The sequence below is a fragment of the Homo sapiens genome, chromosome 11 (assembly GCF_000001405.40).
Source record: "Homo sapiens chromosome 11, GRCh38.p14 Primary Assembly".
In the NCBI taxonomy this organism is placed as follows: Eukaryota; Metazoa; Chordata; class Mammalia; order Primates; family Hominidae; genus Homo; species Homo sapiens.
This window is the reverse complement of record NC_000011.10, coordinates 7,812,444-7,956,622: the sequence shown is the minus strand read 5'-3', so window position 1 is coordinate 7,956,622 and position 144,179 is coordinate 7,812,444. Positions and strand designations below refer to the sequence as shown.

The 144,179-nt window shown below is 38.6% G+C and overlaps 3 protein-coding genes, 2 long non-coding RNA genes and 2 pseudogenes across 7 annotated transcripts, besides 5 other annotated features; 5 read left to right on the top strand and 2 right to left on the bottom strand.

Moving 5' to 3' along the window:
• Nucleotides 1–14,914: 14,914 nt before the first annotated feature.
• OR10A3 (olfactory receptor family 10 subfamily A member 3) lies at nt 14,915–19,452 on the top strand. Its single transcript, NM_001003745.2, has 2 exons — nt 14,915–15,036; nt 16,925–19,452. The coding sequence occupies exon 2, from the start codon at nt 17,103–17,105 to the stop codon at nt 18,045–18,047; it is 945 nt and encodes a 314-aa protein (NP_001003745.1). The 5' UTR covers nt 14,915–15,036; nt 16,925–17,102; the 3' UTR covers nt 18,048–19,452.
• A 5,902-nt stretch (nt 19,453–25,354) lies between these two features.
• OR10A6 (olfactory receptor family 10 subfamily A member 6 (gene/pseudogene)) lies at nt 25,355–32,031 on the top strand. 2 transcript variants are annotated; one of them, NM_001004461.2, is made up of 4 exons: nt 25,355–25,426; nt 25,610–25,636; nt 25,734–25,762; nt 26,108–32,031. In NM_001004461.2, exon 4 carries the CDS (start codon nt 27,961–27,963, stop codon nt 28,903–28,905), a length of 945 nt encoding a protein of 314 aa, NP_001004461.1. In that variant the 5' UTR covers nt 25,355–25,426; nt 25,610–25,636; nt 25,734–25,762; nt 26,108–27,960; the 3' UTR covers nt 28,906–32,031. The 2 variants fall into 2 exon arrangements, with proteins under 2 accessions (NP_001004461.1, NP_001376503.1); NM_001389574.1 differs by having other exon boundaries at nt 25,734–25,814.
• Nucleotides 43,825–44,325: an enhancer, noted in NCBI's record as "NANOG-H3K27ac hESC enhancer chr11:7933845-7934345 (GRCh37/hg19 assembly coordinates)". NCBI's record gives its function as "activates a minimal SCP1, AML or CMV promoter by ChIP-STARR-seq in primed H9 embryonic stem cells {active_cell/tissue: H9 hESC(primed)}" and the evidence as "EXISTENCE:reporter gene assay evidence [ECO:0000049][PMID:30033119]".
• On the bottom strand, nt 44,464–50,301 carry LOC107984307 (uncharacterized). The gene is made up of 3 exons (XR_001748116.2): nt 49,957–50,301; nt 49,288–49,461; nt 44,464–44,566 (listed from the first exon to the last, which is right to left on the bottom strand). It is a non-coding gene; the product is annotated as an uncharacterized LOC107984307 (long non-coding RNA).
• Nucleotides 48,404–48,947: an enhancer, noted in NCBI's record as "H3K27ac hESC enhancer chr11:7929223-7929766 (GRCh37/hg19 assembly coordinates)". NCBI's record gives its function as "activates a minimal SCP1, AML or CMV promoter by ChIP-STARR-seq in naive H9 embryonic stem cells {active_cell/tissue: H9 hESC(naive)}" and the evidence as "EXISTENCE:reporter gene assay evidence [ECO:0000049][PMID:30033119]".
• Nucleotides 49,925–51,124: an enhancer, noted in NCBI's record as "P300/CBP strongly-dependent group 1 enhancer chr11:7927046-7928245 (GRCh37/hg19 assembly coordinates)". NCBI's record gives its function as "activates an origin of replication core promoter dependent on BRD2, BRD4, P300/CBP, MED14 and CDK7 cofactors, with strong dependence on P300/CBP, by STARR-seq in HCT116 cells {active_cell/tissue: HCT116}" and the evidence as "EXISTENCE:reporter gene assay evidence [ECO:0000049][PMID:35650434]".
• Nucleotides 50,036–50,579: an enhancer, noted in NCBI's record as "NANOG-H3K27ac-H3K4me1 hESC enhancer chr11:7927591-7928134 (GRCh37/hg19 assembly coordinates)". NCBI's record gives its function as "activates a minimal SCP1, AML or CMV promoter by ChIP-STARR-seq in naive H9 embryonic stem cells {active_cell/tissue: H9 hESC(naive)}" and the evidence as "EXISTENCE:reporter gene assay evidence [ECO:0000049][PMID:30033119]".
• Nucleotides 50,580–51,123: an enhancer, noted in NCBI's record as "NANOG-H3K27ac hESC enhancer chr11:7927047-7927590 (GRCh37/hg19 assembly coordinates)". NCBI's record gives its function as "activates a minimal SCP1, AML or CMV promoter by ChIP-STARR-seq in naive H9 embryonic stem cells {active_cell/tissue: H9 hESC(naive)}" and the evidence as "EXISTENCE:reporter gene assay evidence [ECO:0000049][PMID:30033119]".
• Nucleotides 50,668–105,872, top strand: LOC283299 (uncharacterized). Its single transcript, NR_036678.1, has 8 exons — nt 50,668–51,020; nt 73,690–73,763; nt 74,550–74,667; nt 75,474–75,534; nt 76,864–77,028; nt 77,540–77,616; nt 101,660–101,740; nt 104,299–105,872. It is a non-coding gene; the product is annotated as an uncharacterized LOC283299 (long non-coding RNA).
• RNU6-943P (RNA, U6 small nuclear 943, pseudogene) lies at nt 67,344–67,441 on the top strand (annotated as a pseudogene).
• A 1,179-nt stretch (nt 105,873–107,051) lies between the features above and the next one.
• Nucleotides 107,052–107,572, bottom strand: OR5E1P (olfactory receptor family 5 subfamily E member 1 pseudogene; annotated as a pseudogene). Its single transcript, NR_027711.1, has one exon. The product of NR_027711.1 is annotated as an olfactory receptor family 5 subfamily E member 1 pseudogene (transcript).
• Nucleotides 107,573–125,782: 18,210 nt separating this feature from the next.
• On the top strand, nt 125,783–131,805 carry OR5P3 (olfactory receptor family 5 subfamily P member 3). Its single transcript, NM_153445.2, has 2 exons — nt 125,783–125,799; nt 130,630–131,805. Exon 2 carries the CDS (start codon nt 130,651–130,653, stop codon nt 131,584–131,586), a length of 936 nt encoding a protein of 311 aa, NP_703146.1. The 5' UTR covers nt 125,783–125,799; nt 130,630–130,650; the 3' UTR covers nt 131,587–131,805.
• Nucleotides 131,806–144,179: the final 12,374 nt, after the last annotated feature.

Genomic DNA, 144,179 nt, shown 5'->3' with positions numbered 1-144,179 from the left:
GCAGTTTGTCAATTTATAAGAAAAACATTAGGATTTTTGGGTTTTGATTGAAATTGCATGCAATCTATAGATCAAATTTGGGAGGACTGACAATTTTATAATATTGATCCTTCTAATCCATGTACATTGGTTGTATATAGCTCTACTTTTTATATACATTTGATGTCTCACAGCAATATTTTGTAGTTCATATCTTTCGATGGTATTTAATACAATTCTAAGTGCGATACTTAAATTTTTATTTTCTAATTGTTTTTACAATTAGCTTTTTATCAAATTTTTTTAGTACATTGATCTTCTATATTGTCATTTCCCCAAATTTACTTATTTTTTAATAGCTTAAGAGCAGACTTTTTGGACCTTATATTGACACATTATGTTGTCTGCAAATAATGACAGTTTAATTTCTTCATTTCTAATCACTGTACCTTTAACTTATTTTTGGTGCAAATTGTGTTTATCTGTAGATTCTTGTCTTATTTCATTAGACTTTTCTTGAAAAAAATTTTTTTTTGAGACAGAGTTTCACTCTTGTCACCCAGGCTGGAGTGCAGTGGCATGATCTCGGCTCACTGCAACCTCTGCCTCACAGGTTTAAACAACTCTCCTGCCTCAGCCTCCCGAGTAGCTGGGATTACAGGCACCTGCCACCACGCCTGGCTAATTTTTGTATTTTTTAGGAGAGACGGGGTTTCACCATGTTGGTCAGGCTGGTCTTGAACTCCTGAATTCAGGTGATCCACCAGCCTTGGCCTCCCAAAGTGTTGGGATTACAGGTGTGAGCCACCACGCCCGGCCTTCTTGAATTTTAAAAAATAATTTTGCTGGGTGTGGTGGCACATACCTGTAATCCCAGCACTCTGGAGGCTAAAGTGGGAGGATTACCTGAGTTTAGGAGTTGGAGGACAGCCTGGGCAGCACAGCAAGAGCCTGTCTTTAAAAAATAAATGTGTATATACATATATAATTTTGTATTTCTTCTTCAAAGAGATCAGTTATATACATTGGATTTTCTTGGTTTGCTTTCCAAGTCTAAAACTTTTCTGTGGTCATTTAACCTTTTATTTTCTGTTTTATTTTTCTTTATTCTATTTTCTATTTGTCTCTATGTTTTGGCAAAGAGGAGTCATTACTAAAATGGTGTCCCTATTAGAACCATTAAAGAGGAGTATGCAGGAAACGTAGGTAGGACATCTGTGTCAACCTGTGCATTGGTCACCAGTCTCTGAGCTGTGTGTTTGTATTGCCCCTGTATTTGTGTACTTTAACAACTGTGTAAATAATAACTTCATAATGACTTCTAAAAAGAAGTATGTTCTCCTCTTTAATGGTTCTGATAGGGACACCATTGTAGTAAAAATTTCATTTATTATTCAATATCCTTTATGAACTCTGGTAGCTAGTATTTTATAACTTTCATTTTTTAACTATATATTTCCTTAATGCTTATATTTGTGCTTTGTACTCTTGTTTTAGAGGAGCAGTTTCTTCATAGGTATTTAAAATTATTGGCTTTTCTTTTTTGGCCACAATTTTTACTGGCTTCATAGTAACATTTTTATAGTCACTGTTCTTAATATGCTATTTCCTCCCTGAAACTTTTTTTTCTTACAGTCTCTGCTTCAATATCATGCTGTTTCTCTTTTGATTATTTCTCACATTTGAACAAGTTAGGTTCTTTCTGTACCTTTTTTTGCGAAAAGGTTTTTTGGAGGAAGGGCTAGGGTCATTCAAGCCAACAGGGATTCTCTTGGTTAACACTGAAGTTCTTTAGACGTTTGCTACTCAATATGTGGTTTGTGGCCCAGCCACACTGGCATCATCTGGAGGCTTGCTAAAAATGCAGAATCTCAAGGCCCACTCCAGATCTACTGAATTTGAATCTTCATTTTCAAAAGATCCTCTAGTGATTCATAGGCTCATTGAAGTGTGAGAAGAAAGAGGGGCTTTCTTTTTTGTCCTTAACAATTCTTTTTTTTTTTTTTTTTTTTTGAGACGGAATCTTGCTCTGTTGCCCAGGCTGGAGTGCAGTGGCGCGATCTCGGCTCACTGCAAGCTCCACCTCCCGGGTTCACGCCATTCTCCTGCCCCAGCCTCCCGAGTAGCTGGGACTACAGGCGCCCACCACAGTGCCCAGCTAATTTTTTGTATTTTTAGTAGAGACGGGGTTTCACCGTGTTAGCCAGGATGGTCTTGATCTCCCGACCTCATGATCTGCCTGCCTCAGCCTCCCAAAGTGCTGGGATTACAGGCGTGAGCCACCGCGCCCAGCCAACAATTCTTAATCTTAAGTGAGTGCTATGACTTTCAGTGTCAGGAGTAAGGCCTTTTCAGTGATTTTACTTCTCTCCTAGCAACAGATTTCTTTTGCTTATTATTTGGTGTTTCTTAGACTGATTGGGGGTGGGAAAAAGAGCTTTTTTGGTCGTTCTTATGCATATTAGTCTTAGGCAGGTGCTGTGACCCTGAGTCTCAGGAGTAGTGGTTGCCTTGACCCTGCCCTAAGAATAGGAGACATCTAATAGTATTGGTATGTGATCCTGGGCCCAGAACTTTTTCCTGCCCCATTCTAAGGGATAGAAGATATTTTTTCTTTTACCCTTCCTCAGACTGCAATGTATCTTTACTTGTGCCCTGGGGTGACAGTTAGATATATTAATACATATAAATTATGTTATATATATATTATTATATATAATAAAGTGCATATATTTTAATAATGTAAAAAAATTAAATTATGGTATAAACACAAAATTTACAATCTTAATCACTTAAGTGTACAGTTCAGTAGTGTTAAGTATATTTGTATTTTAATTATTTTTAATTTGAAATTATTGTAGAATTATAGAAAAGTTTCAAAAATACTACAGAGAGATCCTGGTACAATATCACATGCCTGTAGTCCCAGTTACCCAGGAGGCTGAAGTGGGAGTATGTCTTGAGCCCAGGTATTTGAGTCCAACCTGGACAACATAGTGAGATCCCATCTTTAAAAAACAAAAAACAAAAACAAAAAGCTATAAAGAAGTTCCTGTTCCTGTATATTCTTCACCCAGATTCTACTTATGTTAACATCATACATAAACATAGTACAGTTATTAAAACTAAGCAATTAGCACTGGTTTAATGCTATTAGCTTAACTACAGACATTATTTGGATTTCACCAGTTTTTACACTAATGTTCCTTTTATGTTCTAGAATCTAATCCAGGATCCCACTTTGCATTTAGCTGTCATGTCTTCTTAGTCTCCAATCTCTGACAGACATTCCTTTTATCTTTCCTTTTCTCCCTACATGACCTTCACTCCTTTGAAAAGTACTGGTCAGGTAAACTGCAGAATGCTCCTCAATTTGGATTTGTCTGATGTTTTGAAGTTACACATTTTTGAGAAAAATGCTACAGAGATGATGTGTCCTTCTTAGTGCATCATATTAGGAGGTACACGATGTTAATATGTGTTATCATTGGAAATGTTAACTTTGGTCACTTTGTTAAAGTGGGGTCTGCCAGGCTTCTCCACTGTGAAGCTACTATTTTCCCTTTGTAAGTAATACATATTTTGGGGGAGACACTTTGAGACTATGTAAATGTCCTGATTTTCCTTAAAATTTCTCCCATGAATTTTGGCACCTATTTGTGGGTCTTGATTACAGCTATTATTATTTGGCTAGAATGGTGGCTTTCCTATCTTCCTCATTCCTTCTACATTTAGAAGAAATTAATTATAACTTTCTTTTAAGGAATTCCCCCCATGTAAACTTTTTTCAAGTATGATATTCATTGGGAAAGTGTAGAAATCATGAGGGAGCAGTGCGATGACTTTCACAAAGTGTGTATTGCTGGTGTCACCATCGCTGAGATCAAGAAACAGAACACACTGGAATTCTGGAACCCTCCTCATGCCCTCTACCAGTCACTACCTTGTCTCATTCCAAAGGTCACCACTATCTGGATTCTAATCTCATAGATGACTTTTGTCTGTTTTTAAAACTTATATAAGTGGAAATATATGATACGTATTCTTTCGAGTTAGCTTTCTCTACTCTCCATTATGTTTTTGAGATTTACTTTTATTATTGCAGTGGTTCATTAATATTTCTTTGTATAATATTCTATCGTTTTGCTAAACTACAATTTGCCCATTTACTGTTGATGAACATTTGAATTATTTCCAGTTTTTGGCTATTAAGTATAATGCTCTGAACTTTCTTGTGCATGTCTGTTGGTAAATATATGTATGAATTTCTGTTGGATATATGCAGGAGTGAAACTGCTGAATCGTAGGCCATGTGTACTTTCATCTTTAGATGACGTTGCCAAATAGATATCCAAAGTGAATGTAATAATTTGCACTGCCATCAGAAATGTATGAGACAAGTGGCCAACAAACATGAAAAAATGCTCAATATCACTAATCATCAGAGAAATGGTAAATCAAAACCACAATGAGATATCATTTCATACCAGCCAGAATGGCTATTACTAAAGAGTTAAAACACAACAGATGCTGGCAAGGCTGTAGCGAAAACGGAACACTTATATACTGTTGGTGAGAATGTAAATTGGTTCAGCCCCAGTGGAAAGCAGTTTATAGATTTCTCAAAGAAATAAAAATGAACTACCATTCCACCCAGAAATCTCATTTCTGGGTATGTACCCGAAGGACAATAAATCGTTCTACCAAAAAGACACCTGCACTCATATGTTTATTGCAGCACTATTCCAATAGCAAAGACTTGGAAACAACCTAGGTACCCATCAGTGGTGCATTGATAAAGAAAATGTGGTACATATACACCATGGAATACTACACAGCCATAAAAAGAATAAAATCATGTCTTTGGCAGCAAAATGAATGCAGCTGGAGGCCATTATCCTAAGCAAATTAATGCAGAAACAGAAAACCAAATATTGCATGTTCTCACTTATAAGTGGGAGTTAAACCCTGGATGCACACGGACACAAAGATGGGAATAACACACACTGGGACTCCAAAAAGATGAAAGGAGAGATGGGGGCAATGGCTGAAAAACTTCCTGTAGGGTACTATGCTCACTATCTGGGTGACAGAATCAATAGAAGCTGAAACTTCAGCATCACGCAATATACTCTTATAACAAATTTGCATGCATTTCCCTTGAATCTACAATAAAAATTAAAATGAAAAAAGAAATGTATGAGAGTTCTATTTGTTCCACATCTTTGCTAAAAGATGGTAAGATAAGTGTCTAGGGAACACACTCTGCTTCCACTACCCCAGTTTGCATCACTCTAGTATATATTTGAGGTGGGAAGAAGAAGAATTTGAATAAGTTATAAGGTTGTATTTTTTCTTTTTTTTTTTTGTATTTGAGATGGAGTCTTGCACTGTCACCCAGGCTGCAGTGCAGTGGCGCAATCTCATCTCTCTGCAAGCTCCACCTCCCAGGTTCACACCATTCTCCTGCCTCAGCCTCCCGAGTAGCTGGGATTACAGGCACCCACCACCATGCCCAGCTAATTTTTTTTCTATTTTGAGTAGAGACAAGGTTTCACCGTGTTAGCCAGGATGGTCTTGATCTCCTGACCTCGTGATCCGCCCGCCTCCACCTCCCAAAGTGCTGGGATTACAGGTGTGAGCCACCTCGCCCAGCCAAGTTTGGATTTTTAAAGAGATTAAACTCTTAATAGTAGAATGAAACTAGTTTAACAACTAACTAGCTGAAAACATACATAAGTCTGCCCAAAATGTCATCAAGAGAAATGCTATGCAATGGAAAAAGGATTTTTTTCGTGATCTAATTGGTAATAGTTATTGGAAGAAACAAAAACACCTCATGCTCCAATGAGTTAGAATTTCTTGGTAAAAATTGCATGTAGTTGTTGAGTCTTCTAGCCTTTAAGTCTTGCATTTTTTTCTAATAATTTCTTTGTCTTTCTGTGTTGCATTTTGGGGATACAAACTTAATTTTTGCTATTGTGGCTGTAATGAAATTAATGGTCCCTATTGTGAAATCTCACCAATGCTAGAGCTTATATACATGAAATCTGCATTTATGAACATCATCCTAAATCTTATGATTTTTTTCTTGCTAAAATTCTTGTCATATATTTGTCTTTTATGGGTACAACCAATATCATTTATTACAAGTGAAATCTGGCTGCTCCTTAGGAAATAAGAAACTTAAATCTCTGGCCTGCTTTCTGCTCATCTCTCTGCTAATCTGTTGAACTACAGCTTGAGATCTAAAGGGTACTTAGGAAACTGGAGAAGAAAGTGGTTTTACACACACTGTGGTGTTATTTGGTTGTAGGCCATTGCACACAATTTGAATTTGTAAAGATAGAAGGACTGTGTATTTTGGCAATACCATAGATCAAAGATATTTCTCCAGGTTAGTTCATTTGGTCTAATTCATCCTTTTAAGTCACTGCATAATATTGGGTATCGCACTATTTATACAATAACACAGTATTTGTTGGCTATCAGTTTCAATTTTTTTGCCAAAACAAACTATGATGCAATAAACAGCTGTATGCATATATATCCCAAGGGGGAGAGCTGGATCAAGGAGTAAATGTACTTTTAATTTTAACAGATATAGTATTGCTACATTGCTTTCTGAAAAGTTTCTACTTTAGATAAGCCTGAAGATATACTCAATGCCACCATCTTGGGAAAGCACCCAGATACCACTAAATAGAGACAGGATTTTCATTTCTGTAGCTAAAAACTTATCTGTGAATGACTTGGGAAAGTTGGTTCAAACTTGGGAGGGTCCAACTGGGAACCATCAGATTCTAAACTCCAAATGGGAATACACTTAGCCATTTAAGGGAATAATTCAATTTGCTTCGTGTAACCTGAGAATATGTTAAAAAAAATTTTATGGGACATCTTTTTGTTGTCTATACACTGGATGCTCACTGGAGATCCGTTTTCACATGAAGCTAAGTCACATAGACTCAAATTAATTCAAATCAATTAATTATGCTTTTCGTTGTTCATTTATATCTCTGTTCAATTAATAAATCTACTATCTAATTACCTTCCAGCAACACTGATAGTCACAGGAGCTTCAAAACTGAAAAACCCCTGCCCTTGAGGGACTCACAGTCTGTTGTAATCACAGGGTCTAAATGGCCACTGAATCCAAACTTTTACATGTATCTACTTTTACATGTATCTAAGACCAGGCTGATAAAAATAAGTTTGAGCTGTCAACATATGTTTGACTATGGAATGATTTAACAGGTGTATTGATCCATTCAGTCTTTTAGCCAGTCCCAATGGAATGAATTTATGACTTTGCCAGATTGCATGGGCAGGTGGATAGTGTTCTTGACCAGATTGGCTCTAATCACACCTTTGCTCATTAGACCCACTTTTTGTTGAAACAGCTCGAAGTCAATCTTCCCTCATTTTGAAGATGACATTATCATTTCCATAGGAGTAGGGATAATTATGAGACATTTATTTCATTCCAAATCTATTCATTTTAACACCTAGCACAATAAAAAAGTAGTAATTTTGAAACAAAACTCTGACAGTTTTATCTGTGGAAAATATTTAAAAACCCATTATAATTGGGGAAAAAATCCTAATGAACCTACCAGGCTTGCATGCACACCTCTCCTAATCATCTCTGCCACTCTCTCCTTCACTCTTTGCTCTTTGGTTTTTGTAATGCATTAAGCCCTTTCTTCTTCATGTTATTTTATCTCCCTTGTTCTCTTTCTTTTGTTATTACCATAATGAACAGAAAAATGAAATAGAATAGCATCCTAGAAGTGGGTATGAGCCTAAAGAGTGTTAATGTAATTCCTCTGCTTTTGTAGACAAGGTAACTGAGGCACAGGAACTTCAGCTGTGCTTCAAGATACTATCTTTGGTGAGAGAGGTGCTTCTGGGGTTTCAGTGGTTATGTTTAAAGCAAAGGTGCAGAGTCCCACAACCCCCATGCAGGGTCTTCAGTGCCTGCTGGTGTTGTCAGGATCCAAACATTCATATTTTTAAACTATTGTTTAAATAGTTTAAATAGTAGATTAGGTTCTGCAGGAAATGCTGCGATAGAGATTAGTGTGCAATGGGATCAACATCTGTGGAAGGGAAGGAAAGAAGGGCAGGATTTAGCGAAGAAAGAAGTTGAGTTTTGAGGCAGACTTCCTGAAGGCTTCAATGGACTGAAGGCGGGGATGACCCTTCAGAGATGTCCTGACCGTCACAGTGGGGGCCAAGCCCTTATTCTCTGACATTGATCAGTTAGTAGGTACAGATGCCCCAGGTGAAGCAGTCCTTTTAGGGGCTGACAGCTCAGGCCTTTCTGGCACTCGCAAAATCTTCATTCCTGAAGATTCTTCATTCTTGAAGGTAGATCTGGACAGCTTATCCCATAGGTCACCAAACTGAGGCTTTCTTAGAAACTCTATGTCCCCAGGGATGTTAGAGAGATGACCTCTCCTTTACAAATTGATTTTCCTGCTGTTTGAAGGCAGTCCCCTCTCTTAAGACTCTGCCATTAAGCCTCCTTAAGATGAGGACACAGACTGTGCTCAGAATCTCAGTCTTACTGCCCTGGCCCTATTCCCATCTTCCCACATCTTCTGCCTCCTCACTATTCTCAATTTTCAAAGCTTTAGCCTTCTGTTTTCTTTTTCAGGACTACTTTCTCCCCCAAAGTCTCCTCTGTCCTTCAAATAAATTGTTTCTGAATTTATCAGCTCTAGCAGCTGTCAGTGATTCCCAGACTGGTCTGAATACAAAGGTGAACCAAGCTTAGAACCATCAAAATGTACCCCTTTACTCTGCCTTCTCTCCTGTCACCACAGATGAGATCTTTGCACTTCTGTTTAAGACAGAAGCCCAGATCTTATCCCTTTATACCTACTCAATCTATTCCCTTCCTTTCTTTTTGTTATCTTCCAGCTTTATTGTGGTATAATTGATGAATAAAAATTGTGAGAGTAGTATATCCTGCTGCCTACTGGACTTTTCTACTTGGTTGACCCCAAACTCACGTGTTTCAGATTGAACTCATCATCCAATCCTCTATTTTGTCTTTTAAGTTTTGCTCAGTTGCTTATGCCAAAACTTAGTTGTCACTCTTGCCTTGTTCTCATCTCCCAGATTTCCATCAATCACCAATCCAATTGCCTATACCACTTAATTTTTCCGAAGCTTACCCACTGTTCACCTGGTTAACTTTAGCAGCCTCCTCAAATCCATTCTCCCTGCTGCTTCCACAGTCAAGTTCCTGAAAGGCAAATCTGAGGAAAGAATGAAAGAAACTCTGCCCTAGGCATGAAGTTTTGCAAGACCAGGCTGATACTTAGAGATTACTGGGGATTGGTTCTCTGGGGAGAGGCCCCTTAGGGTCCCTATGGTTTTAGGGATGCTACCTTAGAGACTGTCAATTGTGATGTTCCTGGAGGATTTTATAACAGAAATTTACATTTTTCTTGGCAGTGATAGATATATTTATATTTCTATGCAAAAGAAAAGAGGTCCTCTTTCAGAGAATGTAAAGTATAAGCTTCTTTCTTTACCCTGGGGGACAGCAAATATTTAAAGGACATGTATAACTGTTGAGACTTTCATGTCTAAAATGTTAACTGTTTATGTATCATACCACTCCTGTCTGACCCTTACCATCCTGCTCTCCAAAGTATACATCATATTACAGTGTCCAAAGGGAATCCTGAGAGGCAAGAGCACTGGGTATGCCTCTTCCTGGTAGAGTGCTTCTTCATCAATTGCTATTTTTAAAAAAATTATATATATTTGGATTTTGATGACAGCAAGATAGCCCTCTAAAAGTCCATAGTGCTCGTCCTACCCATCCCCCACAAAGATAGCCAAAACAACAAATAAACCACTATAAACCACTACATTTTGATAAAAATAACTAAAGGAGAGCACCAAAGTTTATCAAGGGAGCCACAGAAACCCTGGGTGGGCAGAGAAACTCAGGACAGCCACACAGAGAATGGAAGGAAGCACCTGGGCCCCATCACCCCATTTGCCAGCTGGGATCAGCTTGGAACCAGTAAGGACTTCTCCTTGCAGGGAAAAGGCAAGCAAGGTCACCTCAGCAGGCCCCATCAACACCTCGGACACCTATAGTCCTCAGTGTTATGGACTCTTGTAGTCCTCACAGGCACTAAGCCCAGCTAAGAGAGCTGCCTGGAGTCCATAGCTATACCTGTGCTCCCCTCTGTCACCAGTGGAGTTGACACTGTGCCCTGTGTCCCAGCCCCTGTCTCAGCCCCTGACTGTGGCCCATGCAGCTATGCATTACAATGCTGTCTTGAACCTGGGAATACTGCTGGAGTGTGTTTTGCTTTGGGGGTGAGTGACCACAGCACCCATTCACCCCTGAGGCTCCAAACTACCCCTACCCAGTGGCCCAACATCTGTAACCAGTGAGCAGCTGTACCTACCCTTCCCATTTGCTGCTGTACCTCACCCCTTCAGGCTGGAGCTGAAGCTGCATACTCCCTCCCACAGAAACAGTGCTTTGGCAGACCTGCCCATCTACCCTTTCCAGTTGTTGCTGCACCTTCCCCCTAGGAGCCTGAGTTAAAGCTGCTCATCCACTCCTGAGGAAATGTTGCCTCTACAGAGCTGCTCCAAAAACCTCTCCAGCTGCTGTCACGCTCTGCTCCACAGGACTTGAGCTGAAGCTATGTACTACCTCCCAGGGAAACAGTGCTTTGGTGAAGTCGTTCCATATACCCTTCCCAGTTGCTGCTGTGTTCTGCCCCTCTGTGTGTGAGCTGAACCAGTATCCTGCTTCCTGGAAAAACAGTACCTTGGCTGCTCAGAGCAGTCATGCCTCCCTGGAGCCTAAGCAGAAGCATGCCCTGCATCCTGGGGAAATGGTGCCTGGGCCACCCAGAGTGGTCATGCCCCCAGTCCTTAGCTGAAGTGACACATTGCCCCTGGGGAATTGGTGCCTAGGCTGAGTAGCTGTACATATCAAGGCTTAGCTATATTAGTACCCTGCATCCCAGGGAAACAGAGCAGTGCCTGAGCTTAGACACCATGCTCTGGAGGCCAAACAACTCAAGTACCCTACTCTCCTGGAGCTGGACTAGCCCCCTAGGGCATGAGCTGCTGAGACACCCCTCATTCCCAGGAAGTAGAGTCATCACTGTGCTGCTCCCTGTCCCCCAGGGCCCAAACAACAGCTGTGATCCACCATTCTGGAGTCTGCACTGTCACTACACCTGCCTCACAGAGTCTGGGATACTCCCACCTTCCCAAGGTCTAGAGTTACCACAGCATGATTTCTCATCCCCTGGGACCTGAGTTGCCACTGAACTTTATTGGTTCTGGTTCCCAAATTGCAGCTGTACCATGCTGCCTGGGCCCAAACCTCTGAAGCACCCCTTCTTCCCCAGAGCTAAGCCAGTGTTATGTCCTAATCTCCAGGGTCAGAGTCATAGATACAACCTGACTTTCTAGGCCTCAGCTGCTAGGGGATGCCTCAGAGTCACAGATACTGTTGGCAGTCTATATCCAACCCCACTACAGAGGGTGAACCTGCACATTAAGACCCAAGCTGGTCACACAATAGGTTCCTGAGACCCTGAGCTTAGTACTCCAGCTCCACAGATGCTCTGAGCACATGCACCTGGAACCTAGCACTGCTGCAGCTGCGTGTAGGCCATGTCAGATCTGACACCAAGAGGAGACACCTCAGCTACCTCTCCCCATTATGGGAAAAATGAGAAAAGGAGGACCTCCAAAGCCCTTGTTACTGAGCACCTTAACAACCCATGCCACCATTGCCACTGCCACAAGCTTCTACAGGCCACAACACTGAGGCACCCACAGTTATTGCTGATGTTGATTGCAGTTGAAGAAATTGCACAGAGACTATACTACTACATCTACTCAGAACCAGAGTCACTACACCTTTCTCAATAGCCACACAAAGACACAACTGCAGGTGAAATTCCTTTTCTATGAAAGCCCCTCTATAAAGTTTGGAAGATGCAATTTTTCCACCAGATGCAGAGACATAAATGCAGAGACACAAAAGACATGAAAAATAAAGAAATACGACACCACCAAAGGAACACAATAACTCTTTAATAACAGATCTCACAGGAAAAAAGATCTATGAGTTGCCAGAAAAGGAATTCAAAATAACGATCCTAAGGAAACTCAGTAAAATACAAGAGAATACGTATAGAAGATTCAACAAAATCAAGAAAACAATTCATGATATGAATGAGAAATTTAACACAGTGACAGATATCATAAAAAGAAACCAAACAGAAATCCTGCAGCTGAAGAATTCAATGAATGAAATAAAAAATACAACAGAGAGCTTCAATAGCCAGACCAGATCAAGCAGAAGAATGAATATCTGAACTTGAAGATCAGTTGTTTGAAATTAGCCAGTGAGTGAAAATAAAAATAAAATAAGTAAAATAGAATGAAAAAGGCCTATAGGACTTATGGGACACCATTAAGCAAACAGATATTTGTATCATGAGAGTTCTGGAAGAGATGGGAAAAGGCATAGAAAACCTATCAAACAAAATAATAGTTAAAAACTTTCAGAGTCTTGGGAGAGATATGAAGACCCAGATCCAGTAAGCTCAAAGTCCCCAAACATATTTAACCCCAAAAGATCCTTCCTGAGGCACATTATAGTCAAACTGTTAAAAGTCAAAGATAAAAAGAGAATTCTAAAAACATCAAGAGAAAAGCATCAAGTCACATATAAGGGAGTCCTCTTTAGACTTACAGCAGGTTTCTCTGCAGAAATTCTATAAGCAAAGAGACAGTCATATTTTCAAAGTGCTGAAAGAAAATAATTGGTGGCCAAGAATACTATACCAAGAAAAGCTATCCTTCAGAATGGAAGGAGAAATAAAGTTTTTCCCGACAAGCAAAAACTGAGGGAATTCATCACCACTAGACTGACCTTTCAAGAAATTCTCAAGGGAGCCCTACATACAATGATAGGTCCAACAATACCACCATCGTAACACCCTCCCCCACCCCCCAAAAATTGTTGCTGTTCCCATTGCCTGCTGATGGCACTTACTCTGTTGCTTTGCATCTTAGGTAACAGACTCACAGGAAAGAAGATAATTTCTGTATATCACACTTCCCATTTCCCACTTCAAGGGTTTCAATGGATTTTTCTTTTTTTTTGCATGACTCAGGGGACTGGGACATCTGTATAGGCTCATAACAATGCCTTTACAGTCAGGTTTTCAGCTTGTTCAACGAAGGGATTGTCAATTCTGAGAAGACTTCTTCATTAATAGAGTGTGTGACTATTTGCTCCTTGACTTATTTTACGAGGGTAAGTATATCCCTTTTCCCCTCACTCTTGGACTCAGGAACCAGTTCCAAAGGTGTGCAAAGCCCTTGAAGTGATTTATTTATGGACTTCCCTGTCCATGTTTCTATTTATTCATCCTCTCTTCCACAAACATTTGAAATCCTGTCTTCTTTATGTAACACATTCATATCCAGGACTATATATTACTATTTATCCTCTACAGTATACATGATTTTTCTCCATTCATTACATCCTAGTTCTACTTCTGTCCAGTCCATCTTGCAAAAATAAATAATGCAACATTATTGTTTCTCAGCTTTCATCTCACTTCCTTGTATTCATATAATAATTTAAAGGATACCATGCTTTATGTATAGAGCATTTGTGTGTTGAATCACCATCATTCTTTGACCTCCTTCTCCTATAAACAGTACCTTGGGGATTTTTAAAAAATTAAACATTTTCAGGTATGCATAGTTAGAATTGATGCTGTACCTGGTTATAGGATAGAATGCCATGAAATTTGCATATTAGGTAGCATTTCTCATCTCATTCACAGTCACAGTGTCTGGTTTATAGGTGGATAGTCATGTAATCCCACCATAGTAAATGATACAGGAGGGGTTCTTGGATTAGTTTTTACAAATAAAAACCCTTTATCCTCAGGATAACTGGTACATTGCCCACTGGATACAGAGAGGATCTATCCCTAAGTGTTGTTAGCAGCCTTATTGACACTAAAGGGAAAATATTCATTGAGAATAGAACCTACTCTAGGAAAGCAGAGATGAGAAATAGAGAAAAAAAGAAATCCAGGTCCTGGAAACATTATCTGAGTTCTGGATAAAGCCAAGCCTACAGATTTATTCATCCCTATACTTTGCTGGAACTGAGCTAATAGTCTTATTGATTGCTCAAATCAGTGTGAACTTAACTCTGAGTCCTCTGATTGTTACATATACTTTGTGAAGTTAATAACATTATCTTGATTTTATCAAAAAAGTAATAGAGCCAGAGAAGAGACATGATGCTCAAAGTCATATTAGTTCAGATGTTTTGACTTCAAGTTAAAAAGTTTCGACTATAAAATTATCTAAAAGACTTTCCCCCAAAATTTAGTATTTCCATATTACTACTAGAAAATATAAGTTTTGGTATCTCCAGGCTTTCCACAAAGTAACTTCAATTTACTTGCCATAACACATTTCCTACCATTGCACAAACTGTCTATCTTGTCCAATCAGATCCTCTGTCCAAATCACTCTGCCTTTACTCACGCTCACATTCTTTTCTCCCTTCTGCATTTGTGCCTATTTATTAACATTCATTCAGTCTCTGCTTTCATTTCTTAATGGGAAAGGTCTTGGTGGAATTGGGTCTCTCATGTGAAGAGGTGTTAATTCCCTATGGAAACCTGGAAGAGTCGTATTCCAAGTTTGTGCAGCGGAGATTCCTTGCCCCCATACAGGAAAGTCTGTATAAATTGTGTGTCAGTTCTCCAGAGAAGATTTCTCTCAGGGCATAAAATTTAATGCAGTATAATTTAAAATCAATGCATTGAATCACTAAGTTGTATTTAGGAAGTGCTTTTTAATTGAAGAGGTAAAACATAAATGGGATGAAAATCAGGGACAGTGAATAGATAAGGATCTGAAGATTCTGCTTTGGTACTTGTTGGTGGGTTTGCCTTCTGTAGTTATCCTCACTGATAATTGGAGATACTTATCAAGTGATAACTCAATGCTCAGGTAAGAAAGTCAATTGCTGTGCCCTTCATATTCACATAAAAGTTCGACAGTAATTAGATCTATAGACGGTTTGCTTGCACAAACCATCAATTCTTAGAGGTATGTAGTTGAGGGAGCGGGGTGAAAGCGGTCAGAAATAAGTCCAATTGGTTAGAAAGATGAAACCCTGATGAGGGAGTTATTTGCCCAAGATTATACAGAAAGTTAATGCCAGAGCCAGTAGAACATATCAGTGAATTAGCTAAATCAGCATTATGTTGTTTTATGTTAAAGGGAAAAGATGGAGCATTTAAGTTCAGCTTAAAAAAATTACTCATGAAGGCAGTAATTTAGATTTGTTTTGTAACTTTGCTTTATCAGCTCCTTAAAAGTTGCCCATTTTTAGTAGGATACTCTAAATTTTCTCATTTTACAAACGTATTTGGTTTTATAGGCCTGGAGCTGAAAATGTAGTTTTGTCTATTAAAATGATACTTAGGCATTTTTTTTTCCTGCCAAGTCTATTTTAGGAGATTTTTTACATCCAAAAAATTTTGTTATAGTTAAAACATATATTTGGTTTTTAATATCACTATGGTCAGACTCAATAAATCAATTGCCTTTTCCTCTCTGCTAATGTCCTAATGATATGAAATCAAGATGTCTTCAGCTTGCTGTGTCCTCTCCTCCTGGCTTCCTCTTGTCCCACAGTAAAATTCTGCTGGTTTTTGAAGCATCACACAAAGTCCAGTTTGGAGGTCCATGCTAGTACTAAGGTGTCATTGAATACCTTCTATCTGAGCAAGGCAGCCTTCCTCCTTATGCTTTTTCTCCTCTGCTTAATGGACCTTCCACCCTTGTCATCTTGTGATTATGGTTTCCCACCCTCACTGTCCATTCAGAAGTAATGTTTCCCTCATTTACATTCCTAAAGCAATTGTTATCACTCTAGTTCCCCTTAAATGCCAGCCTGAGAAGTGGGCATTGTATTTTACTGATAAGGGGAGACTCTGAAGTTTCTCGGAGGGAGGGTGATATTATTTTGTCAGAAATTTGAGGTACAGATTGGAGGAACGGGTATAAAACATGGAATAGCCAGTTAGGTTTCCGTTTAAAGGTAGAGGAGGTGAAGGGAGAGGAAAAGAGGCAGTGAGGTGGAGCGTGTCAGCGGGGATGGACTCGTGAGGCCAGGAGGACTCCAGATTTTAAAGACTTGTGGGCCCTGACAGTGAAGGGAATACTGGGAGACAAGGATTGTTGCTCTGGTTGAGAGCAGAGAGAATGAAGTCGCTTTGCCCTGAGAGTGGCTCTGGAGGGGCAGTTGGATTGGGAAGAAAATGGTCATCTCCGCATGGGACTGGCAGGCCCAAAGTGACTCAGGCAGCATGTGTGCTGCCTATGTGCCCACCCACCACTACTCCATGTTCCCTTCAGCCCAGCTCCCATCTGATTGGAGTTGAGGCCTTGCAGCCTGCAGTTTTCTATCAACAAATTAGAGAAACACCTATGTCAGAGCCAGAAGGGATCATTCTGCTGCTTCTAACCCATACAGATGGGGAACCCAAGTGCAGCAGAGGCAGAGACCCATCTTGGAGACAGTGGCAGAGTTAGGACTGCAGCCAAGTTCCAGACTAGCTCGCAATCCAGGCGTAACCAAAACTCAGGTTCAGTTGCTCTTTGCTTGAAGAATCCAACTAAGGGAAGAGGTATAGGCTCCTGCCTTTAAGGACACTGCTTCACTTTTTGGAAAGAAAGCAGAGGCTTTTAAAGGGGAACTTGGCATTAAGAGAGGAGAGAGAGAGCAACCTACAAAACAAAGATGTTGCCAGATAACATTTACTGTTATTTTGTACTTTAAAAACAAGATTTCTGAACCAAAATACTTCACTTCTTTATTTGTATTTTAAAGATTCACTATTACAAGTCATTGGCCATTCTTCAAAAGTGCCAACCTGAAGTTCTGTCAAAATGAGCTTGTCATTACATCTGCTGTCAAGAATTCCAGACTTGAACTCACAGCTATGGGATTACGACTTCATACTCGATATACCAGGTCCATAAAAACAATATAAGTTTCAACTACTGAAATGAAAAGACAAAATCAAAGCTGTGTGGTTGAATTCATCCTCCTGGGCTTTTCTAACTTTCCTGAGCTCCAGGTGCAGCTCTTTGGGGTTTTCCTAGTTATTTATGTGGTGACCCTGATGGGAAATGCCATCATTACAGTCATCATCTCCTTAAACCAGAGCCTCCACGTTCCCATGTACCTGTTCCTCCTGAACCTATCTGTGGTGGAGGTGAGTTTCAGTGCAGTCATTACGCCTGAAATGCTGGTGGTGCTCTCTACTGAGAAAACTATGATTTCTTTTGTGGGCTGTTTTGCACAGATGTATTTCATCCTTCTTTTTGGTGGGACTGAATGTTTTCTCCTGGGAGCGATGGCTTATGACCGATTTGCTGCAATTTGCCATCCTCTGAACTACCCAGTGATTATGAACAGAGGGGTTTTTATGAAATTAGTAATATTCTCATGGATCTCAGGGATCATGGTGGCTACTGTGCAGACCACTTGGGTATTTAGTTTTCCATTTTGTGGCCCCAATGAAATTAATCATCTCTTCTGTGAGACTCCCCCGGTACTAGAGCTTGTGTGTGCAGACACCTTCTTATTTGAAATCTATGCCTTCACAGGCACCATTTTGATTGTTATGGTTCCTTTCTTGTTGATCCTCTTGTCTTACATTCGAGTTCTGTTTGCCATCCTGAAGATGCCATCAACTACTGGGAGACAAAAGGCCTTTTCCACCTGTGCCTCTCACCTCACATCTGTGACCCTGTTCTATGGCACAGCCAATATGACTTATTTACAACCCAAATCTGGCTACTCACCCGAAACCAAGAAACTGATCTCATTGGCTTACACGTTGCTTACCCCTCTGCTCAATCCGCTCATCTATAGCTTACGAAACAGTGAGATGAAGAGGACTTTGATAAAACTATGGCGAAGAAAAGTGATTTTACACACATTCTGATTGTGTTGAGAAGCTGAGTAAGATTTGGCCACTGCCTGAGTGAACTCTATTTAAATTTAATAAAGGGTGAAAACAGACTGCATTTTTTGTATGACTATGTAAGTTTGTTGAGTTTTTTTATTGGAAAACGTATCTCAATAAAGAACTGCTGTCACTTGTTTTTAGTAGATACATATGTTCTCATAACATGACACAACAGTTTATTCATCCATTTCTCTATTATGAACATCCAAGTAGCTACTGGATTACTGTCATTTTTTTTTTTTTTTTTTTTGAGATGGAGTTTCGCTCCAGCCCAGGCTGGAGTGCAATGGCACGATCTGGGCTCACTGCAACCTCCACCTCCTGGGTTCTAGCAATTCTCCTGCCTCAGCCTCCCGAGTAGTTGGGATTACAGGCATGCGCCACCACACCCAGCTAATTTTTGTATTTTTAGTAGAGACGGGGTTTCACCATGCTGGTCAGGCTGGTCTCAAACTCCCAACCTTAGATGATCCGCCCACCTCGGCCTCCCAAAGCGCTGTGATTACAGGTGTGAGCCACCACGCCTGGCCTGGATTACTGTCATTAAGACAGTGCTTCAATAAATGCCTTGTTCCATATGCTCATATGTACTGATGTCATTATACCTGTGTGATAGATTTGCTACAGTGCGGCTGATAGGATGAGGAGTATCTGTGTTTACAAATTTTATTAGCTATTGCAGAATTACTTTTCAAAATGATTATAGTTCTTCAGACTGGCCTGAAGGCTCACTGTGCTTTGGTAACAGGGTAGAGCTTCAAGAGACCAACAAATAAGGTGATGATGTTTCTATTTTTGGATTGAAAATTTGTTCCACGGATGAGTAAAAAAAAAGTGCATCTATTTTGGGGGGCCAAAAATGGTTCTACTTCATGACCTTACACAAATTATAATCCCAAACTGGATTTCTCTTGGTATCTTTCCAAATATTTATCCAATGTTGGTGACCAGAGAGCTACATGGGAAGTTTCTCAAATTCTCATTTGATAATATCAGTATCTTTTTCATTTACAGACCACTGATTTAGAAACTTTTATGAAGTTTCCTTTTGTAGTCTGTGACAGGAAAGTAAAATCTTGGAACCCCAAACTCACTATGCCAAAAGAAAAGTTAAGCTTGGAAACTGGCTCAGGCAAAAAAATTGCCTTTCCTTTTGTTCCTAAATAGATAGCTACAAGATATCCGGTCACCTATCTTCCCAGGTTACCTCCCTCAATTGTTCTTAAAAATAATTGGAATAAAACTGATACTGTGATGTTAAGATTAGATATACATATTCTGCTAAATGAAGGGGTGTCATTATAATTTGTGTATATTATTTGGGAATAGGCAATACATATATATATCTGTGTGTCTATTTAAACTGGTTTTAGGTTTATAATTGTTAAACAAATCCCTACTGATTGTTTACGTGGTCTCTATTACATATGAAATTTGACATAAATATCTGAATTGTTTACTGGTATTATTTCAATTCATATAGAGTTGACTGAATTTGTGTTTAAGGAATTACAATATGAAATCATATCACATTAATTCTAAATGTGTATGGGTATATTTGTATATGGTCTATGCACTGATTTGTAATTTTTTTGAGGAGTTACACATTATAACTAGTAAATCTGGTTGGTCTTGGTAAATGAGTTCCACGTTGCTTGGGCTTTTGCATAGCCTTTATCTCTGCTGCCAGGCCACTTTGTTCTTGTGGGCATCATGCCAGCACTGGGGTGGTTGCTGACAGAAGAAGTAGGCTAATTTGTCAACTGGGTGAGTCATTTTACCTACTGACCAGGTGTTAACACAAGATACAAAGACCTTCACACTTTATGCCCACTCCATATGCCTATCAATATGCCTCTACCCTAGACCTCCCTGCTGCCAAACTCCCTTTCTTTTCTTTCCAGATCAGGTCAATAAACTTTCACTTATCCAGCCTTGCCTACCAGCCTCCTGGTCCAGCACCCTCAGGACAAGTACCATGGTTCTCCCCTTGTTGGTGAAGGTCTGTTAGATCTTGCAGTTCTTTTGTGGTATTGTTCCATTCTTTCCTTATTTCCCTGGCTGAGCTGTGCTGTGACTTAACCATATTTATAGGCCTGGTGTTGAGGAAAAGAGGGGAAGGCAGTTTCTGATCGTGCGCCTCTTCGATAGTCTTCCTGCCCTGAATAGGGAGGGGTTGGTCACTTCTGCAGTGTTAGAAAGTTTAGTGATATCTTTGAAGTCCAGATCTTTGGAGGCATCCACCTAGAATTCTTATCCCATGTGTCAAAGCCTTAGATTTTTTCCAACTCTGGCTCCAGATTTGGCTTAACATAGCTACCTTGATTAAGCATGCAGGTATCATTGAAGTTCAGCCACTGTGACTACTGAACCCTGAAAATGATCTCCATTTTTTCTGCCTGCTTGTTGCAAGAGATGAGGACCTCTTTGTGAGTGACTGACACTCTGGTTCTCACATTTAATTTTCAATGGTTTGTCAATTGACTCATCTTTTGTTATCTATCTGAAGATCAATGCAATTGTAGTAATGTTTTAGTCTGTTAGCATTGCTGCAAAGAAATACCCGAGACTGGGTAATTTACAAAGAAGGGAGATTTATTTAGTTCATGGCTCTTCAGTCTGTACAAGAAGCATGGTGCCAGCATCTACATCTGATGAGGACCTCAAGCTGCTTCCACTTATGGCTGAAGGGGAAGGAGAGGCAGAGTATAGAGATCACACAGTGGGAGAGGAAGTGAAAAAAAGAGAAAGAGGGAAGGTGTCAAGCTATTTTTTGCAACCATCTCTAGCAGAACTAACAAACTAAGAACTCACTCACTCCCCTCATCACCCCAGGAAATCAGTCTATTAATAAGAGATCCACCACCATGACCCAAACATCTCCCACTAGGCCCCACCTTCAACATTGGGGATCAAATTTCTTTTTTTTAATTATTATACTTTAAGTTCTAGGGTACATGTGCACAATGTGCAGGTTTGTTACATATGTATACATGTGCCATGTTGGTGTGCTGCACCCATTAACTCGTCATTTACATTAGGTATATCTCCTAATGCTATCCCTCCCCCCACCTACCACCCCTCAACAGGCCCCAGTGTGTGATGTTCCCCTTCCTGTGTCCAAGTGTTCTCATTGTTCAATTCCCACCTATAAGTGAGAACATGTGGTGTTTGTATTTTTGTCCCTGAGATAGTTTGCTGAGAATGATGGTTTCCAGCTTCATCCATGTCCCTACAAAGGACATGAACTCATCCTTTTCCATGGCTGCATAGTATTCCGTGGTGTATATGTGCCACATTTGCTTAATCCAGTCTATCATTGATGGGCATTTGGGTTTCAAGACTTTGCTATTGTGAATAGTGCTGCAATAAACATATGTGTGCATATGTCTTTATAGTAGAATAATTTATAATCCTTTGGGTATATACACAGTAATGGGATTGCTGGGTCAAAAGGCATTTTTGATTCTAGATCCTCGCCACACTGTCTTCCACAATGGTAGAACTAATTTACACTCCCACCAACAGTGTAAAAGCGTTCCTATTTCTCCAGCACCTGTTGTTTCCTGACTTTTTAATGATCTGCATTCTAACTGGCATGAGATGGTATCTCATTGTGGTTTTGATTTGCATTTCTCTAATGACCAGTGATGATAAGCTTTTTTTCATATGTTTGTTGGCTGCATGTATGTCTTCTTTTGAGAAGTGTCTGTTCATATTCTTCACCTATTTTTTGATGGGGTTGTTTGCTTTTTTCTTGTAAATTTGTTTAAGTTCCTTGTAGATTCTGGATATTAGCCCGTTGTCAGATGGATAGATTGCAGGAATTTTCTCCCATTCTGTAGGTTGCCTGTTCACTCTGATGATAGTTTCTTTTGCTGTGCAGAAGCTCTTTAGTTTAATTAGATTCCATTTGTCAATTTTGGCTTTTGTTGCCATTGCTTTTGGTGTCATCCTGATACCAAAACCTGGCAGAGACACAACAAAAAAAGACAATTTCAGGCCAATATCCCTGATGAACATCGATGCAAAAATCCTCAATAAAATACTGGCAAACTGAATCCAGCAGCACATCAAAAAGCTTATCCAACACAATCAAGTCAGCTTCATCCCTGGGATGCAAAGTTGGTTTATCACATGCAAATCAATAAGCGCAATCCATCACATAAACAGAACCAATGACAAAAACCACATGATTATCTCAATAGATGCAGAAAAGTCCTTCAATAAAATTCAACACCACTTCATGCTAAAAACTCTCAATAAACTAGGTATTAATGGAATGTATCTAAAAATAATAAGAGCTATTTATGACAAACCCACAGCCAATATCATACTGAATGGGCAAAAGCTGGAAGCATTTCCTTTGAAAACTGGCAGAAGACAAGGATGCCCTCTCTCACCACTCCTATTCAACATAGTATTGGAAGTTCTGGCCAGGGAAATCAAGCAAGAGAAGGATATTCAAATAGGAAGACAGGAAGTCAAATTGTCTCTGCAGATGACATGATTATATATTTAGAAAACCCCATCGTCTCAGCCCCAAATTTCCTTAAGCTGATAAGCAACTTCAGCAAAGTCTCAGGATACAAAATCAATACACAAAAATTACAAGCATTCCTATACACCAATAATAGTCAAACAGAGAGCCAAATCATGAGTGAACTCCCATTCACAATTGCTTCAAAGAGAATAAAATACCTAGGAATCCAACTTACAAGGGATGTGAAGGACCTCTTCAAGGAGAACTACAAACCACTGCTCAAGGAAATAAGAGAGGACACAAACAAATGGAAAAACATTTACATGCTCATGGATAGGAAGAATCAATATCATGAAAATGGCCATGCTGCCCAAAGTAATTTATAGATTCCATGCTATCCCCATCAAGCTACCACTGACTTTCTTCACAGAATTAGAAAAAACTACTTTAAATTTCACATGGAACCAAAAAAGAGCTTGCATAGCCAAGACAATCCTAAGCAAAAAGATCAAAGCTGGAAGCATCATGCTACCTGACTTCAAACTATACTCTAAGCCTACAGTAACCAAAACAGCATGGTACTGGTACCAAAACAGATATATAGATCAATGGAACAGAACAGAGGCCTCAGAAATAATGCTACACATCTATAATCATCTGACCTTTGACAAATCTGACAAAAACAAGCAATGAGGAAAGGATTCCCTATTTAATAAATGGTGTTGGGAAAACTGGCTAGCCATATGCAGAAAACTGAAACTGGACCCCTTCCTTACACCTTATACAAAAATTAACTCAAGATGGATTAAAGACTTAAACGTAATATCTAAAACCATAAAAACTCTAGAAGAAAACCTAGTCAATACCATTCAAGACACAGGCATGGGCAAAGACCTCATGGCTGAACTTCACTTTCTATTTTTAAAAACCTTGCTTTTATTTATTACAAAATTATTTCTTTTAAATTCAAGCAGTAGATTTATAAAATAAAAATACAAAAGTGTCTCTCAAAAATACCTCTATTCTCATCCCCCAATTCCATCATTCCTAAAAGTAGCCAATGTAAATTATTTCATGTCTATTTTTTTGTGATTCTTCCTATGTACATAAAACACTTATATAAATAAATATAATTTTTATAAAATGAGCATAAGAGTTTTTACATCTAGTTTTTTAAGGTATGTTGTTAGTTTGTTTCTAAGACTAGTTTTTCTTTTCTATTTTGGGCTTTTTTTGCAGTTTTATTACACGGAATGCTGTATATATATGATTGCCAGGATTTTGGAATTTATTGAGATTTTCTTTTTGACAAAACACATATTCAATTTTTGTAAATATTATATAGATATTTTGGGATAAAAATATAGAGTTAATGAGATGAAAGTGTTCTATATCTTATTTATTCTCATTACCACCTGTTAAATCAACATTTTATTATTCAAATCTTTCCATTTTGTATTTTTTGTTGTCTGTTTGCTCTCTCAAACTTTGAGAAAGTGTGTTAAAAATCTCCACATTTTGATTATTGTTATATCCATGACATATTGGCTTTAAATTGGAGATTAACATTACTATTATTCCCCACTTACCCTTTTAAATATGTGCCTGAAATGTTTTTTATACACTTTGTTGAAATCCAATGTATGTAAAGTGTACAATTCATGACTCTACATCTTGATGACTTCTCACAATTTGTACATCACCTGTGATACAGTCACTGACATCAGGTTATAGAGCATATTAGTACAACAGAAGCCTGCATGGGATGTCATGGGGTAGGAATTATGAAAAGTACCTATTAGACAGCTTTTCCCATCTTTGGGGCACCGGACTAGTTCATGAATGGGCATGTAATCCCACCATGGGGACTAATATGGGAGGCGTCCCTGGACTGCTTCTTTCAGAACCCCCTTTCCTCAGCATCACTGGGACATTTCCCACTGGAGACGGATTAGGGAGAATATCCCTATGTGTTGTTGGCAGCCTTACTGCTGCAAGGACAAGAGGGCTTTCTTGAGAATAGAACCTACCCCACAAAACCATAGATGAGAAGAAGAGAAGTGGAGCCTCGGCGTGAGCACATCATCTGCCTTCTGGATAAAGCCAAGCCTGCAGATTCATTCATCTCTGTCTCCTGGGACAGAGCCTATGGCTTCCTTTATTGCTCAAGCCAGTTTAAACTAAACCCTGAGTCCTCATTCCTATATACATCCTATGAGATTAATATCATTATCTTTATTTTACAGAGAAAGTAATAGAACCAGAAAGTTGAGTGATGTGCTCAAAGTTATACAAGCCAGTCAGGATATTTTGACTCCATGTTAAAAAGTTCTTGAGTCAGAGGGAGCATCCAGGCTTTCTACAAAGCACCTTTAATCTACCTGCCATGTCTCCCTCCATTGCACAAACTGTGCATTGTGTCCATGTGAATCCTCTAGCCCTAGGTCACCTGCCTTTGCTCACACCTTCACTCCACCCCTCCCTTCTTTCCCTATTGACAATGTTCATTCAGCCTCTGCTCTCACCTCCTACTGGGAGGTGTCACGGTGGAATTGAGTCTCTTGTGGGAAGAGGTGCTCATTCCCCATAGACATAAGAAGGAGTGCTGCTCCATGTTTGTGCTCTTGAGCTTTCTCACCCGAGGGGCCAAGTTTAAGCCTCGTTAGTTATCACACAAAAATACAGGAAGGTCTCTATGAAGTGATTTCACGTTCTTCAGGGAGGAATTCTCCAGGGCATATAATTCTATGCCATATAACATTATGGAATCAATGCTCTGAATCAGTCAGTTGTGTTTGTGAATAGGTGGCTTTTGACTACAGGTGAATCTTCTGATAAAGTAGTATGAAAATTAAAGAGACAGAGTCAACAGGTAAAAAAGTGCATATTCTGCTCCTGTGCGTTTTGGTGGGACTTCTGTTTATAGTTGTCCTCTTTGATAGTTGGAGATGTTGTTGAAGTGATGGCTCAGTGCTCAGGAGTCACTAGGCTCAGCTGAAACATTGAGTCAGTAGACTTTTTGGTTTGATGCCAGTCAATTTCTTTTTCTTTTCAGAGAAAGGTTCGGGCAATAAGTAGAAGTGTAAGTGCTTTGCATGCATAAATCATCATATTCTGGAGTTTGCAACTAGAAGAGAACTTGGTTAGTAAGTTCAACACTTACCTCTTTCCATTGGCAGGCTGAAGCCTTGGGGAGGAAGTGATCTGCGTAAGTATTACTTGTCAGTGATCTATCCAAGACACCATGAAGATCTTCTAAGGTATAAAGATTTTCTATTTTGTATAACATTCTGTAAATATTCTAATTTTTAAAACCAATCTACTTTTACATAGTTGGAACTGAATACATGTTGTTCTTTTTTTTGCCATTAGAAATGCATTTTAAATATTTGGCCTCACAGAGTCTGGTTTTAATAATTGTAGGAGGTTTTTTGACATCCAAAATACAGTACAATTTTTGTGGTTAAATACAGTCATTTGATTTTAATACATGACTATGGACAAATTCAGAAATAAAGTAACTTGTCTTCTCCTGTCTGCTAATGTCCTACAGGTCTGCACTCAAGACAGCACTGTATGCCTTCAACTTGCTGTGTCCATCTGTCTTCCTGGCTTCCTCATCTCTCACAGTGAATTTCTTTTGGTTTTCAAAACATCACACAAAAGGCAGTAGGCTTCCATTCTAGTTTTATGGTGTCACCAAGTGCCTCCTGACTTGAGCAAGTCAGTTTTCCTCCTCCTGCCATCCTCCTCCGACCTAATGGCCTTCCATTCATGACATCCTGTGATTGTGTTTGTTCATCCTCCACCCCCTTCAAATGTCATCATTCCCTTACTTAAATTTCTACAGCACGTGTTATTAATTTCCAATTGTGTTGTGTGCTGACTTCTCTTAGGCACTCTATTCCTTAAAAATAGAGTCTAGGTTTTTCTTATTTTAAAATTCATTTATTCAAAAATGTTGGTTTAAAACCTATTATGAGCCAGGGAGGGTTGTAGTGTAGGCAGTGTGTGTAGAGCAAAGAAGCAAACAAAATCTTTGCCCTCTGGGAGCTAAGCTCTAGTGAGGGATTTTATATATATATATATATATATATATATACATACACATACACATACCTTACTAGAGCTTATATATATATAATATATATAAAATATTAATCTGTTTATATTTATATAAATATTTAAAATATATTTTACACATATTTCTTAAAAAAAGGATAGAGGATATATTATATTCTATGCCATATAATGTTATAAAATCAATGAACTGAATCACTCAGTTGTGTATATATATGTGTGCATGTGTGTGTATATATATATATATATATATATATATATATATGTACACATAGAAAGAGAGAGAGAAAGAAAGAGAAAGTCCTGGGGTATGCGGTACGGGGAGGTACTAGTTTATGCAGCATACTGGTTAAGGGGTTAGAAGCTATTTTATGTAGTGTGCTTAGCTCTCTGTTGAGCTCTGGATTCATGTGTATTCCTAAGGGTGCAGAGCCTAGAAAATGGTAGCTGGTTAATCAGTGCTTGTTGAATAATTAATGATTAAATGAATTTTTTGATGACGAGTATAGTGGGAAGAGAGAAGAGAGAAAAGGAGAGAGAGAGTGAAATCTTTTAAATTACACAATGATCCCCCAAATGGTTTTTTTCTTAAGTCATCATGGTCAGAAGGATAGACCTTGGAGATCTGGCCCCAAAAACTTCACATCCAGGTAAATCCCAATATAATTGGCCAGATCCAGGATGGGCAGAAATCTGCAAGCTTGAAGCCAATTCACATAGTCTATAGGTCACCTAATATGGTTGTGTTGAAAATTCAAATCCCCTCTATGTTTCTACAGAATGTTGTTTTCTTTCTCCAAGTCATATATAGGTACTTTGAATCTAATTAATATTTTAAATAAGTTTATATCAAATATGCTGTAACATTGGATTATTAGGCTATTATCACATTTGTTGAGATATCTTTTTCAATCTATCTGCTTTTTTATATTTTATTTTTTGTAGTCTTAAGTTTTGCATTTATGTAAAATTCAGTTAAATAAAGAACACTTGCACCAATGTTATGGGATTGGAACCTAAGGTATAAAGTATTTATATTTCCATTAAGGCTATGTTTAATTTTCAAATAATATCAAATAAATTTTGATATTATTTGACAAGATCTCTGAGCCAGAATTCTTCATTTCTATTTTTTATATTTGGAATATAATCCAAGTATTTGGTCATTGTCTAAAATTGCCAAAGAAAATTTCTGTCAGGATAGGCTCCTCATCTTCTGCCAGAATTTCTGGGGTGAATGCAGACTGGAACTCTTAGCTAATGGACTGTGGCTTTATTCTGTATATACTATGTCCATAAAATCAATGCACGACTTCATTACTGAAAATGGAAAGACAAAATCAAAGCTGTGTGGTTGAATTCATCCTCTTGGGCTTTTCTAACTATCCTGAGCTCCAGGGGCAGCTCTTTGTGGCTTTCCTGGTTATTTATCTGGTGACCCTGATAGGAAATGCCATTATTATAGTCATCGTCTCCCTAGACCAGAGCCTCCACGTTCCCATGTACCTGTTTCTCCTGAACTTATCTGTGGTGGACCTGAGTTTCAGTGCAGTTATTATGCCTGAAATGCTGGTGGTCCTCTCTACTGAAAAAACTACAATTTCTTTTGGGGGCTGTTTTGCACAGATGTATTTCATCCTTCTTTTTGGTGGGGCTGAATGTTTTCTTCTGGGAGCAATGGCTTATGACCGATTTGCTGCAATTTGCCATCCTCTCAACTACCAAATGATTATGAATAAAGGAGTTTTTATGAAATTAATTATATTTTCATGGGCCTTAGGTTTTATGTTAGGTACTGTTCAAACATCATGGGTATCTAGTTTTCCCTTTTGTGGCCTTAATGAAATTAACCATATATCTTGTGAAACCCCAGCAGTGTTAGAACTTGCATGTGCAGACACGTTTTTGTTTGAAATCTATGCATTCACAGGCACCTTTTTGATTATTTTGGTTCCTTTCTTGTTGATACTCTTGTCTTACATTCGAGTTCTGTTTGCCATCCTGAAGATGCCATCAACCACTGGGAGACAAAAGGCCTTTTCCACCTGTGCCGCTCACCTCACATCTGTGACCCTATTCTATGGCACAGCCAGTATGACTTATTTACAACCCAAATCTGGCTACTCACCGGAAACCAAGAAAGTGATGTCATTGTCTTACTCACTTCTGACACCACTGCTGAATCTGCTTATCTACAGTTTGCGAAATAGTGAGATGAAGAGGGCTTTGATGAAATTATGGCGAAGGCGAGTGGTTTTACACACAATCTGACTGTGTTGAGAAGCCATGTAAGATTTAGTCACTGCATGACTGTATTCAATCTAAATTTAATAAATTTAGATTCATTAAGTTTGCATTTTTTGGCATGAGTATGACTAATTTATTGTGTTCTCCAAGTTTGATTGTATATCAGGAGCATCTTTATATGTTAATGTTTTTAGTTTTTTCACCAGTGCATAATATTCCTTAATATTGAATATAACACAATTTCAACAATTTGTTTAGTAGTAGCCCTACTGATGGTTATTTTTTTGTCACAATAGATAATACTAAAACAACCAGTTTTTATATATTCATAAATTCTGGTGCTTTAATTTTTACAGAATAGCTTTCACAAAGTAGGTTTGAAGGGTCAAAACAAATGTGAGTTTGCAAGTTTTCATAGATATTACTGAGTTACTTTTTTAAATGATTTTAACAACTTCAGACTGACCTGAGCACCCATCCTATCCCTCTACTATGTTGTATGCCAAGAAGCCTACAATAACGAGATGAGATTTTCTGCTTCTGTAGTGAAAATCTGTTCCATACATAAGTAGGAAAGAACAGTTATTTATTGAGAGGAACACAATGTCTCTACTCAGGGACCCAGAGAGTCTATAATTCAAAACTAGATATCTTCTGGTTATTTTAGAATATATATTCCTCCAGTGTTTTGAGTAGAGAACATCATGTGATCATTTTTGAAGGTCATTTAAAGTACGGCTGTCCTTTCCACTTATAAACTATATTTTTTGAAACTTGGTCAAATTTCTTTCATAAGGCAAAAATGCACCTCATACAGGCCAAACAATGTATGATTGTGTTTTTTTGTTGTGGGACATAAATATGATTACCTCATTGTGCCTATTTTCTATTATCCTTGGGTCATATCAATATTTATGTGCATCTTTCCAACATAAAATAATCACATAATAGTCTTTCTAGTTATATATAAAGATGAATAATTAGACACATTGCAACATTGAAATATAACATTTCATTCTTGCTTCCTATTTTAATATTGCTATAATAAATAGAAAGGGTTCTTCTCATTAAATCTATATCAAAGGAGTTGACAACACCCTTCATTTCTGCTCTGGGGGTGGAGGTGGGGTAATAAAGCGGTTAGAACACTTCTACAAAACAATCATTCATTGGATGGAAAACCCTTCTTTTCTTCACTACTCCTTCTGCCAAAAATAAAGGTGAAGTTGCAAATCTATTTGAATTTCAAAAAAAGAGAGAAATTTCATGAGAAGAAGGCTGGAACCTTGTGGGTAATGATGCAGGACTTTTCTTCTCAGTCACTTTGGAAGCTGGGGACCCCTGACCGGCAACAGCCCACCTGGCATGCCCCAGCTCACCTCTGTTATAGCTTGTACCTGCATTCAGCAGTTCCCAAGCTTTTGTACCACACCCAAGAAGAATGAGGATATGCTGGGCATTGAAGGGTAAGGATGGTGGAGAAGAATTTTACTGAAGGACAGAACAACTGTCAGCAGAGAGGGGATATGGGGGGTGGTTCCCCTACTGGAAGGCAGGAAAGCCCCACCATGGTGGCTGGGTCCAGGACCTTTTAGGGACTCAAAATGGGAAGTACATGCTGGTTTGTGAGGTATGCAAAAAGGTTAAAGTGAAGACACCACTCAAAGGTGGGCATGACAGTGTAGAAAAACCAATTAGGAAAGGGTAGGTATATGTAAAATAGGTGAAGAGCGGGGAACAATCAGAGGAAAGTATGTGAAATGGGAAGATAAGTTCTCAATCCGGTCCCAGAGTTTAACTTGCAGTTTGGCTTTCAGGCTTTAAACTGTCTTTTGTTTAGAGGTGGGGTTTCACCAGGAACCCACCCCATCTGCCTAGGCATTTGGCTGCCTCCTGTCGCTATCAGTGATATCTGAATGTTGTATAATACTGTTTTCATTTGGGCACCAAACAGCCCTCAGCAAAAGCCTTTGATTGGATCCCATCTCTTGATATCCTGAAATTTCCTTCTGATAGCTTTTAAAAGAACCAATTAAGTAAGACTTATGTAAAACGAACAAATCAGCAAAGAAACAAACAAAGGAAGCTAAATACAGAAAGTCTTTTTAGCCATTCTTTAGTTCATTTTGTTCATTGATTCTGTAAACCAATTTTTTTCTTAAAAAAAATTCTTTATAAAAATGTCTTAAGAGAGCTAAATCTAATGAAATAGTCTCTGCTCTTGAAGGATTTACAGTGTACTGGTCATTAGATGCTGGAAGGTTACTATATTTGACGCTTTCCTCTTTCATTGCCTTTGTGATAAATAAAGCCTGGATTGGCAAGATGTTCATGAAATTACAATAAGAAATTAGGTCACTCTAATTCTAAATTTGTATGTGTGTGTGTATATGCGTGTGTGAATCCAAGTATGTGCTGGGAATTTATACATTTGTGATGTTATGTGAGGAGATAGAAATAATCGCTAGTAAATTTAGTCATAGTTTAAAATTTTTATGTTATTCTGATGAATAGAAATTGTTAGTATGCTTCACACATAATAGCCTAATCATATCATTTCTGCATACTATTCTTCATGGTGATTTTTAGTTATAGTCACCGTGGCTGCTACTGCTGCTAGTTTTCTAGTTTATGCCCATTCTCCTTTTTCTTTAATAGAGAAAACCCCATTTTTGTTCTTTAAGTAGAAAAAAAAAACAAGTTTCTTAAGGGCAGTAATGTATCCAGTTAATAACCAATTTCCCAGTTTCTCTTTTGAACAAGGGTGGTTTGTGACACAGTTCTGACTAGTGATATATAGGTGGACATCCTTGAGTAGGGTGTCTATGAAAACTCTTTAAAAATGTGACTTAGTTAATAAGGACTTTTTGCTCTTCAACCTCCTCCTTCCTTCTACCTGAAACAAGCCATGAGGCTAGAGATAGTGCAGCTATCTTGCAATGAGAGTTAAAGCATGACTAGAAAAGCCAGGCCCTACAGAGGCCAAGTGGAAAGCTAGAGGGCCCCTGGGTCTGTGACGGCATTGCGTAGTGACCTTATCATTCCTCTCCTGCCTATTTGTTTACTGACTGTTACTTCAGAGAAATAAACCTTGTCTTTGTTTAATCCAGTATTTGCTAGGTTTTCTGTTACAGCATAACCCAATCCAGACTGTTATTGTTACAAAAAAAAAAAAAAATAAATTTAAGAAAACTTACATGTAGTGGATAATTTGGCATCTTTCTCCACAATATATTTAAGCTTAAGGTTAGAAAATTTTAAATTATATTTTTTTCTGTTTAGATCTGAAAAAGAAATTATGGAGCTGTAATACTGGTAGTCATGAATAAAGTTTGACAAGAAAAATAATATCCTAGAAGTGAAATAGAGTTACAGTTTTCTTCCAGAAAATCCAGGCAAATAGCAACCCATAATATGGACAGATTTAAAGGTTTTATAACCCCCTTCACCAAAGATGCTTAGAGGTGGCTGATGTTCCAAGTAAACTTGAAACAGAAAGCAAATCACGCAAGCTTGTTTCAAATATAAAAGTTAATACTTTTTTCCAATACATGCTTCTCAAAGAAAATAAGCAGAAAAAAAAATTTCTACCATGAAAAGCTGCACATAATTTGAGTTCCAAGTGTTTTTTTTTCTTGAAGATAAATCTTGCTTTTTATATAACTTGGATCATAAGATTATTCAAGTGTGTATTTTATTTAAGTTAGTGACTTACACATTGTTTATGTTACCACAAAATTTTCATAAACATAGTTTTTCATCAGAACATGGAAAATTATTTATTTGCTCATTCCCTATTTTTGGATGTTTAAGGTGTTTTGAATTTTATCAAGTCATAAAAAGCACTGCTAATTATATGCACAGCATTTTCCCTGCAAAAAAAATTTTAAAAAATTTTTCTAGATCAACGAGACAGAAAGTCAACAAGGATACACAGGAATTGAACTCAGCTCTGCACCAAGCGGACCTAATAGATGTCTGCAGAACTCTCCACCCCAAATCAACAGAATATACATTTTTTTCAGCACCACACCACACCTATTCCAAAATTGACCACATACATGGAAGTAAAACTCTCCTCAGCAAATGTAAAAGAACAGAAATTATAACAAAATATCTCTCAGACCACAGTGCAATCAAACTAGAACTCAGAATTAAGAATCTCACTCAAAACCGCTCAACTACATGGAAACTGAACAACCTGCTCCTGAATGACTAGTTGGTACATAACGAAATGAAGGCAGAAATAAAGATGTTCTTTGAAACCAACGAGAACAAAGACACAACATACCAGGATCTCTGGGACACATTCAAAGCAGTGTGTAGAGGGAAATTTATAGCACTAAATGCCCACAAGAGAAAGCAGGAAAGATCCAAAATTGACACCCTAACATCACAATTAAAAGAACTAGAAAAGCAAGAGCAAACACATTCAAAAGCTAGCAGAAGGCAAGAAATAACTAAAATCAGAGCAGAACTGAAGGAAATAGAGACACAAAAAACCCTTCAAAAAATTAATGAATCCAAGAGCTGGTTTTTTGAAAGGATCAACAAAATTGATAGACCGCTAGCAAGACTAATAAAGAAAAAAAGAGAGAAGAATCAAATAGACACAATAAAAAATGATAAAGGGGATATGACCACTGATCCCACAGAAATACAAACTACCATCAGAGAATACTACAAACACCTCTATGCAAAAAAACTAGAAAATCTAGAAGAAATGGATAAATTCCTCAACACATACATTCTCCCAAGACTAAACCAGGAAGAAGTTGAATCTCTGAATAGACCAATAACAGGAGCTGAAATTGTGGCAATAATCAATAGCTTACCAATCAAAAAGAGTCCAGGACCAGATGGATTCACAGCCAAATTCTCCCAGAGGTACAAGGAGGAACTGGTACCATTCCTTCTGGAACTATTCCAATCAATAGAAAAAGGGGGAATTCTCCCTAACTCATTTTATGAGGCCAGCATCATTCTGATACCAAAGCCAGGCAGAGATACAACCAAAAAAGAGAATTTTAGACCAATATCCTTGATGAACATTGATGCAAAAATCCTCAATAAAATACTGGCAAAATGAATCCAGCAGCACATCAAAAAGCTTATCCACCATGATCAAGTGGGCTTCATCCCTGGGATGCAAGGCTGGTTCAATATACACAAATCAATAAATGTAATCCAGCATATAAACAGACCCAAAGACAAAAACCACATAATTATCTCAATAGATGCAGAAAAGGCCTTTGACAAAATTCAACCACCCTTCATGCTAAAAACTCTCAATAAATTAGGTATTGATGGGACATATCTCAAAATAATAAGAGCTATCTATGACAAACCCACAGCCAATATCATACTGAATGGGCAAAAACTGGAAGCATTCCCTTTGAAAACTGGCACAAGACAGGGATGCCCTCTCTCACCATTCCTATTCAACATAGTGTTGGAAGTTCTAGCCAGGGCAATTAGGCAGGAGAAGGAAATAAAGGGTATTCAATTAGGAAAGGAGGAAGTCAAACTGTCCCTCTTTGCAGACGACATGATTGTATATCTGAAAAACCCCATTGTCTCAGCCCAAAATCTCCTTAAGCTGATAAGCAACTTCAGCAAAGTTTCAGGATACAAAAATCAATGTACAAAAATCACAAGCATTCTTATACACCAACAACAGACAAACAGAGAAGCAAATCATGAGTGAACTCCCATTCACAATTGCTTCAAAGAGAATAAAATACCTAGGAATCCAACTTACAAGGGATGTGAAGGACCTCTTCAATGAGAACTACAAACCACTGCTCAAGGAAATAAAAGAGGATACAAACAAATGGAAGAACATTCCATGCTCATGGGTAGGAAGAATCAATATCGTGAAAATGGCCTTACTGCCCAAGGTAATTTATAGATTCAATGCCATCCCCATCAAGCTACCAATGACTTTCTTCACAGAATTGGAAAAAACTACCTTAAAGTTCATATGGAACCAAAAAAGAGCCCACTTTGCCAAGTCAATCCTAAGCCAAAAGAACAAAGCTGGAGGCATCACGCTACCTGACTTCAAACTATACTACAAGGCTACAGTAACCAAAACAGCATGGTACTGGTACCAAAACAGAGATATAGATCAGAACAGAGCCCTCGGAAATAACACCGCATATCTACAACTATCTGATCTTTGACAAACCTGAGAAAAACAAGCAATGGGGAAAGGATTCCCTATTTAATAAATGGTGCTGGGAAAACTGGCTAGCCATATGTAAAAAGCTGAAACTGGATCCCTTCCTTACACCTTATACAAAAATCAATTCAAGATGGATTAAAGACTTAAATGTTAGGCCTAAAACCATAAAAACCCTAGAAGAAAACCTAGGCAATACCATTCAGGACATAGGCATGGGCAAGGACTTCATGTCTAAAACACCAAAAGCAATGGCAACAAAAGACAAAATTGACAAATGGGGTCTAATTAAACTAAAGAGCTTCTGCACAGCAAAAGAAACTACCATCAGAGTGAATAGGCAACCTACAAAACGGGAGAAAATTTTTGCAACCTACTCATCTGACAAAGAGCTAATATCCAGAATCTACAATGAACTCAAACAAATTTACAAGAAAAAAACAAACAACCCCATCAAAAAGTGGGTGAAGGACATGAACAGACACTTCTCAAAAGAAGACATTTATGCAGCCAAAAAGCACATGAAAAAATGCTCATCATCACTGGCCATCAGAGAAATGGAAATCAAAACCACAATGAGATACCATCTCACACCAGTTAGAATGGCAATCATTAAAAAGTCAGGAAACAACAGGTGCTGGAGAGGATGTGGAGAAATAGGAACACTTTTACACTGTTGGTGGGACTGTAAACTAGTTCAACCATTGTGGAAGTCAGTGTGGTGATTCCTCAGGGATCTAGAACTAGAAATACCATTTGACCCAGCCATCCCATTACTGGGTATATACCGAAAGGACTATAAATCATGCTGCTATAAAGACACATGCACATGTATGTTTATTGCGGCATTATTCACAATAGCAAAGACTTGGAACCAACCCAAATGTCCAACAATGATAGACTGGATTAAGAAAATGTGGCACATATACACCATGGAATACTATGCAGCCATAAAAAATGATGAGTTCATGTCCTTTGTAGGGACATGGATGAAATTGGAAATCATCACTCTCAGTAAACTATCGCAAGAACAAAAAACCAAACACTGCATATTCTCACTCATAGGTGGGAATTGAACAATGAGATCACATGGACACAGGAAGGGGAACATCACACTCTGGGGACTGTTGTGGGGTGGGGGGAGGGGGGAAGGATAGCATTGGGAGATATACATAATGCTAGATGACGAGTTAGTGGGTGCAGTGCACCAACATGGCACATATATACATATGTAACTAACCTGCACAATGTGCACATGTACCCTAAAACTTAAAGTATAATAAAGAAAAAAAAGAAAAAAAAAAGAATCTTAAAAAAAAATTTTTTCTCCAGTGAAATTATTTAACTGTTTAAAATTAATTCCTTTAGACTAGATTTTGGAAAAAGGATTGTTGGGTTGAAGGTTTTGAACATTGTTTAGATGTTTGATGCATATTGTCAAATTGCCAATAAGGAAGGTTGTATTGTTTGACCTACTATACTATAGCATTCCAGAGTGTCTGTTTTGTGACCTGTGATCTAGTATTATTTACTTTTTCTTTTTTTAAATTTGCATTTTTTCATTTTTCACTAATCAAAAGAAAGCTAGAAATATTATTTATTTTTAAAGAAAATATTGCTAATTATATTATGCTATATTACTTTACTATTTATTTTAATTTACTTTAAATATTTATGATAAGTTTTAATCACAAAAGTAATACATGCTTATTTTAAAATTTTACATAAATACAGAAGTAAGTAAAAGAACTATTTTTCCAAACACCAGACTTCAGTGCAATCAAAAGGATAAACAATATTCAAAACTGTTCAATTTATGGCACACAGAGATAAGAAAACAAGAAGACATTTGGGGACATCTTTATGATGAAAAAAGTATTTTATTTTATATGCCATAATTATAAGATTAACAAAGTATTAGATAAGACATTAAATATTAAATTTGTATACTTCTAATAAAGTGTTTTCAGAAATTAGGAGAAGGAATTTGAGGTTGTTTCCGCAAGTAAAGTTTTCTAATATCAGTTTCTATGCTTGAAACTGCAACATGCAATTTCTGATCAAGACATCTTAGGGATGTTTCCTTTACAGTTTTGATAGTTGTCATGAATATAAAAATGGCCAGGCATGGTGGCTCATGCCTGTAATCCCAGCACTTTGGGAGGCTGGGCTGGAAGGGTCACTTAAGCCAAGGAGTATGAGACCAGCCTGGGCAACATAGGGAGACCCCGTTTCTACAAAAATAAAAATAAAAAACTAGCCAGGCATGGTGGCATGTGCCTGTGGTCCCAGCTACTTGTGAGGCTGAGGCAGGAGGATCACTTGAGCCTGGGAGGCCAAGGTAGTGGGTGAGCTGTGATCATGCCCCTGTACTCCAGCTTGGGTGACAGAGTGAGAGAGACCCTGTCTCTGAAACAAAACAAAACAAACCATTCTGACAAGGTAGTTGATAAAAATTGTTGACGAAAAGAGTCAAACTGTAAAATATTTGCAGAGATTTATTGTGAGCCAAATGTGATGACCATGACCTATAACACAGCCCCAGAAGGTCCTGAGAACATGTGCCCAAGGTAGTTGGTTTATGGCTTGATTTTATACATTAAAGTTACAGGCAAACATCAATCAATATGTATAAGGAGGTGTACAGTGTTTCTCTGCAGAAACATGGGATAACTTGAAGTGGGAGCTTTCAGGTCACAGGTAGATTCAAAGATTTTCTGATTAGCAATTGATTGGAAGAGTTATTATCTAAAGCCTGGAATCAATAGAAAGGAGTGTTTGGGTTAAGATAAGAAGTTGTGGACACCAAGATTTTTATTATGCAGATGGAGACCCCAGGTACCAGGCTTCAAAGCTCTTATCAGACCTAAAAAGGTTCCATACTTTTAATTAATTCTCTCCTGGATCAGGGAAAAGACATGGAAAGGGAAGACGATTCTCTACAGAATGTGGATTTTCCACACAAGAGACAGCTTTGCAGGGCCATGCCATTTAAGAACATGTCAAAGAAATATATTTTGGGGAAAATAATTTCAATTTCTTTCAGGACCTACTATCTGTCATGAATCACCATACTAGAATCAGGTTTGAATTTGGTATCTTACTGTTACAAAGGGTCTGTTTCTGTGTTAAGATCTCTGTTTTAATGGTAGTGCTGGTCAATTGCATCTGAATTCCAAAGGGAGGAAGTTATAATGACACATGTCTAACCTACCTCTTCCGGTCATGGTCTGAACTAGTTTTTCAGGTTTACTTTGGAATGCCAGTGGCCGAGAGGGGAGTCCATCAGTAGGTTGGGGGCCTTAGAATTTTATTTTTGGTTTATGAAACTTAAAAATCTAACAGTTTCTTTTTTTTTCATTGACAAGTGTAATGTTACAATTTATTGTGATAATGAGCATGGATTTCATAACTATTTCAATGTTTTTCATGTTGAATATTTCAAAATGATAATTGTTAAAAGAATCTAATTGGGAGGCCATTAGACCAAGGTGGCTTTGGCACTCTAAATTCCTATGTGAACCAACCAGAGTCCAGTGTAATCAGTAAATCGAAACTAGAAACAGCACCAATCAGAAACCACCAACTAATTTCTAACCCATCAAAATTATTTTCTTTGTCTTGCTTCTGCAAAAACTTTATAAAGTTTCTGTCAGGCCTCTGAGCCCAAGCCAAGCCATCGCATCCCCTGTGACTTGCACGTATATGCACAGATGGCCTGAAGTAACTGAAGAATCACAAAAGAAGTGAATATGCCCTGCCCCACCTTAACTGATGACATTCCACCACAAAAGAAGGGTAAATGGCCGGTCCTTGCCTTAAGTGATGACATTACCTTGTGAAAGTCCTTTTCCTGGCTCAAAAAGCACCCCCACTGAGCAACTTTCGACCCCCACTCCTGCCCACCAGAGAACAAACCCCCTTTGACTGTAATTTTCCTTTACCTACCCAAATCCTATAAAACAGCCCCACCCTTATCTCCCTTTGTTGACTCTCTTTTCGGACTCAGCCGCCTGCACCCAGGTGAAATAAACAGCCATGTTGCTCACACAAACCCTGTTTGGTGGTCTCTTCACACAGACGCACATGAAATTTGGTGCCGTGACTCGGATCGGGGGACCTCCCTTGGGAGATCAATCCCCAGTCCTCCTGTTCTTTGCTCCATGAGAAAGATCCACCTAGGACCTCAGGTCCTCAGACCGACCAGCCCAAGAAACATCTCACCAATTTCAAATCAGGTAAGCGGCCTCTTCTTACTCTCTTCTCCAACCTCTCTCACTGTCCCTCAACCACTTTCTCCTTTCCACTCTTCAATCTCTCCCTTCTCTTAATTTCAATTCCTTTCATTTTCTGGGAGAGACAAAGGAGACACATTTTATCCGGGGACCCAAAACTCCGGGGCCAGTCACGGACTGGGAAGGCAGCCTTCCCTTGGTGTTTAATGATTGCAGGGATGCCTCTCTGATTATACACTCACGTTTCAAGGGTGTCAGACCACGCAGGGATGCCTGCCTTGGTCCTTCACCCTTAGCGGCAAGTCCCGCTTTTCTGGGGCAGGGGCAAGTACCCCTCAACCCCTTCTCCTTCACCCTTAGTGGCAAGTCCCACTTTTCTATGGGGCAAGAACCCTCAATCCCTTATTTCCACACCCCAACCTCTTATCTCTGTGCCCCAATCCCTTATTTCCACACCCCAACCTCATATCTCTGTGCCCCAATCCCTTATTTCCGTGCCCCAACCTCATATCTCTGTGCCCCAATCCCTCATTTCTGCACCCCAATCCCTTATTTCCATGCTCCGACCTCTTATCTCTGTGCCCCAACCCCTTTTCCCACTTTTTTGGAAGGTAAGAACCCCCAAACCCCTTCCCTCCGTTTCTCTACTCTCTCTTTTCTCTAGGCTTGCTTCCTTCACTATGGGCAACCTTCCACCCTCCATTCCTCCTTCTACTCCCTTGGCCTGTGTTCTCAAAAACTTATAACCTCTTCAACTCACACCTGACCTAAAACCTAAATGCCTTATTTTCTTCTGCAATGCCGCCTGACCCCAATACAAACTCGACAGTAGTTCCAAATAGCCAGAAAATGGCACTTTGAATTTTTCCATCCTACAAGATCTAAATAATTCTTGTCATAAAATAGGCAAACGGTCTGAGGTGCCTGACATCCAGGCATTCTTTTACACAACAGGGCCTTCCTAGTCTCTGTGCCCAGTGCAACTCATCCCAAATCTTCCTTCTTTCCCTCCTGCCTGTCCCCTCAGTACCAACCCCAAGTGTCTCTGAGTCTTTCTAATCTTCCTTTTCTACAGACCCATCTGACCTCTCCCTTCCTCCCCAGGCTGCTCCTCGCCAGGCCGAGCTAGGTCCCTATTCTTCCTCAGCCTCTGCTCCTCCACCCTAGAATCTTTTTATCATTGCCCCTTCTCACACCTGGTCCGGCTTACAGTTTCGTTCCATGACTAGCCCTCCCCCTCCTGCCCAGCAATTTACTCTTAAAAAGGTGGCTAGAGCTAAAGGCACAGTCAAGGTTAATGCTCCTTTTTCTTTATCCCAAACCAGATAGCGTTTAGGCTCTTTTTCATCAAATATAAAAATCCAGCCCAGTTCATGACTTGTTTGGCAGCAACCCTGAGACACTTTACAGCCCTAGACCCTAAAAGGTCAAAAGGCCGTCTTATTCTCAAAACACATTTTATTACCCAATCTGCTCCCGACATTAAATAAAACTCCAAAAATTAAATTCCGGCCCTCAAACCCCACAACAGGATTTAATTAACCTCACCTTCAAGGTGTACAATAACAGAAAAAAGTTGCAACTCCTTGCCTCCACTGTGAGACAAACCCCAGCCACATCTCCAGCACACAAGAACTTCCAAACACCTGAACCGCAGTGGCCAGGCATTCCTCCAGAACCTCCTCCCACAGGAGCTTGCTACACGTGCCAGAAATCTGGCCACTGGGCCAGGGAATGCCCGCAGCCTGAGATTCCTCCTAAGCTGCGTCCCATCTGTGTGGGACCCCACTGAAAATGGACTGTTCAACTCACCTGGCAGCCACTCCCAGAGCCCTGGAACTCTCGCCCAAGGCTCTCTGACTGACTCCTTCCCAGATCTTCTCGGCTTAGCGGCTGAAGACTGACACTGCCTGATCACCTCAGAAGCCCCCAGACCATCACGGACGCTGAGCTTCAGGTAACTCTCACAGTGGAAGATAAGCCCATCCCCTTCTTAATCAGTACGGAGGCTACCCACTCCACATTACCTTCTTTTCAAGGGCCTGTTTCCCTTGCCTCCATAACTGTTGTGAGTGTTGACGGCCAGGCTTCTAAACCTCTTAAAACTCCCCAACTCTGGTGCCAGCTTAGACAATACTCTTTTAAGCACTCCTTTTTAGTTATCCCCACCTGCCCAGTTCCCTTATTAGGCTGAGACACTTTAACTAAATTATCTGCTTCCCTGACTATTCCTGGACTACAGCTATATCTCATTGCCACCCTTCTTCCCAATCCAAAGCCTCTTTGCGTCCTCCTCTTGTATCCCCCTACCTTAACCCACAAGTATAAGATACCTCTACTCCCTCCTTGGTGACCGATCATGCACCCCTTACCATCTCATTGAAACCTAATCACCCTTACCCCACTCAACACCAATATCCCATCCCACAGCATGCTTTAAAAAGATTGAAGCCTGTTATCACTCGCCTGCTACAGCATGGCCTTTTAAAGCCTATAAACTCTCCTTACAATTCCCCCATTTTACCTGTCCTAAAACCAGACACGCCTTAGAAGTTAGTTCAGGATCTGCGCCTTATCAACCAAATTGTTTTGCCTATCCACCCTGTGGTGCCAAACCCATATACTCTCCTATCCTCAATACCTGCCTCTACAACCCATTATTCTGTTCTGGATCTCAAACATGCTTTCTTTACTATTCCTTTTCACCCTTCATCCCAGCCTCTCTTCGCTTTCACTTGGACTGACCCCGACACTCATCAAGCTCAGCAAATTACCTAGGCTGTACTGCAGCAAAGCTTCACAGACAGCCCCCATTGCTTCAATCAAGCCCAAATTTCTTCCTCATCTGTTACCTATCTCGGCATAATTCTCATAAAAACACACGTGCTGTCCCTGCCAATCGTGTCCGACTGATCTCTCAAATCCAAGCTCCTTCTACAAAACAACAACTTCTTTCCTTCGTAGGCATGGTTAGTGCGGTCAGAATTCTTACACAAGAGCCAGGACCATACCCTGTAGCCTTTCTGTCCAACTTGACCTTACTGTTTTAGCCTAGCCCTCATGTCTGCGTGCAGCGGCTGCCGCTGCTTTAATACTTTTAGAGGCCCTCAAAATCACAAACTATGCTCAACTCACTCTCTACAGTTCTCATAACTTCAAAAATCTATTTTCTTCCTCATACCTGATGCATATACTTTCTGCTTCCCGGCTCCTTCAGCTGTACTCACTCTTTGTTGAGTCTCCCACAATTACCGTTGTTCCTGGCCCAGACTTCAATCCAGCCTCCCACATTATTCCTGATACCACACCTGACCCCCATGACTGTATCTCTCTGATCCACCTGACATTCACCCCATTTCCCCAGATTTCCTTCTTTCCTGTTCCTCACCCTGATCACGCTTGATTTATTGATGATGGTTCCACCGAGCCTAATCGCTGCACACCAGCAAAGGCAGGTTATGCTATAGTACAAGCCACTAGCCTGCCGCTTAGAACCTCTCATTTCCTTTCCATCATGGAAATCTATCCTCAAGGAAATAACTTCTCAGTGTTCCATCTGCTATTCTGCTACTCCTCAGGGATTATTCAGGCCCCCTCCCTTCCCTACACATCAAGTTCAAGGATTTGCCCCCACCCAGGACTGGCAAATTAGCTTTACTCAACATGCCCGAGTCTGGAAACTAAAATACCTCTTAGTCTAAATAGACACTTTCACTGAATAAGTAAAGGCCTTTCCTACAGGGTCTGAGAAGGCCACCGCAGTCATTTCTTCCCTTCTGTCAGACATAATTCCTCAGTTTAGCCTTCCCACCTCAATACAGTCTGATAACAGATGAGCCTTTATTAGTCAAATCAGCCAAGCAGTTTTTCAGGCTCTTAGTATTCAGTGAAACCTTTATATCCCTTACAGTCCTCCATCTTCAAGAAAAGTAGAATGGACTAAAGGTCTTTTAAAAACACACCTCACCAAGCTCAGCCACCAACTTAAAAAGGACTGAACAATACTTTTACCACTTTTCCTTCTCAGAATTCAGGCCTGTCCTCGGAATGCTACAGGGTACAGCCCATTTAAGCTCCTGTATAGACTCTCCTTTTTGTTAGGCCCCAGTCTCATTCCAGACACCAGACCAACTTAGACTGTGCCCCCAAAAAAACTTGTCATCCCTACTATCTTCTGTCTAGTCATACTCCTATTCACCATTCTCAACTACTCATACATGTCCTGCTCTTGTTTACACTGCCGGTTTACACTGTTTTTCCAAGCCATCACAGCTGATATCTCCTGGTGCTATCCCCAAACTGCCACTCTTAACTCTTGAAGTAAATAAATAATCTTTGCTGGCAGGACTATGCTGAATCTCCTTAGGCACTCTCTAGTCAGCTATCCTGAGTCGTCCCAATTCTTAGACCTTTTATACCTGTTTTTCTCCTTCTGTTATTCCATTTAGTTTTTCAATTCATACAAAACTGTATCCAGGCCATCACCAATCATTCTATACGACAAATGTTTCTTCTAACATCCCCGCAATATCACCCCTTACCACAAGACCTCCCTTCAGCTTAATCTCTCCCACTCTAGGTTCCCACGCCGCCCCAATCCCGCTTGAAGCAGCCCTGAGAAACATCGCCCACTCTCTCTCCATACCACCCCCCAAAAAATTTTCACCGCCCCAGCACTTCAACACTATTTTATTTTTCTTATTAATATAAGAAGGCAGGAATGTCAAGCCTCTGAGCCCAAGCCAAGCCATCGCATCCCCTGTGACTTGCACGTATATGCCCAGATGGCCTGAAGTAACTGAAGAATCACAAAAGAAGTGAATATGCCCTGCCCCACCTTAACTGATGACATCCCACCACAAAAGAAGGGTAAATGGCCAGTCCTTGCCTTAAGTGATGACATTACTTTGTGAAAGTCCTTTTCCTGGCTCATCCTGGCTCAAAAAGCACCCCCACTGAGCACCTTTCGACCCCCACTCCTGCCCGCCAGAGAACAAACCCCCTTTGACTGTAATTTTCCTTTACCTACCCAAATCCTATAAAACGGCCCCACCCTTATCTCCCTTTGTTGACTCTCTTTTCGGACTCAGCCCGCCTGCACCCAGGTGAAATAAACAGCCATGTTGCTCACACAAACCCTGTTTGGTGGTCTCTTCACACGGACGCGCATGAAAGTTTCCCCTCTTGCCTTTCTTGATGGAGTGATAGCCCCTTGTGGTCTGGTGCTGCCCCAATTCTTGAATCTCTGAATGCTCCGATAAACTCTCTAAAATTGAAATGTACTTAAGTTTTTCTTTCATCATAAGGAAGTGCTATTCTGCAGCACGCACATGCAAAGCAAGAACAGTTGCTACCAGGTAGTTAAGACGGAAATGAGCATAAGACTATGTAAAGGCAGAGATTTGGGGCCACCTTCTAGAGCTGTGCCCACAAGAGGCCCCTAACTGATAACTGCCCACTCTGATTCTCTGAATGAGCTACATTATTGCGTGTATGCTGCACTCCTCTGGGCACCTGGAACCTCTTAGCCACCAAGGCAGCAGCACATTGTTTAAAGCATCTCCTAGCCTTCACTCAGTGGCTTCCGGCAGAGTGGTGATGCCAGACATCACTTACAGTGCTCACTGTCTGTGGGGAACAGAGGGTCCCATCAGACACACGTCTGTTTCAGCCAGTTTCTGAGAAGCCCACAGAGAGGACAGTGACAATGTTCTGGGACTCTGGTTGCTTCAGGTGTTGCCTGGGCTCTCAGAAGTCTAAGAAGATCATTATTTCCTGGTAAACTTTTAATGCATTTGAAATATACCAGTTCATCCTAGCACGTTAACTGAGGAGATGTGTGCTTCTCAAATTTTAGGGTGCAAAAGCATCACCTGGAGAGCTGATTAAAACAGATTCATGGACACCTCCCCAGAGATTTGGATTCAGTTGGTCTGGGGTGGGGCCCAAAAACTTGCATTTCTAACAAGCTCTTAGTCCTTGCTGATCCAGAATTACACTTGCAGTAGCCCTGTCCTACAGGATAGTTTAAATATTTGAGACTTATTAAAGGAGTTATTTAATAATAAATGTAAAGTACTTAGAGCTATGCCTGGCATATGATAATCACTTAACAGATGTTGAGTTTCAACATTTGCTATTTTGTGGTTTGTCTGGGTTGGAGAGCAGAACCTTTATGTAATTCCTTTAATTGGTAAGGCTTTAAGCAAGCATTTTCTTGTTTTCCCCAGCTATCATTCCCAGGTTTGTGAAAATAATCAGATATTTTAGTATAATACTGTTGTTATTTTTTCTATTATACCTCTTTTCATAGCCTTTCATTTATTATTACATTATATGTTGTTATACATGACAAATTATTTTAAAATTGAACTATAAGATTTTCTGATTTAAAAATGGCTTATCACTTTTGTATCCTACATGTTCCCTTTTCTTCAGCTGTTTTTTTCAGAAGAACTTTTATTTGGTTTCAGTTTCTCCAACAGTTATTTTTTTCAAATGTTGTATAATTGTTATACATTCTGCATCCTTGCATGTCTAAAACAGTTTTCCATTTGCCTTTGTTAAATAAAATTTACAGGAGGCTATTGATTTAGACTGAGCTCCTGCATTGTGCCCTAATAGATCAAACCAAAATGGAGTTGTCAGAGGCATTTAAACCAGAGTGACTCCATCTTGTATAGAGGTTGGGTAAAATAAGGATGGAACTTACTGAGCTGCATTCCCAGGAGGTTAAGGCATTCTTAGTCACAGCATGAGATAAGAGGTTGGCAGGAGATACAGGTCATAAAGACCTGGCAGATAAAATAGGTTACAGTAAAGAAGCTGGTCAAAACTCACCAAAACCAAGATGGCAAGGAGTGTGACTTCTGGGCATCCTCACAGCTCATTATATGCTAATTATAATTCATTAGCATGCTGAAAGACACTCCCACTAGTGCCATGAAAGTTTACAAACGTCATGGCAATGTCAGGAAATTACACTATTTGGTCTAAAAAGGGGATGAACCCGTAGTTCCAGGAATTGTCCACTCCTTTCCCAGAAAACTCATGAATAATCCATCCCTTGCTTAGCATATAATCAAGAAATAACCATAAAAATGGGCAACCAGTAGCCCTCTCTGAAGGTTTGCTGAAAATCAACTCACAAGGCAGATCAATAGGAGAAAAGGCATGCAAAAGTTATTTTAACGTGTATAGCCTGGGGGAACTGCAGGAGAATGATTACCCAATAACCCAATGGGACACAGAAACTTATATACCCTTTTCATAGGAGGGGAGGGAGATGGGGAATGTAGACAATTCTTTTGAGGGGTAGCAAATGATTATTAGGGGAAGCAAATGGACAGAACTTAACTTGTAAATGATTCTTTTTGGAATTTGAATGAACCTGAGAGATTGTTATTTTCTTATGAAAAAGTCCTTCCAGGTGAGGTTGCATTCCTGTCTCCTTTTTTTGTGATCTGTAATGAGATTTCAGGAAGGAGAAGAAAGGCAATTGCATTGTTTTTGGAAAGAAGCTTTCCGGGACAGATAAGAAAATCCCAGAGACAGCCCCTTCCTGCAATGCAGGTGTGTGTCTGGGGGTAAGACAAGGTTGGAGGGACCTTGATTCTGAGGCAGCTTCTAGGCCACTCAGCATATCAAAGTGCCAGTCTTTGGGGCAACACTTCCTGACCCCCAATACTTGATTCATGAATTGTTCTTTGCTAAAATAAATTCTATTAAATTTATTTTGCCTAAAGCTTTTATTTTAAAATAATTTTTCTATATGCCACAGGTTTGGTTGGCTATACAATTCCTGGGTTTCAATAGTTATGCTTTAAGAAACTCTAAACAGGCTGGGATCGGTGGCTCACTCCTGTAATCCCAGCACTTTGGGAGGCCGAGGTGGGTGGATCACCCGAGTTCAGGAGTTCTAGACCAGCCTGGCCAACATGGTGAAACACCGTCTCTACTAAAAATAAAAAAATTAGCTGGGTGTGGTGGCAGGCACCTGTAATCCCAGCTACTCAGGGGGCCAAGGCAGGAGAATCACTTGAACCCAGGACACAGAGGTTGCAGTGAGCTGAGATCGCACCATTGCACTACAGCCTAGGGGACAAGAGGGAGACTTTGTCAAAAAAAAAAAAGAAGAAGAAGAAAGAAACTCTAAACATTATTTCACTGTTTTCTAGTTCCAGTGTAGCAAAAATGAGATTTGCTTTTATTTCTGCTCTTTTTTATTTTGGGGTATAGCTTCCACCCCACTTCTGCTTTTTAATCTAAACTCCTATGAGTATTGGAGCTATCAGATCAATTCTCCATGTTTCCTATCTTTTTCATGATAATTTTTACTTCTCATTAATTTTACGTGAATTTCAATCAAATTCATTCTGTGAATTTCTAACTCATCATTTGGTATTCAGTGTTATCTATTTTGTTACTCCATTTCTCCACAGAGTTATTTTTAAAACCATTTTAAGATTTCCCCTATATTGTTTTAAAATTGATCTCTTTTTTTTTGAGAATATGCTCTTTTAAAAATCATTGAGTCTCTCTACAATGATAATGCATATTTTCAAGTTTTCTTCTCTTTCTTGCATTTAATCTGTTTCAGTCTAGGAATATTTGCTCCGGTCCCTTGCATTGATATGTCAACGGAAAGAAGAAAAAAAATCGAGGCAAACAATGTAAGTAGAGAGTTCATTTGGACTAAGCTTGAACACTGCAACGCAAGAGCGTAGATGCAAGTTAACCTGAATATACACCCCTATGAGCAGCAGTTACAAGTGGGTTTTAAAGGAAACAAAGAGGCAGTTCCCAAGTTGTTTACCAAGAATTTACATTAAAATAACATAAGCTATTGATTGGTTATACACTGTTCTTTGTATCACAAACTCCAGGAACATGAAGATAATGGGCAAAGCAGCTAGTCAGGAACAAAATGTCTTTAAACAGTTGGCCCTGGGTATGGGTGTGAGAGGTGTGATTGAGGTCCCATAACCATACTCATGTCTCTCTGGGCCTGACAAATTTTGTATGCTTCACATAACTTAGATGGCTCTGAGCAATTTTTTTTCTCATTTCCCACCTGTTGATCAAAAATCTTTCCATGGAAACATTAATGATCAATTTCTGCTTAGGTTAGAGTGATCAATATCCTTCCTCCTTCAGTTTGAGAAGGCTCATGATGGTGCTGTCTCACATGGGAAGGAGAGGTGAGGAAATGTTACAATGAGGAATTTTAAGACTGTCAAAAGCCAAATTGAGATGGCATCACAGGTGGCAAAAATGGCACCTCAGTCAAGTATGTAGTTGCTGTTGCTTGTTGAATCATTGTTAGTCTTCAGAATATCATGAGTTTAGTCTTTGTGGAAGAAGTAAAACAAGAGATATATGTAATGCATATAGGAATTATAATCAAAAAAAGAATTTGTATATCAGAACAACAACAACAAAACCTATTCTACTGGGGAGTCAACTAAAAATATCATGAAGGAAATTAAATCCAATTTCTTCTTTGGAGGATTGTTAGAGCTGGGACATTATTCAGAATTCAGTCCAAATTGTAGACAAATAGTAAAAACTAAAAAACAACTAAAAAACAATGGTCAGGGCTAGAATCTTATAAGAAGGATGGTATAGTTTCCTTCTAAAACAATTTTTTTCTCTCCCCAGTTCCCCATTCCTACCAAATATAAATGTTAGTAGGACAAATTTATTGGCTAAATAAGTTTTAGTATTATACTTGGCCTGATTATTTGCAAAATGTGCAACAAGAAGAATGATTGGCCATATAGGCTCTTTTCCATTGACTTTGCAGAATTTTTAATAAGAAATCTCAGATTACACTTTTAAAACCTCTAAAGACTAGTAAGCCAAGCCAGGGATTCACTGTGGGACTGCTTGTAACATATGTAAAAATTGAGTGAATTCCTATCTTCTCAATGACCCAAAATATCTTGTGGTTCCTGGGTGCATCAGAAAATGACAGTCTTTACTTACCGCAAGCTGAGGAACCTTGTAAGAGAACCGTGTGGGCAAGGCATGAGGCCAGTCTTTCCCATGTCTATTGGCTTTATAAAGTCAGCCTCAATTCCTCAAAGCAGTTTGGTCACATTCAAAAATGTAACATTCCAGCCAAAGCCTTGGTAAAATAACCGGTGTATCCAATGTGTTCTGTTACAAAAGAAAACAGATTCTTATTGATCTTATGCAAATAACTATATTGCCACAAAATACAAATACTCATGAATAGTTTCCAAATTTTAGAGAAATCAGGTAGGGAGAAATGCAGATGTTTTAATTTTGCTCACAAAAGGTTACCCAGTTGCTGTAAGCTATAATTAGCTAAAAAGAGACATTTTCTTGACTCTGGAAAACAAAACATAAAATAATCAGCAATGTTTCAAAGAGAAAAGTTAAAGAAAGCATTTCCACCCTCTGTCAGGCTAGCCCCATGTATTTAATTATTATTCAGCTGGATGTTAGGTTAGTAATATTCATGAATGCATTCATTTTTTAAATTAGAGTTCTGAAAGTTTTCACTCAGTCCAATGATATGATGGGTGGAATCTAGCCACTGGGAGTATTTCCTTTCTGTGTGTGCTGCCAGTAGATGGAAGTGCAACAAAAGCCTGGCTGCCTCCCCGCACCCCCAGCAGAGCTGCCTACCTGCACCCCCAGGAGAGCTGCCTCCCTGCACTCCCGGCAGAGCTGCCCGGGCTTCTGAGTGTAAAAATAAAATAGAGGTTCCTCTTCAAAGAGACTTTCCTCCCCGTCTAATTAGGAATAAATAGTAACTTCTCTCAGAAACAAAATTTATTCAAAGACCTGTGCTAACATTCTTAGATATCTGCTAGCTATAATAAAGAAATCAATGTACTTTGTGTTCTTAGCTCCCACAATTTAGCCTAAATATTTGCCCTGGCATGCTTACACTGGTCCAAGCAAGTATTAAGTCATAGTCTGTTCCTCTTCCTTATTTGGAGGTGTTTTTACCTTTCTCAGCATTCCACAAGTTACTTCCTCCTTTGTTCTCCTCTGCCTTTGCCTCTTTTAAAAAGTTCTAAGTTGCTGGCTAATCAGGACAAATACAGAATGTGAGGTGCAGGGAGCTGAAGGCCCCTGGGAAGTGACCAACTCAGCATTTCGCTGGAGGCTATAGGATCAAACAGCAAACTGTTTATCATGAATGCAGGATGTGGGCAAACTCACACTGCCCTGCCACCAAAAGGTTTGTTGAGGGCCTCACTCCCTGGCGCTGGGCTCCTTGAAGTTATCTATTGAGAAGTCTAGCACCTAAGAATGCAGTCTTGCAAGCCTGCTGCGAATCAAGCTGCTGGCCAACAACCACTCCCCACCTTCTCACTATCTCTATTGCCTAATAAATATGGAGGGCAGTGTAAAGCTCAGGGCCCTTGTCCACTAGAGACAAGGTGCCCTCCGACCCCTTCTTCCAAATATACTCTTTTGCCTCTTGTCTTTTATTCCCGTGTTTGCCCCCTTTGTTCAGTCCCCCTAGGTCCATGCAGGTTACATAGTGGTGCCCCAAACAGTGACACAATTGGGTTCTCAACAAGTGGTGACTCAGAACAGGGACGCCAAGGATGCCAACAAGTGGCGTCTGAACACGGGACTTCGACGATGTGAACAAAAAAGATCTGCTGGAGCAGAGAAGCTGAAATTGACAAGGCAAACGGGGACCCCAGGATGAGTCTGCCGGCAGCATATATAAGGTCAGTGCTCTAAAGAGGTACTGGGAGCAGTGCTTTATAGAAGTGCTGGGAATGGGAAGCTTTCTGAATCAGGGTAGCAGGGGGAATAACTTGTCTGTTGAAGAAAAACATTATGTGCAGTTGCTTAAAGTTCTGTTGAGACAGTCTGGAGCTCAGGTTAATTCTCAGACACTAACCTCCTGCAGAAGCCACACAAAGTTATTATGCATAACTCATGGTTTCCACAGGCAGGCACTCTTGATGTGGAAAACTGGGATAGAGCAGGAGAAGGATTAAAACAGGCTCATCAAAAAGGTCTTGAAGTTGATTCTTCTGTTTTCTCCACTTGGAGTTTAGTTTGTACTGTACTTCTGCTATTATCTCATTATTCTGCGGGACAGCAGGCTGAATCTAAAAATCTAAAAGAATCTGTTGTCCCACCCACAGCTCCAACTGAAAATAAAAAACAGGAGAGGGAGGATAAAAGTTGGCCTATACTGCCTCCTCCAGTTGCAGAAACATTTGTACCGCCTCCTTTGGTGGCAGAAATAGAGACTCCAATACAAAGAATTTTATGCTCTGCTGCAATAGCTGGAGAGCCCTTAGGACCTCACGCTTTTCCTATTTCCATAAGGCCTAATCCTAACAATGCACAGCAGGTTATTCATGAACACACTCCACTAGATTTTAACTTGTTAAAGGAATTAAAAGCGAGTGTGGTAAACAATGGCGTACAGAACCCATTCACCTTAGGATTGCTAGAATCTGTGTTTGGTGCTATGCGTCTTTTACCATTTGATGTGAAACACTTGGCGTGAATTTGCTTGTCGGCTACTGCATATCTGACATGGAATTTAAATTGGCAAGAAATGTGTGCAGACCAGGCTAGACAGAACTGTGCTGCTGGAAATGGAGACATTACAGAGGATATGCTATTAGGTAATGGCCCTTATTCAGACCTGGAACCTCAAATGGGACTCCCAGATGTTGCTTATCAGCAGTGTGCACAGGCCACTAAATGCACCTGGGCCACTATTCCTGAAGGAGTCCCAGTACAATCCTTTTTATGTATCATACAAGGGTTGCAGGAACCCTATGTGCAATTTCTTGCATGATTACAAGAGGCAGTGAAGTGTCAGATTTCTCATACTGCGGCTGCAGAAATGCTAACCTTAACACTAGCTTTTGAGGATGCAAACACGGATTGTAAATGTGCACTGGCACTGGTGAGGTGTACAAAAAACTTGGGAAATTTTCTCAGAGCTTGTCAAGATGTAGGAACTGAGCTTCATCACTCTGCAATGTTAGCACAAGCAATAGCTAATTTATCAGTTGACAAATCTAAAAGGAGCCAAGGGTCAAACCCCAAAACGGGAAAATATTATAAATGTGGAAAAACTGGACATTTTAAAAAGGAATGCTGCCAGATCTCAGGACAGAAAGGACCTTACAATGCAGTGCCCCACCCAGCAGAATAAACACCAGGATTCTGTCCTCACTGTATGAAAGGAAATCACTGGGCTAATCAGTGCCACTCAAAATTTCATCAGAATGGCACCCCCCTGCTGGGAAACGAGATGGGGGCCTGGACCCAGGCCCCACAAACAATAAGGGCATTCCCAGTCCAGACCTCAACCCCATTTCAGAGGTCAGTTCCCAGAGGCACATTGATCCCCTCACCCCAGGAACACCAGGAAGTGCAGGATTAGATCTACCCGCCAGAGAAAGAATCACTTTAGTTGGTGGAGACAAACCTATGAAAGTTCCCACTGGCATTTGGGGACCTTTACCAGCAGGATATATGAGACTAATTTTAGCCAAAAGCTGCCTTAACTTGCAAGGCATTACTGTAGTGACTGGCTCTGATTATGAAGGAGAAATTCAAGTAGTTTTAATGTCACAAGATCTTTGGGTTTTTGAACCAGGAGAATATATTGCTCAATTATTGCTTATTCCCTGCAAATTACACCCTTCTCCATGAAAGGAGAAATGAGGAAATAAAGGGTTTGGGAGCACAACTACTTGGGAAATCTATCTATCCCAACCCATAGCCTCTAATAGAGCCACCTGTGTAGTACAAATTAAAGGACAGACATTTTATGGGCTTATGGATATGGGAGCTGATGTTTCAGTAATATGTAAAGACAATTGGCCCCCCATCCTGGCCCTTGCAATTAACTTCTATGTCCCTAATGGGAGTAGGAACAGCTCAAAGTGTTCAACAGTATGCTGAAATTTTATCTTGTCTTGGTGTGGATGGACAGTCATGTACTTTTCAGCCTCATGTTGCAAGTATAGCCATCAAATTATGGGGTTGAGACTTACAGCATGGGATATGAGACTTACAAATGAAACTTTTGATAACCCAGAACTTAAAATGTTAAAGAACATGGGATATCAGCAGGGAAAACCTTTAGGAAAATTTCTTCAGGGAAATCCTAACCCAATAGCAGTAACTGGAAAAACAGATAGCTAAGGGCTAGGACGTCAGGATTTCTGATGGAGGTCATTGATATTTCTCCTCTGCCCACTGCCTTACCATTAGAATGGCTCAGTGACAAACCCATGTGGGTGGATCAATGGCCCCTATCTCAGGAGAAGCCGACACAACTTCAACAGCCAGTAAAAGATCAGTGGGATGCTGGACACATAGAGGAGTCAGTTAGCTCCTGGAATTCTCCAGTGTTTGTTATTCTAAAAAAGTCCAGAAGATGGTGACTGCTACAAGATTTAAGAGCTATTAATACACATATAAAATGGATGGATGCCTTACAAAAAGGTATACCATCTTCAGTGGCTATTCCAAGAGTCTGGCCTCTTGTATTAATAGATCTTAAGGATTGTTTCTTTACTATATTCTTACATGAGAAGGATAAGCCTTGATTCGCCTTCTCTGTGCCTTCTATTAACCAAAGAGAACCTGTTTCTTGTTATCAATGGAGAGTTTTACCCCCAAGTCATGCTATGTCAACATTTTGTAGGACAGGCATTAAAGGAGTCTCGGAATATGTTTCCTACTGCTTACATCATTCATTTTATGGATGATATTCTTTTGGCCCCTCCTATAGATCAAATCCTACAGCAGTTATTCAGAGAAACGAAGCAAGCTTTGACTAAATGGAATCTCAAAATAGCTCTGAAAAAGGTACAAACAACTTCCCCATACCAATACTTAGGAATTATTGTTATGGAGAGAAGTGTACGGCCTCAGAAAGTAGTTCTCTGTAAAGACAGGTTACAGACTTTAAATGATTTTCTACAATTATTAGGAGATATTAATTGGCTACAGCCAATGTTAGGTATTGCTACCTATCAACTTACACATCTTTACCAAACCCTGCAAGGAGATTCTACTTTAAATTCCCCATGGCAACTAACTAAAGAGGCAGAAGCCGAATTACGGCTTGTAGAGAAAATGTTACAGCAGAGACATGCCTCACAGCTACAACTGCAAAAACCTTTGCTTTTGTTTATTCCTCCTACCCCCCACTCTCCAACAGGACTATTGGGCCAGTTCATAGACAAGTCTGCAACAGTAATAGAATGGCTCTTTCTACCTAATCAAACAGTCAAAACCTTGCAAGTTTATCTTTCTTTAATTACACAAATTGTGACTATGGGCAGGCATAGGTCAAAAATGCTTATGGGATATGACCCTGACAAAATTATTGTTCCTTTAGACTCCCAGCAACAAGCCACAGCTTGGGAAATGTCAACTGCCTGGCAAATTGCTTTTGCAGATTTCATGGGTGCTATAGATAATCACTACCCCTCAGACAAAATTTTACAGTTTTATAAAATCCATTCTTTCATTCTTTCTGTGATTACTCATCACAAGCCTATTGCAGGTGGACAGACTTACTTTACTGATGGCTCTTCCAGAGGTCATGCTGCTATCTATGGACGTAAACATACTCAAATAATAATGACATCTGGGGCTTCAGCTCAAGGCTCAGAGCTAATTGCAGTCATTCAGGTTTTACAGCTCGCAGCTTCAGATCCTATCAACATTGTCTGTGATTCAGCTTATGTTGTAAATGTAACCAGTCACATAGAAACTGCTACAATTAAAAGTACACTAGACCCAGAACTGTTTAATTTATTTTTAAGACATCATGTTCACACATATAAGTGGGAGCCAAACATTGAGTACACATGGACACAAAGGAACAGCAGACACTGGGGCGTGCTTGAGGATAGAGGGAGGGAAGAGGATGAGGATCCAAAAATTACCTATCAGTTTCTATGCTTATTATGTGGGTGGCAAAATAATCTGTACACCAAACTTCTGTGACATGCAATTTATTTATATAACAAACCTACATATGTTCACCGAACCTAAAAGTTAAAAAAATAAAAATTTCTACCAACATCTAATGTGAAAAACAAAACAAAACAAAACAAAAAAAGACTTCAGCGAGTTACTCGTTCTCATGCAGATCCTTTTCATATTTCTGATATTTGTTCTCATACACAACTTCCAGGACCATTATCCCTAGGGAATGATAAAGTAGATATAAATTGATTTGTTCTGTGTTTCAGCAAGCTCAAGCATCTCATGCGCTTCTGCATCAAAATACTTCCACCCTTACTTGCGTGTTCCATTTATCTTGCAGCCAAGCTAGGGCTATAATACAAGCCTGTCCTACTTGTCAGCATGTCCCTGGAGCCACACCTGTAGAAGGCTGTAACTCATGAGGTTTGGCTCCAAATGAAGTTTGGCAAATGGATGTTACACAATAGTTACCTTTGGTAAGCTTAGCTATGTTCATGTGACTATAGATGCTGCATGCTACATGCCAAGCAGGTGAGACAGCTGGTCATGTATGGCGACATTGTCATCATTTGCTCATATGGGGATACTTAAACAATTAAAAACTGATAATGGAACCGCTTATACTAGTCATGCTTTTCAAAATTTCTTACAGCTTTGGGCTATAACCCATAAAACAGGAATTCCTTATGATGCTAGAGGACAAGTCATTATAGAATGGGCCCATCAAACATTACAATGCATGTTGAAAAAACAAAAAGGGGGTATAGGAGGCCAACTACCACCTCAATCGAAACTACCTTTAGCCTTAGTTACTTTAAGTTTTTTTTTTTTTTTAGATGGGGTCTTGCTCTGTCATCCAGGCTGGAGTGCAGTGGCACGATCTCTGCTCACTGCAAGCTCTGCCCCCTGGGTCCATGCCATTCTCCTGTCTCAGCCACCTGAGTAGCTGGGACTACAGGTGCCCGCCACCACGCCTGACTAATATTTTTGTATTTTTAGTAGAGATGGGGTTTCACCGTGTTTGCCAGGATGGTCTTGATCTCCTGACCTTGTGATCTGCCCGCCTTGGCCTCCCAAAGTGCTGGGATTACAGGCGTGAGCCACCGCGCCCGGCCTCTACTTTAAATTTTTTGACTCCTAGTATGGATGGTAAGACTCCAGTAGAAAGACATTGGCAAATGTTAAAGGAAAAGAGGAAAGTTTATCCAAAAGTGTTATGGAAATCCCCGGAAGAAGGACAATGTAAAGGTTCGGTGGATTTACTGACGTGGGGAAGAGGATATACTTGTGTTTTTACAGATGGACAAACCCTGTGGGTGCCCTCAAGACATGTGTGACCATGGAATGGGAGACTGGAGGAACCCAGGGTGGCCAACCATGAGCCCGGTCCTTCTGGTACGAACCATGAGACAGCTGAGCCTGAGTGTAAAGACAGACAGAATGCCGGCCAGAGTCACAACACTGTTCTAATGCTATGTTTTCTGTAAAATTGGATGGACCACCAATCAGAGAATGAGAGCTACCCAGTCTGGCCTTACATTCTTTCAATTAATACATAAACAAAAAGTGGGATATGCAGGGAGCCGAAAGCCTGTGGGACATGACCAACTTAGTATTCTGCTGGAGGCTATATGATCAAACGGCAAACTGTTTATCATGAATGCAGGATGTGGCCAAACTCACACTGCCCTGCTACCAAAACGTTTGCTGAGGGCCTCACTCCATGGTGCCAGGCTCCTTGAAGTTATCTATTGAGAGATCTAGCTCCTATTGTTCTAAGAATGCAGTCTTGCCAGCCTGCTGTGAATAAAATGCCAGCCAACAACCACTCCCCTCCTTCTTGCTATCTCTATTGCCTAATAAATACGGAGGGCTGTGTAAAGCTCAGGGCCCTTGTCCACTAGAGGCAAGGTGCCCTCTGACCCCTTCTTCCAAATATACTCTTTCATCTCTTGTGTTTTATTCCCACATTTGCCCCCTTTGTTCAGTCCCCCTAGGTCCATGTGGGTTACAGTGAGGTCCCATTCCAGCCAATGGAAACCAGACACAGCAGTAGGGTGGATGCGTCAGGTTATAAATAACCCTGTCTCCTTTGTTCGGTGTACTCTTGTGGCAAAACTGCTGGTGAATGTACCCTTTCTGTAGAGAATAAAAATGGCCTTGCTGAGAAAATTAAATGTATGTTCAAGTGCTATTTCTTTGTGGCACCAGGGAACAAGCATTTCAAACATGAGTGACAGTCAAGTCTCACTTTTAGTCATGTTCTGCATTATGGGCTGAACTGTGTCCCCTGACATTCATATGTTGAAGTCCTGACTTTCAGAATGTGACTATATTTAGAGCTAGCACCTTTAAAGTGGTAATTAAGATAAAATAAGGTCACTAGGGCTGGCCTTAATCCAAAAAATCTGGTATCCTCATAAGAAGAGGAGATTAGAATGCAGACATTACACAGACTGAAGGACGGCCACGTAAGGACACAGTGAGAAGATGGCCATCTGCTAGCCGAGAAAAGTAGCTCATAGCAGTTTGAAGAATGGGATGTATGCAAAGTTTATCAGGCCCAGACAGACATGAGTGAGTCTTCAGTCATGCCCCTCACACCCATGTCAGGAATTAATCATTTAAAGGCAAGGTTATCATCAATAGCAATAAATGTCTTTGCCACACTGCTATTAATTGCAGATGAGGAAATGGGGTCACTCAAGTAAATTCTTCAGGGCCACATTTTTTTTTTTTTTTTTTTTTTTGAGATGGAGTCTCGCTCTGTTGCCCAGGCTGGAGTGCAGTGGTGCAATCTTGGCTCACTGCAAGCTCTGCCTCCTGGGTTCATGCCATTCTCCTGCCTCAGCCTCCCCAGTACCTGGGACTACAGGTGCCCACCACCATGCCCAGCTAATTTTTTTGTATTTTCAGTAGAGACAGGGTTTCACCGTGTTAGCCAGGATGGTCTCGATCTCCTGACCTCATGATCCACCTGCCTCGGCCTCCCAAAGTGCTGGGATTACAGGCGTGAGCCACCACACCTGGCCCAGGACCACATAATTTATTAATGGTATGTGAAACTTATTGTCTGTCATAATTATTTCCAAAGAATATAATAAAAAACCTATACTTTGTTTGAATGTCTCATGTGGTAAAAAGCCAGCAAAGATGTCTCAAATGCTTATCCTAATGAAATGTAACCAGAATGGAGGATTAACAAGGTGGCTCCCAAGAACTTGTTAAGAAGGGAAAGACTGTCATTTGGGAGTTTAACTAATTAAATCCATACTTTGTGGATTAATAACTTGACCATAGATTATACATTGGTGTGATTTTCATTGCCACTGACCTAACATCTCTATCAAAGCCCCCCACCCTTCCCTGTGCCTACGATTACACTCTGTAGGTCACGTCTTTATTTTTATTTTGAAAATATAGCATACATACAAAAAAGTATATGAAAACATGTATGTATAACTTAAGGAGCAATAATTAATATTCATGTACCTACTAATGGACCAAGTGTTTGAACTTTACATACCCCAGAATCTCTGGATATATTCTTGCTGGATTGCATGCCAATCATTCATTTCCAGAAGAAATTACTATCCAGAACTTATGTTAATAACTCCCTTAGTTTTCTTTATTGTTTTTACCACCTAGTAACATGTCCCTAAATAATAGAGTGCTTAGTTTTGCCTGTTTTTAATCTTTATATAAAGGCATTTATTCTGCATATGCTCTTCCTTGGCTTGTTTTTTAGTTTAGCATTGTTTTTGAAATTCATCCATATGGATGTAGGTAGCTGTAGTTTAATTTTCATTGCTTTGTAGTATTCCATTTTATGAATGTACCATAACTTATTAATAAATTCTACCTTGAGGGAAAAAAAATTAAGGCAGGGTTATATGCTCATCAATGAAATAACCCCAGAGGAGTGATTGATAATGCCACCACAAGTTGAACAATGTGACCCCGACCCATTATCTTCATGTTTCTGGAATTTGTGATGCAAAGAACAATGTATAGTCAATTAGTAGCTTATAGTATTTTAACACAAATTTTTAGTAAACAACTTAGGAACTGCCCCTTCTTCTTTCCTTTAAAAACCCATGTATAGTCAAGCATGGTGGCTCATGCCTGTAATCCCAGCACTTTGGGAGGCCAAAGTGGGAGGATCCCTTCAGGCCAAGAGTTTGAGATGAGACTGGGTAACATAGGGAGACCTCGTTTCCACAAAAACAAACAAGAAGCAAACCAACAAAAAACTCCACATTTGAATGCTGTTAGCCAGAACACATATACAAGGCAACTTGAATCTGTGTTTTCTGGGTTACAGTCCTCAAACTTGGCCCCAAATAAACTCTCTGCTTATATTTACTTTGCCTCAGTTTCTTCCTTTAGGTCAACAAAGCCAATGAAAAAGGCCTCAGGAGAAACAAAATCTATTGATACTTTAATCTTGGGCTTCTAGCATCCAGAACTATGAGAAATAAATTTCTGTTTAAGCCACCAGTCTGTGATATTTTGCTATGACAGCCATAGCAAACTAATTTAGCCTGTGACATGTGAAGGCTGGGGTTAAATTCTGCAGCCAACTTCTTCACATAAGGAGCCTTTTGGGTTTCTGAAGTCCCTTGATTTGCTCACTGCTAACAGCTAACAGGCGTGTCCTTTCCCTTGCATAGTTACAACTGGCCATGCTCCCAGTATCTATTTTCTTTTTCTTTTTTTTTTGAGACAGAGTCTGACCCTGTTGCCCAGGCTGGAGTGCAGTGGCACCATCCCAGCTCACTGCAGCCTTGACCTCCCAGGCTCAAGCAATCCTCCTCCTGCATAGCTGGAACTACAGGCATGCATCACCACACCCAGTTGATTTTTTAATTTTTTGTAGAGACAGAGTCTCTCTATGTTGCCCAAGTTGGTCTTGAACTCCTGGGCTCAAGCAGTCCTCCCACCTTGGCTTCCTAAAGTGCTAGTATTATAGGTATGAGCCACCATGCCCAGCCCTAATGCCTATTACTATACTTTTATATCTTCTTGGGAAAAGGGGCATCTGAAAGAGGTCAGAATTAATTAAGTGAAGGCATTACTTGACATTTCTTCACTGGGCTGTTTCCACCTATTTCCCAACTCAAATTACATATAGACACATTATTCAAACTAACTCACCAAAAGCTTGTGCAATAAGGACAACAGCACAATGTAGCCCAAATAATACAGTGCAGAAATAGAGAAATTCCTTCAATTTAAATAACAGGAATGCTTTGATTGAGATGGCCTTCAACATTCCCCTCAGCTTAAGTAAAATTAAGACAGGTGTTTTTTTTTTTTTTTTTCCTGACTCTAGGTCCCTGACCTCCCTTTTCTTAAATCACTGGAGAAAACTTGTAATTGCAAATTTTTTCTCTGCCTCCTTTGAAATGTATGTAAATCTGCTTAGAAGCCTCTTACTAGTTTTAAATGTAAACATCAAAAGAAATAGCTCCTTATCTTCCAGTCTCCATGGGAGGGTAGGAGCCTAACTTCAGTAGACATTTTGCTCCAAGTTATACAAGTACCTCCTGTTATAAGCAGAGAAAGTTTGCTTTGGGTTCAGCCAATTAGTGAACACCACTGTCTTATGATTCCCTCTACTCCAGCTGTTAAACTCTCGCCAGGCTTTTGTTTCAGCTGAGTTGAGTTTAATCTCTGTCCCTTGTTGCAATAGTCTTGAATAAAGTATCTCTTCCTGTTCAACTTTGCCCAGTGCAACTTTTATTTTGACAGCTCTTTCAATATCAATTCATATAGAATGAAAACTCTAGGGACCCAAACTACCAAACCCATATAACTTACCATCTACATTAAGATGACTTTATCATTTCACTGTTTTCATTAACATAACTTTGCTATTTCAGGAGACTCCTGACCAGGCTCAAGGCAAATAACTTGGTTGTTCATTACAGTAATGAACTGTTGAGAAGACCTAGCAAGTCTTTAGTGGGGATCATCAACAGAAAATTTACACACAAACTCTCCCAACCCCTCCTTTTAAAAATGACACATACCATGGTGAGTGTTTGAGTATTCTGGAATCTGCCAGTCACTCAAGGTCTGATCCAAGAAACTGGAGCAATGTGACTTCCACAGTATTCTGTTGATCAGGCAGGATGGAGTTCTTTTTTGTTAAAGGTTTTTCTAAGGTTTTAACAAAGGGTCTTACAAACCACTCCCTGAATTTGATCTTTGCCCCCAAACCATTTCTTTCTTTCAAAATCATTCACTGGAAGAGACTGGGAATGACGGACATATTTATTTTGAATATAGCAAGTTCCGGATCCTTTACATTTTCTCCATATTCTGTTAAAAAACTGAATAGTTTGTTCTTTAGCTTATTTTTCTCTACTAGTATTTTATTATATGCAGCTAAAAGAAATCAGCTCTTATGATATTCTGCCTGGGAATATCCTTAGTCAGATCTGCCATTTTATTGATATATTTTTTTATTTTCTACATTGCTGCAGTGATGATTTTGTTAACTGTTTGGCCAAGGCATCTTTTGGGTGTTCTTTAATCCAGCATCTGATAACATTTTCCTCACTGTCTGCAAGTTCTATATCAACCGTCTCCTTGAAGCTCTTCAAACTTTCATCAGCAATATCCTCAAGATGCTTGCTGATTCTGTCCTTTCTCCCATCCCAAAGCCAATGTCTACTTTTAGTTTTTTCTTATGGTTGCATTGTTGACGTGACATTTGAATTAAGTAGTGAAGGATGAGTGTTATTTGTATAGAGACTATATTTGGTGCATGTCTCTCTTTCTTTCTCTGTGTGCGTGTGTGTGTGTGTGTGTGTATGTGTGTGTGTGTGTTGGGCTGTTACTTTCTAGCAGTTTCTGCCAAGACACTGTGAGAGTGAGAATGGCCAGTTTGAGGAAAAAAAGCCATTTAATCTTTAACCAACAATGTTTGTTGAATGATTTTTATGTACTAGGCACTGTGCCAGGTGCTGGGAACACAAAGATAAGCAAGATAGTCTAATGAGAGAGAGGATTATTAGATAAATACATAACGAAACATAATTATAATTGTGATAACTGTTATAAAGAAAAAACACAAAATACCTTGAGATTATAATAGGAAGAACTTATCTAACCTGGAGGGGTGGCAGGGAGAGGAGTGGTGCTGAGGACAGAGAAGGCCTCCCTGAGAAAGTAACACTTAAATGGAGTCTTAAAGGATGATGGGAGTTAGCCAGGCCCAGCTGTGGAGGAGGGAGCAGTTCATCTGGAAGGAATAAAGTGTTTGAAGGTATGAATATGAAGGAGCTTGATGCCACTTCAGGAACGGGAGAGGGCTGGAGAGGGAGAGGGAGGAGTAGGGTGGAGCGATAAGCTGAAGGCAGACTGTGCAAAGCCTTGTAGGTACAATAAGAACTTTGAACTTCACCTACTAGCAATAGGTGGCCAGGGAAAGGTTTAACACTGAGTAGTCACATGGCCAAATTTGTATTTTAAAACATCATTCTGGCTGCTGAGAAGATAATAGACAAGGCAGTGGCAATTGCTGTGGCCCAGCTGAGAGTAGGACTTTCACCTTAGCTTAGCTTGGACTAAGCCTTCCCTTCCAGTGTTCCTTACCTCGACAAATGGAACCCCCATCCACTCTCTGCTCCAACAAGAAAGGTGGGCTTATCCCTGACACCTCTGCAGTGGAAAGGCAGCAATGTGAAAGTTTATACCCATATTTAAGAAATCAAATTGACAGGACTTGGTAAGGATTATATGTGGGGAGAGGGTAGGAGAAAGGTGTCAGGGATAAGCCTACCTTTCTGGTTGGAGGAGAGAGTGGATGGGGGTTCCATTTGTTGAGATATGGATTGCTGGAAGAGAGGGCTTTTGGGGGTGAAATCCAGTTTTGAATGACTAAGGTGTCAGATGCCTGCATGAAATCAGTCAAATAGATAGCTGGGGTATATAGGTCAGGCTCAAAACGGAGGTCTGAATTGTGGGGACAGAGTTAGAAAGCAATACCTAGAGAGGGCTGCCTGATCCAGGGAGGATCTTCTTAAGCTGGAGAGATTGCAGAATGTTTGAAGTCCCATGAAAAAAATCCAATAGAGGAGAGAGATTGAATCAGTGTGGCACAGGCCCTGTGCTGATGTGGTTTGTATCTGAGGAAGAGACAGACACAAATGGATGTAGTATGTGCAAACCAGAGGGAAGAGTAGAGACCCATGATGTTACAGGGCTTCCAGAGACCAAGCAGTTCAAATTAAGAGACCAGGGGACAGGGTAGCAAGGACAAAGGAAGTGGATCTAAGAAGAAGCTTGAGGGTGAAGCCTCCAAGCCCTAGATGAATAAAAACTCCAGGAAATAGTTGGCGCTTTATGCCAAAAGATAGACTAAATTCTTACTGCCATCTAATGGCTACAGTGTGTAATTGCTATACTCTCACGGCTGAAAGTCCAGGGAATTAAACTTGCTTATGGTTTACCAACATTTATCTCTATAGGCATGGTGGCTCATGCCTATGATCCCAGCACTTTTGGAGGTTGAGGCAGGAGGATCTCTTGAGCCCAGGAGTTCCAGACCAGCTTGGGCAACATAGGGAGACCCCGTCCCTTAAAAAAATAGCCAGTATTTATTGAATACTCTATACCTTACTAAGTCCCTTACGTGTATGAACTCATTTAATCTTCACAACAATACCATTTGACAAAGGAGCTGAAAGATACTAAATAATTTGTCCAAATATTCAAAATTATTTTGTGACAGGGTAGGACTAGAACACAGATTTCTTGGACTTCAGAGTTTGTGCTTTTGACTAGTAGGTGTATTCTACTGTCTCTCATGTGATAAAAGAACAGGAACTGAAAGTACCCCCATGTTGGGCTTAAGTGCCCCAGGCATTGCGTTAGTGACTGTGCACTAAGATCTTGTCTCCAATATGTAGCTCAGGCTCAAACAGCCTTACAGAGGTGGCCAGATTGGGTAGACTGTATGCCTGGAATAATAGGTCTTAAGCAGAGATTGTGGGCAGAGTTGTTCAAATCAATACTGGATGTTCTTGGAGGTCTGACACACTGCCTGAGATCATCACGTGTCCTTGTGCAACTCTTTTGGCATCCAAAGAATCCATCCCATCAGCGTATGCAATTTGGGCATAAGATACAACCACTTCTGGGAAGTACATAAGGGCAATTCTTTTTAGAAAGTTCGTGTTTCCCCTATCTTTTGGCTTCTCAGACAGGCCTTTATAAAGGTGGGGAAAATCAGGCGTTTATTACGAATGAAAATTTGTTCAGTCTCTGTGATTATTGTTGCCAAATATTACCTGCTTTTTGCTAACATTGTAGCCTTTGCTAAAAAACTCTATGGACTGCTGATACTTGGTAGTTTATAGAATTTCAAGTCACTGTTTCAAAAGAAAATTGTAGTAAATCTATTTTTGGTGTTAGGGCCAGATGTCATTATAAGGATGTCTGGACAAGAGGCTGGAAGTCCTTGTAGGTCAGGATGGCCGAAAGTAGCAGAAATATGAAGAGCAGAGCACAGATGCTCCCACTTTCATAATTGTAAACTTGTCTCTTGGTCTATTGCTTTGCTTTGTGTTTCATTCAGATAAAGCTATTCAATGACCATCTTTTAGTGCGGTTTTGTTTAGAATAGTTGTCCTGAGAGTTGGTTTTGGGGCCTCTGGGAGACCCTGAGACACTTTTATGAGTACTGTGAGATCAAAATTATTTTCATAGTAATTTAAAAATATTATTTGCCTTTTATCTCTCATTTGCCCAAGAATGTACAGTAGTCTTCCAGAAGCTACATGATGCATTATATCACAACAGATTGAATGCAGAAACAGAATTCAGCTGTGTTCTAAGCCAGATATTAAAGAGATTTGCAAAAATGTAAAACAATAACATCCTTTTAAATATCTTTGATCAAAATTGTTATTTCTGTCAACATGTAACGGAGTTATTATTATTTTTGAATGAGTTAAATAAATGTTTTTAAATGTCTTAGTTTTAATATTGAATATAGTAAATATGAATTGCTATAATCTTCATAAACAAAAACTCTTTGGGGTTTTCTAGAAATTTTAGAAGTATAAAGGAGTCTTGAGACCAAAAAGTTTCAGAATGTTGGCTGGGAGAATTCACTATAGTCAATTTCTCAATGACTTTGAGAGGAAGGATGTATGTCCTGATTCCCCCCACCTCAGGAAACAAGAGGCAGCAGGAAATACATGTATTTACGGGTCCCTGGTCTCCTTGTGTCAAACATCGCTCTCTGCATGGTTGATCTGTTTCCTTGGTAACCTAACTGTAGCTGTCACCTGTGGCCTATTAACAGCCTCCCCTGGCCAGTTGGATTCTACAGGGCAATGACTGGGAATAATTAGGAAACTTGGTAAGGAAGTTTCCTCCAGCAGGAAATTGGTTCCTCTGGAACTTGTTAGGCATTAACTCTACAGCCAAGACCGTGAAAACATTTACTGAAATTAGCGATAGTGTGCAGATCCTGTGGGAGCACTTACTCAGGGCAAATACAGTCAGGAATCAGGGACTATGAGTTTATTCTTAAAGGCTTAGGTGTTAGCTTTAAGCTATAAGGGAGCAATTAGGTTAAAATGACTCCTGAGTTTCAAACGGAGTCACACTTTTAAGCTTCTCCCTGGGGTTTTAAACATTGGTCTAGAGCAGGGGTGTGAGATGTAATTAAAGTCTACTTTAAATCCAGATGTTTCCCTTCACGGAGCCCCTTTGCCACCACAGACTTCAGTAATAGTTACAAAATCTTGCTGAACCTAGAGAAGTTGACCAAACTTAAGACAGCCTCAGCCAAGTGTGAATTTTTGATAGCTTGATCAGTCTCAACTCAATAAAAAGCAATACATTTTTCCCTGGATAACATGTGGAAGCTTTAAGATTTGTCCAATATAAGCACATGAATCTGAAGTAAAAATAAAACAAAACAAATCTACAAGAAAAACACCGTCATGTTTTCCCTGAAGAAAAATAAAAGCCAAGGATTCGACAGAGTGAAAGGAAAGAACAAGGGGCCCAGCCCAGAGGTCTCTACCTCGGGTGGGTTCCCTGCAGCCCGTGGAACCCCAGGTCTGTGAGAGGCCAGCCCCTCACAGAGAGTGACACATCTGACAGATAAATGGCAGCGCCATCATCTCCTCCTCCTATCATTCAAATGCTCTGCAGATGACCTGAAATGGAAAGCAGTTTCAGTTTGACACAAAAGATCAACACATCACAGTAGGAAGAGCATGAGCAGAGAGGGAGAACATTTCAGTGTGAAAATTTTGTAACAAAAGAAGAAAAATATAGAAGCATGAAAATATAATGAATAATGATTTGAGTGTCTACTATGAGCTGGGCACTCTGCTGAGCTCTTTGTGCTTTCTCATTTAATGCTCTTAACAGCCCTGTAGCAGAGGCACTACTATTACCTTCATTTTACTCATGAAGAAACCTAGCTGGGAAGGCTCAAATGCATTGTCCAAAGCTAAGTGGCAGAAGAGGCAATAGACTACCTTTCCCTTTAACTCCAGGTTCTAAGTTTTGACCGTATCCCAGGCACAGCATGTCCCTTTTCTTCTTCATTCAACTCACACTTACCAAGGGGTCACTCCATGCTAGACTTGAAAATAAGGAACCAAAACAGACATTGTTCCTGCCCATATGGGGCTTATAGTAGACGGCAAAATACATACATAAAATAATTACATAAATCAGCGCATCATCACAAGCCAATAAGTGTTTGGAGGAATATGTAAAGCAAACCAATAAGACTATCTATCTATCTATCTATCTATCTATCTATCTATCTATCATCTATCTATTGATCTATCTACCTTGATCTAGGCTGGACAGGTTAAGAAATACATCTCCAAGAAAGTGATATTTACATTTAAATCTGAATTTTAAATAGGAATTAACCAGGGAGTTTGTAGAGAGTAGGTGGCAGAGAGAGCCATGGGCAGAAACAACAAAGCCTCTGTAGCAAAAAGAAATCTCAGACAAAGAACTCAAAGAAGTATGAGAAGTATTAATATCATAACTGAGGAGGTGTTAAGTTTAGACATATAGTGCTCACTTCGGGAGCACATGTACTAAAATTGGATACAGAGAAGATCAGCATGGCCCATGTGCAAGGATTGGATATAGAAAACTTTAATACTTCATTAAGGATGCAATTGAAAAATCTCTTGCTATATTTTGATTTTGATTTTTTGTTTGTTTTGAACTTTTTGGCTGTTTTTCTCATGTGAGAAATGTTTCATATATAGATGACAGAGGATAATGTAATACATTTCCATGTAACTACTACTAACTTAAATATAATACTATAATTGGATAATGCTTTTAAATAATATGAACTTGATTATAATTGAAGTCTCTCGTATACATCTAATGACATCAAAAAGTTTTAAGCCAAGAGCAGACATGAACAGATTTGCATTTTGAAAAGATCTTTGAGAAGTTGCAGTGTAGGCAATGGGAAACAGACATTGATACGGGGATTCCAGTTAGCTGACTATTGAGGCTGTCCAGGTAAGAGGTATGATGGGCTGAACTGTGGTGGTTACAAAAGAGACAGATAGACTGGGGAGGTATTGGGATGAAACTGGCATGACCATTAGTGATGGATTGGTTAAGGGGAGTGAGAGGGTGCCATGGGGGCTGAAGATAACTTCTGAAATAATCTCTTATGGAGTGAAACAGTATTTCTAGGGGTAAAAGTATCTATCCTTAGTGATTATCTCAAGAATTAAGAAAAAAGTACAACCAAATTAAAATAGAAACACAATTTCAAAGAATTTTAAAATTACAATTAAGGAATTTTAATTTTAAGAATGTTAAATGTTAAATATTTTAGATTGATTTATATAATTAATCAATACATCTATTCACTATATCCTTTTCCCTCAACAAGATTAAAACTTCAGGTCAGGCCTGGTGGCTCACGCCTGTAATCCCAACACTTTGGAAGGCCAAGGCGGGCGGGTCATCTGAGATGAGGAGTTCGAAACCAGCCTGGTCAACATGGTGAAACCCCGTCTCTACTAAAAATACGAAAATTAGCTGGGTGTGGTGGCTCGCGTCTGTAGTCCCAGCTACTCCGGAGGCTGAGGCATGAGAATTTCTTGAACTCGGGAGGCGGGGGTTGCAGTGAACTGAGATTACGCTACTGCAGTCCAGCCTGGACAACAAAGTGAGACTCAGTCTCAAAAAAAAAAAAAAAAAAAAAAAAAAAAAAAGGTAAAACTTCAGTACACTTTTATTTCCTTCTCCCCCAAACCCACTCTCTTGCCTTGTATTATAATCTCTCTTGTTGACGCTGAGATTTCTTTCCAAACTCATTTTTTTGCAGCCTGCGTCAATAATTGTTTGAGGTTAATTATATGATTTCCTTGAGTTTTACTTCACTTGTGTCTGCGTGTGTGATTTCCCTTTGACTTGAAATCCCCCTTTTTTTTTTTTTTTTTTTGCTGGATTATATCCTGGAATAGTTCTTTCTTTTCTTTTCTTTTTTCTTTTTCTTTCTTTCTTTCTTTTTTTTTTTTGAGACGGAGTCTCACTCTGTTGCCCTGGCTGGAGTGCAATGGCGTGATCTTGGCTCACTACAAGCTCTGCCTCCCAGGTTAAAGCGATTCTCCTGCCTCAGCCTCCCGAGTAGCTGGGACTACAGGCACCTGCCACCATGCCCGGCTAATTTCTTGAATTTTTAGTAGAGATGGGGTTTCTTTCAGAGAGAGCCTGAGAGCAATAAACTTCCTGAAATCTTGCATGTTTGAAATGCTTTGTTTTGTACTTCATCTCAATGCTAGTTTGACTAGATGTAGTTTAGGCTCAAAATAAACTTTTCTTAGAACTTTGAGGAAAGCCTATTGCATTCTATCACAAACTGTTGCTAAAGAAAAGCATGGGATTAATCTTTTTATTTCTTTAGAGTCAAATTATGTTCTCCTCCCGCGCCCAAAGTTTGTAATATTACACTCCATTCTTGGTGCTCTGAAACTTACCATGGGAGGAATCTGGATTTGTGCCTCTGTAACATTCACCATGCTTGTCACTCAATGGGACTTTTAAATCTGAAGACTTTTGTGTTTCTTAAGCTGTGTGAAATGTTCTTAAAGTTATCTTTGACTGTTTTCTCTCCTCATTCTATTTTCTCCTTTTGGAACTCTATTTAAATAAATAGGGCTTGAGTTTCTGAATATATCTTCTGCATGTCCACTTTTTTATTTTCCAAATCTTTTCTTTCTGTTCTGCTTTTAGGTGGTGAAAACAAAGTTTAGTTTTCTAGTCCATCAGTCCCTTCTTCAATCATGTCTATTCCCTTTTTCAGCCCATTCTTTTATCTAATAAGTTTCAAATATTTTTCAGTCATCACAATTTCAAGTATTTAAAGTACATAATTAAATAATCTTCTTAGTAATGTATGTTTCTATTAATTGAAGTAATTTTAACTTTTTTTGTTTATGATCTGTTTTATTAGGTATTATTTCTTGTTAATGAAATTAAGTTTCTCTCTTTCTTTCTTTTTTTTTGAGACAGGGTCTCACTCTGTCACCCAGGCTAGAGTGCAGTGGTGCAATCATGGTTCACTGCAGCCTCAACCTGCTGGGCCAAGAGATCCTCCTGCCTCAGCCTCCTGAGTAGCCGAGGCTCATACCACCATGCTTGGCTAATTAAAAATTTTTTTGCTGTAGAGATAGAGTCTCATCATGTTTCCCAGGCTGGTCTGGAACTCGTGGGCTCAAGTGATGCTCCTGCCTTGGCCTCCCAGAGTGTTGTGATTACAGGCATGAGCCATTGCACCTGTCTGGTTTCTCTCTTTTAAGGCGTAAAATTTCCTCAAATGCCTGGTGGTTTTTGATTGCCATCTCACCTTTGGACTGATAATTTCTCTGTATTTACCTATGTATGTGGTTTCTGATGAGCTTCCCTTTATCATTTGGAGGAGTAGAACATGCCATGTGAGTATGTCAATAATTAAAAAAATTTTTTTTGATTGTTGGCGCAATCCATTCATCTTGGTTTGCCCACCCTACCTGGAAAATTGCCCTGAGTCTCTGTTCCTAGGGGCCACACTCACTACTTTAATTTCACAGGGAATGAGCTTGTGCTCAGCATAAGCAGAGGAAAAGGGATTGGTCAACTATTGGCAATACCTTATTTAATCATTCTGATGACTATCTCCATTGCTTCTTCCTGTTGCTTGTATCCACTGATTCTGAACTTAGAGTTCCACTCCTAACTCTTCTGTTTATGATTTTATGTTGAGGTTTTCCCTATTTTTTCTTCTATCAATTTAATTACATAATAGTATCTGCAAAAAATCATAATTTTGATGATTGTGTTTCTTCATTTTAGCATTTTCTTCCTCATTGTCTCCCCCTAATCTTGGCATATTGTCTTGACTAGGACTTTTACAATACAACTTCCAACCAGCCTGCCATAAGTGGGTAACAGATGTGCTGAGATGGCCAGAATTTTAATGGCTATTGCTTCTAGGCACAAGTAAAATTTTTCTTTCACACTACTGTGCCATGCAACATTATCATTTTCCAAGAATTCTATGGTGTGAAAAATATTGGGAAGTATTACTCTATAACAGTTGGGAAAACAATTCCTTCATTTAGCTTTTTCAAATTATTTGTTATAAAATGGTTATAGTATCAAGCTGAACCTAGCAAATTATTTTAATTTGTGGTTATACATCTTTTCCTTATTTTAATTTTATGTTTTTTTCCTTTCTTTTCTTACATCTCTTTCTTTTTCTTTTCTCCCTTTGGTAGACTTATCCAGGATGTGCCAATTATTGGTTATTGCAAAGAAGTAGATATTTCCTCATTAAATCAAGTATACTGGTTTTCTGTAATTTATTTAATTCATGCTTTTATATGTATTAATTCATTTCCACCACTTTTTGCATTATGATTAGTGGTATTTTTCTAGCCCCCTTGATTGAATATTTCATTTTATAAATCACCCTAATTTTAAATTAAATAGTGTTAAGGCTACAAGTTTTCTTCAGTTTACCACTTTGGACAAATAGTGATATACAATGCATTCCTTTGATGATAGTGATCCATTTCTAGTTATGCCATAAAAGGAATATATTTAAAAACTCAAGATATTTATAAGAGGTATTCATTTTTAAGTGCTTAGAATTTTTTTTTCTATTTTCTGTTATCATTTTCAGTTTTAATTTATTTCGATAAACACTGTACTCTATATGACTTCTATCTTTGGAAATCTATTAAAAACTTCTTTGCAGCTGAATCTATGGCCAATTTGTGTGTGTCATAAGCATTTGAAAAGCACGTGTCCCTATTGGGATCTAAAGTTAAGCACACACTCACCCACATGCATTCACACACACACACACATCTAGTGTTTTCTGCTTCATTTTAATGTTCATGAATCAGTTCACTTGATCATTTACCTGCTGCCACCTTGATCATTTACCTGCTCCACTTCTGAGTGGAGCTCAGAAGCCCCTGTCCCGGTGGGCTCTTCAGGCAGCCTGTCTGCTCATCTTGGCTGACTCATGGGTTGCTGCCATGGCAAAGAGGCCTTGACTGCTGTTGACCCTGGATAGTCTGGGCAGTCAAAATAAAAATGGAGTCAGATGGAGAATTTCAAGAAATATCACATAGAATTGCTCACTTAGTGACTGATAGGTCATGGTGATGGCAGCAGCAGGGAGGCATTGCCAGGGCTGCATGCTCCATGGAGCTGGCGGGATCCTTGGACAAGCGGGAGCCCTGCCTGTTCCGAGTTGGGGTTGGAGCTCCCAGGGTGCCCTGCAGCTACCCACACTGCAGCTGTAGACCTGGGCCTCCTGCTTCATGGAACAGGCAGGAGCCCCACCCTCCCAGGTGCAGCTGCAACAACCGGATCAGTGGCTACAGATCCGGGCCTCCCACTTCGTGCAGCAGGAGCAGGAGCAGGAGCCAGACCCTCCCCCTTTCCCTGCATCCCTGAACTCTTGGGGGCTGAGAAGGACCCCTGCCCTTGTAGACTCAGAAGTGCCTGCTCCCACTGCCTGCCTGGCTTCTCCCCTGCTGTTGGTACCTGCTCAGATCTTAGAGAAGTCTGGGTGAGCTTTGGCACCATGAATGGCAGCAGGAGGCAAACAGGTTCCTGGGCAGAAGAGGGCAGTCCCAGTAAGGCCCCACCTTCAGGCCAGGGAGGGCCTGAATTCTGGGGGCTGGGCCGCCAGTCCCGCAAACTGGAGTGGGGGCTTCTGGTGCCTTTTCCAGGACCTGCCACCCATGGCCGCCATGGACCAATCAACACACACTTCCTCCCCTCTGAGGTCCATAAAAGCCACGGGCTCAGCAAGAGCCAGCAGAGGATGGAGAGAGGACTGGATGATCAGCCGCAGAGAGGAGATACTGTCTCTGCTGAGAGTTGGAGATAATGAGATGACCAGCTGCAGAGAGGAGCTACCCTCTCTGCTGAGAGCTGTAGAGATCACAGGATGACCTGCCAGCAGAGAGGAGCCACCCTCTCCAGGGCCTCCTCTGCTGAGAGCTGCAGATATCAGGATGACCAGTTGCAGAGAGGAGCTACCTTCTCCAGGCCCTCCTCTCTGCTGAGAGCTGAACACTTGACAGGACTACCTGCCTGCAGAGAGGAGCTACCTTCTCCAGGCCCTCCTCTCTGCTGAGAGCTGAACACTTGACAGGACTACCTGCCTACAGAGAGGAGCTACCCTCTGTGGGTCTCCTCTGAGCTGTCATAACACTCAATAAAGCTCCTCTTCATCTTGTTCAACTTCCACTTGTTTGCATACCTCATTCTTTCTGGACATAGGACAAGAACTTGGGCAAAGGTGTCACCAGCCAGCCACAGAGGTTTCTGGCCAGAAGAGTGACACCCCAAAGATCCCATTACAATGGGACATTAGGAAGAGGGAAAAATCAAGAATAAAAAATAATTTATGACAAATATGGAACTAGTCAGCTATGGAAAAATTATTTATACATAGTATTCTTTTTAGTTGATTTTCTTGGGCTTCATGAGCATCATCAGGAAGTAATGATAATTTACCTGTTTTGTTCCAATATTTATAGTCTCATAAGTCTGATGTTGGCTAAAATTTCAGAGACTTTTCTAGGTCTCAAGGAGTTAGAAAAGCCTGTTGAAATCTGGGTTATAACAACAAGCCCCCTATGACTCCCAGGGCTTCCAGTGCATTGGCATCATAGAGAGTTACAAGAGTTTAGGGTCATCCAGATACAGCTGGAACTCAGTGACCCACTTCCTCTGAGTTCACCTAAAGGAGATATAAATAGGGAGATGCGTCATCTTAATGGGGATCATTCTGATTAGGTATACAATCTTACTAAGCCAACTCAGAGGAGGTTGCAGTTCCTTGCCAATTTTTGATAGCATTGCGTTCATCCACTTTCTCAGGCAGGGACTATAGGAAATGAAGGTGAACTCGTGGAGATTTTGGAGAGAATTTAATGAAGAGGCTGTTTACCAAGGTATGGGCAGAATTAAGGGGAATCATGAGGGATGTTGAGGCACTCAGAGACTAGTAACAACATTAACTAAAAATAAAGCCATTAAGACCCTAGGCTTGAAATGGTGATAAGGAATTAGTGTCACCTGAGTGGCGGACGTGTGGCAGGGGGTTGCCTGGTTAGAGCACTAATGGTAGAGGCACTAGACACTGCCAGAACCACAGTGCAAGGGGGAGCAGGGAGGAAACCAGAGACTACATCCCCTAACCTCTCTTCCCACACTTCCAACCTTTCGCTGGTGCTTTCAATCGGCTAGACCCAACCAGAATGCAGAGATCTAAGAGCCTGGGTGGTGCAGTGTGTGTGGTGTGTGTGTGTGTGTGCGCATGCGTGTGTGCAGCCCACTGGGGCACAGAGCAGAGTTGATCAGCGAAGGGCAAGAAAAGATTGTTACCAGGTCAGAAAAAGGATAACCAGAGCACACACTGGTGCTTGTTCCACTCAGTTGGGGCCGGGATACAGGGTGTGTTTTATATGCAATATATTGAAAATTATAGTACCTGAGGCAGAAGAATCAACCCAGGATTGCTGTTTTCTGATGTGGACTGTGGATGTGAAAAACACTAGGCAATAGAGATATAATCATAGCTACATTTTTATTCTGTGAAAACTATATATTATGAGCATTTGTCTTTTTCATTTCTTAACAAATATTTTTCAAAACTTTCATTTTATTTTTGATTTGGGTATACTTTAAGTACATAGAACATGTTATTTATTTATTTATTTGTTTATTTACTGAGACAGGATCTCTCTCTGTCTCCGAGGCTGGAGTGCAATGTTGCAATCAGGGCTCACTGCAGCCTCGACCTCCTGGGCTCAACTGATCTTCGTACCACAGCCTCATGAGTAACTGGGACTACAGGTGTGTGCCACTATGACTTTTGACTGGCCAATTATTTACTTTTTGTAGAGATAGGTCTTGCTATATTGCCAAGCTGGTCTCAAACTCTTGGGCTCAAGCAATCCTCCCGCCTTGGCCTCCCAAAGTACTGGAATTGCACAGTGAGCCACTGTGTCTGGCCACAGAACTTTTAAATTGTGCATTAAATCTGTTTTACCTTCATGATTCTGCCTTTGATACCATGCTTAGAAAGAATTTTCCTACCCTTAAGGGTTTATAAATTTCACCTACATTTCTGGTACTTTGTGACTTTTCCAAAAAAACCCTATATTTATTGCACAATTTATTGAAATATCCACATATTTTAAAAATATATTCATCTATATGTGTTTATAAATATTTATATCATATTTCTTTTCCTTTATGTGCTTATTATTTTCCTGGGCCAGTGCACTACACTGTTTTAGTTATTACTTTGTTATTGTTAGGATACATTTTAAATCTAGCAAAGAAAAGTTTCTTTCTTTGTTCTTTTTCCTATTTAAAATTTTTATTTTGGAAAATTAACAGAGAAATAAATGCTTTAAAAGGCTAGAAAATACAGACAAGCAATAAAAACAAGGAGAATATCCATACTCCCATCAGCTTAGAGATATAATATCTAGTTGTACACTTTCCCAGTTTCCTTTTTTTGTTTATAGTCCCTGCAAATTTTATGCATACATATTTTTACTTATAGAAATTAAATTATCTTATATATACTGTTTTGAATCCTTTTATTTGTAATTTAATAGACGACCATGGGCATTTTTTCTATGCAACTACAGATAGTATCTCATGATATGAATGGTCCTGGATTTACTTACACATCCTCCTTTGGATGAGCAAGTAAGTGGTTTCCAATTTTTTCCACTATTATACAGAATACGCAAATGAATATCCTTGCACTTACATGATTTATTTCTTAAAATAAATTCTTATGAGTGCAATTCTTTTTATAAAAGAAAATTATATTTTTAACTTCTCTAAATGTTGCCAGGTTTCCCTCCAGAAACATTTTACTCCTACTATGTATGAAATTTCCCTTTCCTCCTTAGCCTTGCTAGCAATGGGGGGGGGGTTTATGCTTACATTTTAAATCTTGGCTAACCTGATAGGTAAAAATTAATATATCGCTATTATTTTGTTTGCATTATTTTGATCATGAATAAAGTTGAGCCCTTTATCCTATATGTATTTTATTTTAAATGAATTTATGTATGTATACAGCCCATTAAAATATATATCCTATATTTATATATTTATATTATATAATATGTAATATTTATATATATTTTAAATTGGATTTTTTTGTTTGTGAGTACTTTTTATATAATATAAATACTAGATTGAATTGAATAGATTTCAAGTATTTTTTAGTTACCTTACAGTTTCTTTCCAATATCTCATACAAATATTTAAAACATGTATGGGATCAAATATGTCACCATTTTCATTTTGAATCGTGTTCTTGGTGTCATCTGCAGAAAAATCTATCCAACCTAAAGTTCATTAAAACACATTTTCCAATTTTTCCCACGGACACATTTACATTTGGCTGTGGTATAAGCTAGATATCCAGTATTTTTTTTTACCAAAAGAATAGTCTAGTCTTACACCACTTTTGAATAACATCTTTTCTGCAATAACTTGAAATACTTCTTTTATCTTATTTTTAGCTCCTAGATATACTTTGGTCTGTTGTCTGGGTCTGTTCTGTTTCATTGATCTATACTTTTATTTCTAGGTGACTTCCACAAAAAGTTAATTTTTGAGGCAGTTCATTGGCTAGGCAGAAATCCTAAAATACAAACCCATTCTGATTGGTTAATTAGGATACTCCCAGCTGAGAGATGTTGAAGGGCTGCAGACACTGAATTCAGTTGTTATCCAAGTCAGCTGGAACATTCTGTAATCCTTTAGCAGGTGTGAGTGCAATCCCCTTGCAATCTCCTGTCTCCACTTTAAAGCCTTAGCCTTAATTACTTCATTTTCTTTCACACGGTGAGAAGCTTGTACCGCTTTTTCCTAGCTCCTGTAATACTTTTGTTTTTCCTGTAAAGAAACCTCTTGGCAATGGTGGAGATTTGCACAGGCCCTAAGAGCCATTGATAACGATATCATTATTCGACACTGTCGTTACAAATCTATGTACCTTCCTGACTTTCATCTCCACAGAAAGTAAATTTTTCACAGTGATAGACATTTGTAGTGCTTTTTAAAGGCACTGGTTCTGGTGGACACTGAGAGACAATTTTTATTTGCTGCACGTGGAAAGGACAACAACATACCTGGACAGAAATGCCTCGAGGATGTACTGAAGGCCCCTCTCACTTTTCACAGGTACTGAAGACAGATTTAACGGACATTTATTTTCCCCAAGGGTCAACTCTCAGTAGGTTGATAACCTTTGTTTTCCTTGTAAAGAGGCTTGTGAACATGATAGCGTTTATATCCTTAAAATTCTAGCAGACAAAGGCCATAAAGTTTCCAGAGAAAATTCCAATTTACCAAGGAATGTCAAATATTTCAGATACTTGATACTAAACTAGGGACCTCTCTTGGATCCTGATAGACTTAAAAGCTTGTATGGTTTGGATCCGTGTTCCCACCAAGTCTCATGTCAAATTGTAATCCCCAGTGTTGGTGGTAGGGCCTGGTGGGAGGTGATTGGATAACGGGGGTGGGATTTTTCATGACTGATTTAGCACCATCCTCTTGATACTGTCCTCGGGATAGTGAGTGAGTCTTCATAAGATATGGTTGTTTAAAAAAGTGTGTAGCACCTTCCTGTCCCCCACCCTCTTCCTCCTGCTCTGCCCAAGTGACATGTCTGCTCCCTCTTTGCCTTCAGCCATAACTGTAAGTTTCCTGGGGCCTCTCCAGAAGACAAGCAGATGCCGCTATGCTTCCTGAACAGCCCACAGAACTGTGAGTCAATTAAGCCTCTTTTCTTTGTAAATTACTCAGTCTCAGGTATTTCTTTGTAGCAATGTGAGAATGGACTAATACGAAAGCATTTTAAACTTTCCTCAACCTCAGACTAAAAGACAGTCACAAGGGTTTTTGGGCCTGGCAGAGTACTGTTGAAACTGGGTATCTAATTTTTCTTAATAGCTCTATCATTATATATCCTTCTGAAACTTAACAAGCTGGAGCCTCCGGACTGGGAAGAGAATGCTTGTAGAGTCTCCTTTCAATTAAAATAAGGACTTCTAAGTCATCCTGCCTTAGGGCACCCCTTATCAGCTCCCCTTCCTCCTTTCTAGTGAATGAAAGAGAAGAAAGTGCATTAGGGGTTCTTAACTGAAAACATGGAGATTAACACACACACCCCTTGGATGTTACAGCCAGCAATTAGATTCAGTAGCTAAGGGACTCCCTTCCTGCATGGGAGCTGTATCAGGCACTGTGGCTTTAACTAAATCTATGTTCCTCATGTTATAGAAGCTTTAATCAATTCTCATAATACTCAATATCTTTCTGCAAGCAGAGTCACTTTTTATGAGATCTTGCTGTTGACTTCTCATATTATTCTTTCTCATTTCAATAATCATAATCCAGCAAATTGCCTTCTCTTATTCAATGACGAGACACCTCATAACTGACTAAATTTAACTGACCAGCTACTAAAACCTAGAGCTGATTTACAAGAAACCCGTATACCAGATGCAGAATTTTCATAGTTTACTGATGGATCATACATGTCCGTTAATGAAGAAAAGTATCTTGCTGGATGTACTGTTATCATTCTTTTTAAGTAACTGAAGCAGCCCTGTTGTCAATGGCTACTTCAGCCCAGCAAGCAGAACTTTATCCCCTAACTGGGGCTTGTATCCTGGTGAAAGGTAAACCTGCAAATCTTCACAGAAACATATTATATGATTAAATGTATATGAAATGTCCAGAATAGCAATTGCTAATGTATTTTCTGTTTCTATGGACTTGTCTATTCTGGACATTTCATATATATAGGTAGTCATATAATATATTGGCTTTTTGTCTCTGTTTTCTTTCACTTAGCATAATGTTTTCAGGGTTCATCCATGTTGTAGCATGTGTCAATACTTCATTCCATTTTATGCCTGAATAATTGTCTACTATATATAGATATACTACATTTTTAAATATACAGGTTGAACATTTAGGTTGTTTCCATTTTTGGCTATTATGAATTATGCTGCTATGAATGTGCACACTTTTTGTGTGTGTGAACATGTATTTTTTAGTTGTTTTTGGTACAGTTCTATGGGTGGACCTGCTGGATCATATGGTAACTGTATGTTTAACTTTTTGAAGAATCGTCAAACTCTTTTCTAAAGTAACTACTTTAGCTATACCTCATAAATTTTGACAGCTATATTTTAATTTTAATTTATTTAAAATTATTTTCTAATTTCCCTTTGATTTCTTCTTTTACCCTTTGGTTATTTATGGGTGTGTTATTTACCACATATTTGTGAAATTCCAAATTTTTTTTCTGTTATTGGTTTCTCATAGTGTTCCATCGTGGTTATAGAACATATCTTGTAATTTCTATCTTTTTAAATTTACTGAGGTTTGTTTTTTGGTAAACCTATGGTCTTTCCTGGAGAATATTTTATGTCCACTTGAGGATAATGTATACTCTGTTATTGTTGGGTAGAATATTCTATAGATTTCTATTAGGTCTATTTGGTTGATAGTGTTGTTCAAGTCTTCTATTTCCTTGTTGATCTTCTGCCTAGATGTTTCATCCATTACTAAAAGTGGGGTATTAATATTTTCAACTATTATTATTGAATTGTCTATTTCTCCCTTCATTCTGTCAGTTTTTTCTTCATGTATTTTGGTGTCCTGCTGTTAGATGCATATATATTTGTAATTGCTTTATTTTCATCGTGGAATGACCCTTTTATTATAAAATATCCCTGTAGTCACATGCTTTGTTTTAGTCTGTGTCATCTGATATTAGTGTAGCCATTCCAATTTTATTGTGGTTACTGTTTGAATGATACATCCTTTTACTTTTAACGTATTTGAATTTTTGAATTTAAAGTGTATATCCTGTATATACACTGATATTTCTATATTATGGAATAATATATTTATTATATAAAGAACTGTTATAACAGAATAATAAAGGCAAATAACGCAATATAAAGATTGGCAAAGGATTTGAATAGTCATTTCTCTGAAGAAAGTATGCAAATGACCATTGGTCATTTGAAAAGCACATGAAAAGATACTAAACATCATTAAACATTAAGGAAATGGAAACCAAAACCACAATTAAAAGAGTTCCACTTCCATGACAGCATGGTGAGCTCTGAAGTCCCACCTTAAAGAACTAAAAATATATGTTCACACAAAAACTTGTACATAAACATTCATAGCAGCATCATCCATAATAGCCAAAAATGGAAACAATCCAAATGTTCAACTTAAAGATATATAAAGAAAATGTAGTATATCTATATAGTAGACAATTATTCAGGCATACAATGGAATGAAGTGCTGACACAAGCTACAACATGGATGAACTTTGAAAACATATATATCCTGTATATACATTTAAAGTATATACCCTGTAGATAGCATAGAGTTAGATCTTGTGTGTGTGTTTTTTTAAATGCAGTCTGTGATTTCCTGCCTTTTGATTGGATTGTTCAATACATTCACATTTAATGTTATTATTGACATAGTTGGATTTATGTCTGCCATTTTAGTTTTTGTATCCTGTATGTCTTGCATGTTTTTATCCTTCAATTTCTTCTTTACTGACTTATTTGTTAGGGCAAGAGTGATCAGGGCCTCATAATTCACGATAATAATATGCCTAAGGTAGATCCTCCATCCCACAAGTAGGGGCTTGGTGGAACAAGGGAGCCCTGACCTCTCAGCTGTAACTGACCTCTCACCTGAAACTTAGCTTCAGAACTAGGCATAGGATAAGAAATGCTGAAATCCCCCCTCTTCTAGGAGGTTAGCTCTCCAACTGGAAGCTGGGAGGAAAGAGAGCCCTGAGTTCTTGACCTCATCAGTTTGGAGTAGAGTTTGTCTCTTGATGAACTGGGATAGGGGAGGGAGGGAGCAGGTCTTGTTTTGAATACCACAGAATCTTACTGTTCTTATTAAGTTTTAGTAGATTTTCTTGAATAAATTTTTTAAAAAAACTTGTTGTATACCCTTAGAAGCATTTCCAGAGACTAAATCATTGTGTTTCCAAATACAATTTTCACTTGTTTTGCTCGGGGGTTGGACTTTGGAGCTCACCATGCTGTCATGCAGGAAGTGGAACTCTTTTCACTGTGGTTTTGATTTGCGTTTCCTTGATATTTAATGATGTTTAGTATATTTTCATGTGCTTTTCAAAGGACCAATGGTCATTTGCATGCTTTCTTCAGAGAAATGTCTATTCAAATCCTTTGCCCATTTTTAAATTGTGTTGTCTTTATTCTTCTGTTGTAATGGTTCTTTATATTTTCTAGATACTAAGCTCATCAGATATATGATTTGTAAATATTTTCTCCCTTTCTTTGGGTTGTATTTTCATTTTCTTGATAGTGTCCTTCAAACCACAAAAGTTTTTAGTTTTGATGCATTCCTATGTATATATTTGATTGTTTGTGCTGTAGGTATTATAGCTAAAAACCTGTTGTCTAATGCAAGATCACAAAGATTTACACCTATGCTTTCTTTTAAGATTTTATAGTGTTAGCTCTTACATTCAGATCTTTGATCCATTTTGAATTAATGTTTATATATAGTGTGAGGTAGAAGTCCCAGTTCATTATTTTGCATATGGACATTCAGTTATCTCAGCATCATTTGTTAAAATGTTGTAAAATTTTAATGAGAAATTATTTAAATATATAAGTGAAATAGATGATAATTATATTTGTAATATTGAATTTTCTCATGTGAAACACATTTCTATTTATTTAGGTACTTACATTTGTGTGTAAAGTGATATCATTTGTTTGCTTGCTTGTTTTAACAGAAGTTTTGAATATTTCTTTTGATGCTGCATTTGTTGTTATCATTAATGGGATCATTATGCATTATATTAAAATTTTCAAAATGTTTGTCTTTACCAAAGTCAAAATTGCACATTTTAATATTAATTTAATTTTAAAAGTTAAAAATTAGTGTATTCAGTCTCCTTTCTCCCTTTTTTCTCCTACCCCACAGTTGAGCATTTTAAATTATTTTTTAGTTGGATAATTTGTTTATCATTATATCTTTAAAAATCAAGCTTGCATTATTATTTCTTTTTTTTTTTTTTTTTTGGTTTAAGCACTATCCATTGACTTCCTGTTATAAAAGATGAGTATTTACCTCTCATTCCTCTCTCTTTCCCACTCTACACAGCTAATTTCTTGTTATTTCACTCCTAATATTGCTACTCTTTAATATAAATTAGATCAATATTTAGTTTTAAATTATCATGACAATGTATGTAATTCAGAACCGAGATATGTAGTAAATAATGACTCTTTTTTACCTGAGCCAACTTAACTAAATAACTTTCTATTTTTTCTATAGTTAAGTAGGAAACTATACTGCTAATTCAATCTCCAAATTCTTCTCCTCTGGTTGTTTAAAAATTCTCTCAGTATGTTACTTCATATCAGATATTCTATGAATTTCATCATTTTGGAGAGTCCCTGGTGTTTCCTTACTGGTGTTTCCTAACATGCTTCCACACCTATTTGATGCATAGCTATTATCTTGGAGTCTTCTTTACCTTTATCTTGGGAGTGTCTCTGGTATTTAATGTCTTTATTGCTTCACTCTCCTATTTTGATGAAGCACATTTTCAAGTTGTTTCCTGAGAAAGGGTGTGTGGGAGGTAAACATTTTCAGATCTTGTTCATCTAAAAAGCTCTGCATTCTACCCTGGCCCTTGGATGGTTATAAAATTCTAAGTTGGAAATCACTTTTTAAAAAAGCATTTTGAATTATTGTTCCATTGTCTTTCAGCTTCCCATATTGCTACTGAAAGTCTTAAAGCCATTCTCATTGCTAATAAAGCTTGTGGTATTTATTTTCCTCTCTCTGGAATCTAGCAAAATCCATTTTCTGCCTCCTTTGTCAGAAGTTTCACAATGATAAGCCTTGATATGCATTTGTTTCTAGACAGTCTGTTGGGCATTTACATAACCTTTAGTATCACATCCTTTATATACTTCAGAGAGAGATATTGAGAATGGATTTTGGCTTTGGTGTGAGAGAAGATGGATCATAGTTTAAATGTACTGCCTTTTTATCTTTTATAGCTGGGAGGCAGCAACTAAGATCTTAGATTGATAAATCAGGAAAATAGTGGTATAATAAATGTTGGAGTTTTTATGGTGGCCAATAGAAATTTTAAAGGGAGATAATGGTTTTCAATTTTTCTACTCTGCTGTACTTTTGGAACTTTTAAAGCCATATTCATGTTTTGGTTTTAGAATTAAAATATAAAACAATATATAAAAATAAAAGTGTATATGCTCTGTGATCCAGCAATTCTACTTTTAGCAGTCTTATTCCAGAAGCATTCATTATCCTACTGTTTATTATGGCAATATTTGTAACAAAAAATGTTAATAGGCAAATGATTAAATAAATTGTAGTACTTCTGTGCTATATTCTATGTCCCGTGTGGTTGGAATTATCTTAGTTCCTCTCCCTACCTTCCTGCTTTGGCCCTAGAAACAGAAATATTCACCCTTTAAGAAGTAGGGGAAAATGGTTTCCACACTTCTCTTCATCTCACAATGACATGTGAAGACATGAAAAGAGTGATGACTTATCTGATTGGTGAGATCAGAAGAGACTGGACTAGTCATTTATTTATTCTCTCTTCGAACCAGATAATGTATTCTGTGTTCTCTATAGTAAGACCTGCAGGGGAAGCCTTTGCACTGTCAAAAGACCTGCTAGGTCATAAATCCAGCTGGGCTTCTCTAATTCAGCTGCATAAAGAGTTCAGATTTAAATTTAAGTGAAAAAAGCAAGGCAGAGAAATATATATACATATAATATGTGTGCATATATATGTTATTTGTATATGTATATATACATATTTATAGATCATAGATCTCAAATATTTAAGAAAGATAATATTTGCATATCCTATATATGAAATGCAGAAGAGTTTCAGAAGTATGCATATCAAATTGTGAACTCTTGTTTCCATGAGGTAAGTAATAGCAGGGAGGAGTAAGAGGGATTTTTACTTTTTATCTCAATGTATTGTTAAAATATTTTAGTTTCTATAACCACATATTTATTGATGCAATTAAAAGTTTGAGGAACAAAAATACCCTGGAAGAGAATACATGAATATTTTCATGTATAGTGGTTCAATAGTGGTTATCTCCAGAAAGTGAGTTGTGGAAGTCTATATCATTTATTTGTTTAATATTTTAAAACAATAACCTTGTATTACTTGTTATGATTCATAAAAATAAGATAATATTAGTTTTTCATCATAGGCAATAGCTAGCCTCTCCCAGATCATGTTGCTTGATGGCTGTGATCATGGTCACAGCCTTTCTTTTTTTCTTACATTTTGAGAATGCTTTTATTGCTTCAAGTCTAAAATTAACATGTTTTCTCGTTTTTCTTCCTTAGTAGAATTAATTAATTGACATAGTTTCTATTCATATCTGACCCTCTGAAATAAACCTTACCTGGTCATGGTGTGGACTGTTTAATACATAATGTATTGAATTCAAATGGCACGTGTTGGACTTAGAACTTTTGGCTTTATCTTCACAACTGATATTGGGTTATAGTTTTTGTGTGTGTGTGTTTCTGGCTGTGACATCAAGGCTATGTTAGTCTCAAAGAACGAATTTGGAAATCTTGTAAATAAAACTTCCACATCTCCCACACTTCTGCTATTTTTAATAGTGATTATGCACAGTGCAAGTGCTAAGTACTGTGTTCTTATATACTTCTTAAAGTTTCAGTAGCTGCTATACAGCTTTTTTCTTATTTCTAATATTGTGTCTTTAAATTTTTGCATTTTTCTTAATTAGATTTTTTGGAGATTTTCCTGTTTAATGAGTTTTAAAATAGAAGGCCCAGCCTTTAGAACTAGTTGTATATCCTATTATACTCCTGTTTTTCTAACTAGTTTTCTTCTTCTTATCATAACTTCTTACTTTGACTTTTATATATTTTGTTCTTCTTGCTTTCTGAGTTGAATGTGCAGTTTGTTTTTCATTTCCTAGGTTTAATAATAAATATGCATAATAATAATAGCATTAATAATTATGCAGTTTTTCTGAGGACAGCTCTGATTGGAGAGGGCCCTTATTTCCATACTTATCTCCATGATACTTTGACTTAACCCTGGTAGGGCACAGGAATGGAGTGCAAGTTTCAGATACAACTTGTGTGACTTTTATGTTCATGGAAGAATTATTGTTAAGTGTGCTTTTTTCCTTTTCTTCTTATTGGAAATCTATGTGACATTTTTATTTTAAAAATAGGGTTTTTCTGCTTAAAAAGGCTTAACACTGTTGACTGTGTTTATATTTACTCTATTTAACTTTATTTTCTTCACACTGCATTGACTTTCTGTGAGGAGATGAGTCACATAAAATTCTATCATTCCTGTCTGCTTCTGCCTAGAGCACTCTAAATGCATGGTGGCTACCATCATTATTACTGCACCCCTTCCTAGCCTCACCTCTTGCTCAATTCTGTTCAAGAGGATTTCAAAGGAAGTCAGAAATAAGAATAGTATTCAGCATGACTCACAGAGCAGTGCTGCAGAAATAGAGGTGGATGGACACATTCTATTTTTTCATTGGTACAGGGACTAGGTAAGGCTAATTACTGAAGACACAGAAATATAAATACTAAATTTTATGATAAGAAAATAAAACATACTAGAAACAACATACATTTTATTTATAAAAATCCAAAACATTGTTAAATGAAACAATACATGAAAGATAAAAATAAAAAATCTTGGCCGGGTGTGGTGGCTCAAGCCTGTAATCCCAGCACTTTGGGAGGCCGAGGTGGGCAGATCACGAGGTCAGGAGATCGAGACCATCCTGGCTAATACTGTGAAACCCCGTCTCTACTAAAAATACAAAATAATTAGCTGGGCGTGGTGGCAGGCGCCTGTAGTCCTAGCTACTCGGGAGGCCAAGGCAGGAGAATGGTGTGAACCCAGGAGGTGGAACTTGCAGTGAGCCAAGATCACACCACTGCACTCCAGCCTGGGCAACAGAGCAAGACTCTGTCTCAAAAAAAAAAAAAAAAAAAAAAAAAAAAAATCTTAGTGGGGAGATGGTAGATGAAATGAAATGGTGAAATGACTGGTTGACTAAAACAGAGAAAGAATAATAAAAGCAATCTAAAAAGATCATAATTAAACTTATTTAATTATGTGAAAGTGAAACATGGGTATTGCATATTATTGAATTAGTGCTAGATACACAAAGTTGAGAGACTCTTCCACAATGCAGAAAGTAATATGAGCAAAAAATGATGAAAGAGAGATGATGAAAAATAAGGAGTACAGAGTCTGAAGATCCAACATACAGATAATAGGCATCTCTGAGGAAGCATTTATTTACTGTGAATCAGAAGCCATAATAGATTAAAGAAAATTTCATAAACTAAAAAAATGTGATTCTATAGAATGAGAATATTCCCTGTATTTCAGGCAAAAATAATAATGAGAAGAGACCCACATGGAGGCAGATTGGTGAAGTTTTTGAATTTCACAAGGGACAGAAATCAAATAGTTTCAAGAAGTCTAAAGAACTTTGTGGGAAATGTTTATGAGCCAGCAATTTATGTGATAAGAGAATAGATATAGTCTCACTTAAATACGGCCTCTGAAAATGAATTATTTATGCACATTTCATTGAAAGTTATTCAAAGACATAATTATTTTGGCAAGAAATGAACCAAATATTAAATCAAGAATGAGGAGATACAGAGTTGAAAAAACTGAACTTGAACACTGATAGTTAAATTATACTGAGGTCTCTCATTTAATGCATATTTGTACCACGTTTTACAGAATGGGACCTTAAAATAATGTACATCTATTTTTTTCACATGTAATGACTTCATATATTTTTAAGCACAAAGAAGAAACTAAACAAAGAACAACTAACAAAGAAGAAATAAAATCTTAGTCTTAACCCCTCACCACAAGGCTTTTGGGTTCATGGCCTCTTGCAGAAGAATACACAACAATAACAGCTGTGCTATTGTCCATGTAGTGTTGAAATCTGCACACACATATTATGCTTGTTCCTTCTGAAACAAATAGATGGGCCAAAAGGTCCTGTGACTCATCCAACTGCTGGACCAAAGATTTCCACCTCCATTGATTCTCTTCTCCAAACATCTTTGTGGGAAACCACACTGGATGCGGAATGGGAGTGAGGCTCACATGATAAGAGAATTTGTAGATGGTTTGTTCTTTTTTGAATAAATTGTCCCTTGACCTAAATTGTCATAGAGGTTCTCAAGACAGTAATAAATGTTGGAGCAAAATTGAAATCTAGAGTAAATGTTCCTGAAATTTTTTTTCTTTTAGAAGGAAAGAACAGAACAGTTAGGGGAATCAATGATACAAATAAATAAAATAAATGTTTCCTGAGCTAATGAAAACTTCGTATCTTCAGGTTAGAAAGGCTCATTGAATGTCAGACAAAAACAAAATTAAAGAAAATATTTAGAAAAAAGGATTGACTCAAGAAAGTGAAAGATGTGGTAGAAAGAAAAGGTGATAAATAATAACTCCTCTGAAATAATTGTTTAAATAATTCCTGTTCATGTGATTTTGAAATAACATATAGGTTCATAAGTGATTTTTGTCATTGTTGTTGGGATGGAGTCTCATTCTGTCACCCAGGCTGGAGTGCAGTGGTGCAGTCTTGGCTCACTGCAACCTCTGCCTCCCAGGTTCAAACAATTCTCCTGCCTCAGCCTCCTGAGTAACTTGGACTACAGGTGCGCAGCACAACACCTGGCTAAGTTTTGTATTTTTAGTAGAGATGGGGTTTCACCTCATTAGCCAGGCTGGTCTTGAACTCCTGACTTCAGGTAATCCACCCACCTAGGCCTCCCAAACTGCTGGGATTACAAGCGTGAGCCACTGTGCCCAGCCCATCTGTGATTTTTAAAAGAGAAGATGCATTGTTAAAAAAAATTGTGATATGAATCTAAAATATTCAGATCATTGGGACTTGGGGTTATAGGGAGATAAGTGAGGAGGCAAACGTGTGATAAACTGTTTCTTTTATAGGGTGTATGTAAAAATCATGATGTATTCTGGAAAGTGATTCAAATTCAAATGCAATGTTTAAAATCACAGGCTGGGTGAGGTGTCTTACGCCTGTAACCCCAGCACTTTAGGAGGCTGAGGCAGGAGGATCGCTGGAACCCAGAAGTTCAAGACCAGGCAGGGTGACATAGTGAGACCCTATCTCTAAAAATTTTTTTGTTTGTTTGTTTTTTTGAGACAGAGTCTCACTCTGTCACCCAGGCTGGAGTGCAGTGGCGCGATCTCGGCTCACTGCAAGCTCCGCCTCCCGGGTTCAGGCCATTCTCCTGCCTCAGCCTCCCGAGTAGCTGGGACTACAGGTGCCCGCCACCACATCCGGCTAATTTTTTTTTGTATTTTTAGTAGAGACGAGGTTTCACCATGCTAGCCAGGATGTTCTTGATCTCCTGACCTCATGATCTGCCCGCCTCGGCCTCCCAGTGTGCTGGGATTACAGGCGTGAGCCACCGTGCCCAGCCAAAAATTTTTAAAATTACCTAGGAGTGGTGGCGCGCGTCTGTAGTCCCAGCTACTCAGGAGGCTGAGGTGAGAGGATCACTTGAACCTGTGAGGTTGAATCTGCAGTGAGCCATGATTATACCACTGCACTCTAGCCTGGGTGACACCCTTTTTCAAAAAAAATCACAGATAACCAGTAACTAGCAAGTAAAATATGAAGGAAAGATAATCACTAGCGCAAAGTTAGAAAAAAGAAAAAGCAAAAAAGTGTAAAATTAGGAAAATGAAAACATACTAATAGAAAAATATGATGATAAAGTTTGACCAAATGCCATATTTATAAAAATAAATGTGAATAATTTAGATTTGAATTAAAAGATGAATATTCTCAAATTATATCAAAAGTAAAATTTAAATATAAGGTGTTTACAAGGGACTCAACTAAAGCAAAATAACTGATAAATTTTAGCAATAAAGTGATGGCAAAAATATAGCATGTAAGTAATTCATAATTTTTTTTAAAACCTGGCTGGGCGCGCTGGCTCACGCCTGTAATCCCAGCACTTTGGGAGGCTGAGGCGGGCGGGTCATGAGGTCAGGAGATCGAGTCTGTCCTGGCTAACATGGTGAAACCCCATCTCTACTAAAAATACAAAATATTAGCTGGGCGTGGTGGCAGGGGCCTGTAGTCCTAGCTACTCGGGAGGTTGAGGCAGGAGAATCCCTTGAACCCGGGAGGCGGAGGTTGCAGCAAGCTATATTGCACCACTGCACTCGAGCCTGGCGACAGAGCAAGACTGTCTCCAAAAAAAAAAAAAAAAAAAAAAAAATCCATGTCTCTCCATCCCATCATTATTGTTCATCCCATCATCTTGCTCTTGTATGACTGCTACGTGAGCATAACTGTAATAATTCTTTTTGCCTTTAGTCTTATCTCTGTCTTGTTCACCTCCCACACTGGTCAGACTAACCTTTCTAAAATGCATTTTTGTCTGTTAGTCCTCTGCTTGAAAGTCTAGTAAATTCACATTGCTTTTAGGATAAAGTCCAAACTCCTTAATATGGCCTTGCATCATCTGTCCTTCACAGCATCTATAGCCTCAATTCCTGCCATTCCCTAGTTTGTACTTTCTTTTTTTTTTTTTATTATACTTTAAGTTTTAGGGTACATGTGCACATTGTGCAGGTTAGTTACATATGTATACATGTGCCATGCTGGTGCACTGCACCCACTAACTCGTCATCTAGCATTAGGTATATCTCCCAATGCTATCCCTCCCCCCTCCCCCCACCCCACAACAGTCCCCAGAGTGTGATATTCCCCTTCCTGTGTCCATGTGATCTCATTGTTCAATTCCCACCTATGAGTGAGAATATGCGGTGTTTGGTTTTTTGTTCTTGCGATAGTTTACTGAGAATGATGGTTTCCAATTTCATCCATGTCCCTACAAAGGACATGAACTCATCCTTTTTTATGGCTGCATAGTGTTCCATGGTGTATATGTGCCACATTTTCTTAATCCAGTCTATCATTGTTGGATATTTGGGTTGGTTCCAAGTCTTTGCTATTGTGAATAATGCCACAATAAACATACGTGTGCATGTGTCTTTATAGCAGCATGATTTATAGTCCTTTGGGTATATACCCAGTAATGGGATGGCTGGGTCAAATGGTATTTCCAGTTCTAGATCCCTGAGGAATCGCCACACTGACTTCCACAATGGTTGAACTAGTTTACAGTCCCACCAACAGTGTAAAAGTGTTCCTATTTCTCCACATCCTCTCCAGCACCTGTTGTTTCCTGATTTTTTAATGATTGCCATTCTAACTGGTGTGAGATGGTATCTCATTGTGGTTTTGATTTGCATTTATCTGATGGCCAGTGATGATGAGCATTTTTTCATGTGTTTTTTGGCTGCATAAATGTCTTCCTTTGAGAAGTGTCTGTTCACGTCCTTCACCCACTTTTTGATGGGGTTGTTTGTTTTTTTCTTGTAAATTTGTTTGAGTTCATTGTAGATTCTGGATATTAGCCCTTTGTCAGATGAGTAGGTTGCGAAAATTTTCTCCCATTTTGTAGGTTGCCTGTTCACTCTGATGGTAGTTTCTTTTGCTGTGCAGAAGCTCTTTAGTTTAATTAGATCCCATTTGTCAATTTTGTCTTTTGTTGCCATTGCTTTTGGTGTTTTAGACATGAAGTCCTTGCCCATGCCTATGTCCTGAATGGTAATGCCTAGGTTTTCTTCTAGGGTTTTTATGGTTTTAGGTCTAACCTTTAAGTCTTTAATCCATCTTGAATTGATTTTTGTATAAGGTGTAAGGAAGGGATCCAGTTTCAGCTTTCTACATATGTATGGCTAGCCAGTTTTCCCAGCACCATTTATTAAATAGGGAATCCTTTCCCCATTGCTTGTTTTTCTCAGGTTTGTCAAAGATCAGATAGTTGTAGATATGTGGCGTTATTTCTGAGGGCTCTGTTCTGTTCCATTGATCTATATCTCTGTTTTGGTACCAGTACCATGCTGTTTTGGTTACTGTAGCCTTGTAGTATAGTTTGAAGTCAGGTAGTGTGATGCCTCCAGCATTGTTCTTTTGGCTTAGGATTGACTTGGTGATGCGGTCTCTTTTTTTGGTTCCATATGAACTTTAAAGTAGTTTTTTCCAATTCTGTGAAGAAAGTCATTGGTAGCTTGATGGGGATGGCATTGAATCTATAAATTACCTTGGGCAGTATGACCATTTTCATCATATTGATTCTTCCTACCCATGCGCATGGAATGTTCTTCCGTTTGTTTATATCCTCTTTTATTTCCTTGAGCAGTGGTTTGTAGTTCTCCTTGAAGAGGTCCTTCTAGTCCCTTGTAAGTTGGATTCCTAGGTATTTTATTCTCTTTGAAGCAGTTGTGAATGGGAGTTCACTCATGATTTGGCTCTCTGTTTGTCTGTTGCTGGTGTATAAGAATGCTTGTGATTTTTGTACATTGATTTTGTATCCTGAGACTTTGCTGAAGTTGCTTATCAGCTTAAGGAGATTTTGGGCTGAGACAATGGGGTTTTCTAGATATACAATCATGTCATCTGCAAACAGGGACAATTTGACTTCCTCTTTTCCTAATTGAATACCTTTTATTTCCTTCTCCTGCCTGATTGCCCTGGCCAGAACTTCCAACACTATGTTGAATAGGAGTGGTGGGAGAGGGCATCCCTGTCTTGTGCCCGTTTTCAAAGGGAATGCTTCCAGTTTTTGCCCATTCAGTATGATATTGGCTGTGGGTTTGTCATAGATAGCTCTTATTATTTTGAAATACGTCCCATCAATACCTAATTTATTGAGAGTTTTTAGCATGAAGTGTTGTTGAATTTTGTCAAAGGCTTTTTCTGCATCTATTGAGATAATCATGTGGTTTTTGTCCTTGGCTCTGTTTATATGCTGGATTACATTTATTGATTTGCGTCTATTGAACCAGCCTTGCATCCCAGGGATGAAGCCCACTGGATCATGGTGAATAAGCTTTTTGATGTGCTGCTGGATTCGTTTTGCCAGTATTTTATTGAGGATTTTTGCATCAATGTTCATCAAGGATATTGGTCTAAAATTCTCTTTTTTTGTTGTGTCTCTGCCAGGTTTTGGTATCAGAATGATGCTGGCCTCATAAAATGAGTTAGGGAGGATTCCCTCTTTTTCTATTGATTGGAATAGTTTCAGAAGGAATGGTACCAGTTCCTCTGTGTACTTCTGGTAGAATTCGGCTGTGAATCCATCTGGTCCTGGACTCTTTTTGGTTGGTAAGCTATTGATTATTGCCACAATTTCAGCTCCTGTTATTGGTCTATTCAGAGATTCAACTTCTTCCTGGTTTAGTCTTGGGAGAGTGTATGTGTCGAGGAATTTATCCATTTCTTCTAGATTTTCTAGTTTATTTGCGTAGAGGTGTTTGTAGTATTCTCTGATAGTAGTTTGTATTTCTGTGGAATCGGTGGTGATATCCCCTGTATCATTTTTTATTGCGTGTATTTGATTCTTCTCTCTTTTTCTCTTTATTAGGTTTGCTAGCGGTCTATCAATTTTGTTAATCCTTTCAAATAACCAGCTCCTGGATTCATTAATTTTTTGAAGGGTTTTTTGTGTCTCTATTTCCTTCAGTTCTGCTCTGATTTTAGTTATTTCTTGCCTTCTGCTAGCTTTTGAATGTGTTTGCTCTTGCTTTTCTAGTTCTTTTAATTGTGATGTTAGGGTGTCAATTTTGGATCTTTCCTGCTTTCTCCTGTGGGCATTTAGTGCTATAAATTTCCCTCTACACACTGCTTTGAATGCGTCCCAGAGATTCTGGTATGTTGTGTCTTTGTTCTCGTTGGTTTCAAAGAACATCTTTATTTCTGCCTTCATTTCGTTATGTACCAAGTAGTCATTCAGGAGCAGGTTGTTCAGTTTCCATGTAGTTGAGTGGTTTTGAGTGAGATTCTTAATCCTGAGTTCTAGTTTGATTGCACTGTGGTCTGAGAGATAGTTTGTTATAATTTCTGTTCTTTTACATTTGCTGAGGAGAGCTTTACTTCCAACTATGTGGTCAATTTTGGAATAGGTGTGGTGTGGTGCTGAAAAAAATGTATATTCTGTTGATTTGGGGTGGAGAGTTCTGTAGATGTCTATTAGGTCCACTTAGTGCAGAGCTGAGTTCAATTCCTGGGTATCCTTGTTGACTTTCTGTCTCATTGATCTGTCTAATGTTGACAGTGGGGTGTTAAAGTCTCCCATCATTAATGTGTGGGAGTCTAAGTCTCTTTGTAGGTCACTCAGGACTTGCTTTATGAATCTTGGTGCTCCTGTATTGGGTGCATATATATTTAGGATAGTTAGCTCTTCTTGTTGAATTGATCCCTTTACCATTATGTAATGGCCTTCTTTGTCTCTTTTGATCTTTGTTGGTTTAATGTCTGTTTTATCAGAGACTAGTATTGCAACCCCTGCCTTTTTTTGTTTTCCATTTGCTTGGTAGATCTTCCTCCATCCTTTTATTTTGAGCCTATGTGTGTCTCTGAACGTGAGATGGGTTTCCTGAATACAGCACACTGATGGGTCTTGACTCTTTATCCAATTTGCCAGTCTGTGTCTTTTAATTGGAGCATTTAGTCCATTTACAGTTAAAGTTAATACTGTTATGTGTGAATTTGATCCTGTCATTATGATGTTAGCTGGTTATTTTGCTCGTTAGTTGATGCAGTTTCTTCCTAGTCTTGATGGTCTTCACATTTTGGCATGATTTTGCAGCGGCTGGTACCGGTTGTTCCTTTCCATGTTTAGCGCTTCCTTCAGGAGCTCTTTTAGGGCAGGCCTAGTGGTGACAAAATGTCTCAGCATTTGCTTGTCTGCAAAGTATTTTATTTCTCCTTCGCTTATGAAGCTTAGTTTGGTTGGATATGAAATTCTGGGTTGAAAATTCTTGTCTTTAAGAATGTTGAATATTGGCCCCCACTCTCTTCTGGCTTGTAGGGTTTCTGCCGAGAGATCCGCTGTTAGTCTGATGGGCTTCCCTTTGAGGGTAACCCGACCTTTCTCTCTGGCTGCCCTTAACATTTTTTCCTTCATTTCAACTTTGGTGAATCTGACAATTATGTGTCTTGGAGTTGCTCTTCTCTAGGAGTATCTTTGTGGCATTCTCTGTATTTCCTGAATCTGAACGTTGGCCTGCCTTGCTAGATTGGGGAAGTTCTCCTGGGTAATATCCTGAAGAGTGTTTTCCAACTTGGTTCCATTCTCCCCATCACTTTCAGGTACACCTATCAGACGTAGATTTGGTCTTTTCACATAGTCCCATATTTCTTGGAGGCTTTGTTCATTTCTTTTTATTCTTTTTTCTCTAAACTTCCCTTCTCGCTTCATTTCATTCATTTCATCTTCCATCACTGATACCCTTTCTTCCAGTTGATTGCATTGACTCCTGAGGCTTCTGCATTCTTCATGTAGTTCTCGAGCCTTGGTTTTCAGCTCCATCAGCTCCTTTAAGCACTTCTCTGTATTGGTTATTCTAGTTATACATTCTTCTAAATTTTTTTCAAAGTTTTCAACTTCTTTGCCTTTGGTTTGAATGTCCTCCCGTAGCTCAGAGTAATTTGATCGTCTGAAGCCTTCTTCTCTCAGCTCGTCAAAGTCATTCTCCATCCAGCTTTGTTCCGTTGCTGGTGAGGAACTGCGTTCCTTTGGAGGAGGAGAGACACTCTGCGTTTTAGAGTTTCCAGTTTTTCTGTTCTGTTTTTTCCCCATCTTTGTGGTTTTATCTACTTTTGGTCTTTGATGATGGTGATGTACAGATGGGTTTTTGGTGTGGATGTCCTTTCTGTTTGTTAGTTTTCCTTCTAACAGACAGGACCCTCAGCTGCAGGTCTGTTGGAATACCCTGCAGTGTGAGGTGTCAGTGTGCCCCTGCTTTGGAGTGCCTCCCAGTTAGGCTGCTCGGGGGGTCAGGGGTCAGGGACCCACTTGAGGAGGCAGTCTGCCCGTTCTCAGATCTCCAGCTGCGTGCTGGGAGAACCACTGCTCTCTTCAAAGCTGTCAGACAGGGACATTTAGGTCTGCAGAGGTTACTGCTGTCTTTTTGTTTGTCTGTGCCCTGTCCCCAGAGGTGGAGCCTACAGAGGCAGGCAGGCCTCCTTGAGCTGTGGTGGGCTCCGCCCAGTTGGAACTTCCAGGCTGCTTTGTTTACCTAATCAAGCCTGGGCAATGGCGGGCGCCCCTCCCCCAGCCTTGCTGCCGCCTTGCAGTTTGATCTCAGACTGCTGTGCTAGCAATCAGAGACTCCGTGGGCGTATGACCCTCCAAGCCAGGTACGGGATATAATCTCGTGGTGCACCGTTTTTTAAGCCCGTCGGAAAAGCGCAGTATTTGGGTGGGAGTGACCCGATTTTCCAGGTACCGTCCGTCACCCCTTTCTTTGACTCAGAAAGGGAACTCCCTGACCCCTTGCGCTTCCCAAGTGAAGCAATGCCTCGACCTGCTTCGGCTCGCGCACGGTGCGCGCACCCACTGACCTGCGCCCACTGTCTGGCACTCCCTAGTGAGATGAACCCGGTACCTCAGATGGAAATGCAGAAATCACCGTCTTCTGTGTCGCTCATGCTGGGAGCTGTAGACGGGAACTGTTCCTATTCAGCCATCTTGGCTCCTCCCCCTAGTTTGTACTTTCTAATTCAGCACCTTTCTCCTCGATTTTCAGTTCTTCCAGTACATATTCTCTGTCATCTGGGCCCCTCAGCCTGCTGTTCCCTCTGCTTAAAACACTCTTTCTACTGGGCTTGTAATTTCAGGCTGATGTTCCTTTTATAATTAAGAAAAGGTATGCAAATAAAACTATCTACTGAGAGCGAAAATAACCTGTGAGTTACCTGGAGTTTACAGAGGCTAGAAAGAATAGAATGCACTGTGGCCACAGTGCTCATGTTTTTCAAGAGGGTATCAGTGCTGTGACTTTTCGAATAATATCCTCATCATTTCCTCAGTAACAGGATTAGTATTAAATCCCAGAGGAAAGTTGCAAGAACCCATTTTCTCAAGTTATGTAAAACTCAGATTCAACAAACTCCCCCCATTTATACCACTGTGTGAACCTGATAACAACACATTCAAGATAGCAAAAACATGGAAGTAAGTGGCTTCTAGCTTCAATGCCACAGATATTTTTTAAATAGTTATTTTAAAATGATAATTTGTAGGTAGTATATTTAATTCAAGGAAGTCTAAAATATTAGACTTGAAATCATCAGGAGTGTGTAATACATCGGACAGTTTAGTTCAACTCAACTTTTAAATCAATATTTTAAAATCAAATTTTATTCTAATGTGTTTGAATTCTGCAAAGTTTTTTCAGGTATCAAAACTAGGAACTTTTTTAAATTTTACTTTAAGTTCTGGTATACATGTGCAGAATGTGCAGTTTTGTTACATAGGTATACATGTGCCATGGTGGTTTGCTGCACCCATCAACCCGTCATCTAGGTTTGAAGCCCCCCATGCATTAGGTATTTGCCCTAGTGCTCTCCCTCCCCTTGCCCCCACCCCCAGTAGGCCCTGGTGTGTGATGTTCCCCTCCCTGTGTCCATGTGTTCTCATTGTTCAACTCCCATTTATGGGTGAGAACATGCAGTGTTTGGTTTTCTGTTCCTGTGTTAGTTTGCTGAGGATGATGGTTTCCAGCTTCATCCATGTCTCTGCAAAGGACATGAACTCATTCTTCACTGGTCATTAGAGAAAGCAAATCAAAACCACAATGAGATACCATCTCACGCCAGTTAGAAGGCAATCGTTAAAAACTCAGGAAACAACAGATGCTGGCAAGACTGTGGAGAAATAGGAATGCTTTTACACTGTTGGTGGGAGTGTAAATTAGTTCAACCATTGTGGAAGACAGTGTGATGATTTCCTCAAGGATCTAGAACCAGAAATACCATTTGACCCAGCAATCCCATTACTGGGTATGTACTCAAAGGATTATAAATCATGCTACTATAAAGACACATTCCCACGTATGTTTATTGTGGAACATTATTTTTTGAATGTTTTAAAGGCTCTTAAGTAAAATGTTTTTTCTTAGTGTGATGTTTATTGTAGGGGCTTATGAATTGTTTGTTGCTCCTTTACTAATTAAGCAAAGTTTGTAAGGTTTTAGAGGCAGTTCCTTTCTTTTATTTCTATTCCAGGATTTTAGCAATTGTTAGGTTCTCATCTATCACATCTCAAAAGTTAGTTTTCACTCCAAAACTGAGAGGTTCAAATAGGATTTAAATTGTCAAAAAAAATTGTGTCTACTGTGGTGTTTTTTGCATCATGACAGTAATTTGACTCTGCAGCTTAAGAATATGGAGAATATTTTAAAAAAAAGGATATGGAGAATATGGAAGTGACAAGAATTGTAGGGTTCAGACATCTACTCTGATACAAATTATTTACCAGCTGGCTCAGGAAAGGTGAGCCAGTGCTTGTCCCTTGGAGACTCAGGCGTGTATTTGGAAGAGAATATGTAAAGCCTGAAGGAAATCTGCAGATGTGCTTTATTTAATTCCTTGTTATATTTATGTACCTAAGAACACTCTCGACAAAAGCAAGCTAGGCTTCTGGTTCAGATGGCAGAGTGTGAAAAGCTTTGCTGTGCATTGGTCCCTGTTGCAAACAGGCTGATGCCTAGGCCAGCCCTGTCAGCAATCCAAGCCCAGCTCTGGGCTTTTCACTGGTGAGGACAGTGGGGAGCAGTACAATCCCTGTGGACATAGGAACAATAGGCCACAGCCCACCGCAGTGCTCCAGGGAAGCAATTTGGAGCCTGAATCTAGCCCCATCATTTAGACATACACCATGAATCAGAGGGCATTTGTGCTATTATTAGTCCACACTCCTATAACAGGTCAGCCAGTTCACTATATTTCCCATTCTTTCTTTTTTTTATTCTCTTAAAACATATTTAGTTGACAAATAAAAATTTGTCAAGGAGTACAATGTAATAACTTGATATAAGTATACACTGTGTAATGAAGTACAGTGAAAAACTTCAGTGAAGAAAGCTGTAAAACCTCTTATGGCCTCTTGTGCAGATCTTGCAGCGTCTGCACCTGTTAAACCTCTGCCAGTCTCCTTCCTGGGTCTGAATCTGGCCTCCACCATTTCCACACTATGTGATCCAGGATCCATCATTTCGTTTCTTTAAGCTCCACTTTACTTATCTGTGTTATGGTTAATCAGAACGGCTTTTGCTAAGTAATGATGAAGTGAGATATACTCATGTATGCAAAGTGCTTAGAGCAGGGCCTAAAGGGTAGTAAGAGCCCAATGAATGTTAAGCGCAGGGTTTAAGACCCTTTGTAGAGGCCCAGCTCAATATCCTGCGATGTTCTGAGCAGGTTCCTTAGCGTATTCTTTATGTCAGTTAAGTCCAAAACGTGATAAGGGAACTAACTATGTCAGTGGCAAGTCCAGACAAGAAGGACAGAGATTTGTGAATTCCTAGGCGCCAACTGGATTCTGACAACCAGACAAGTGAGAACAGGAGGACTCAGCTACTTTCTTTTTCTTGAGGACCGGAAATCAGGGAAGATCTCTCTAAAACAGTAGCATTCAAATGCCTGTGCAGAATGCGGACTCCTTAAAGGGTGAAGTGAGTTGCTCAGAAACATGCAGCTAGGAGATGGGTAAAAGAGGTCTCCTGACTCCCATTTTGGTGTTTCTTGTGTTGATCAAACTGCCTCTATTAGAGCCTTCTTGGAATCTCCAGAAAATACTTTGTACAGAGCATATATACTGATCATAATAAGAAATCATCTGGAACTACATTCTTCCATTAAAAAAATTTTGAATGGCTGCTATGTTTAAGGCTCTGTGTTGGGCACTTAAAGACCCAGCATCTTTCTGTTAGCCATCTCTTCTTTGGGCCAACAGCCTCCTAGTCAGACAGGTCTAAAACTCCAGCATCAACTTTGACACCTGTATTGGCTCATTGTCTGTCTCTTTCACTAGCATTATTCGCTCACTATACATTTAGATTATGGTAGCAACCTTTCAATTTGGCCCCTGCCTGTAGGCTTGACATTTGTCACTAGGAGGGTCCCTAGTTTGGAGTTAATATAGGGTATATATAACTTTGGAGTTAATATAGGGTAAAATCTCAACTGAAGATTTAAGACTATTTCCCAAATGGGATCGATTTCTTAATTTCTGTTTATTTATAAATAAAGAATCAGTAAAAAGCGTCTGGGATTCTATCACCCAGAAATAACCAACACCAACCACTACCAGCAATCTCTGTATCTTTACATATTTCACATATGTAATTAAAAAAATCATACACATAATTTGAAATCATTTGCACATATATCATGAGCATTTTCATAACAATAAATAAATCAATTGATGCATTACATGCTATTATGTCACTAATCCTTAATTTAATCAATCCTCCATTGATTTTTTTATATTAATACTGTTTTTTTACTATTATAATCACTAACAGTAAATGCTAAATACACAGATCTTCATGAATTTGTTGGAGTACTTTCATCAAACAAATTATTGTAAAGGAAATTGCTAGATCAAAGGATGCTTAATTTTAAGGCTTTTGATGAGTGTTGTCAAAGTGCCCTCTGGAAATTTTATGCCAGTTTACACTGTGTTTCCTCTTTCTCTACAGTGTCATCCTGGTTATTAATATTTGTTAACATCTTTGCCAGTCTGAAAGGGGAAAATGATATTATGTTAATTTGTATTTTATTGATTACGAGAGTGAAATATTTTGCATATCAAAGGCCATTTATATTTCCTATTTTGTGAGTTATCCATTCATATCTTGTAACTATACTTTCACTGATTTATCTTATTTGTCTGTATTAATTCTGTCATATATAGTGAATATTTTCCCATTTAATTTTTTTTTACTAATTATTGTAATAAACATTAAAATTTTTGATTTCATCAAATCTTTCACACTTTTTATTTGCAACTTCTGAACTTAATTCTTTTCTTGGAAAAGCTTTTCTTATTCCAAGCCTAGCAAATATTCAGCAATATTTTATTCAAGCGCTTTTAAGGTTTCATTTGTTACCTTAAGATCTGATCAATGTTGAATTTATTTTGATATAGAGTATAAGAAAAAGTAACTGTGTTGTGGCTTGCATTTTCTCTAATTTACGATAAATCCATCTTTTCCCTCACTGATCTGGAATGGTGATATTATTATATGTTATACATACATGAATCTACTGAGGATCTTTGATGTGAAGAGGTTAGATGCAGAGATACCAGGGAGGTCCAGGTGCAAAGTAATGATAAAGCTGCTAGTAGCAATGAAAAGGAAAAGGATTAGTGCAAGAAATCTTGCATGAATGCATAGATGAATAATAGATAAGTCTTGTCTCCTCTTTGAAATATGAGGTAATAAGGAGAAACTACATAGTTTTTGAACTAGATGACTGGGGAAAATTGTCATGTACAAAAATAGGGAAAGCAGGAGTAGTTGGCTGTGAAGTAGAAGATGATGATCAATTTAATCATTAGGATTTTGAGTTTGTGGTCCCAATAGAGTATCTGTGGTGTGGTGGGGAGAGAGGGAGGGAGGGAGGGAAGAAGGTGGGGGGGGGGGGAGAGAGAGAGAGAGAGAGAGAGAGAGAGAGAGAGAGAGAGAGAAGCAGGGAGCAGATTAAGTCTAGATTCAGTTAACTTTTGTTACATATCTACTGTAACTACTTTATTTACTCTAACAGGCAACACTGCATTTTCCTGGATGGTTCATCAATACTTGAGAGATTTTACTCTTTCTCAAAAGAGTAAAGCAATAGCCAGCATCTCCACAGAATCTCAGAATAGCACATCATCTTCTCCCCGGCCCTCTTCCCTGCCCCCTTTTCTCTCCTCCTACCCAGCCTTGGATCCTCATATCTCAGGCTCCTCATCACCCTCCTCCTAGAGTTAGAGAGGCGGTGGAATTCTCATCCTAGCAGCCCTGCTTGGGGAAGGTAGAGAGCACAGGAAGGGAAAGAAGGTAGGGGAAGAGGCTTCTGCAGAACCTTAACTCTTGTGCTACTTTCCCTCAGCTTCTGCCAGGCTTATTGCTAGTCCAAGCAGAGACCAAGGAAAAGGTCTCTTACTCTTACCCCTTCCCCATAGAACACCCTGGCCTGCCTCCTACAGCTTACCGCTAATGTCTTTTCAGAGGCTGGGTGAGACCAGCAGAAGCTCAGAGCAGTCACAGACATGGGGGACAAATGCTGCCTTTCAGAACTGCAGCAGTAACAAGAAAAACGTTTCTAGTGTCCGCTATGGAAATGTGTGAGCTGTAGTGGTTTAGGGTCAAAGAAATGTCTGTGAACATTTATTATTAGTTAAGAAGACAACTTTGTGTCCAGGGGACAGTCTCCATGTTCCAGATCGTTGACTTGCGAACAGACAGTGGGACCAGAACTCCTGTAAGTTGGAAATGGGCTGCATTAATTTCTTCCAGTCATGCATAAAGAAAATGCATTATTGGACACGTATGCAACTTCTATATTTTGTCACATAGGTAGATATAAAAACATTTTCCAGCAAGGATTTCCCAAACACTTCAAATCAAAGACTCTAAAAGTTAAACACTAATCATGGTAAAGTCTGGTTATTAAAAATAAAAGCTTTATACTTTTATAATGTTTAAAATATGTTTTAGCATACCGTAGACTATTTTGTCTGTTTGGCAGCTCTTTGAGGTACAATTTTCCTCATTTTCCAGATGAAAAAGTTAAGGCTAGACGGGTCAAGCCACTTGACTGATACCACAGGTCAGAGCATACAAAGGACTCAAGATCAGACTGTGAGTTTCCCAATCTATTCCTCTTCCTAGTACATCACCACTGCTTCCACAGGCTTTGAGCGTCTGCTTTTTGAGACCATACTTTATTTTTGGTAAGCAAAATCTTTACCTCCAAGAACATGCATTTTTTTCAGGCTCAGCATGATTTATTCTGCTTACTTGGTTTGCAGGTGTCTACTGATGTGCTCTATTATACATGTCTAAAGTGTGGACTGATAGGCATTATCAGGAGTCAGTTACAGGTTTAATGAAGTGATCATACCGACAGCCTTCTTTTGATAAATTTAACAATTTAATATATAGGAAAATAGGAATATGTCAGGAGATAAAGGCTTAACAGATTGTGTTTTAACACCTAATTAAATAAAGCAGAGCAGAGAACTGTATTCTTAGATTAAAGCTAATAGAGTTGCTATTTTGAGACTGTGAACACTTGAGAATTATCCGTGATTTGTGGTAAATATAAGAAAAGATAGTCCAAAATTTTAAGAAGACATTTCAACCTTTCTTCATAAAATGACTACTCCCCAACACAAGCAACATTAATTAGAATTTCCTTTCAATTTGCTCCTTTATTACAGTTAACACTAGTTTAAATTCTCCATTTGAAAGATGTCTAAGGAAAGCTAGTAGCTACTTTTGCCAAAGCAAATAAGTGAAATACTATTTATAACTTTCACATGAAATATGACATGATAAGAATAAAAATGGTTAAAAGTGGCTCTTTCTAAAGAGGAAAGACAATAACAATGAAATAAAAAGCTTTTAGGAGAAACCCAGAGATGGACCTGAGAGCTCTCTGTACTCTTGCCTAAATATGAGAAAGCTGTAGTCACGTAGCATCCCCAGCTGAGGGTGAGGCAGAGGTGGGCAGGAGAGTGCTGGAGCCTGGCTGGCTCATTGACTGTCCTTCTCCTCATGCCACATCCAACGTGGCTGGCAAACAAGACTGCCTTTCAATGAGGAGCAGAAGCTGCAGGTTCGTAGGTGTCCAGGTGCCTGAGTGGCCAACACGCCCAAGCAAAGAAAGTAAGCTTGTGCTTTTATGGACACTAGGTAAACGCCTTCAGTTTAAATTTTTTGCTAAATATTTTAGCTTATTTTATTGTTATCTTCCAGGTGTCTAAATCTCCAGTCTGTCTGTTGTACTGGTAATTTAACTCTGTAATGGAATGGTTTGCTGCCAACTATTTATATTAAATAATTTTAAAATATTTGTAATATTATTGACTAACAAACTATTAAGTTATTGGCAAAAAAAAAAAAAAAGGAAGCTTGAGGGAATAAAACATTTTTGTTTTAGGCCACAGAATAAGACCTTCTGGAAACTGTCTCTATTAGGATAGTTTCTGCCAAGGCCTAAGAGATACTTACTTAGTTTTTAAAAATTAAAGATGATCTTTTCCCTTCTCTAGTTTTTCCTGTCTTACCGGACATGGAAGTTCCAGTTATTTATAAAAGGTTTATATTTTTGGAGCAAGCTGGCTAGGAAGAGTAGGCTAAATCTGTCACTTTCCCAGGAGCCTAAACTCCTGAAGTTCTGACATCAGTGGCCTCTTTATTGCTGGTGGATGCACCACTTAGTTGCAGGTGGAGCCACTCTTGAGCACTGAATCAGCACTTTTCTATTCAATCTTGTTCACCAAAGAATGCTAGAATGATACATCCAGGGCAGAGTTGAAAATTTGGGGGCACATATTTGAGATTTTTAAAATGCTTACATTTCTGAAATTCTAATACATCAAATAATATGAAAGAAAATGGAAAAGAATAATATGGTTCCCTCTCATGGTTCCTTATTTTGATTGGAATAATAAAACAATTCATTTGGCATGTTTCCAAGCATGACAAATCAATAGAGTATAAAATGAAGAGAAATAAGAAGTTGAAATCTATACCAGTTGAAAAATTCAGCATTTTATGTCCAAATGAGTATTTCAGATACATATCATATTTGTTAATGAAAAGTCTAAGTGGCGAATGCTGGCAAATAACATTCAGTTTTAGGATTATTAACAAAGGAAGACAAATACGCTGTTTATTTACATGTGAGAAGAGTTTATTTTCACTTTCAGCAAAATGTTGCAGTCTTAAATTCTGATAAATCTGCCATTATTTTGGTGACATTTACATATTCAGAAGATATTTACTTTGGGCTGAATGATTAGTGTAATTATTCTGCGTATTGACTGAAACAGCCTCACTTTATAAGGAAACAAAGGTGTATAATTATATTTGTTTCTCTTGTGGATTATATATTATCATATTAATACTATACATATATACAGCACTCTATTTTTTAACGCAAATAATTAATTTGAGAATTTTTCACCTGAGACCTTTCTTACTTCATAAGGCCAGAGTCAGGGAGATAAATGTATAAGGCTGAGTCTCAATGGGAAAAGAAAATAGGAATTATTAGCTCAAAAATTAGCTGATTCTGACCTTTTCTCATGCCTATTTGCTTTTCGAGTTTCTGGGAAATTTAGTAAAATGTAGATTTATATTCTTTGCAATCTATGAATACAATATTCTCAATTTTATGCTTTGTTTTACAGAGTAATCAAGGAGGCGTGTTGAGCCAAGTGTACAAATTCAACAGCTGGGAAGGTATTATGGGGAGGTCTTGTAACATTTTATTCAGGTTTCCTTGAAAAGAACTGAAAACTGATGAAACTTTTAGACCGAATATTCCTTTGAAAACATGAATAGAATTCATTTGCTGAGAGGCATGTATTGAAACGTGATATCTAGTGCATGGTTATTTTTCACTTTCTAAATTAAACTGACATAGAGAGTTTGAGAAATAAGTTTAAGAAATAGACATGGCTTATGATTGAAAGCACAATTTTCCATCTAAATGTTGGTCCGTGTTCATCTTTATCTCAGTTAGTAGCAACCTTTGTTCCGCAGCAGTTGTTCGTTGATTGTTATGGTCTGTCGACAGCTCCAGCTCGTGCCATCTTCCCAATGTACCAACTTCTCTTTCTCTGGTCAGGTTGCGCTGTTGCCTTTGTATGTCTTCCCACCTCATGGATGTTAGTTTCATTATGAGAATATTGAAAAACAGTCTTCCAGTCATAACCCCACTGGCTTCCTTTTCTCTGTCACTTCCAAACCGCAGGACCATTGCTGGGCACCATGTCTACCCACCCATGAGAGTTAGGAATAAACACAAACGAGTTCAATTCAGTTCAGCAAACAGTTATTGTGCATCTATTTTATGCCAGGAACTGCAGAAGGTGCTGGGGTACAAAGTGAAGAAGATAATTTGCTTGGTCTCAAGGGGGAGCTCCTGGTCTAATACCCAGGCTCCTATAATCCCTCAGCATTATCCTCTCCACTTTGCCTGTTCCCCTGTTGCTCATTACCTGTGCAACCGCTCCTCCCTCTCTGGCTCAATTCCTGCTTTTCTTCCCTCTGTTCCTTTATCCTGCTAGTGTCTTCCTTTTCAACCATAGCCAACACTCCATCTTCAAATGCTTAGCGATACAACTTATACCTCAACTATCTGGAAAGGCTTTCTGAACTAAGTAGGAGAAGTTGTAAATATTTAACTTTTTATTTTTCTAAATTATCTGATTATAAGCAACAGTAAAACAAAGATCCCATATTATTATCTGCAGAGTTAATTTGGGGACAACAGGGACCTCTTAGTTTTTTTGATTAATTTTAAACTTACTTGTAATTAATTGGTAGTATATGTTACAAACCATTAAAAATTACTTAACAGTAATCACTTTTGAAAATAGGAGGAAAATAAACATTTTTATGGCAGATTTGTTTGCCTTAAGAATTATTTTGAAAGAAGTATTAGAATCGAGGCTTAGAAAAACGGTAGAGTGCTTGGCTGGGCGCAGTGGCTCACACCTGTAATCCCAGCACTTTGGGAGGCCGAGGTGGATGGATCACGAGGTCAGGAGTTCGAGACCAGCCTGCCCAATATGGTGAAACCCTGTCTCTACTAAAAGTACAAAAATTAGCCGGGCGTGGTGGCGCACGCCTGTAGTCCCAGCTACTCAGGAGGCTGAGGAAGATCACTTGAACCCGGGAGGCAGAGGTTGCAGTGAGCCAAGATTGTGCCACTGCACTGCAGGCTGGGTGACAGAGTGAGACTCCATCTCAAAAAAACAAAAAGCAAACAAACAAAAAAACCCCAAAACAAAGAGTGCTCATATTTTTGCCTAAATGAAAAAAAATTAGAGATTTTTCTTTCACCTATCCCCCAAAACACCAAGAATTCATATAGCCTTATTTCCAAGAAATTGGAATGCTGGATCTGTGAAAACAAAAATAAAGAACATGGAAAATGTTGCAAAACTAAAGTATTTCTCTAGATCATTCAAATTAATTAAGACAATAATTTTGTTTCTTAGAAACATTCACATATACCCAGGCCTGATTACTTCCCCAAATGCTCCCTCTTTCCATTCCTTTTTCTCCCTACTCACCCCTCACCCCCTCCCAAAAAACTCACTATGGCTCCACTTTCCAGAGACTAGAAAAATTGAACCCTGGCTGTTGAAAAAATGACTATTTTTAACATCTCTAAAAGTTTCCTAAACCTTCTCTTTATCTCTTTTAATTAAACTTTCTTTTCTAAACAACCCCCCCATCTAATTGAATCCCAGTGGTTTTTTTTTTGTTGTTCTTTTCTCCCCCCACTGTTGCTGCAATACTATATTTTCTATTGTTTATTTAAAGCATGCAGTATTTCAATTACATTTGGATTAAATAAGGTTTTTGTAAGCTGGTCTTGAAACTTAATCACCGTCTGTAGCAAAGTGTTATGAAGAAATATGTTCTAAGACTAACAAATTACTCTCTACAATACAGCCTGTTGTAAACTGAAAAGTGTTTCTTATAACATCGATTTTCATGTGTGGGTTTTGTACCCAGCTTTGTTAAATTATAGTTTCACCCAGAATGTTGCTTTTCAGGATCTTTTTTAATATAGAGCTTATATTATTATTTAATTGGTAGTAAGCCATTTCTTCTTCAGCACATGAAGGACACAGTTATTGACATTCTAGCTTGTAAGTCAATTTTGATAGTTCACGATAATTGGATTAAACATTACTATGTTAAATAAGTGACCCAGTACTTTGGTCATTAAAATTCCCAAATTGGATTACTGTTTGCTTCCTGATTGGACAGCAGTTGGCCTGCTAAATGTAAACTTAATTAGAGACATTACCTTGTCAATATATCAAACTTTCAGTATGCTGCGTTCCATTAACTCACTCACTATAACTCTTTGCCCTCTAGCATTTTTTTCAGGGCATCCTTTACTTCTGTGTTTCTCAGGCGATAGATAAGAGGGTTAAGCATGGGAATTACAAGACTATAAAACACAGAGACTACTTTGTTTGGCTTCCATGAATTCCCCGCTTTTGGTTGCTGCAGGTACATGAAAAATAGTGTGCCATAAAAGATGGTGACGACAGTGAGGTGGGAGGCACGGGTGGAAAATGCTCTGCACTTGCCCTCGGAAGACTGGATTTTTATAATGGAAAAGAGGATGCAAATGTAGGAGATGAAGATGGTAAGGAGGGACCCAGTGAGATTTACTGCAGAGAAGATCATGAGCTGCTTTTCTTTGTTGTGGGTGTCAGAGCAGGAGAGGGCCAGGAGAGGGGGGTCAGCACAGTAGAAGTGGTGGATGACGTCGGAGTTGCAGAAAGACAGCTGAAACGTCAGAGCTGTCTGTATCACAGAGTTTCGGAAGCCATAGGTATAGACCCCTATCACTAACTCCCTGCAGACCCGCTGCGTCATAATAGCTGTGTAAATCAGGGGGTTGCAGATGGCCACGTAGCGGTCGTAGGGCATTGTGGCCAAGAGGAATCATTCTGTAGTGGCAAAAGCACCGGAGAAGTACAGCTGAGCAAAACAGCCTGAAAAGGAGATGGTTTTTTTCTTCACCAATACATTTTGCAGCATCTTGGGCCCAATAGAAGATGAGTAACACAGATCAATGAATGCCAGGTGACTGAGGAAGTAGTACATGGGGGTGTGGAGCCGCGAGTCTGCTCTGATCAGCAGGATCATGCCAAGGTTTCCCACCAGGGTGATGAGATAAATGACAAGGAACACCACAAAGAGGGGGAGCTGCAGCTCAGGACGGTCTGTGAATCCCATGAGGACAAATTCGGTCACTGTGGTACGATTGCCTTTTGTCATGTTCTCTCGCCTGCTGCAAAAAATAAGAAATGATTAGATACTTAAAAACAAACGCTTCTTACCTCTTTGTTGCATTACCATACGAAAAAAAAAATGTGGCTTTACATTTCCAATAGTTAAAGGCTGTCATTAGCTATGGGACTTTATTCTGCTAAAACAGACTTGGCAAGACTGAACTCATTTCTTTTTGGAACCAGGAGAACGATTTTCCTAGGACAGAACCTATTTTTATGTTAACAGTGTTGGTGTTTTCAGTTCAACTCAACAGATACTTCTGGGCTTTGTGTGGGGCCAGATAGCATGCTTGGTGCTGGGCTGGAGATGGGTATGACAATGACATTGTCTTTGTTCTTATGGAGTCTAGTGGAGGGTTCGTAAAACATTCCTAAGGGGAAGTGAGCCAAGTATTTTTGGAGCTGCAGAGTGCTGTAGGAGTTCACAGGAGGGAGAGATTGAATGTGGATGGTGGAAATGGAAAAGCTTCATTCATTCATTCTCATTCACTTATCAAACACATATTGCCCCTCTTCAATGTGCCAGATGCTATGCTAAGTGAAGGTGACCCAAACATGAATAAAACGTATGTCTGCCTTCAATGAATGCACAGGCTGGTAGGAGAAACATACATGTAAGTAACTAGTTACAATTCACTGTGGGTAATGCTCTGAAAGAGAGGAATCTCCTAACTCAACCGTGTGTGGGGGTGGAGGATCAGCAGTCTTAGGCAACACTGAATTGTCCTAAATTTTAGGCTGGATATTTAAAATTATAAATGTAATATATCCACTTGGTGAAATTATCAATAGGAGAAAGGGATATAAATGAAAAAACAGTTTCTCTCCTCTACCTCCAATATAATTAATGGTATCCAATGTTAACAGTTCCTTTAGTATTCTTCTAAGAATGCTTAGGTATAAACAAGTATCAATACACACAAAACACACACACACATACTTTTCTACATAAATGAAATCATACAGTTTTGTACCTTTTCTCTTCTTACACTTAAGAAATATTTCCATGATAAGAACACATGGATACATAGAGGGGAACAACACACATTGGGGCTTATTGGAGGGTGGAGGGTGGGAGGAGGGAGAAGATCAGGAAAAGTAACTAATGAATACTAGGCTTAATACCTGGGTGATGAAATAATCTGTACAACAACCCCCTATGACACACATTACCTATGTAACAAACCTGCACATCCTGCACAGTTACCCCTGAACTTAAAATAAAAGTTAAAGACGTATTTCCAAAGTAGTTCATAGAAATCCATGACATTTTCATAACTGTATCATAATTTATTAATAAGTTCTCTCTTAATGGATATTTAAATGTTTACAATTTTGTTTTTTTTTTTCTATCTCAAATAAAGCTTGCGCTCATATGTCTAAGCATGTGTGTGGATTAAAGATAAACCACTAGGTCAGGCATGGTGGCTCAAACCTGTAATCCCAGTACTTTGAGAGGCTGAGGTGGGCGGATCATGAGGTCAGGAGATCGAGACCATCCTGGCCAACATGGTGAAACCCCATCTCTACTAAAAAAAAAAAAATTAGCTGGGTGCGGTGACACGTGCCTGTAATCCCACTGTAATCCCAGCTACTCGGGAGGCTCAAGCCTGAGAATCTCTTGAACCCAGGAGACAGAGGTTGCAGTGAGCTGAGAAGGTGCCACTGCACTCCAGCCTGGTGACACAGCGAGACTCCATCTCAAAAGAAAAAAAAAGAAAAAGATAAACCACTAGAAGTGAAGTTTGGGTCAAAATGTATATATTCACTTTACTTTTTTGATCGTGATTGACAAATTGACCTCCAAGTAAATTTCACCGAGTCAAACTCGCTTCTAACGAGATTGTGCAAGAACACTGATTTTCCCATACTTTTATCCAAAGTTTTATTAAGTTTTAAGCCTTTGCCACTGTGATAGTGGACATTGGTAGCTCCTGCAGTTTTGTGTGTTTTTATGAGTAGGGTTTAGCATTTTTCAAACAATTATTTGTATGTATATTTTTTCCCTATGAACTGTCAGTTCCTTTGTGAATTTTTCTATTAGGTTGATTGATTTTCTAGAACATTTTATTTCTAGGAGGTCTTCGTTTATTAAGGAAACCAGCTCTTTGTCTGATGCATGTATTGCAAATTACTTTTCAGTTTGTCAGTTGTCCCTTAACATTGGTGTGATAATTACTTTGTGTGCTATGCAGTGAGGTTTGCATTGTTTGATTTCAAATTTATCAATCCTTTTCCTTTTGAATTCTGATCTTTGCAACATGGTTAAATGAAACTTCTTCGATTTAAAATTATTTAAAAAATTATCTCCTGTTTTAGTCCAGAGACTTACTTCATTTCAATTTTATATTACAAACTTTGATTTTCCTGGAAATTTAATTTCGATATAAGGAATGAGGCAATCAACTACAGTTATGCATCACATAAAGACAGGAATACATTCTGAGAAATGCATTGTTCAGTGATTCTGTCATCGTGTAAACATCATAGAGTGTACTTGCACAAACCGAAATGGTATAGCCTACTATGCATCTAGGCTATATGGCATAGCTTATTGCTCCTGGGCTACAAACCTGTACAGCATATTACTGTACTGAATATTGTAGGCAATTGTAACACAATGGTATTTGTGTATCTAATCATATCTAAACAAAGAGAAGGTACAGTAAAATACAGTATTATAATATTATGGGACCACCATTGTAAGCTGTCTGTTGTTGATTGAAATGTCATTATGCACTGCATGACTGTATTTTTACTTATTTCTTCAAATGGCTAGCCAGATGATCTAATGCAACTTATTTGTGAAATTGTTTTCCTGCTGGTTTTGTTTATTTAAAACTCCAGACTTATCCTATGCTAATACTAAAACATCCTGAAGTACTTGGGTCAATTTATGATTTTTTTGTAGTCTTTTCTAGAACCAGGACCACACATTTAAATTAAATAGTTATATAATTCATTTTACTATCTAGTAGCAATTTTTCTGGCCATTCTCACATGTACATTTTCCAGATGCATTCTAACATTATTTTATCAAGTTCCAAAAAAATCCTGTTTGTACTTGGAACGCTATTGCATTAAATTGATTTGTCAATTTAAGGGAAAATTGACATTTTTACAACTGAATCTTCTTTTCTGTAACTATGGTATTTATTTTATTGATTAAATAATTTCCTAGAGTTTTAGAGTTTTCTCTAAACTTTACAGATATACATCCTATGTATTTCTTTAAATTCTAGTCACAGATATTTTATCTTTTTGTTACTATTGTAAATTAAATCTTAAAAAGAGTTTTTTGTGGTCTATTCAAGTATTATTTGTGTATAGCAAAACTACTGATTTTTATAAATTAATTTTATAACTCTCTTCCTTACAATAGTTTCCTATCATTTAAAAATAGTTTTCTGGTTGATTCTCTTGGGTTTCTTAACTGCATAATCATACAATATGAAAGGATGTGAGTTTCGTTTCTCATTTCTCTAACGTATTCTTGTTCCTTTTTCTTCTCTACTTGTATTGGTTAGTACTTCCAGAGCAATGTTAATATACAGTAACAGTGGTGGTAATTTTTACCTTTTATCCTCTTGAAGGATGCTTCATAAGTACAAGGAAATTCTCAGGCATTCTAGACAGAGGGAATAGCCTGTGCAAAGTTACTGAGGTTTGAGGAAGTCCAGGCGTTAAATAACTACAAATATTTGGTGTGGTTAGAAAGCAGGCTTCCTAGGAGCAAACCTGCCTTTGGCATTGGCAGGGCCCAGGGCAAGAATAATAAATGAAGGCTCACGTACAATATGCCTAAATATTTAAAAGTTAAAAATCAAGATAACAAATTACTAAAACACATTTTATCCTACCTCCTTAACAACTATCCTTTATAATATCTGGAAGGAAGAATTCTTGGGATCCTTGGAATTCCAGACTGGAAGGCAGTGTTGGTGAGGAGGACTGGTTGCTAGCCCACATGACTGCACTTGCACAGACATCCAAGCAAGAATGTATAAGCTCTGTTTACACTCCTGCAAGTGGCCATCCCTTGGCCACCCATAAGGCCTAGGTGTGAGAACATGAGCAGCATGGTTTACCCTTGCAAGGATGATTTGGTAAAGAGACACTTATGGACATGGCCAAGTGGGGGACATGTGCAGGTTTGCTACATGGCTATATTGTTTGATTTTGAGGTTTGGGGTACACGTGATCCCATCACCCAAGTAGTGAGTATAGTAAGGAATAGGTAGTTTTTCAGCTATTTCTTCACTCTCTCTCATCCTCCTTAGTAGTCCTCAGTGTCTATTGCTCCCATCTTGATGTCCATGTGTACCCAATGCTTAGCTACCACTTATAAGTGAGAACATGTGATATTTGGTTTTCTGTTTCTGTGTTAATTTGCTTAGGATAATGGCCTCCAGCTGCACCCATGTTGCTGCAAAGGATGTGATTTTATTTTATTTATTTATTTTTTATTCTTAAAGTAATATTAATCTCTTTATTTGGGGTGTTTGTGTCTTTTTTATTATTATACTTTAAGTTCTAGGGTACATGTGCACAATGTGCAGGTTTGTTACATAGGTATACATGTGCCATGTTGGTTTGCTATACCCATCAACTTGGCATTTACATTAGGTATTTCTCCTAATGCTATCCCTCCCCCAGCCCCCTACCCTACAACAGGCCCCAGTGTGTGATGTTCCCTGCCCTGTGTTCAAGTGTTCTCATTGTTCAATTCCCACCTATGAGTGATAACATGCAGTGTCTGGTTTTCTGTCCTTGTGATAGTTTGCTCAGAATGATGGTTTCCAGCTTCATCCATGTCCCTACAAAGGACATGAACTCATCCTTTTTATGGCTGCATAGTATTCCATGGTGTATATGTGCTGCATTTTCTTAATCCAGTCTATCACTGATGGACATTTGGATTGGTTCCAAGTCTTTGCTATTGTGAATAGTGCTGCAATAAACATATGTATCTTTATAGTAGCATGATTTATAATCCTTTCGATATATACCCAGTAATGGGATCACTGGGTCAAATGGTATTTCTAGTTCTAGATCCTTGAGGAATTGCCACACTGTCTTCCACAATGGTTGAACTAATTTACACTCCCACCAACAGTGTAAAAGCGCTATTTCTCCACATCCTCTCCAGCACCTGTTATTTCCTGACTTTTTAACGATCACTATTCTAATTGGTGTGAGATGGTATCTCATTGTGGTTTTGATTTGCATTTCTCTGATGGCCAGTGATGATGAGCATTTTTTCATGTGTCTGTTGGCTGCATTAATGTCTTCTTTTGAGAAGTGTCTGTTCATATCCTTTGCCCACTTTTTGATGGGGTTGTTTTTTTCTTGTAAATTTATTTAAGTTCTTTGTAGAGTCTGGATATTAGTCAGATGAGTAGATTGCAAAAATTTTCTCCCATTCTGTAGGTTGCTTGTTCACTCTGATGGTAGTTTCTTTTTCTGTGTAGAAACTCTTTAGTTTAATTAGATCTCATTTGTCTATTTTGGCTTTTGTTGCCGTTACTTTTGGTGTTTTAGTCATGAAGTCCTTGCCCATGCCTATGTCCTGAATGGTATTGGCTAGGTTTTCTTCTAGGGTTTTTATGGTTTTAGGTCTAACATTTAAGTCTTTAATCCATCTCAAATTAATGTGATTTTATTTTTTTAATGGCTGCATAACAGTCCATGGTGTATATGTACTATATTTTCTTTATCCAGTTGGTTCTGTGTCTTTGCTGAGTTGGTTCTATGTCTTTGCTGTTGTGAATAGTGCAGTGATGAACATATGAGTACATGTGTAGTTTTGGTAGAATGGTTTATTTTCCTTTGGGTATATATATATCCAGTAATGGGATTGCTGGGTAAAATGATAGTTCTAAGTTCTTTGAGAAATTTCCAAACTGCTTTCCACAGAGGCTGAACTAATTTACATTCCTATCAACAGTGTATAAGTATCACCTTTTCTCTATAGCCTAACCAGCATTTGATATTTTTAAAACTTTTTAATAGTAGCCATTCTCACTGATGTGAGATGGTGTCTCATACTATAAGGCTACAGTAACCAAAACCCATGGTACTGGTACAAAAATAGACACATTGACCAATGGAACAAAATAGAGAACTCAGAAATAAAGAACAATGGGGAAAGGACAGACTATTTAATCAATGGTGCTGGAAAACTGGGTAACAATATGCAGAAGAATCAACCTTAATCCCTACCCTCTTACCACATACAAAAATTAACTTAAGGTGGAGTAAAGACTTAAGTGTAAGACCTCAAACTATAACAATCCTACAAGAAAACCTACAAAATATTCTTCTGGCTTTTGGCCTTGGTGAAGAATTTATGACTAAGACCTCAAAAGCAAATGCAGCACACCCCAAAATTGACAACTGGGACCTAATTAAACAAAAGAGCTTCTGCACAGCCAAATAAACTATCAACAAGGTAAATAACCTACAGAATGGGAGAAATATTTGTGAGCTATGTATCTGATAAACGACTAATATCCAGAGTCTATAAGGAATTTTAAAAAATCATGAAGCAAAAACCAAATAACTCCATTAGAAAGTTGGAAAAGGACATGAACAGACCGTTCTCAAAAGAAGACATAAATTGTCAGAAAACATGAAAAAATGCTCAACATCACTATTCATTAGAGAAACGCAAATCAAAACCACAATGAGATATTATCTCAAACTAGTCAAAATGGCTATTATAAATATATTATATATATTTATATATATTTTTTAGCAAATGTTAGCAAGGTCACAGAGAGAAAGGAATGCTTATACACTATTGGTGGGAATGTAAATTAATTAATTCAGCTCCAGTGGAAACCAGTTTGGAGACTTCTCAAAGAACTAAAGATAGCAATTTACCCAGCAATCCCGTTAGTGGGTACACACTCAAGGGAAAATAAATCATTCTGCCAAAAAGATACATGCGGTCTAATGTTTGTTGCAGCACTATTCACAATAGCAAAGACATGGAATCAATCCCTATGTGCCCATCAACAGTGGATTGGGTAAAGAAAATGTGGTATGTATACACCATGGAATACTATGCAGCCATAAAAGAATGAAATCATGTTCTTTGCAGCAACAAGGATGGAGATGGAGGCCATTATCCTAGGTGAATTAATGAAGAAACAGAAAACCAAATAACACATATTCATGTATAATAGGAGCTAAATATTGGGTACACACGCACATAGACAGAATTAACAGGCACTGGGGACTCTAAATGGAAGGAGGGAGGGGGACAAGGGTTGAAATCTACCTATTGTTTACCATCTTCACTATTTGAGTGATAGGTTCAATAGAAGCTCAAACTTCAGCATCACTCAATATATCCATTTACGAATTTGTACACGTAACCCCTGAATGTAAAAAAGTTGTACATAAATTGTACATAAATGTAAAACAAAATCGTATAACTCCATTGAAAAAAAACTGCTCTGACAATGTTTATCAGATAAAAAAGCAATCATTTGTGACCATAAAAGGGTTAACCCAGCAAGAAGATACAATTTATCTTTGTATACATCTAATAACATGGCTCTGAAATATATAAAGCAAAAACTAACAAAACTGTAAGGAGACATAGATAAATCTATCATCTTAAATCTTCCATTTTAGTGGAGGATATTTAAAGATACCTCTACAATCTAAATGTACATAATCAGTACAATAGAAAAATACATAATGTTATGCAATGGACTACTATATAACAGTGAAAGTGAATAAACTATATATGCACAAAGTGGATGAATCTCACAAACAATGTTAAATAAGTCAAAAGAAAAAAAATGTATGATTCTAGCTACATAAAGTTTAAAAGCAGGCAAAGCTAGGGCATTCAGCAATAAACGTTTACATAGTAAAACTATAGAAAATAAAGCAACGTTGCAATTTCTATTTTTCTTTGTTGCTCCATAATGTAATTTTGTCAGGACCTGTTTGTTTGGTTCTCAAAACCTATTTACCCCTTTCTCTACTGTTCCTCCAAATGCTAAAGCACCATTGGAGAACCAAAAATTATAAAAGAATCCCTGAAAAATGAAAGCAGGAGAAAATTTCCTGAGAAGAAACTTTAGCCAAAATGTATCTGTAAGAGGATTTCTGCAAGGTGGTAGCCTTGGGAAACAGGACGGACTGCCTAAAATGTGGTTGGTGCAGTGGTTTGTGCTCTAATAGAAGCAGTGACGGGATACAGACATTCTTTCTGTTCCTGCTAGTGCAAAGCAGTGAGCAACAGAGGCATCTGTTACAGCTGGAGCAGTGAGTGGCTCAGAATCCTAGAATCAGAACCGTTTCATTAACCCCCACAAAACTATGTCAGCGCCCTCCCCCCAAGAAAACCCCACACTGTTAACCAGCTGATTTTACTAAAAATTTGAGGCACAGTTAGTGTTTCTCTTTTAATAATTAGTTACAAGAATAGAGAAAGAGACAAAGTTTGCTAATCATTTCATGAGGCAATGTGTAACCTCGGTATTCAACCCACAAAGTGGTCAATAAGCGTATGAAAAGCTACATTATCTTGGGAAGAACCAGAGAAATGAGGTACCATTTTACATCTAAGATGGATGCTGTGGTATGCTGTCCACAGCATTCTGGGATTGAACCATTTTCCCCATTGCTCTTCTGGCAATTGTCTTTGGGTGAAGTAGGTCATTCCCCCTTGCTCCAATTTGAGGCTAGTCGATGCACTGGCATAAAGGCCCAAACACATTGCTTAAGTTGGAAACCACTTGCAGGGCCATCCCAGTGACTGTGTTCCCTGTGAGATCTGCTGAAGCCGTTGCTGTGATTGCACTGTAGGCCAGCTTCTCTCTCTACCTAATTCTGCTTCAGTGTTTACAGGAGTGAATGCTGAGAACACTTCCTAATAAATATCTTATATACAAATCTCTATCTCAGACTGCTTCTCAGCTATAACAAAATACCGTAGACTGGATAGATTAACCTGTTAATCTGTTATTATTCACAGTTCACAGTTCTGGAGACTGTGAAGTCCAAAGTCAAGATACTGGCAGATTTGGTGTCTCAGGAAGGCTCACTTCCTGGCTTGTAGGCAGTCACCTTCTTACTATGTCCTCCTAGGGCTTTTCTTTGGTGCAAGCTTGAGAGAGAGAGAGATAGAGAGAGAGAGAGAGAGAGAGAGAGAGATCAGTTTCCTTCTTATAAGGGCGCTAATACCATCAAATCACCAGGATCCTACCATCATGATCTAATAGAAACAAAATTACTTCCCAAAGGCCTCACTTTCAAATTCCATCACATTGGGGGTTAGAGCTTCAACGTGTGATTTTTTGAAGGGACACATTCAGCTCATAACAGGTAGTAAAAAATATAATATAAAATTGGAGTTTGGAGCTGGATCACCCACCAGCTGGCTGGAAATGAGGACTCCATCACTGGTGGTAAGTGGAGTTTGAGCAGCCCTTAGTGCTATAATTATTAACACTTTATCCGGTGGTAAATAGGGATGACATACTAGTAGAAAAGAAGGCACTGGCAGATTAAATGTATTAAGTATTTGAGACATAAAAGGGAAATAGTAATTATAAGGGCAATGGAATTGGATGTCTGTTGTAGAAACAGTAGAGGGTTTTGAGAAAGACTTTGAAAGGCTGAAGTTGATTAATTACCAACTAAAAGTTAAATTTGAGAGCCACAGTCCCTCCTTATAGCATTTGGAGTCTAGCATCTCCTGTAGCCTGTAACGTAAAAGGCTAGGAATCAGGCTTAAGACTTGATTATGAGAGAAGTAGACATTATGTTAGAATTTTAAGCCACTGCAGCTTGACTACTAAGTTCAAGATCTTAATTAGGAAAGAATGAGACACTGAGTCATGGAATAGGGGTATCTGTGTTGATGCATTTAAAAATCTTGAATCACTAGATTCTTCTAAACCCTCTGGATTCTTCCCTGTTAAATGTTTGTGTTCCACCCGTAGATAAAGATAAAACAGAGGATGCTATCTTGCAAAACAACATATGTTCTCCTTAAACTCTGTCCCTACCTTTTCTTAACCACTTGATTATAACTAAGGGTAAATCATAACATAACCTAACAGGGAAAAGGCTGAGTCTGCTATGGGAGCTGTAGGACCTAGTCAACATGTAGAATCAGGAGCTGAAAAGAGTACATGCTGAATCAAAGGGTCAGACATCAAATTGGATAAGAGATAATTTATCAGTGTTGGAGCCCTCTCCCTTACTATAGGATTTAATATCTTGGTAAAGATCACAGCATATGATGCAAAGAAGCTGCTACGATGGCTTTTAGAAACTTGCAGAAATTGGTGACGCACACTAAGTAGAAATGTCAGAACTGCTGTGGAAGACAGTAGAAGGAGGGATAGAAAAGCTTAGAGAAGAGCACTTGCTAGAATAAATACGTGAAAATGAAAAGTCCACCAGATAACTAGGCTCCATATAAGGTCCCAGAGGACATTCTGTTTACTAAACAAAAGGAATATGCTGGTGAGAAGGACACCAATGTCACTGAGAAGCTCAGTGGTGGCTATCCTCTGTAGGATAGGGCTGATTGTAATGATGTCATTACAGAAGTGAACCTTTGATAGAAATGGAGATGATATGGCATCAGAATAAAAGTAAATGATGTTTCTGAGATAAGACAAATGGGTAGACAACAACAACATGCTCAATCTACACAATTAAAAGAAATCAAGGATAGAGATTAGAGGGGGGTGATTATAGCTGCTCAAACAAAAACAGGTGATCTCTTGCCCAGTTTCCACACCTGAACCAGTTTTCAGACTCAGAGCCCTCTGACTGAAGAAGAGGCCAGGACCTATGATCAAGGACCCTGAAAGTGCAGTTATATATATATTTTTGCCTTTGGCCAGTGGAGTTATATATATATAGCCTTTCCTCAAAGAGAACTATGGTCATTACTGGAGTAACTAAATCCTGGGGAAACAGAAATATCCAAACTTATCAAGGCTTATAACATGCGAAATTTGAATTGACATTGACACCTATGACCTAAAGCTTCATCGTGGCCACTTTTAGGGTATAGGAGGGCCAGATAATAAATGGGATCCAGGGCCTATGTATGTCCATGAATGCATGGACCCATCCAGTGCTATTTCTTTGTTCTCAAAAGGTATATGGAATGAACAAAATGGTAGAATAGTAGTAATGGGCAGAATATCCACATTGATTTATTAGCTTTAAGAGCCATCATAGTAGTGAAGCCTGAGTGGAAGCCTCTGAAACTGCCCATTTCCTGGCCAAATTACTAAAAAATAAAAATCTAATCTCAAAGGGAAATGGCAGATATCAATGCCATCTTTAAGAACCTAATGATACTAGGGTGGTGGTATCATTAGGTTCTTAAAGGTTTCGTTTAATTCACCAGTGTAGTTCCTACAAAAACCGGAAAGATCCTACAAATTCAACAAAGCATTAACCCCAAATGCAGCTGCTGTGCTACATGTGTGGTATCTTTGCTTAGAGATTATTACAGCCTCAAATACGTGGTATGGGGCAATTGATCTGGCAAATACCTTCTTTTCCATTCCTTATCAGAAAGAATGATTGTGGAATAGATTATATATATATATATATATATATATATATATATATATATATATATATATACAGATTTTATATATATATAAACAAACAGATTTTATATATATAAACAGATTATATATATATAAACAGATTTTATATATATATAAAATCTTTCTCAGAATTATGTTAACTTGATCACCCTTTGTCTTAAGATAATATTAGAATAATAGAAAGAGGGTTTATATCTTCTCAACTACCTATGAGGTAAAAAAATGGAGCAAAAGACCCATCCATGATGGAAAAATGGAAAAGGCAATTCGGTAGGTTGGTTTGAACTTGGAAGAGGAAGATTGAAAATAAATTCCTCTCAAAAGATATTACCAGGAAAAATTATAACAGAATAAAGAAAGCATAACAACATAAGAGAGTACAAAATAGATTTCAAGGTAAAAACTGTTAAAAGGGACAAAAAAGGATATTTCATATTAATATTTTATCCCAAGGTACAGTTGACTAAGAAGTGGTGAGGGAGGCTGGGTGCTGGGGCTCACGCCTGTAATCCCAGCACTTTGGGAGGCCGAGGCGGGCGGATCATGAGGCCAGGAGTTTGAGACCAGCCTGGCCAACATGGTGAAACCCTGTCTCTACTAAAAACACAAAAATTAGCTGGGTGTGGTGATGGGCACCTGTAATCCTTGTTACTCGGGAGGCTGAGGCAGGAGAATCGTTTGAAACCGGGAGGTGGAAGTTGCAGTGAGCAGAGATCGCGCCATTGTACTCCGGCCTGAGAGACAGGGCAAGACTCCGTCTCAAAAAAAAAAAAAAAAAGGTTGTGAGGGAGTTATAAATACAGGCTTCAGAACCAGACTACAGCGCTAACATTCAAATCCCAGTCTCAGCATTTTCTGTGTGATTTCAGGTAGATTTTTTTAACTTCTCTGTGTTCATTTTACTTTGAGGACCAGAGAGTCTTTTTGATATACTTTAAGCAAACACACATACACATATTATATGTATATAGATATAGATTTAGATATATATGATCTGTCATGGGAAGGCTTGGGCTTCTGAGTGAATTTAGAATGCCATTACAGAAAGTTAACTTATAAAAAAATTCCTGTTTATTTCTTCTGTAGCACTTATAATTGGTCATTATGTTATCATGCATTTGTTTATAGTTTACTATCTGCCTTACCTACTAAAATATAAGCTCCATGAGGGCAGGAACCTTGTCTGCCTAGTTCATTATTTTATCCTGAGTGCCTAGAAGAGAGTTTGAAACACTGTTAATGTTCAATAAATATCTGCCAAATGAATGAATGAATGAATAATTAAAATACTTTGTGGTCCAAGTAAGGTATTACTTCAAGACTTTGGGTTACAATAATAGAAAGTGACAATACATGTTTCAGGATCCTCCCAGTCTTCCCTCTGAAATACTCATGAAAATGGATGCACATATCTCATTAGCTCTGTGAATAGTAAGGTTGGTCAATGATCTTGACTCCAGAATGAATTTCTACTAACCGGCTCATCTAAACATCTAGACAGAACAGACGGGACTCTGCATACAGTGATATTTCATCCATGCATTTGGAAACGATAAGAGCAGTGGATCACAAAGTTACCTGGATATCAAAATCACCTGAGGAGTCTTTATAAATCCCAGTGCACGGGCCATACCCTATACCAATTAAAACAGAATCTTTGGGAAAGGGTTCAGGCAGTATTCTTTTAATTTTTCCATGTTGTTCTGATATTCAGCCAAGATTGAGAACACTGAGGTCGTGATTCTTAAACTTTGGTGTGGATCAGAATCACATGGAGGGTTTACTAAAACACCAGGAATATTCCTTTCAAAAAGGAGTAAAACACAGAGGAGCTCCAGACTATGCACAAGGATATAAGTAGGGAGAGAAGCCAGGCTAGTTTATTCCTGTTTCTATTCCAATACCTCTTCCAAAGGAAGAGGCAGCAGTGATCGAGGTGTCTGTCTCTAAGCAGAAACAGTGCTTTGGGCAGAGTCGAGGTATGGTAGTAAAACCCAGAAGACAGGTGGCTGAGGTACCTTTCCTAGCTGTTCATCTTACCTATTTCCCTGCCTAACGAAACAGGGAGCAGTACCACTGTCTTTGCACCTTTCCCATGTAAGAATCAGTGGGCAGTTCAGCAGAAAATCCCCATTATAAAAATGCACTTATAGTAACCCGCCCCCCAAATCTTTTAGGATTACTAGAATCACAAAATAAGAGAGACAAATTCAAAAGACAACAGCAAAATAAAAACAAAAACCAGAAGTAAAGAAAAGAAAAAAGGCAACAGAACATAAATCCAAGTAAAGAGAGTTTGTAAAGCTATCATGATAAAATTCACATTAAAATAAATATAATCTTTTTAATGATTCAGGAGAAAGTGCTATATAAAAATAAGAAAATATGATTATGAAACGTTAAGAATAAGTTATAAAAACATATTAGAGACTTTGGAAATGTAAGAGTATATCATGGGCTTGTTTCAGAAGCTGAACATATGGGGACATTTTATCTTTTTAATGTCCACATAGTAATCCATAGGATGAAGGTGCCATCATTTTTTCAACAATTCTTTTGTTGATGCACACTAGACACTGCAATTTTTCTGCTGTTTAAGCAATCATGTGATGAACATCTTTTTGTATATGTATTTTTTCAGGTTATTATTACCTCTAGGATTAATTCCTCAAAGTGAAATTTTGGAGTACAGCACTTGAAATTTTAAATAAAATTTGCCACGATATTTTCCAAAAGTTTTTAGAAAATTCATATATTTTTCATAATGTATAAAAGTACCTTTTCCCCCTGTAATTTGCTAGTACCAGATACATACAATCATTTGAATGTTGGCTTACTGTGATCTAGCCTCAGTGGCTTATTCTTCTCGTGGATTTTGCATTACTCAAATTTAAAGGGAGTAAAACCTCCTTGAAAAGCTTTCCCCCTAAACCTTTACATGGTTTACTTCCTTATTTCATTCATATATATGATTTATTGTTATCTCCCAACACTAGAATACTAGAATGTAAGTTCTATGAGTTCAGTGATTTTTTTTCTGATTTGTTTATCACTACATCCCAAGGAAGCTTGGGATATAGTAGTATTCAGTGCATATTTTGGAATGAATGAATAAATGAATTCATTTGACAAATACCCTGGGACCTCTGGAGAGAGTGATCATTTGTTATCATGTGTATTAGTTTCCTGTGGCTATTGTAACAAATTACTATGAATTTGGAAGCTTAAAATAACAGAAACTTATTATTTCACAGTTCTGGAGGCCAGAAGTCTAAAATAAGTATCACTGGGCAAAAATCAAGGTGGCAACAGAGCCATACTCCCTCTGGAGGCTCCAAGGTGGAATCCATTTCCTGTGTCTTCCAGCTTCTGCTGGCTTCTGGCATTCCTTTGCTGTGGCCAAACCACTCCAATCTCTTTCTCTTTGGTCACATTGCCTTCTCCTTCTCTGTTTGTGTCACATTCTCCCTCTGTCTCTCTCTTATAATGATACTTGTGATTGCTTTTAGGGCCCACCCAGACAATCTAGGATAATCACTCCATTACTCCATTTTAAGATTCTTAATCACATATGCAAAGGCCATTTTTAAAGTAAGGTAACATTTATAGATTCCATGGATTGGGGCCTGATATCTTTGGGGGCCATTATTCAGTCTGCTACAGTCTTCTCTCTGGCCCCCAGTGATTTATGTTCATTCCACGGTAAAATGTGTTCATCCCACCTCCAAATCCTCAAAAGCCTCAACCCAACACAGCATCAACTAAAGCCCAAAATATCATCTAAATATCATCAGCTTGAAAGTCCTAAATCTCATTATCTAAATTACCTAAATCAGATATAGGTAGGATACTGTGTATGATCCATCCTGGGGCAAAATTTCTCTCCATCTGTGGACCTGTGAAACAAGAAGACAAGATATCTGTTCCCCAAATATAATGATGATACAGGCATCATGATGTAACAGTAATAGACATTTACATTCTAAAAGGGGGGAAGTGGAAGGAGGGAAAAGGTCATCAGACCCAAGCAATTCTGAAGTTCATCAGGGCAAACACGGCATTTCAAGGCCTATGAATAACACTTAGTGACTCAATGCTCCATGCTCTGGGTCTGAGACTAATATTTTCTGTGTGCACTGCTCCAACCTCTGCACCATGGCTCTAAATCCTAGACCCAAGGCTCCAGCTTTTGGGCCAAAGGGTTTGTTCTTGAAGTTATCCTTTCTTTTTCTTGATAGGTAGCACATATTTGTAGCTGATTAGTTTTATCAGCCTTTTCCTGCTTGTAGAATTTTATGAGTCTTACAGCCTTCTTTCATTTTGTTCTGTCTCTGTCCCTTTAGCACAAGCTGGTGGTGTTTCTGAAACTATATCATTTTTGAAAACCTGGTTCTCCCATGTATGTTATGACTATTCACATCATTAGACAAGAGGGTCCTTCACCTTTAAGTAATTTGTTCTCACATTTTAATACATTGAGTAAACAACAATAGGCTGTACCTTCAAAACTTTGTAAATCTGCTTATCTAAACATCCAAGTTCATCACTTACAAGTTCTGCTTTCCATGTAACTGTAGGTCAAAATTAAGCTAGACTTTCTGTCACTATCTAACAAGGATAACTTTTTCTCCAGTTTCAAAACAGCATGTTCCTTGTTTCTGTTTGAGCCCTCACCCAGCAAAGTGAACTAAAACACATGACCCAGCTCTATGCTGTCTACAAGAAAGTCACTTCAAATATAATAATAGAGGCAAATTGAAAGTAAAATAATGGGTCAGGTGTGATGGCTCACACTTGTAATCCCAGCACTTTGGGAGGCTGTGGTGGTTGGATCACGAGGCCAGGAGTTTGAGACCAGCCTGGCCAATGTGGTGATACCCCATCTCTACTAAAAATACAAAAATTAGCTGGGCGTGGTGGCAGGCGCCTGTAATCCCAGCTACTCGGGAGGCTGAGGCAAAAGAATCTCTTGAACTCGAGAGGTGGAGTTTGCAGTGAGCCGAGATTGTGCCACTGCACTCCAGCCTGGGTGACAGAGCAAGACTCCATCTCAAAAAAACCAAAACAAAATCCAAAAAAGAAAGTAAAATAATGAAAAAGACATAGCATGTAAATATTAATCAAAAGAAAAGCAGTAGCTATATTAATATTGAATAACGTAGACTTCAGAGCAAAGAAAATTACTAGAGGCAGAAAGGGATGTTACATAATAATAAAATACTTGAAATTATAAAAATGTAGAAACAGAGAACATATTAGAGGATTCCTGAAGTTAAGGAAGGGATGGGGATGGGACAGAAGTTGTTGTGGCTATGAAAGAGTAATGTGAGGGGTTATTGTGCTCATGGAAATGTTCTGTATCTTGACTGTATCACTGCCAGTATCCTCGTTGTGATATTACACTACAGTTTTTCAAAATGCGTTCATTGGAAGAAATTGGGTAGAGGGCATATAAGATCTCTCTGTATTAATTTCATTTCTTAAAACTGCATGTAAATCTACAATAATCTCAAAGTAAAAAGTTTAATTAAAAAATAAAGGTAGTATCATCTAGAAACATACAGAAAACATAAACATTTATTTTTTCCCAGAAGAATTTTTATTTTGAAGAGAAATTACTCTGGTACACTGTACTCTTGCTTATTCCTATAAATCTCAATATAGTTACAGGGGATTTAGCAGTTCATCAAAAAGTTTTATTTAAAAATTCTAATGCATACTAAAAATAAATAAATTTACAGATGTTTTTAGACTTTTTTTTTTCAGTTGAGGTCTTGCTTAGTTGCCCAGGCTGGAGTACAGTGGTGCAATTCTAGCTCACTGCAGCCTCAAACTCCTGACTTCAATCAATCTTCCCATTTCTGCCTCCTGAGTAGTTGAGACTACAGGCATGAGCCATGACACCTGGCTAATTTTACTTTTATTTATTTATATTTTTTTTTTGTAGAGATGGGGTCTTGTTATGTTGCCCAAACTTGTCTGAACTCTTGGCCTCAAACAATTCTCCCACCTTGGCCTTCCAAAGTGCTGGGATTACAAGTGTGAGCCACCATGCCCAGCAGCAACACATATTTTTATGAGCATATGTACCTGTAATTTCCATTGTCTTGATGAATTTTCAGTGAAATTTTTATAAACAAGTAGTGTACTCAAGAGGCTATATCCCAAAGGACCCCAAATCTCATAAATATCACCTTCCTATACAGTGACAGTTCTTTGCAATTTGTTATTATTGCTGATGTACATTCATCTGCAGGTAATAATTTCCCTTTTCTATTGATACAGGAATGTTTGTTTCTCATTTTTGTATTAGAAGTTAAGGTATAGTTTTTTAAAGGAAATAATCATTTGTTGAACATTCACTTATTTCTATGATCCATACTTGGTATTATCATGTACATCATCTTATTCAACACAAGAATCATGTGAAGTATTTTTTTAAACAAATAACGTAATGAAGAGTTGAACAGTTTATGTAAAATTTCCAAGATTCCATAGATTGCTGGTGACAAAGCTGAATCTAATCCCAGGGCCGTATGTCTCCAAAGCTCATGGCATTTCTGTCCAACACATTGCTTCCATGCCATAATAGCATGTATAACTGACTCTGAATTTCTATTATACACATCTATCTTTTCTAAAATTTTAAGCATTCATTCATTCTTGGGTCCATGCCACTTAATAAAGCCCTGTACAAAGATAAGGAAGATAGGACTTCAGAGTTCAAACATGTAATTGCATGGTGTTCTTAACATAGCATGATATTGATCAGTTAATTCAGACGTGAAATTATTCAAGCATCTCAGTTCAGAATAAAAGTGTGAAAATAATGTGGCTGGATGAGCACATGACTTTGATGCCAGTGTGTGTGTGTGTATGCATGTGGTGTGTGTGTGAGAGAGAGAAAGAGACAGCAGTGCATGTGTGCAAGAGCGTTCAGTCTGCTTGAGAGCAAATTCTTTAAAGAAAAATACATTATTCCTTAATTTTGGTTGATCTTTAAAGAGAGAATTATGGGAATTTTTGTGGTTGCTATTGTTGAGGAGCAATAAAGAATGGAAGTTTCCAAGAGTAAATAAACCTTATATTAAATGATGTAGGAAAACATTGAATTATCTTAATTTTCTTCCATAGAAGAAGATATCATTGATAAAAATGGAATTAAATTGTTGACATGTGAAATAAAAATTCCCTCTTTTATCTTATCAGCTATAGCACCTCTTTTGGCTCCCTCTGTATGGTCTGCCTTTCATATTCCTCTGCCTTTCATTCATTCCTCTCTACTTTTTTAAAAAAACACTTTTGCTTCTCTTTTTTCTTAATTCTAATAGAGGCATCAATTGGATACTTAAGATACATAGAAGCAAAGAGCAAAGTGTTTGCAGACTCCAGAGTGAAAGCAATCTATTGAGAAAGTTCACGCATTATCTTCATATGGATGTGTAGAGTATAGACTATAGTGGATTAATTTACTATGCTGAATCCTAGAATATCATTTTAAAATGTCACAGCATCACATTAGCTCAGGTAGACCTGTAATTCCTGAATCTCTTTCATAGTGCTGTCACCAATTTGCAGCCCATTCCAACTGGGCACAATTGTGACTGCTTGATGATTCTCCCATGTATTGAGCAGTTATTTTGTGTATCCTCAGACTTCTAAAAAGCACTGGAGTAGTAAAAAAAAAAATAAGATAAAAGTTAATTTCCTTCAGGAGCCATTTCTTGCCCAAGATAAATTGCTTATGTTCCTTCATTCACTTTAAAACTCTGTATCTTCTGTTTCTCTTTACTCATATTCCCAACCAATCAACATGGAATTTCTGTATCAGCAACCCTATTTTTGTAGCAGCCACTGCAACATTCTTCCCCATCTTGCTGATGCCCTTTGGTGCATATTGGTCTTTCTATGCTGTAATCCCAACTTCTATTACCCAAAAAGGTTGCTTTTTCATAAAGTCATGAGACCCTACAAATACAGACACAAATATATATTTTCAAATATTTTTTCATATTTATGATGAAGCATACATTTTATTTTTATGGTAATTTTTCTCTCCTTCATAAAAATCAACTTCTCATTTTGGAAATTTTCTTTCTTATATCTCCACGTTCAGTTTAAACATTTTGTATAATATCTGTTCATCTTCATTCTTCCCTGTCCTAGTAAGATGTTCTCTATTTCTAGCCAATTTTTTGAAACCCTATATGAAATAACAGCATAGGTAGAGATGAAAGTCTTGACAGACCATATGTAATATTCCAGATGCATACTCCATAAAAGTAACCATGACTAGCAATGGCAGTTTTGGATCTACGTGAAGTCACCACTGCAGTAATCTCAGAAATGACTATCACCAGAATCCAGTTTTTTTGTTTTTTTAACTCCAGGATTTTTGACCCTTTGATTTTACCTACTAGTGTTTCTCATTGGTTTTAAATTCTTCAATAGGGATGACTTTTCCTTGGGTGAGATACTGGGATTGCCTCAAAACTGTTAAGTCACTCCAGGTCAGCTGAGTTGTTTACCTATTACCCCTTCCTCACAATCTTCACAACTTTGGGATTAGCTTTCACCCTCCCTTCTGCTATTCAGCAATTAAATTGTAGCAACTAATGTATGTTAGACAATTGTGTGTATTATCTTCTGTACTCTCTCTCTCAGAATGCCATCTCTATTCAGCTGGAGCTAAGAAAGGTTATTTTCAAGTATCCAAGCCTTCTCTTGAATCAAGAGGTCCCATATCCATCTCTTTTTAACTCTTGAAGCCTTTTTCCTGTGCCCTTCTGCAGTCACAGTTATCAACAAAATTTCTTATGTCCTCAGTATTGGTTTTGAACATTCCATTTCCCTTACTGTCCTTTTCAACAGACACTTGGCTGTCCCTGAGGACAATGTTTTCTCTGCAGCCTTCTCAAATGATGAACTTTTTTTTCTCTTACCACTTTTACCCCGAACCTGGTGATGGATAGGATCTTCCATTTCCCTTGTTGCTGCTTGTGGACATTCTCTCTCCTTCCTACCTACAAATACCCATAGTTGAGTTTTATGTCATCAGACTATACTAACCAATCTTACCTTTCTCTCCTTATGCATTTGCAGTCATCAACTGGCTAGCATCATGTCTCCGCATCTTTGGAAGATTTTTGGCTCTGGCTCACTCATTTTCTTACATTATTTCTGTCACTATTCCTGGTGGCTTTAATACCTCCACATAGAGGTTGCTTTCAACATTTTGGCTTCTTAGTTTCTTGACATATCTTCAAAAAAAATTTGTTTTCCTCCCTAAAACCTGTCTCTCCCGTTGTTAGAGTTTAGACATTAGCATTTGCCAATAACTGTAGCTTTTCCGTAATCTCATTTTTAAGCACCCCAAACTGTAACTACCATCATTTCTTGTTTTTCCTGCTTGTTTTCACTGGTAGAATAATTATAGCAAATTTTCAATCCTTGCAGAAAGGCTAGAACCATTTTGTTGATTTTACCCATCTCAGGTACTCACTTCATCTTTGCCTAGCTTAAATGTAGTGGTTATTTTACTCTCTACCTTGCATATACCCTAACATTCCATATCTGTCCCTTTCGTTGCTCAGAAAAAAGAAAATCTTAGTGAAATTTGACCCCTCATCTATCAGGCACTCACAACTGTTCAGCTGAAAACAAAAGCATATCAATTCCCTAGGTGCTGGGCACTGAAGGAGACTATCACCTGCCTCAAAGAATTGTCGTTATCTCTCAGCCGCATCTTTATGTGAATTACTGCACTGCAAAATTCCCCTTTCAAGAGTAAATGTATTATTTATATGTTAGCATAATTTTAAAACCTTTTTAAATATGTAATGAACCAAATATACTTTCTGATAGTCTATAGTCTTCTTTAGAAATCATAGAAAAGATGTATAATATGTGAAATAAAGATAGTAAATGAATTAGAAGTCCAAGAATATGGTTCTTCATTTTAGCTCAGTTTCCAGAAAGCCATTTGATCTAAAGTTATGTTGGACAATGGTGTGTATTATCTATCTTTTTTAGATCTCCGTTTATAATTTTATAAAGTGAGAGAATCGAGTGGATTATTTCTAGGACCTTTTGAAGCTGTGAGAAAGCTCTCCTGCTTTTCTTGCATTTTCTTGATTTTTCTCAAGCGAGTTGGTATGGAGGAGGGCCTTCCAGAAGGTGACCTACAGATGCAATTTTTTTCAGACAGCAACTATTCAGATAGGGCTGGATATTTGTGTTCTGTAGAAGGCTGGAATCTTCTGTTAGCAACCTAGCCCCAGCTTATGCAGAGTCTTGGGTATAAGTTGTATCTTTGGAGCCTTCCAGGAGTAACCTGATCATGTCTTCTCTAGATTGGCTCACTATCATGAATCAGATAGCTTGATCCTGAGATAATTAGGAGATATCTCATCTCCTCTTTCAAACCTCAGTCTTCCTCTGTTTACTTGTTTATAGTGTGAGTGCATTACTTCACCTTCTGCCTCGGTCCAGACTTCCTGGATATTTGGTGTACTTTTCCTCAATTGTGAAATCTCTGGGTGGGGACCACAGCTCAGTGTTGAGTTACTGACCTCTTCTTGGTCCTGTGGATTAGCATGCAGCTAATCTGTTTGACCTCTGTTTGGAATTCGGAATTCTTAATGACTACACATCTTTGATACAATAGATGATACCTCAAACATCCTTTTGAACAGCTGTTCTTTTCCATGAGTCTTGGTCTATTCTGACATTTATGTCTCCCTTCAATCACGTCTTTGGCCTTAGAAGATTGAGTTACTGGATTCTTTATATATTCTAGTGGTCATCTCTGAAATGTGCTCAGAGAGCACCTAAATTAACCATCCAATACGAGTTGAGTGTGTTAAGTTAAAAAAAAAAAAAGATTTTTCTGAGTATTCCTGACCTTACATCAGTGAACATTTATGTTTTAAAGTCTTACATAAGATACTGTGTGTGAAAGCATTTTCTTCCCAAATTTACATGAGTGCCTAAATTGTTATACTTTTTGGTTAAATAGATATTGGAAAAATAAGTGTGCAATTATAGCATTTAATCCCATTATAATATTCATTTGTTTTTCTTTCAGTTGGCACCATTCCCAATATAGATGGGGACTGGAAATGACACCACTGTGGTAGAGTTTACTCTTTTGGGGTTATCTGAGGATACTACAGTTTGTGCTATTTTATTTCTTGTGTTTCTAGGAATTTATGTTGTCACCTTAATGGGTAATATCAGCATAATTGTATTGATCAGAAGAAGTCATCATCTTCATACACCCATGTACATTTTCCTCTGCCATTTGGCCTTTGTAGACATTGGGTACTCCTCATCAGTCACACCTGTCATGCTCATGAGCTTCCTAAGGAAAGAAACCTCTCTCCCTGTTGCTGGTTGTGTGGCCCAGCTCTGTTCTGTAGTGACGTTTGGTACGGCCGAGTGCTTCCTGCTGGCTGCCATGGCCTATGATCGCTATGTGGCCATCTGCTCACCCCTGCTCTACTCTACCTGCATGTCCCCTGGAGTCTGCATCATCTTAGTGGGCATGTCCTACCTGGGTGGATGTGTGAATGCTTGGACATTCATTGGCTGCTTATTAAGACTGTCCTTCTGTGGGCCAAATAAAGTCAATCACTTTTTCTGTGACTATTCACCACTTTTGAAGCTTGCTTGTTCCCATGATTTTACTTTTGAAATAATTCCAGCTATCTCTTCTGGATCTATCATTGTGGCCACTGTGTGTGTCATAGCCATATCCTACATCTATATCCTCATCACCATCCTGAAGATGCACTCCACCAAGGGCCGCCACAAGGCCTTCTCCACCTGCACCTCCCACCTCACTGCAGTCACTCTGTTCTATGGGACCATTACCTTCATTTATGTGATGCCCAAGTCCAGCTACTCAACTGACCAGAACAAGGTGGTGTCTGTGTTCTACACCGTGGTGATTCCCATGTTGAACCCCCTGATCTACAGCCTCAGGAACAAGGAGATTAAGGGGGCTCTGAAGAGAGAGCTTAGAATAAAAATATTTTCTTGATGAAACTAGTTAGTTTGAAGAATCTGATATATTAATATTCTATATATAATAATAATAAGACACCGAGTGTTTGTGGTCAAAATTTATCTGTCCATAGACCATTACCCAGTGTGGAGCTTTTTAGTCAATCAGGAGGGAAGATTTTCAGATAGAATAGGAAATTAGAAGTCCATCTTGCTTTACCTTTAATAAAATTTAATTAAATTTATAATTGAGAATGCAAATAGTTTCACATGAAAAAAATGCTTTATCTGCTGAAAATCCTTTAAAAATTTTATTCTTATTTTTTCAAGAGTTGTTTTCTGCCATAAGTTAAGGCATACCTTTAAACCTTCAGACTGTGGCCATTGTCAACATCAGCTTATCCTGAGATACATGCCTGATATCTATAGTTGTTACTGAGTACATTGTGAGAGAAAATGACAAAGGAACCATAGTAAAATTGCTGGAGATATTCTTCTTCCAGAAAGGTTGCCTGCTGACAATGAGCTTGGGAGACCCACAACAATCTGGGCTGCGTTTCTATTCTCTGTCTCCAGCATGGTTATAGGGTCCCAGAGAAGAACCTGTTAGAGGCCCCTGACTAACCTATGAATTTCTCTGTCAGGTCAAAACCGGTGACTTCTGTGGGAATGAGCAGGGTTTCTGAACTCCTTAGAGACTGAGTGGAAAAAAAAATCAGGCAATAACTTCCAAGAGGAGAATCCAGCTTATAGTGTGACATTGTGGCTGTGAGGAACAACCTTTTGGAGTGACTCATTCATGGTCAGAGCCTCATCTTACTTAGGAAACTCAAGGGGACTAGACTGCCTCTCCTCTGAAAGTATGTCTGCCCCTGGAGAGGCTTAATCAACCTCTGCATGCTGACCACTACCAGATTTATTTCTCTTTCCTGTCCCCTCTTTAGTGTTTCAGACAACAATCCCAACATTCTGTCAATAGAATCATAGGGTATCAATCACTTCATTCATTTATTTTTTATTTTGTACATTCAAAAACTATATTTGAGGCCGGGCACGGTGGCTCATGCCTGTAATCCCAGAACTTTGGGAGGCCAAGGCAGTGGGATCACTTGAGGTTAGGAGTTCAAGACCAGCCTGACCAACATGGAGAAACCCTGTCTCTACAAATAATACAAAAAAAATTAGCCGGGCATGGTGATGGGCGCCTGTAATCCCAGCTACTCAGGAGGCTGAGGCACAAGAATCGCTTGAACCCAGGAGGCAGAGGTTGCAGTGAGCCGAGATGGCGCCATTGCACTGCAGCCTGGGCAACAAAAGCAAAACTCCTTCTCAAGAAAAATAATAATAATAAATAAATAAAGCTATATTTGGTGATTCTTATTTTATTTTATATATATTTTTTGAGATGGAGTCACGTTCTGTCACCCAGGCTGGAGTGCAGTGGCGTGATCTCGGCTCACTGCAAGCTCTGCCTCCTGGGTTCATGCCATTCTCCTGCCTCAGCCTCCAGAGTAGCTGGGACTACAGGCCAACCCGCCACCACATCCGGCTAATTTTTTGTATTTTTAGTAGAGATGGGGTATCATCTTGTTAGCCAGGATGGTCTCGATCTCCTGACCTCATGATCCGCCCACCTCACCCTCCCAAAGTGCTGGGATTACAGGCATGAGCCACTGCCGCCGGCCTATTTGGTGATCCTTGTAGGCACTGCCCTAGACGAGGATATAAGTGACTAATAGCCACAGATGTCTGTCGTGATGGAATTTGTCTTCTAACATAGGAGTCAGACAATAAAACTAACAAGTAAGTGATACCTACTATTAGAAGGGAATGAGTGCTATGGAGAAAGAAAAAGTGGAAGAGTACGTGGAAGGTTGATGTGCCAGGGGCAGGGAGGAGTCACTGCAGGTCTCACTGGGAACATAACATCTGAACAACTGCTGCCAAAGGTGAGGACAGTTCATGTTGAATATGGTGTTACCTGTGTAACAGCTCCAGGAGTCTAATCTTCACTCACACGCATGTAATTTACTTTTGAGGTTTCTGTTCCAACAGCGGCAGAATTGGTCATTTTAATCAGTGCCATGGTGAGTACAATTAAAACATGATAAAATGTTACATATATCTTAAATTTCACGTTAGAACTTATAGGATAATAAGGGATTGTCTTATCAGAAAGTGTGATAACCTAGAGAAGTAGGCCCAATACTCAAAAATGCTTTTGCCGAGAGAGAATTTGACAAGTCAGAAGATTGTTATTATCCTGAGCTGTAGCTTTAGTGTTCTTTTGGGATGAGAGGGCCACAAATCAAAGCCTATGGCATATCCAGGTGAGAAGTCTGATTTATACACCTCACATATATCCTCAGGATAAGGGAAAACCTGAAGTAACCAAGACTGGCACAGGTTAGCAGCCCTGGAGAGCTTGAGAAGCTCAGTGCTTGAATTTGAATATAACATGGTCAGGGACAGGTGGTCTGAGTCAGGGTGAACGGAATAAGCAAACAACAAACCCATACCTCAATGAGTCCTACTGGTAATTATTCAAAATCAGTAACCAACACACAGTGAAAAATAATGACCAACACAAAAGGAAACAAGGTACCAAGCATGAAAGCCAGTGGAAGCGACAGGCAACAGAAACAAAACTAAGAGTTAACATATGGAAATGAATAATTACAGACTATAATATTGCTTTGTTTCAAAATAAAAAGACTATTTGAAATGTGTACAATCACAGAAAACCAAAAATAATGACTAAATGTATGCAATTATTTAGAACATCATACTTGAAAAATTCACCACGCCAGTAGAGTTACACCAGGCATTTCTATTTGGTGAGCATAATCCTCATTGGTCTTCACATAGAAATCCCAAGCAGCAGCACAGGCAGAGGAGCCAGCCTACTTAGAAGCCTCATGACCTTAACTGGAATCAATATAGTCTACATAGTGTTTAGTATAGTGTTTAGTTCCAGGGTCCCTGCAAGGTTTTTACAGCAATAAGAATCACTGCACTCAAGGAAATATAAAGTATAAAATAGAATATACTGGCCCCCTGTATGGATAGAATTTACAATTAATCATTTTTGTCATAAACATTTTAGTGTTATATGTAACACACCTGACATTTAAGTTTTGTCTGAATTTAGGAGAAATAGGAAGTTCACTCATGGTAAAATTTATCCTTAAAGAAGTCAAAGGACATGGCACTGGGGGTCTTAAATGCAATACACTATTTACATAGAATTCTGAACAAATGCACTGTTTAGAATTCCATACTGAATCATAGGCAGGACTTAAGAGCCATGAATAATGTTATTTGGGAAATAGGCCCCTTCCTCTGTGTGTCAAGTATGGGGCTCTGAGAGAAATTTGTTTAGAAGACAACCTAGGCAATACCATTCAGGACATAGGCATGGGCAAAGACTTGATTGCTAAAACACCAAAAGCAACAGCAACAAAAGCCAAATATGACAAATGGGATCTAATTAAACTAAAGAGTTTCTGCATAGCAAAAGAAACTATCATCAGAGTGAAGAGGCAACCTACAGAATGGGAGAAAACTTTTGCAATCTATCCATCTGACAAAGGACTAATATCCAGAATTTACAAAGAACTTAAACAAATTTACAAGAAACAACCCCATCAAAAAGTGGGTGAAGGATATGAACAGACACTTCTCAAAAGAAGATATTTATGCAGCCAACAAAAGTAGGAAAAAAAACTCATCATCACTGGTCGTTAGAGAAATGCAAATCAAACCACAATGAGATACCATCTCATGCCAGTTAGAATGGTGATCATTAAAAAGTCAGGAAGGCTGGGTGCAGTGGCTCACACCTGTAATCCCAGCACTTTGGTAGGCTGAGGTGGGCAGATCACGAGGTCAGGAGATTGAGACCATCCTGGCTAACATGGTGAAACCCCGTCTCTACTAAAAATATAAGAAATTAGCCGGGCGTGGTTGCGGGCACCTGTAGTCCCAGCTACTCGGGAGGCTGAGGGAGGAGAATGCCGTGAACCTGGGAGGCAGAGCTTGCAGTGAGCCGAGATCGCACCACTGCACTGCAGCCTGGTGGACAGAGCAAAACTCCATCTCAAAAAAAAAAAAAAAAAAAAAAGTCAGGAAACAACAGATGCTGGAGAGGATGTGGAGAAATAGGAACACTTTTACACTGCTGGTGGGAGTATAAATTAGTTCAACTATTGTGGAAGACAGTGTGGTGATTCCTCAAGGATCTAGAAGTAGAAATACCATTTGACCCAGCAATCCCATTACTGAGTATATACCCAAAGGACTATAAATCGTGCTGCTATAAAGACACATGCACATGTATGTTTATTGCGGCACTATTCACAATAGCAAAGACACGGAACCAACCCAAATGTCCATCAATGATAGACTGGATTAAGAAAATGTGGCACATATACACCATGGAATACTATGCAGCCATAAAAAAGGATGAGTTCATGTCCTTTGCAGAGACATGGATGAGGCTGGAAACCATCATTCTCAGCAAACTAACACAAGAACAGAAAACCAAACACCACATGTTCTCACTCATAAGTGGGAGTTGAACAATGAGAACACATGGACACAGGGAAGAGAACATCACACACCAGGGCCTGTCAGGGGATGGGGGACCAGGGAAGGGATAGCATCAGGAGAAACACCTAATGTAGATGACAGGTTGATGGGTGCAGCAAACCACTATGGCACATGTGTACCTATGTAACAAAACTGCATGTTCTGCACATGTACCCCAGAACTTAAAGTATAAAAAAGAATAGAATAAAAATATTATTTTTTCTTGAAAAAAAACATGACAGCCACTGATTCAAAAAAGACTTTGATAATTTTTATCATCAATTTGTGTTTAAAAAGCCTTAGCAAAATTGAAATAGTGTAATTACTTCATCTGGGAAAAACTACTCATGTTTTGAAAGCTTTTCCTTCATGTCTGAGAATGAGAAAGAGATGCCATTGTTAGCATTTCTATTCTTCGTGGTATGGATGACACTAGCCAGGGCACTATAACAAGAAAAGGAAATAGAAGGCATAACAATAGAAAAAAAGAAATAAAGTATCATACAAGATGACCGTTTATGTAGAAAATAATAAAATAAAAATAAATTATCAATACTAGAGATTTTTTAACAATATTGATGGAAAAACAAAATAAAAGCAAAAGTTTTATTTCCTTTTAAAATTTTTTAAATTTTTATGGGTACACAGTAGGTGTATATATTTATGGGGTATAGGAGATGTTTTGATACAGGCATGCAATGTGTAATAATTACATGATAGAGAATGGGGTATCCATCCGCTCAAACACTTGTCCTCTGTATTACAAACAACCCAATTATACTCTTTTAGTTATTTTAAAATGTATGATTAAAATATTATCGATTGTAGTCGCCCTGTTGTGCTAGCAAATGCTAGGTTTTATTCATTAATTCTATTTTTTTGTACCAATTAACCATCTTCACTTCCCCTCCAACCCTCTACTGCCTTTCTCAACCTCTAATAACCATCCTTCTACTCTCTATCTCAATTAGTTCAATTGTTTTGATGTTTATATCACACAAATAAGTGAGAACATGTGATATTTGTCTTTCTGTACCTGGATTATTTCACTTAACATGATGCTCTGCAGTTCCATTAACATTGTTGCAAATGACAGGGCCTCATTCTTTCTTACGGCCAAATAGTACTACATTGTGTCTATGTACATTTTCTTTATCCATTCATCTGTTGATGGACAGTTAGGTTGCTTCCAAATCTTGGCTATTGTGAACATTACTGCAACAAACATGGGAGTACAGATATCTTTGATATACTGATTTTCTTTCTTTGGGGTATATACCCAGCAGTGAGACTGCTGGATCATATGGTAATTCTATTCTTGAGGAACCTCCACACTGTTCTCCATAGTGCTTGTACTCACTTACATTCCCACCAACTGTGTACGAGGTTTCCCTTTTCTCCACATCCTCGCCAGCATTTGTTATTGCATCTTTTAGATAAAAGCCATTTTAACTGGGGTGAAATGATATATCATTGTAGTTTTGATTTGCATTTCTCTGATGACAAATGATGTTGAATACATTTTCATATGTCTGTTTGCCATTTGTATGTCTTCATTTGAGAAATGTCTATTCAAATCTTTTGCCCATTTTAAAAACTGGATATTTTCCTAAAGAGTTGTTTGAGCTCCTTATGTATTCTGGTTATTAATCCCTTGTCAGAGGGGTAGTTTGCAAATATTTTCTCCCATTCTGTGTGTTGTCTCTTCACTTTGTTTATTGTATCATCTGCTGTGCAGAAGCTTTTTAACTTGAGGTGATCCCATTTGCCCATTTTTGCTTTGGTTGCCTGTGCTTGTGGGGTATTGCTCAAGAAATTTTTGTCCAGACCAATGTTCTGGGGACTTTGTCTAATGTTTTCTTGTAGTGGTTTAATAATTTGAGGTCTTAGAGTTAGGTCTTTGATCCGTTTTGATTTTATTTTTGTATATATAGAGAAACAGGGGTCAGTTTCATTCTTCTGCATGTGGAAATCCAGTTTTCCCAGCATGATTTATTGAAGAGACTGTCTTTTCCCCAGTGTACGTTCTCTCTTCCTCAGTGTATGTTCTTTGCACCTTTGTCAAAAATGAGTTTACTATAGGTGTGTGGATTTGTTTATGGGTTCTCTTTTCTGTTCCATTGGTGTATGCATCCATTTTTATGCCAGTATCATGCTGTTTTGTTCACTATAGCCGTGTAGCATAATTTGAAGTCAGGTAATGTGATTCCTCCAGTTTTGTCCTTTCTGCCTATGAGAGTTTTGGCTACTTGGGCTCTTTTCTGGTTCCATATAAGTTTTAGGATTGTGTTTTCTATTTCTGTGAAGAATGTCATTGGTATTTTGATAGAGATTGCACTGGATCTGTAAACTGCTTTGAGTAGTATGGACCGTTTAACAGTATTGATTCTTCTAATCCACAAGCATGGAATATCTTCCCATTTTTTGTGTCCTTTTCAATTTATTTCATCAGTGTTTAACAGTTTTCTTTGTAGATATCTGTCACTTCTTTGGTTAGTTCCTAGTTATTTAATTTTATTTGTGACTGTTGTGAATTGGATTCTGTTCTTTATTTCTTTTTTATATTATTCACTGTTGGCATATAGAAATGCTACTGATTTTTAAAATGTTGATCTTGTATTGTGCAACTTAACTGAAATTGTTTATCAGCTCTAATAGTTTTTTTGGTGGAGTCATTTGATTTTTCCAAATATAAGATTATATTATCTGCAAATAATGATAATTTGACTTCTTTCTTTCTGATTTGGATGCCCTTTATATTTTTCTCTTGTTTGCTCTAGCTACAACTTCCAGTACTATGTTGAATAACAGTGGTGAAAGTGGCCATCTTTGTGATGTTCTAGGTCTTAAAGGAAAGGCTTTCAGTTTTTACCCATTCAGTATGACACTTGTTGTGGGTCTGTCATATATGGATTTTATTATGTTGAGGTATGCTCCTTCTATAGTTTTTTTAAATGTTTTTATGATGAAGGGATGTTGAATTTTATAAAATGCTTTTTCAGCATCAGTTGAAATTATTATATGGTTTTTGTCCTTCATTTTGTTAATATGATGTACCACATTGGATTGATTTGCGTATGTTGAACCATCCTTGCATCCCTGTGACAAATCCTACTTAGTCATGATGAATGATTTTTAAAAAATGTGTTGTTGAATTTGATTTGCTAGTATTTTGTTCAGGATTTTTGCATCAATATTCATCAGGCATATTGGGGTATTGAAGTCTCCAGCTATTATTGTATTGAGTCTATTTCTCTTTTTAGCTCTAATAATATTTCCTTTATATATCTGGGTGCTCCAGTGTTGGATGCATGTATATTTAATATTGCTATAATCCACTTTCTGAATTGACCTCTTTATCACTATATAGTGACACTTTGTCTCCTACAGTTTTTGTTTTGAAATCTATTTTGTCTGATATAAATATAGTGACTCCTGGTGTTTTTTGGGTTTCCATTGTCATGGAATACTTTTTCCATCCCTTTGTTTTCAGTCTATGTGTGTTTTTATAGGTAAGGTGTGTTTCTTGGCAGAAACAGACCAATGGGTCTTGTTCTTTCATACATTTGGTCAGCCTACGCCTTTTGATTGGAGAGTTTAGTCCACTACATTCAATGTTATTATTGATAGGTAAGGCCTTGCTCTTGCCATTATGTTATTTGTTTTCTGGTTGTTTTGTGGTCCTCTCTTCCTTCTTTTCTGTCTTCCTGTCTTCCTTATAATGAAGGTGATTATCTCTGGTGATATAATTTATTCTCTTGCTTTTTTTTGTATATCTATAATATGTTTTTTGGTTTGAGGTTGCCATGAGGCTTGTAATTACCCATTATTTTAAGCTCATAACAACTTAATACTGTTTTCATAAACAAATAAACAAAAAGAAAACCAATAAACAGTTTAGCTTCATCTCCCCTGCTTTTTAATTTTTTTGTTGTTTTTATTTATACTTTATTGTCTATGTCTTGAAAAGTTGTTGCAGTTATTATTTTTAATTGGTTCATCATTTTGTTTTTCTACTAAGGTATGAGTAGTTACATACCATGATTACAGTGTTATAATATTCTGTGTTTTTCTGTGTAGTTACTACCAGTGAGTTTAGTACCTTCAGGTGATTATTTAGTGCTCATGTACGTCCTTTTATTTCTGCTTGAAGTACTCCCATTAGCATTTCTTGTAGTGCAGGTCTGCTGTTGATGAAATCCCTCAGCTATTGTTTGCTGGGAAAGTCTTTATTTCTTCTTCGTGTTTGAAGATGTTTTCACCAGATATGCTATTGCAAGGTAACCTTTTTTTTTTTTTTACTTCAGCACTTCAAATATGTCATGCTGCTCTCTCCTAGCCTTTTCCACTGAAAAGTCTACTGCCAGACATGTTAGAACTCCATTGTAAGTTATTTTTTTTTTCTGTTGATGCTTTTTGAATCCTTTCTTTATCCTTGACCTTTGGTAGTTTCATTATTAAATGACTTAAGGTAGTCATTTTTGGATTAAATCTGCTTGGTGTTCTATAATCTTCTTGTACTTGAATGCTGATAGCTTTCTCTAGTTTTGGGAAGTTCTCTGTTCTTATCCCTTTGAATAAACTTTCTTCCCCTATCTGTTTCTCTACCCCCTGTTTAAGGCCAATAACTCTTAGATTTGTCCTTTTGAGGCTATTTTGTATATTCTATAAGAATGCCACAATTACTTTTGCACCAACCTAATATCTCCTCTGTGTATTTTCTTTTTTTATTTTTATTTTTTAATTTTTTTATTATACTTTATGTTCTAGAGTACATGTGTACAACATGCAGGTTTGTTACTTATGTATACATGTGCCATGTTGGTGTGCTGCACCCATTAACTTGTCATTTACATTAGATATTTCTCCTAATGCCATCCCTTCCCGCTCCCATGACAGGCCCCTGTGTATGATGTTCCCTGCCCTTTGTCCAAGTGTTCTCATTGTTCAAGTCCCACCTATGAGTGAGAACATGCAGTGTTTGGTTTTCTGTCCTTGCGATAGTTTGCTCAGAATAATGGTTTCCAGCCTCATCCATGTCCCTGCAAAGGACATGAACTCATCGTTTTCTATGGCTGTATAGTATTCCAGGTGTATATGTGCCACATTTTCTTAATCCAGTCTATCATTGATGGACATTTGGGTTGGTTCCAAGTCTTTGCTATTGTGAATAGTGCCACAATAAACATACATGTGCATGTGTCTTTATAGTAGCATGATTTACAGTCCTTTGGGTATATACCCAGTAATGGGATGGCTGGGTCAAATGGTATTTCTACTTCTAGATCCTTGAGGAATCACCACACTGTCTTCCACAATGGTTGAACTAGTTTACACTCCCACCAACAGTGTAAAAGCATTCCTATTTCTCCACGTCCTCTCCAGCACTTGTTGTTACCTGACTTTTTAATGATCACCATTCTAACTGGTGTGAGATGGTATCTTATTGTGGTTTTGATTTGCATTTCTCTGATGGCCAGTGATGATGAGCATTTTTTCATGTGTCTGTTGGCTGCATAAATGTCTTCTTTTGAGAAGTGTCTGTTCCTATCTTTTGCCTACTTTTTGATGCGGTTGTTTTTTTTTCTTGTAAATTTGTTTAAGTTCTTTGTAGATTCTGGATACTAGCCCTTTGTCAGATGGGTAGATTGCAAAAATTTTCTCCCATTCTGTAGGTTGCCTGTTCACTCTGATGGTAGTTTCTTTTGCCGTGCAGAAGTTCTTTAGTTTAATTAGATCCCATTTGTCAATTTTGGCTTTTGTTGCCATTGCTTTTGGTGTTCTAGTCCTTGCCCACACCTGTGTCCTGAATGGTATTGGCTAGGTTTTCTTCTAGGGTTTTTATGGTTTTAGGTCTAACATTTAAGTCTTTAATCCTTTTTGAATCAATTTTTATATAAGGTGTAAGGAAGGGATCCAGTTTCAGCTTTCTACATATGTCTAGCCAGTTTTCCCAGCACCCTTTATTAAATAGGGAATCCTTTCCCCAGTTGTTGTTTTTAATCGGGTTTGTCAAAGATCAGATGGCTGTAGATGTGTGGTGTTATTTCTGAGGACTCCGTTCTGTTCCATTGATCTATATCTCTGTTTTGGTACCAGTACCATGCTGTTTTGGTGACTGTAGCCTTGTAGTATAGTTTGAAGTCAGGTAGCATGATGCCTCCAGCTTTGTTCTTTTGGCTTAGGACTGACTTGGCAATGTGGGCTCTTTTTTGGTTCCATATGAACTTTAAAGTAGTTTTTTTCCAATTCTGTGAAGAAAGTCATTGGCAGTTTGATGGGGATGGCATTGAATCTATAAATTACCTTGGGCAGTATGGCCATTTTCACAATATTGATTCTACCTATTCATGAGCATGGAATGTTCTTCCATTTGTTTATGTCCTCTTTTATTTTGTTGAACAGTGGTTTTTAGTTCTCATTGAAGAGGTCCTTCATATCCCTAGTAAGTTGGATTCCTAGGTATTTTATTCTCTTTGAAGCAATTGTGAATGCGAGTTGACTCATGATTTGGCTCTCTGTTTGTCTGTTGTTGGTGTATAGGAATGCTTGTGATTTTTGTACATTGATTTTGTATCCTGAGACATTGCTGAAGTTGCTTATCAGCTTAAGGAGATTTTGGGCTGGGACAATGGGGTTTTCTAGATATACAATCATGTCGTCTGCAAACAGGGACAGTTTGACTTCCTCTTTTCCTAATTGAATACCCTTTATTTCCTTCTCCTGCCTAATTGCCCTGGCCAGAACTTCCAACATTATCCAGGAGAATTTCCCCAATCTAGCAAGGCAGGCCAACGTTCAGATTCAGGAAATACAGAGAACGCCACAAAGATACTCCTCGAGAAGAGCAACTCCAAGACACATAATTGTCAGATTCACCAAAGTTGAAATGAAGGAAAAAATCTTAAGGGCAGCCAGAGAGAAAGGTCGGGTTACCCTCAAAGGGAAGCCCATCAGACTAACAGCGGATATCTCGGCAGAAACCCTACAAGCCAGAAGAGAGTGGGGGCCAATATTCAACATTCTTAAAGAAAAGAATTTTCAACCCAGAATTTCATATCCAGCCAAACTAAGCTTCATAAGTGAAGCAGAAATAAAATATTTTACAGACAAGCAAATGCTGAGAGATTTTGTCACCACCAGGCCTGCCCTAAAAGAGCTCCTGAAGGAAGCACTAAACATGGAAAGGAACAACTGGTACCAGCCACTGCAAAATCATGCCAAAATGTAAAGACCATAGAGACTAGGAAGAAACTGCATCAACTAACGAGCAAAATAACCAGCTAACATCATAATGACAGGATCAAATTCACACATAACACTATTAACTTTAAATGTAAATGGACTAAATGCTCCAGTTAAAAGACACAGACTGGCAAATTGGATAAAGAGTCAAGACCCATCAGTGTGCTGTATTCAGGAAACCCATCTCACGTGCAGAGACACACATAGGCTCAAAATAAAGGGATGGAGGAACATCTACCAAGCAAATGGAAAACAAAAAAAGGCAGGGGTTGCAATTCTAGTCTCTGATAAAACAGACTTTAAACCAACAAAGATCAAAAGAGACAAAGAAGGCCATTACATGATGGTAAAAGGATCAATTCAACAGGAAGAGCTAACTATCCTAAATATATATTCACCCAATACAGGAGCACCCAGATTCAGAAAGCAAGTCCTTAGAGACCTACAAAGAGACTTAGGCTCCCACACAATAATAATGGGAGACTTTAACATCCCATTGTCAACATTAGACAGATCCACGAGACAGAAGGTTAACAAGGATATCCAGGAATTGAACTCAGCTCTGCACCAAGCAGACCTAATAGACATCTACAGAACTCTCCACCCTAAATCAACAGAATAGACATTTTTTTCAGCACCACACCACACCTATTCCAAAATTGACCACATACTTGGAAGTAAAGCTCTCCTCAGCAAATGTAAAAGAACAGACATTATAACAAACTATCTCTCAGGCCACAGTGCAATCAAACTAGAACTCAGGATTAAGAATCTCACTCAAAACCACTCAACTAC

Bases quoted from the DNA above. Each gene is read 5' to 3' on its own strand.
- OR10A6 (NM_001004461.2), top strand. From the start codon at position 27,961: ATGGAAAGACAAAATCAAAGCTGTGTGGTTGAATTCATCCTCTTGGGC.
- OR10A3 (NM_001003745.2), top strand. From the start codon at position 17,103: ATGAAAAGACAAAATCAAAGCTGTGTGGTTGAATTCATCCTCCTGGGC.
- OR5P3 (NM_153445.2), top strand. From the start codon at position 130,651: ATGGGGACTGGAAATGACACCACTGTGGTAGAGTTTACTCTTTTGGGG.